Source organism: Paramormyrops kingsleyae, chromosome 14 (assembly GCF_048594095.1).
Source record: "Paramormyrops kingsleyae isolate MSU_618 chromosome 14, PKINGS_0.4, whole genome shotgun sequence".
In the NCBI taxonomy this organism is placed as follows: Eukaryota; Metazoa; Chordata; class Actinopteri; order Osteoglossiformes; family Mormyridae; genus Paramormyrops; species Paramormyrops kingsleyae.
In genome coordinates this window covers 13192767-13336046 of record NC_132810.1, presented here as the reverse complement: position 1 = coordinate 13336046, position 143280 = coordinate 13192767, and the positions used below count along the sequence as shown (strand labels likewise).

The window sequence follows — 143280 nt, the reverse complement described above, 5'->3', positions numbered from 1 at the left end:
CTGCTCCCTGTTAAGCATGATGGCGCTTCTACATTTGGTTTGTGAAATGTATTCATCAGATAACCCAGCAAGGTTTATTTAATCAAAAACTGCTGGAACAAGAATATGGGGGGATGTGGACCCCTGATATATTTCAATAAAATCATTTCTTATTTATTTCTTATTTTTCTCATGGAATTATTACAATATCCTCCTGAGATCGAAGGAAAAAAGGTGTCCTTCAATTTTAGGTTATTTGTCTTTAGAGGAAATAAGACATCTTACAATTTAGATTTAGATTTTTTTTTTTTTAATATATTTCACAGCATGTCCTCTTTAGTGTACAACAGGAATAAATATGTTTCCTTACATCAGTGAAAAGATAGATGCAAAAACAACATGTCCACTACAATGGACATAAATGAATGGGTGGGGAGGATATGGGCATGTCATACAATTCCTTTATTTTATGCCCAAAATACAATTGTAATATAAGAGAGGTTTTCTTCTAAGAAAAGGCCTGACGAAGCTTCATTCATTTTTATGGTAATACAGATGCTCCCTTACAGTGAGAGAAATAATTATCTGACCGCCTGCTGAATTCTAAAATTTACCCATTAATAAAGAAATGAGAAGTCTATAACTTCACTGATATGTTTATTTTAACAGCAAAAGATAGATAGATCAACAAAATAAGCCTGAAAAATCATTATGTAACAGTTACAATCCAATTTGTCATTTATCTAGGGAAATAAGTATTTGATTCCTTGGAACACTGCATTAGTACTTGGTGGAGTAACCATTGTTGGCAAGCACAGCTGTCAGATGTTTCTTGTAGTTGGTCACCAGGTTTGCACACAGCTCAGCAGGAATCCACTTTTCTTTGCAGATCTCCTCCAATTATTTAGGGTTTTTAGGCTGTCACTTAGATACACGAAACTTGAGTTCCCTCCATAGGTTTTCTATGGGATTAAGGTCCGGAGACTGGCTAGGGCACTCCATGACCTTCATCTGCTTCTTCTTGAAACAGCTTAGGGTTGTTGTCTTGCTGGAAGACCCACCCACAATGCATTGTCAGTGCCCTGGCTGAAGGAAGGAGGTTCTCTTCCAAGATTTTACGCTACGTGGCCCCATCCATCTTTCCTTCAATGCAGTGCAGCCGTCCTGGACCCTTGGCAGAAAAACGCCCCCAAAACATAATGCTTCCACCTCTGTGTTTGTTTTTCTTGTTTGTTTTGTTGAAAATCTATCTTCTGATGTTGAAATAAACATACCATTGAAATTATAGACTTCTCATTTCTTTATAAATGGGTGAACTTAGGAATTCAATGGGGGGGTCAAATAATTATTTCCCTCATTTTATTTACGAACTTTCAACTTTCAGACATAAGAACAAAGAGGACTGAAAGTCCAAATTGTGTTCGTTGGGCTCCCATTTCCTGTCTGCAACATCAATTTTTTTTTCCTGCGCACCAATTCCGGGTAGTACAACTTCTGCCCGCTACTCCCGCTGCGCAGCAGCATAGTGTGCATATCTCCAGATGTTGAATAACAACTTATGAACATTTCAAGTTATGAACGGTCGTTCGGAACGTAACTCGTTCGTAAGTAGGGGAGCGTCTGTAAATGTTACACATGTTTCTGCTTCATTGTGTACAATGAGCCACTGTGATGTGTATTTTGCTAATTTCATTCTGTATTAGGGTACAACATGGCTAATGTCAAGCCTGGCCCCATGCTGTTAGATGGAGAGTGGGACTCAGATACACGCAGGATGTTTAGGTGAGTTTGAATAGTCTACCTTCAAAGATTTTGGTTTGCTTCCTCCCTATTCACAACAACAAAGCATTTGCATGGACCAAATTCGTGATGGGTAAGCTAGACTAACCTGCCCCTAGATCCAAGCCTGGCTTGTGCATATAGTAAAATAAAAAGGCACTATATTTTGTAGGGCATTTATAGACTTCTAATGACTGAACAGACATGCTATGTCAGACGTATGATCATAGTTTTACAGCAGCGTAAATATGATTTGCAAAGAGCTATAAATAGTTCACACAGCTCAGCAGTAGTATTGCACATATTTTATAGGTCATTTTTGTGTCCCACTAACACATTGTTTGAATTCCAATGATTTTCCCCCAAATGTCATATAAGCAGTTCATCATCATTTGCAAATATAAATAAGATATTATAGGTAAATCATCAGACAGAGATGCAGGTAAGAGGTAGCTTGAGGTACCTACCTGCCTGCGTAACTGACTACCTGTCGGCCTGCCTGCATAGCTGACTACCTACCTGCCTGCCTGTGAAGGTGACTACCTACCTGCATTCTTGTGTAGCTGACTACCTACCTGTCTGCCTGCCTGTGAAGGTGACTACCTGCCTGCCTGCGTAGCTGACTACCTGCCTGCCTGCCTGCGTAGCTGACTACCTACCTGCCTGCCTGCCTGCGTAGCTGACTACCTACCTGCCTGCCTGCCTGCGTAGCTGACTACCTGCCTGCCTGCCTGCGTAGCTGACTACCTGCCTGCCTGCCTGCGTAGCTGACTACCTACCTGCCTGCCTGCCTGCGTAGCTGACTACCTGCCTGCCTGCCTGCGTAGCTGACTACCTGCCTGCCTGCCTGCGTAGCTGACTACCTGCCTGCCTGTGAAGGTGACTACCTGCCTGCATTCTTGTGTAGCTGACTACCTGCCTGCCCTCCCCAGGTAAGATAGGCTTCCCACTGTCACCCTGGCCTGGGACTCTATAAAGCGGCAATGCTCCTTGTCAAAAGCGCTATATAAATAAAATTTAATTCAATTGAAAAAGTGCAAAGAATATTTCATATAATAATCAATAATAATGAAACTTCTTAGGACACAAGACAAACCTATTATATGAAACCAAAAATAATGTCAATCTAGCTAATTATTTACTATTAGGGAAAAATAGGTCTAGGTTGTTTTTTCTGCATTTATATTTCTCCTCATTAACAAAATAATTATTCTGAAAATCATGGTGTTATTCATGATGTGGTTGAGACAGGTGAATTTTACATGGTCCAAAAACATCTTTGTACGCAAGGACATTTTATGATTTCCTCCTTAAGTAAAATATTACCAGTAGGTGGAGCCATAGTGCTTTTCTCACTTTATATGTAGGGGTTTTTATAGGGTAATGTGGTATTTATATTTACAGACTGATGCAATGTAAATCTCTAACACTAGTATTCCACTCAGGTAAACATAAGATTTTAGTACTTAAAATGTATTACTGACTAGAATGCCGAAATACAGTTATTAAAAAAAAATCAGTTCTGAGGACAAAAAAACAAAGGATGAACTGATAAAGATTAACTTTATTGATCCCAGCAGCAAAAATGACAGACGGACAACAGTGCCAAACAGGCAAGGTGCCAAAACAGCACAAAGCGTGATGTCAATGTAAACAGATTTAAAAAGTACTGTGATACTACAGAAATAAATGAAGATAAGGATAATAAATTAGCGATATGTGCAATTAATGAACATACAGCACCAGGTGTTTACTGTACAAGATGGATCATTTCCTGATGTGTTCTGGCTGAGTGGCACATGTCAGGAGGAGGTGTTGTGGTGACTGATGGCAGCAAGCGGGAATGATCTCCAGTAAGGTTTTCTACCAAAGCATGGTGGAATGAGCCGGTAGCTAAACGTGCTCCAGGATAGCGCCCCCTGGAGCAGATAAGCAGAACTGTTCATAATATTGTCCAGTTTTTCCAACATCCTCTTCCCTGGCCTTTCTTGTACAGCACTGTTGTGTTATCTGGTCAGTTCAGTGTGCTGTTCAGGTAGTCCCACAGGTAACTGTAGCCATGTATCACCCGCCCCCCCCCCCCCCCCCCCGGATGGTGACCGGTCTCAGGGGCTCCCTGTTACCCCTGGAAGTCCACGACCAGCTCCTTAGTTTAGTTGATCTTGAGCTGCAGGTTGTTCTCCCAGTATCACCCGACAAAGTCCTCTTCTGCTCCTCTGTACTCAGACTCATTTTCATTGCTGGTGTATCCTATAATGGAGGAGTGGTCTGAGAACTTCTGTAGATGGCAGAAGCTGGTGTTGTACTGGAAATCAGACATGTAGAACATAAACAGAAAAAGGGAACAGGACAGTTCCCTGCCTGACTAAAATTAACATTGGAATAGGACAAGCCCCTTCTACATGTGTTTGTTATTCAATACCAATGTCTAACTTGATAAATTTTCAATTAAGTTTGACTCTGATGAATGCTTTGTTGACCGATATCCCTGTGCTCTCCATCTTACATGCTGACTATTATATTCATGTTTATGGTCTACACAGCAGCAGAAGAGATCGACTAAACATTTTTCTTCACACCATTTTCAGCTGGCAAGATATTTTTTGGCAGGGACGCAAATTATCTGCTGTACGCCATCATTATTACTATTAACCATCATCAGGGTGCTGATGGAAAATGCATCCCACATCAGCCAAATAGCTGAGTAATGTCATATTGGGAGACATGGAAGACTCAGGCTGAATGACATGCTAATAGTATATCAGGATATGAAGGATATCTACAGCAGATTTTGCAGCAAGGCATAAAGTTCAGGTTCGGGGGTGGGGAACCTGTTCCATGGAGGGCCGTTGTGGGTGCGGTTTTTGAGGATGATCTCTAAATCAGCCAGTAATAAAACAGTGGTTTTCAACTCCAGTCCTTGGGACCCCCTGTTATTGGCTGATTGAGAGATCATCCCAAAAACCTGTACCCACACCAGCCCTCCATGGAACAGGGTCCCCACCCCTGTTCTAGAACATACCATGGGATATTTTTTGTTACCTGATAAGTGCTCTAAAATGGACTGAGAAATATGAGTAATATTTCTTACAGGGTCAGTCACCCCAAATGTAAAAAAAAAGAACTTATTTACCATATTAGTAATGAATGTTGTAGGACACATCAGAGCTATTTGCGGCGTTTCTCTTTAAATAGTCCTTATAGAAGAATCATGTGCTGCTTGACGTATTCCTACTTTCATAGCTTTGGTGTGGAATAATCCTGATTGTTTACAAGTACCTTCTAGTACGGAAAAGACATTGTGGATTTAGCCGATGCCTCATCGGCTTATGCCTAAACCAGACTAATGTGAGGCTTCATATCAGTCTTGAACCTGAACTAAGGTTATTGTCAGGTTCCCTTTGTTCTAGGTGACACTGCTGGGAAAACAGGTGGAAGGACCTTTGGTGCTGCAAGTTTACAGAATTTTCGTGGCAAGATCATCTTCGGGGTAAGAATGAAAGTCTAAGGAACATTGATGATGCCACAGTCAAGTGTTTCAGGTGATAAATACAGGTATAATATGGTTACATATGTAAATGACTCTGCAAAATGATGTAAGGTAAGTGGTTGGATTGATGGATCTTGGGCAGGTGTATTCTTTTTTTATGCAAATAATGCAGGTCCAAACAACACAACTTCACTGAAAGTCTTGCCTCACTGATTTGGGAGTTTGGTTATCTGTGTACAAGACCTGTTGAGTCACACTTGTGAATGTTCTCTTCCCTATAAACATTCTGGTAAGCCAAAAGACTGTTTGTGCCGGTGTCTGGTGTGCATCTTGTGACTGGTTAAAAGTGTGGCACCTGCATAAGCACATGCACACACACACACACACACACACACACACACACACACGAAATCCATTAATATTTTCTCCTTGAAGCCTGTTATGGAAAACTTATGTTTGCAAATATAGGCTCATTTAATATTGAAAACAATTCATTTGGTATTTGACACCAGGCTAGTTTCAGCAGTCATACTCCTGATATTTACGTATTATTTCACATGGGACTACTATAATCCATCATGTGTATCCTGTATCTATACCAAAATACTGCAGTTACAATATTCAAAAAATAAATAAGCTTTATAAAATTAGATAAGCTAGTCTGTGTCTAACAAACGGAGTATAAATTGAGCAAGCACAGGATTGCATCATGCGTTTCCTTGCTGTTTACAACATACACTGTATGAAGCAATCGGCACTCATATGAGGCAGGAATAAAAACACCAGGTAACATTTCTTCTATTTTTTTAATCCTCTGCTCTCTCCTACTGCCCAAGCACACAAGTCCACCTGAATTCTTCTGTCTATGCTATTCCTTAAGCTTAGCTTATTTTTGGCATATTTGTAACACAAGTGTTATATCTATTTGGTTAAAAAATGTAAGGGTATTTTGAATCCAATTCAAAGTAAATTAGATGTAGTGTCTCAGACGCATTTCCATCTGTCATGAAGACCCAACCAGCTTTTACTTAATTGCCACTATGGACAACTTAGTTCAGCATGATTGTTCCGCAAAATAATTGCACCATTTCAAACTCTGTATCACATTTATTTCTTTTTAAGCACAATTCTGGTAGAGGGTGGAAAGGCATTTCACTGCACAGATGTACAGTGTATGTTTGTGCATTTGACAAAAAAACCCCAAACTTATGAGATCCTTTATCTGTGAGATACAGCCACTGAAAAAAATGACACACAATATTTTTAAACAATTCTGCATTTTTAAAATTCTGGTTTAATTGTGGTTCTGCTGGCAGAAGGCTACACTGAGCAGCAGGATGCTTTCAGGTTCAAAATTTCTAAGACAGCAGTACACAAGAATGACCAGTAACCAGTCAGGTAGAGGGCGGAAGCGACATTCTAATGCCAGAGATGACCGTTAACTTATCTATCAGTTTCTCATGAATCGTAGGATGTTATCAAGTGACCTTCAAAAGGAATGGGAAACATTACGTGCAGGTGTGAAGTTCACTGCTAGGACAGTTAGTATCAGGCACTAAGAAGCAGGACTGAAGACCCACAAAGCATGGAAGAAGCCCTTCATTAATGAAAAACAGGGAAGAGCCAGGCTGGAGTTTGCTTGCTCTCTCTCTCTCTATGTGGTAGAAAAATTAACACACACACTTATATATATATATAAAATTCACAGAATAATACCCATACACTAAGAAATGAGTGAAACAAAAAATATATGCTGTGGTCTCAACTTTTTCCACGGCTGTATATAGTCAATTCTCACACACACACACACACACACACATAGAGTACTGTGCCTATAACAACTGATTATAGTGTGTTGCTAATAGGCAGTTTGTTTTAGGTAAATCAATCAACTTGCAATGAAAGAACAGTAGCCATAATGTAGATACTCAAAAATCAATTATCTCCTCACACCTCTAACTACATGAGAAATTAAGTAATAGCTGGTTGTGTCTTCATGACAGCTGGGAAATCTATTGCTGAAGTTACAGACTAGGGCGATAATTCAGTCTAGGCTTTCATACTAACAGCAGCCCTTTAACACAAAATCTTTGAAAACACACCATTCATCTAAAACATAAATCACACTCTGTAACAGCGTTTTAGGATTACTGTCACGAACCTTGATTTAATGTGCTTTCTCATGCACAAAGGCTTTGTTGAACATGACATTTGTGCATTTTGCTATCCCCTGCTCTGCTCTCTGCAAAACACTCTTTGTACTGGCTGCTCGACGGGGCTTCCCTTCAGCACAGCTCTGGAATCGCGTCCAGTTTTGCCATTTGTAGACAACGATGACAAGACACAAAAGCATGTGTTGGCCATAAATAGCTCTGACCAGCAAAGGGCTGCTCGGCAGCAGTAGATCAAATTCTCCACAAGGAGAAGCAGCCCCTGGCTCCTGTAAAAGTTGCTAGCTCCACTGTAAGACAATGCGTTCATAGAAGCTCTTGGCCACCTACACAATTGAATGTATTTTTCTATTCAATTGTTCATTTTTACAGCTTTAGGAAAGGTCTTATAAAAAAGTCATTATCACTTTGAGGGGGCAGTTCACAATCCAGCAAACGTCCATGACTACTATAACCACTAGACTGTTACTATTATATTGAAAAGTCTTAGTTTTATCAAATTTTATATATAAAATGTCACAGATCTTAAAAAAAATAATAATATAGTCCAATAAAACAAAGTATTGCTAATAATGAATAAAACATTTCTGGTCAGATTAGAATGGATATATATGGGTGAGGTATTGTGTATTGTATGCTTAATCCAACTGAAATGTGTTGCTAACCCATATGCAGAATTATACATACATTATACATATAAAGAATTATATACAAAGATAATGGTTAAGCACAATTTTTTAAGGAAAGGGAACAAAAGACATGTCAACAATATATCAGCCACAAGGTTTTATTGCAAAGTAGAAACTTTGCTGATTTAAAAAAACACATAATTTAAGGCTCCAATCACACTAACGCCAAGTTGACTGATTGTGTAGATTTCATTTTTAGTGTCACCGAGTCTCTTTATTCTGCGATTGTACTGTACATTCGGATAAACACAAGAAGGCCACAGAGCAACAACACACTTCTTTCCATTTACGTGTGCACAATAGGAATGAAAACTGAGGTAATGTCAATTCATAAATGACACAAATACAGAAGTTCAGTAGGCATTCCTTTCTCTATTCCTTCTTGAACTTGAAGCATTTAAAAAAATACAATTACAAAAAGTGCTTTTGAATGCATAGTGTAAAACATCATTTTCCTTGTCAAAAACCTCTGTCAACAAGACTAAACAGTTACACATAAGCCTCACGGAAAAATTCGGCCGAGTGCAAATTGTTTATATTGGATATTGGCTAGCACCAGAACAGTGCACACAATTGTCAAGGCATTTGAAAGAAACCTCTTAGCTGTAAGTTACACAACTTTATATTTATGGCAATAGTTGTGAGCGATGCGTTTTTATATGTTGGGATATCAGCATTCTTCTTCGATTGTGGCTTACTTTTGTTTGGCAAAACACTAGAAATGAAAATATTCCTTGACATGAGTCAAGATCTTTTAAGAAAGCTACCAGAAAACCAGAAAAAGTCAACTACCGGTAGACAAAAACAAGTGTTTTATATAAGTTAGTGAGACCTCCTTCATTTGGGGTGGAAATACTATAACTGTTCCAAGAAGACCATAGGGTACAGACAATGCTGCTAAGAGGGACGACGGGATGCAAATGGCACATGTCTTTCAGTTTACAAGGGCCTCCCTTCCAATGATACCACCATACTGCCACCCAACTTGTCTGCCAGTGTGGAGCGGTCTTGAATGTCATCTAAACCATTGACTTGCCATTCATGTTTGATACCTACAAAAGACAAATGAAATAACTGAAAACTGAAACAAGCATTTAGCACCTCCAGATGGAAAAATGATTGGCATCAGGAATCTGCACATGAGAGATTCTCTGTTTCATAGAGAAGACTATTTGAAACAGGGCAGGTATGTTGGGAAGTCAGGATAAAGGTTAGAACAAACAGGAGAGCTCAGTGCTGGTTTCACCTAAAAATCTTTGGAAATGGATCAGATGAACAGCTGTACACACTTATCTCATCAAAAACATCAACAAAGGCCCGTAATATGTCTATTTTACTCAGAACCGTTTTTCCTGTGCTAAGATGTGTAAACATTCCACAACTATGCTCACGTTACAGCTACTGATTTTGTAAAAAGTCTAAAACAAACGTCACAAATTTCTCTCTGATGATGTGGGACCATTAAACATTTAAAATGCAAGACACTCACCTGTGAACTTCTTTTTGATGGCATCTTTAGAGCTGGCATATATCATTTTACTTTTTAGAGGGGCTCCTTCAGGGGCCCTGTCAAAATCAAGAAAGATCAGTAAATGCTTTGCTGATTACGTGATTTCTTCAATATAAGAAGAATCATAAGCAAGGAGGTGCGCAGAAAGGCATCCTAACTCAGGATGGACACAAAGTTTATAAACAGACAAACAACATACCAAAATATAAATACCAAGTCTTCTTTCTTGGATTCCTTCGTTTCATATGTGGCATCATACAGGCCGTACCGGCAGTCATTCAGAGGTAGGAGCTTTACAAAACAAGCGTAAGGATCATCAACAGACTCGCCAATATCCCCGACCAGGATCTGCTTGCCCTCTTCCACGATGATCTTCTTTTTGTCATCGCTCAGGCAAAAGAGAACTGCCTTCTTACGCTTCTTTATTTCGTCAGAGGAAGACGACTTCCGCACTTTCATGTCATTGAAGACCTTGATGACTTCATCGTTGACTGTGACGCCAGAAGCCTGCCATCAAAAGTACTCATTTACTTTTTAGGGACTTACTCTTCAAAGCAGTACACAACAAACATGACAGAAATAACTTATAACAGGTGATATGATGACTCCAGTAAGAGTAATAATGCGCTAGACTGTGTGTCTGTGTGTGTATATAAAGAACTGACTATAATGAAGTGAAAGGTTAAAAATCTATGGGCCGTGTTCCTAGTGCGACTTTTCATATTCATAAAACTATAACCGATATCTTAATAAATATTTTAATTTAAAAATACCGAGAAACGTAGACAACTGACAAACCTAGTTCCACTTTAAGTATGTCTAAATCCTCGTTTTAGTCAACTAACTTCGAGTTCTCATTCAGGATTATTAGATTAACAAGTTATATTGACGCCTGATGCAGAAGGAAAGCAGTTAAAATAAAAACAAAGTTTTAACAGCGACTAACGTACAAATGACGATACGGGTACCAGTTCAATAAATCTCATAATTTTTTATAATCCATAATAAAGTCTGAACTCCTTTAGTTAGATCAGCAAAGCGGACAGTTAGCTAGTCACGTCTGGCTAGCATTACACCTGATATATAAGGCATGCGATCAAGCACCGGGGGTTTCCTTTACACTCATTTGAGTCAATTAATTTGAGTTAATTTAGTTTTGTTTTAACCATATAACATCTTTGATTGATTGATTTCACTCAAAATTAGAGAGAGAAAAAGTCCCTTAAAGTTAGCTGACCAACTCGGCAGCCGACGGTCACTGCGGCTAAAATTAGGTTAAAATGGCCGCCTATAACTGTACTACTGTACCATTATAAAAAGAGCCCATAAGTACTCCTCTCACCGGAAAAGTGCCCTTCGGCTTCGGCAACCTGCAGTCTATTACCCGCGTAGCCGTGTGGCGGCGAGTATAAGATGGTGGTGGTTAAAGAGTTAAAGCCGCAGCTGGCTCGCACGCCGGCCGCTTTCCGAAGCGCGCACGGCTTCACTCACCATGTTGTCCGATGGTCGCGCCGACGGCTTATGCGGCTCGCTGCGTGGCTCCCACAGGCTTGGCGGTGCGGGGAATGTGCGCGACCGAGAGGAGGGTGCTGTGGGGGCTGGCAGGGAGGGAGGGAGGGAGGGAGGGGGCAGGGAAAACGCAAGGGGGTCAAACACGCAGCGGCCGCTGAGGCGGGAGCAGCAGGCCGATTGGCAGCGGGGGCGGCCTGTGCAAAGGATCAGAGGCCGGCTCCCGAAGGACGTGCTGCGCGGAGGCTCCCCGGAAAGTCAGCACGCTGCTGGACGGTGGCTCTCCTCAATCAGTACTCAGTGAAAAAAGTTGCTGCATTGTAATGTAAGGCGTTGGACGTAGCGTGTGTGGATTAAGAAATTTTGTCTTCAAAAGGATCGATGAGGGGGTTTGGATAAAGTGTGGCATAAGAAAAGCACGTGGGGAGACGCGTCAGCATGCCAGGGACTCTTCGTTATGCTGCGGCGAGTCAGGCATGACAGCCTGCAATTAATATTTAGGTCACGGAGAACCAAATATCGACTGTAGGATGTGAAACAACACGGAGACCGAATATTAAACAAGGTCAATTTATTTTTACATGTAGAAAAAAAAAAAAACTTTACAGGACAACGTGTTTGAAACGGAAAAACACCATCAAAACCAATTCCTTGAACTGCTTCAGTAGAGTACTAATTGGGGAATACTTTACAAAACCAAGCAAGACAAACATCCTATAGTAACATTTTTATAAATACGATTGGGTCCTTAAACTCAAAGCAATTTCAAAACTAAAATAAATATCTACTCAGTTTAAGAAAATGTCACACAGGAATAAATGATTTTGGTTCCTCTGTAGTGTCGCACAGAAAGGTGGGAACCTGAATATTAAGTTGAACAAGTAACTGTCAGGTCAGCTCTATGAAACACCTAAAAGTTCCTTCGAGATGCAATAATTAATTTATTAAAACAGCAGAAGGGAAAAAAAAAATCAAAGCAGAAAAATATACAAAAGTAGTCATGTTTAGAAATTTAGCCAATATACAAAATAAATGCGTTAGCAATAATTAAAAAAAAATAAAAAATTGATACCACAATTCTTTTGTCCTGAGTTATTTTTTAAATTGAAAGAACCAGCTGAAGGTTTACAGTGCAGATCACAGTAATTAGGGTCCAGAGCAACTTAGAAGGCCATAATTCTCCCTACCACTTCAGGGACTTAAATGTCTGTCGGCCAAAGCCGTCTTGTGGAGCCATTTTTAAATTTTTGCCTTTTTTTTAAAAAAGAACCGTGTTGCAGGTTAGATTTTGGGGCGTTTCTGGGGTGGTCCAGCCTGGTTACTTCCCCGAGTGGAGAGGCCAAGTCTGTGTGCCTCCGAGTGGAAGAAAGCCTGAAGCCGAATTCCAGCCTTTGCTTCGTTTGTGCTGCGCGGGTTATACTCTAAGCAATTGGTGAACATGAGCTCCACATCCTCAATATATTCAGCTGAAAAAGAATGTTTAAGGGAAAACACAGGTGAACACTGGACAAGAAATACACAAACAAGCAACATACAGGACCGACTGTATATTGATTTATATTATGCAAACAGAATTACTTACAGGCAGTTTTGTATTCACAGTTGTTGACTTTTTCCCTGATTATACTCAAAGCAATGGGCTTCTTAATGATATCATAGTAGTCCGGCACCTATGTCACAAGAGATTTCAGACAATGAGCATCAGTGGGCTGTACAACAGCAGTGTTTAACCAGTGAAGAATCCTCACATCATAACAGCCTGACTTAAGGCAATCTCTGGTCCTGATGATTCCTGGTATTACCAGGCTGAAACTTTCATGGACTAACATTATTGTACATTTTGCAATATATCCTGTTCATCTGTGTGTGTGTTACCTGAGTTTTGGACACCAACTTCATGAAGGGCCAGCTATCCTCATGTCTGACCAGCTCCACAGTCAGCTGCTCGCAGGCAGACAGCTCGTGGACACCCTGGTTTCGTCCTGAACTGCGGCGGTTAGAGGTGGATGTGGCCAGGACAACCTTTGCCTTGGGAGATGCCTCTATGAGTGTAAAGCAAAAGGTCATTATTAAGGCTCACCCCTTTGCAGGAAATTAAATAACCAGGCTTGGCTTCCTGTATTACCCTACATCTCGGATGAACTGGTAGGGTAATAATAATAATAATAAAAAAAAACAAAAACAAACTACAATCAGTTTTCATACAGTACTTTCCTTCAGCCACATGTAAAACCTCTGACTGGTAACCTTAAAGTTGCAGCAAAATTAGGCCTTGTTAAAACAGGGAAAACTGAATCAACAGCAACCTATGTTCATCAGAATTTCAACTGTCCCCTTACTAGCTATTCAGTACCATATCAATTATTTTCTTTAGATACTCTTGATATCCTATTATGGAACGAAAAGGAGTGATGTATGGAACCTATATGTTACATTCCCAGCTATTTTTTTCAGAATCAGAATCAATTGTTATGCTACTCTCCATATGATTTCTCAGATGTCACTGTCATTGTCAGCATTCTGGTTACTGGACAGTTAGTGAAGGCACACACACACACCCGTGGCGGCTCGTTTTCGGCCGCTGCCCTGCCTCTCTGGGGTGGAGCTGCTTGAGGATGGGATGCCCTGCTGGCCCGCTGGCTTGGAGGCCGCAGCTGCACTGCAGGACAGCATCTCCTGGCTCAGGCGGGCACTGCTCCGGCTCCCCGCCCTAGGAGGTGGCCTGCTGTTCGAGCCACTAGCTCCCTTCTTCCCTGAGGACTTTGAGGTCCCCTTTGCAGCAGCAGGAGACTGTTTAGGTGCCGCCTGCTGGCTACGGGGGGTGGAGCGACCGGAATCAGTCTGCCGGGTGGTAGACTTGCTGCTTGCCCTCCCTCCCTTGGTTGTTAGGGGAAGCTTCACCATAGCTCGGCCTTTTTTAGGGTAGCTGGAGGAACAAGGCATTAGAGAGGGTTACCACGGTAACAAGGCCTCATCTCCTTATTCCTACTTACACTGACAACTTATGATTAATGGATTACCTCTGATAATTGCACATTTCTCCATATCACTAGTCATTTAAATCTAACACATGATCTTTTTGGTCATTTTAATCTACCTCTCTTTCTCTTCCTCAGACTCTTCTTCCCCTGACTCTTCCTGCTCCTCTTCAGACTCATCCTCCTCTTCCTCCTCACCCCCTCTGTCTGACTCCAGCTCTTCCGAGTCGATAGAGGAACGCTGGCGGGAAGGAAGGCGGTGGGAACGCTGTTTCGGACGGCACTCCGGACAGAACCAGTCCTCAGCAGGGATGGCCTGGGATGAAGTGATTAACTTTTCAGGTAACAAGTACTACTATATATTGACTCAATGTACATGTATCTACATCTACAGCAGACCTACTTAACCCTTTGGACTTCCTGCAGATATACTTTATGCTGTAGAAAGCTCTTTCTAAGCTTCTATTTGTGCAATTTAAAAACTGGATTTCAGATTTTTTTAATCTTTTATGACAATGGTTATGTATTTTGACCAAGGTGGGAATGAAATGAATTACATTAAACAAATTAGACAGCAGCTTATTATAAACTGGGAAAAAAAGATGAAGGAAAATCAAGGTCTCCCTACAAATTGTAAATTTGATTAGACGAGTCTACTGCACATATGCACCATGTGGTAGGACAGACAACATGTACATCCACATGCTGTAAGGTTCAATAAACAGAAATCAAGGCAGGACAATCTAGGAGTTCTATCGTGGCATTACTTTCAAATTTACTTGATCAACTTTAAAAAGTAAACAAACAACAACCCACCACCATCATAAGAGTAGGCAAAGTCATACAGGGAGGACATAGGATGTTACAGAAGTATGAAACAAGCAATGAGTGTAAGCAGTACTGCAGCAGTATTGGTGAAAGTGCCGTAGAGACGTGCAGAAAAATGCTCAGCATGGACGACCGCGCGTACCTTGAGCTTGGGTCGCACACAGTAGATGTGATGGCCTCGCTCGCAGGCGTCGCACAGCAGCATGTTCTCTGCATCGCCCTTCTTGCGACACACCTTGCAGCGGGCATTCAGGATGGACTTGGCCCAGGCGACGCTGCGCTCCAAGGTGGAGAGGTGCAGGAAGACCTGCGACAGGCTGGAGCAGCTGAGCAGGGACTCCCGCCAGCGGTCCTGCACCGTCTTGCAGACGCGTCCGCTGTCACTGCCGTCTGGGGGAGAGGATGCCGGTCAGTCCTGTAGGTAGGAGCTGGCCGCTCAGCAGCCAGAGCACGACGCCTCCATGCAGGAAGGCCTGACGTCTGCTGCCTAACACCAACAGTCACAACATGAAACTGAACAAGAGACTTCAATTCATTAACAAATTAATTAGAGCTGAGAAATACCATCTTTTTCACTCGACAGGTCATCTTCTTTCTTTTTTTCTTTTTTCTTGGTTTTCTGGTCTTTTTTCACATCATCATCGCCTGTTTTAAAATTAATGCAAGAGAAAAAAGTGCTAAATTTTAAAACATTAAATTTGAGAATCTGGACAAGAACAGAATCCACCAAGTATCATCTCCACCTACTGGAGAGATCAGCAAAAACCAGGAAAGCAAACCAACCATGTGTAATGCTTAGACCTGTCTCACACCTCAAGTTAAAAAAAAAGGACCTAAAGTGACAGGCAATACATTTCATAGTTCAAATGTACATATTTTATTACACAAAAAAGGAGATACTTGCCAGATGGGCAAATGAACTGAAACTGAATGAAAACTACTCAACTAACCCAGGTTGGTTCCTCAATACTAGGTATAAAAGTGATGCTATATACATATTCAAAAACACCCAGCAAATGCCCCACCATTTCCAAGTTTATGAAGAAACTTAGGATCCCTTTGAAGAATGACAACACAAGTTGTAGAAGGTAGCAGCCCTACCTAGTGGTGGTTTGAGGAACTTCCGCTCAATGCCCTGCTCGATCTGGGCCAGCGCCCGGGCCAGGTAGTGCACACAGTTATTCACTGGCTGGGGGGTACTGGAGCTGGTGGATGGCACACTCAGACACTCGCCCTTCAGTTCCTGTAACCTGGAGACAGCAAGGCAGCCAAGAAATACTGGGTTCTGAAAAATGTTATGGATCATATCTATTTTTCAGTGAGTGCAGTTAAAGTTTAATTTTCCACACTAATAATCCCAAATCAAAACAAGCAAACCAGAAGAATTATACAGCCTACAAACAGCTGCAACATTCAGCAGCAATGTCAATAAGTCAGCTGCAGAAATGTAATTGGTCTACTGTTCTAAAAACTATATGCTGTGAAAATGACAATATATTCCCTGGACCCCTCTGCACCCATCTAGTCCCTCTGCAATCTCTAGCCTCCTTTCACACTCTCCTCACCTCCTTAAAGGCCCAACTTGGGTGACTTCTCTCAGTGTAATTAGGTTCACATGATCTGCCTCTTTTTGTGTGCCACCACTAAGTAACACTGCCTCAATTTTGGTGTGATGCACCTCAAAATGAAATAGGCCCCCAGATAATCACCTAGATGATGCTCCTGGAAAGTTTGAAAGAGATCCATTGAATATTTTTGAGGTACTGTGTTCACGATATCAAGTGTCTTCTGCAGCCACCCTTTCCATTCTTTGATGCCGCCTAACACTGCTGCTTCAATTTTGGGGCAATTTGTCTTGAAATAAAATCAGATGTAGATAATCTACATAATGTTTTTGTGAAGTGGTGATAAAATTCAAATACTTTATGAATGTCAAGTGTCTTTTGCAGTCATCCTTCCCTTTGCTGCCACTATGTGGTGTTGCTTCAATTTTGGGGTGATTTGTCTCAATATTTGACCAGTTCGAGATCTTCACCCATACAATGTTTGCATAGTTGGAAATTTTTCTATCAAATACTTTGAGTTATGGCACTAATGGGATGAAGTGTCTGAGTTCTCTGAGTTCTTCCTGCAATGGAGTTCTCTTTTCCAACACTGCGCAGCATTAATTCAATTTTAAGATTGGAAACCGATCAAATTTTGATACCAATGTTTACATGGCGTAGCAGTGGAACAGACCAAAAACCACATGTGTTTCCCATCCAGGGAATACAATTACACACAGTAAATTTCACAGATTACCAAAAAAAACACTGTCACCTTTTATTGCCCAGCCTTGGGCACCTGATCTGGCTGACACAAAAGCACACGAGGGAACATTAAGTGTGGCCGGAGCCTTACCGGTCCCTCCCCGCCACCCTGACATGGCCGTCGTCCATTTCCATGGGGGCCACATCGCTGTGCTCTGGTTTTGCCGGCCCATTCTCTCTGAGGTCAGGACTCAGCAGCTCATAGTGACCGTTCTCCAGTGCAGCTCTCCAAGCATTTCGCTCCATCACCTATGCAGACAGAGTCAAATAACAAGAGTGGAGAAAAGGGCACCGTTTCAGTATGCAGTGGAGTATTAAGGACTCTCTGGCTACTCGGCTTTGTGGAAATACTTCCTTACTTTTATCGTTGATATCAAACCAGGAACACACTGCCTCAAGTTAGACTCAATTCGTAAGTACTTTTTGTAAGTACAGTGGTACCTCAGTTCTCAAACTCATTTTAACTCGAATTTCTTAAAAGTCGAACCAACCAGTTTGGGGAAAATTTTTTTTTACCTAGAACTCGATCTGAATCTCAGAAGTCAAACCGTGAACGCCAACCTAAGATAACTTGTACGCGCGGGGAAATGAGTCACGCAGCATGTCTCTCAGCGGAAACAAAAGGTAACGCTTCAGTCACAGTCTCTGTGTGATAGCATAATGCATGTTTACACTAGCTGAATACATATATTTAGACAGTAAAAATACATTTAGACAATGAGAGACAGTAACAGTATTATATAATAAAATACATTTAAAAATAAAGATTTTATAAATTATTTTAATAATAATAAACCATTAATACTTTTAATTATAATAATATTGTTGTGCCGAGCAAGGACAGAACAGAGACAAAGGCGTAGACGTCAGAGTATCGGGGAATACGGGGTTTAATTACAGGTAAGGCAGGCAAACCGCACACGGACAATACAATGACCGGACTGGGGTAACAAACTAAAACACGGACGAAATACAGAGGAATAATGACAACAACCAGAAACAGCTGATCACATGGGGATTCCACATGGGGTTAACGAGGGGGCGTGGCACACAGAAGGAACTTATTGACAGAAGTCATATACATAACTAAGGTACAATTCAATAAAATAATTTTATTTTAAAAGCAAACACGTACATGTAATTTTCGCAGATCTGTGAATCTGCGAATCTCGAAGTGCGAATGCACGAGGGGTGACTGTACATTTATTGACAAGGGAGGAACCTAGATTCCCACATAGAAGTTCAACATGGAAAACATTATGTTAATTGTGGCTGAGAGTTGGTTACGGCTGGTACTGGAGAGCTCAAAGATGCTCCCACGTCACTTAAATCAGTAGGTCTGGGAACATTGTGGCTTCCAAATAAATAAACTAACACTGGAGAGTGTAGATAAGACTGTCAACTGTTAAATGCCATTTCCAAGTTTAGTATAATGTGCTTCTGCCAGGAAATTCAGATCAGGCTAAAAAAATATAAAAATAAAAACTATGGATAAAGGGGTTTTATTGCAACAGGTACGCAACCACTCAGTAGTAGAGAACACAGGATTATTACATTAGAATCAACATTAGGATTATTATGGTGTGGTCTTAGGTTTTGAATTTTTAATTTTCTATATTTATTTTTACAATTTCTTAGGTTGTGTTATTCAGATACATTGACAGACACATTGCTTATAATGGTTTCTAGTTGTGGTTTTAATAACTTAAAGCAAATTTGGTTCCCTGTTGTACCAAAACTGCACCAAACCATGAACTCAAAGCTGTGGTTTGTGAATTTTGTGCACCGTTACACCTCTATTAGAAATATAGAAAAAGAGGCAGAGAACACCATTGCTGGTAATTCAGAGTTTCATAAACACAAGCAGTCACTCCCTGACTGGCTTTTTTACTGGCATTACAGCGGCCGCCTTGCCCACCCTACCTTGACAGCTCCCAGAGTTCCCTGGAAGATGCGGTCCTCAATGTCAAGCAGCAGGTCTTTCAGCCGGTTCTCCATGTGCCGCTCCGCAGTGGACAAGCCTTCCGCTGCATTCTTCGGCCTCACTGTGCCCACTTTGCCCTCTTCTATGGGTTTGTCTATGTACAGGTACATAATTTCAGGGTTTCATTTTTTGAACTGACCAAATTTTGGAGCCCAATGGTCCTTTTAGTGCTTGCATTTAAAGTCAGAAAAAGCCAATATAAGTAATCTACAGTAATCCTTTATATCCAGGGGTGGACATAACTGGTACGCATTCACCTTTAAAACGATACATGCGACAATCGATTGTGGTATCAGTGTAAATGCGTACTTATTTTATGTGCATTTGCGCTGATATGAAAACAAAATATAATGCATTTTAATCTTTACTACTTCAATTTGCGGTATACAGGTTAAAATGCAAGGTATTTTCTTGTCATACAATTTACTATTCATTTAATGCAAAATACCTTCATTGTTTTATGGTCATTTATTTGTCAAGTGCCGGGTAGCTAGCCATCCAAACATGGTCAAATGTATTTTTACAAGTGCTGCGTTTGCCAACGGCGCTCAACCGCTGTTTCACCATTAGTAAATAGTGTTTCCTGAAAGTTCCATGAACACAAAGGTTAGTTTAGACATAAAACAATTATAACAAAAGCTGTGACTGTTAGTTAAATAAAGTAATAATAATCAAAATAAAATAAAAATTCCAGTAAGAAAACAATAGGGATCCTGCAGCTAATGCTGCTTGGACCCATAATAATAGGGTACTTCACTTATCGCTCAGCAGTGGAACTGATTTTTCTCTCACCACGAGTGTAACATTTTCCTTGGGTTTCACGTGTTTGTTGTTTGTGGCCTTGGGCCACTTCTGTTTAGTCAGCATGACTGGCACGGTAGGAACGTGGCAGTTCCAGTTGGTGAGAATGACTTTCGCACAAGGAGGATGGGATGAATTTGTAAAACTATTCTTGGGACAGTTTTAAACCCTGGGTGAGATGTCCTGTATAATGCATATGTTACATTGCAGCCTTTGTGATTTGCTAATCACGTCGTACAAATTAAAATAGCAAAATTTAACTATTTATGACCTTAATTTCCCCATTTTTATTTTAAGACCTTTTAGGACTTAAGAAGCAGCTGCGGGTTCCCTGTGAAGGATTAAAAAATTGACCATGGAGGGCTGAAGTAAAGTCATAAACACAATCGCAGTCACACGCACGTGCACACGCACACAGAGCAGTTTCTCAACACAAGGTTAACACTAGATGTTGAGGCCTCATACCTGGGTGGTGGAACCTCTCAGCTGAGCAGCTGCCCAGGATCTGTGTGATGCGTTCCTTCTCTTGCAACAGTGCCTCCTTCAGGTTACTCTCCCGGTGGCCACGGCCATTCAGCGCCTCGATCAGCTGCTCCACTTGCCGAGGGGTGCTATAGAAGGCCCAGATGTTGGGACGGTTCACTGGAGGCCCGCAGCTCTGAAGCAGAGCAGAGTCCATGGTGATGTCAGCAGGTTCCCCGGCATTCTCTGGCACAGATAGTGGCTCATCTTTGAGCTCAGAAGGAGGTCTCGGTAGCAGCATGTCCTCTGTGAGACCTGAGAAGTCCTCCTCCACGAACAGACCAGGGGTGGAGGGAAAGAGCCAATAGCGCCGATATTGGCGGTCACGGCCCAGAGGCAGGATGTATGTGCAGGCAGCAGCCTTCTGGATGCGCTCCTGAAGGTCCTTCTCCTTCTGCTGCTGCTCCTCTGGAGTCAGCGCATCCTTGGGTTCCGCTGGCTTCTTTTCTGGGCTGCTCTTAACTTAGGTCGAAAGAAGATTAGCAGTTAAGCCACTTACACAGTCAGGCACAAAGTACTTTACTGGAATAGCAACCAAACAAATTTCTATATTATTTATACAGCAGTCCCCCCATATCCAGAGGTGATGCATTCCTGCAGATGGTCAAATCTGTGGATAATTAGGAATCATCCATGGACCCCATGTATAATGTGAATCTTGTGTACATACATATCGTAAAGTTTAATTGTTAAAATATAAACAGTAAGACATTACCAACACTAAATACAGTAAAGTACATTACTTAATTGTGCAGTACTGTACTCTTCAATGAAAGGGATTACAATGTTTTGACCTAACTATGTGTAGTACTATAGGGGAAACCAAGGGAAATGGAATTTCAGTGCACGCTGTACCTGTACATGGATGTATTGGCAATGAAGAACCCTTGAGTCAAAAACATCATGTGACATTCATTATCAGGGCTTGAATTCCAATGTAAAATCGCTGGTGGCATGCATAATTTTATCGATTCCCACAAATCTAGTGCTTATAAATGTGGGAAATTTCTGTATACAATTACAGTGATGTCAAATGGTGCTTTTCCACTGGCAGCAAAAACAGAGCCATGTTTTCACTGTAAAGTATGTGAGGCTGACACGACCCTGCTAGGTGCGACCAAACCAAGCTGGTCGCATCACCACCATCTGACTGGTCAAAATGCATGGAGATTCCGGTGTTCTGTGCATGGACTATGTGAAGGAAAAATGGTACATTTTATTCATTATAAGTAGTATCACACATCGCGATGTATTTATGCTAAGTACCATAGAACAGCTGAACAGGATGTATTCATAATGCAAATTTACACAAGTGAATGCTTATTCCATTAGTGTTCAATGCACGCCAATGAGAAATGGCATGTTATGCAAACTAGTGGAAATTAGCATACAGGTAAATAAAAAAAAAAAGGCGTATGTTAAGTCATGATGTATACCGTATAAACAGTAAATAAGGTTCTTAGATTTTACATCACCATTGCACTCCAAATCTGGCAACTCCTTTACCGAGCAGTGGAAAACCTAGGCGGGCTGGAACTGTGATAGGACTGGTCTCTTTTATAGCAGTGGAAAAGTGCATTAATAATGTTCAGCTATCTTTTGCACCAGTGGGGTAGGCACACACACTCTCTCTCTCTCTCCATCTACATGCCTACAAGTTGCTGGTAGTACCCCATCCACACCACCTGCTCCATTTGTACCTCACATCTGCGCATTATGGCATATCTTACAACCAATTTGTACCACAGCTTCACAACATTTCCACATCCAAGCCTGATGGAAGTTCAACGGTTTTGGGAAATCTTGCATCAGGTTAGTTTTACGGCCTGCTTGTGAGAATTTCCACTGGCCCAGAAATGGATATTCAGCCAGATGATCAGATTTTGGATTCTTTGCATCCTGCACAGCGCCTGCACCTGAGGCTGCATGTGTGTTTATGGGTCTCATTAGGTACCCCAATTGCCATTAACAGCACATGCATGTATTCAGCATTAACGCCATCCGCTAATTAGGCATGTAACGATGAATCGCGACTCAGTTAAAAATCGATATAAATGTATGACGATTTAAACCGAATGATGTGGAAAATGAAGGGCTACTTAAGTAAAGTACCGTGAAGTACTCCTAAACAGAAAAACTGGTGTAATATTACATTTGATTTCACATAGTCAGTTCGACGTCAGATGTCACTGCGTATTCACGTGGACGTTGTAAATTAGTTTTTGGTTTTGACTGAACGCGAGATGGCGAGCGAATTTGAAATTGAGGAAACACCCCCCCAATCTTAAATCGGTGGTGTGGCAGCATTTTAGCTTTCCGGCAATCAAACGAAAACGGTGAGAAAAGCACAGACAAGACAAAAGCTGCCTGCAAACATTGTAAAAGACTGATAACATACACAAATAGCACAACGAACATGCTTCAGCATGTCCACCGGCACCACAGTGAGCTCAATTCACCACTGCCAGAGCGAAAATTATTAAAAGGGCAAACCACGCTAAAAAGCTGCACATGCAAGTCTTAATATAAAGCATTACCAAATAAACTAAGTGCACCTTAATGAATGCATTCATTATGCATGTATAGAACATTCAGTGCACCTTCATAATGCATTCATAGAACATCCATAAGCAGCATGCAAGTACACTAACATCCTAACATCCCTTAACAGCTTTAATATACATTAATAACAAACATTACATGATTATATAACAACAAACATTATAATTGTATAATGTTTGTTAATGTATATTACAGCTGTTAAGGGATGTTATGATGCAAAGGTATACATGCATGTTTATGAATGATTTCTGAATACTTAATGAATACATTATGAAGGTGTACTGAACGAGTTGAGTATATCGTTACATCCCTACAGCTAAAGCATTCTTATATGCACACATGTACCATTTCACTTCTGACTAGGGATGCAAATTATCGAGTAATTCATTAATCAATAGTTGTTTCATCTTATCGATCGATGATCGATTAATTGCTGAGCAGCAATTTTTCTAAGAAGCTGAATTTCCATCTGAATAGGTTCCATCTACTGTATACGTAACATAGAATGCTATCTTCTATATGATATGAAGAAAAAATGCAAATCATATTCCTTAATCAAAGGTTTATTCTGAGCTCACTTGAGGGCAGGGAATAACATTTGGTAGCATTTCAAACATATTTTGAATAGAAAATATAAAAATATAAGAAAGACTACTTAAAACGAAAACAAGTGCGCCCCACGAGGACTGGCAAGGAATTATGGGTTCAAAATACAATTAATTAATTTTAATCGAGTAATTTCTTATCGACAATTAATTGATAATCGATTAATTGCTTACTTCCCATAATTGTACAATCCATCTTGAATTTGGAATATGGGATGTTTGTGTCTGGTGGTGAATTCAGGGACAACATGAAATACCCTCTTAATCAGTTACTCTTGGTTTTTAACTAGATTTCATAACAAAATGCATGATCTTGTCATCTTGTGTTTCAGCACACTCAAGTGAGTGGAGAGCTTATGCAATAAAGCAACAACCACTTCCCATCACAAGAAAGGGCTGTGTCATACCTGGCAGTGAGCTCAGAATGACAAAGCCAATAAAAGAGGGTCTGGGGCAGGGCTACACAATATCACACTGACACATGAAATATCTGCAAGTAAGATTACTGTATTTATTATAAAAAAAAAAAGAAGATGAAATTACTCAAAGCAAATTGTAGCCAAATGGAATTATCTACCAATAGAATCTATCACATAAGTTGGAGGTGCTGCAGCCAGTTTCATGAAATGCAATGATTATTGCACATGCATTCAATATATCACGCAGTCCTGGCATGATATAGTATGTAGCCCTAATTATCAAAACGAGTGTCATGCACTCCACATTTCTAAAACATGCCACTTAAGAGTGGTGCATTGTTAAATTGTACTTAAGTTGAGGTGGGGTTTTTTTGGTCAAATGCACACTGTCATTTCGCTGCCTTAAAACAGCAACGTGCCACGCCTCATTTAATAAACACCACTCCTACTAGCGGGAAATGTGTGTGATGTACAGCTGTCACAATTACTCGACTAAACTCGATTACTAGATTATTAAAAAGCATTGATTAAAAATGTGATTACTCTGCAATATGGTGGAAGGTAGATGGCACATACAGCATAAGGGTCCAAATAAAGAGCCAAAGCATCATTTGTGTGGAAGTACTTCAATTAAAAGTGAATGAGAAGTCAGCTGCCTGTCAGTATTGCAAAGCAGAACTTGAATATCACCACGGCACAACTAAAAAGCAAATCCATCTTAAAAGAAGACATTCAGGTCAGACGGACTCACCCAATAATGCAAGGTTAGCCATAAAAATGTCTCATTTAGCCTCTTGAAGTAGCCTAGCCTGTCTTTGTCGACTTAAATTATGTTGCTTATTATGATTCCTGTATGTCAAAATAAAATCGCAGCTAAAACAAAGCTTACCGTGTCACTTAGCCACATCATTTTACATAATACAGTACATAACCAATGAACATTATTTTTTGTTGACGTATTGCATATTTGGAGTAGGGCTGAATGAGACGAGTAAAAGATAGCATTGCGATATTAAGGAGCTGTTTAGCCGACTGTAGAACTTGAGTAGACAAATCAGTGCTGACAAAATCACTTGCTTTAACTTATTGTCACTATAAAATGCAAAATATTTCCATACAGAAGAATACAAATAGATTTTCATGACCAGTTCTTTGCCTTTCTCCTCTTCACTTATTTTTTGCTTAATTTCTCACTAATGCGCTACACAATTTATGAATTAGCCCAGTAGAAAGGACGAAAATTGATCCATTTTGGAGATCACATGCAGTGCTAATGCAAAGCAGCGCCGGTAAACTTCAGACTGATTTATTAAACCTATACAAGATAATGCTGAAAGGGGACCATCATTGCAACTGCAAAGCTTGCCAAGTTCGGTTTCCTGTGACTAAATGTTAACGCAATTTATTGATGGTTTGAACCCAGCAGACTGTCGCAGTCTTTGCAACGTGACGGTTGCATATGCATGAAATGCCATGTTGATATTAACATCGCACATCCTACAGGCCGAGCAGCACAGTGAGCAGTGTGTGGCGCTGTCTCCACACCACCGCTTTGTGTGTGTGGAGTTTGCATGTGCACCCTGTGAGTGGGTGCTTTATCGGCAAATACGCCGATTTCCTTACATTCCTTGATTTGGAATGCCTAAATTGACCATGTGTGATTGAGTGTGCACCCTGCAATGTGTGGTTGGTTCCTGTCTTTCGCCAATTCGTGTTTGTATTTTATTTTATGTAAAGGAATACTCTAATTCCTTCCTCCCTCCCTCCCTTTGTCAGTAAGGCAGATCAAAAGTGGCTCAGGTATAGGTGCAGTGGAGGTTGGATATCTGCTTACTCTTCTTGGCTTTGATGGGAGACATCGGGTCATCTTCATCCTCTGTAGGGTGGTCCTTAACTGCGGTGTGACTCTCCGTGCTGGTGTCCATATCTTCTGGAGCATTATCCCTACATGAAGAAAATTCAATGTTTACCAGCACTCAGAATGCACAGTCAACCTCTACCATCAGTTCAAGAAATAAAAGCAATGTTTTCCTCGAGAGGAAGCTGGTTGGGGTCACGCACTCTGGCAGGTGTGAGCCATTCTGCTCCTCATCCTTGAGCCTTTCGTGTTTCTCCTTGAGTTTGAGCTCCTGCTCTTTCAGTTTCTCCTCCTTTCTTCTCCGGACCCTGAAAAAAAATACAGGAAGAGGGAGGGAAAGCATTACTGACTGAAAGAGAAAAGGCTCCTTACTCACTGCACCTTCAGGCACAACCTACATCGCAACTGGTCTGAATCTTAGCACTGAAAAGGCGAACCCTACTCATGCTTCTAAGGACTACAGTGTACAGTGATCAGACCAGGGTACTTAGTACTTGTAATCTGCTTAAACTAAACCACAGCCTAAGGGGAAGATGTAAAGTCAACACTGGAAAATTGAAAGCCATCTTATTACAGTTAAAGGACCGAGGAGCACAGCATAAAGCATGGGAGTGCACGTGTGTGCGTGCACGTGTGTGTGTGTGTGTGCGTGTGTGCACGTGCGGCTCACCTGTCGGCAGCCTCCTCACGCTCTCGCCGGTGCTGCTCGGCCTTGAGCTCGCGGAGCTCCTGCTTGGCCTGCCTCTGCTCGTCAGCACAGTCCTCAATGAAGTCACGCGTGGACACCAGCGTCAGCAGCTTGCCGCACAGCGCGTGCAGGATCTTCAGCTTATCTCCTACAACCAGCATGGCACAGGTTAACCTCGCTGCCCCCCACCCTCCCACACACGCTCACTTCCTGCAAATTTTATTCTGCTTAACCTGACGGAAATCCCCTTCAGATTCGCTTCCAGTAAGCCGGATGGTGAGAGTGAACCCAGCTGAAAGTTTGCCTCAGGTGTAGGCAATTTCCAGGGCAGGCCAGATGGTGGGGCTCATTCAAGCTTAGCTAGTAACTAAGCGGCAAAGAGCAATTCTCAGGAAGTTTTACAAAAAAAAGCATATTAACGCCATGGGACAGCAAAGATGTCAAGCCAAAATAGTAAAATGGAAACACAGAATGAATCAAATGTTTTGAATGAGTTTTAGTTTCTTAAAATAATAAACTTCAACATGTTTGTTTAGTTAGTCAAATAATTCACATTTAACCAATTAGCGACAAAAGAGCGATCTAATGATAGTTTCTCTGTTCTTTTTACAAATGAGATTTTTTTTTAAATAGGAATTCCTGAAAACACTGACATCAGAGTAAGCAAAGGCAGCTTAACACAGTGATGTGTTAGCATGTATGTGTCATTCGTTTACCTGTAGCAGCAGTAGCACTGCCTCTGTGTCAATATGGCCTCTGACGCTGGGGATGCCCCAACCCAGATGGCGTGGGCCGCAGTGGCACTCACCAGGTAGCAGGTCATAGACGGCACTGCAGGACAGTCGCTTCAGCAGCCCTGGGTTGCTCAGCCGCAGCTCCACACAGGCGTCGTCCATGGCGCCAAAGCCACCCTGCTTCTGGTACCGGAACTTGGCGTTGGTGGAGTTGCAGTCAGCGCCGGAAGCCAGGATATGCAGCCGCAGGATCTCAGACAGGGTGCAGCTGTCCAGGTCCAGCTGCTTCAGGCTGCAGCCTGAAGGAGACCAGCAGGGGGCGCCATAGAGCACAGGTGAGCCACAGGACAGGCCAGCAAGCCCCTGCCAGTACATTTCAGCTCATACATACGGGTCTGCTAAGATTTCACGTTAAGAAAATCTCTAATCTTCATTACCTGACAGCTGAAATTATATTCACATTATAGCACATATAATGAATAGTACAACTAACCCTACAATAAAAGCACAAACCTGGTTACCTTATCCTGTTGAAAACTGAAACACCACATGTCACTGAAACAATAGAGACACACTCAACAAGTCCAAATTGTCTGTGAGTGAGTGTCCAGCATCAATGACAGAGGGCAAGTGGCCTGCAGACACTTGCTGACTCACCCTGGTAGAGCTGAGGCCAGGCTGCAGCCAGTGATGCCACCGCGCTGATGGCTGACTGTGTCGGGTCTGCATCTTCATCCAGGGCCTCAGTCAGATCTGCACAAGGCAAACCGGAGGTTGAGACACAGAGCAATATTTAGCTGGGGAGGGGGGGCATATACATGTAGTACAGAAACCAAAACCACACAATCCTGCCACGTCTCTACCTTTCGCATCCGCCTCAGTCAGCTGCTCACGGGCCACTTCCTCCTCCTCCTCAGCCAGGGCCTGGAATATGGCCGACAGGAAGAAGAAGAGGAGCTCGCACAGAGGGCCCTCCGGGTCACAGCCCACCAGCGCCTCCTCAAGCACCTCTGGAAAACAGTAGCTATTAGCTTGTGTGTCCATTTAGACACCCCTGCCTGCTCAGATCACCAGGACCATCGGTTTCAGCAGACACCTTAAGGGGAAATTTACAGAACTGCAAAACTGAACACCAAGGAAGAGAGCATGCACCTATATTTCAAAGAAGCTGGCCTTGTTTTAAAAATAAAAGGAACTACAAAATTTAAAAAGAAGTTATGTCTATATTAATTGAAGTATTGTGACCTAACACAGAACTTGAAACTTTTTGGGCAAAATCTAACACATTCCAAGTATGAACCCACCAAAGGTGATCCCGTCTGGGAATTCATCCTTCAGATCGAAAAGCTCCCCGAATGCCTGCAGGAACTCCAACACCATGAGGGCGTCTCCAAAGAGCTCAGGGGGTAGCCGAGTCTTCACGGTCATCGGGGGTGGTAGCTCCTGCGCAAAAAGGTTAATTCCGTCACCACAAGCCTGCAGACACTTGCCAGCCTCGTTTCGTTTGCTATATTTCTCAGAAAACCACAAGCATAATAATGGGTAATACTAATATAGTTCATTTTCAGTATAGTATCAATTTATAGGATAAATGTCCAACAATGACACGAGTAACGGCACCCAGCCTGACATCAGCACTGTCACACCCCCACCCCCTCGCTTCACCTTAAGATCATCACATTCCATGTCCTCCCTCCGCCGGCTCCACTGCTTCAGATGCTCCGCAAACTTCTTCTTCTCCTCCCGCAGCTTCTCTCGCTCCTGTAACGGGAATCGGGGGAGGGGCAGCTAGTATAACATAGGTATCAAGTCCTGCCCTGGTCAAAACTCAGAAGTGGCCCAGAGTCCAGATAACCTAGTGCCCCAGGAGAGGCCACGGCTGAAAACAGACCATCTGGCAAGACAGAAGACCACACAAGGAGAGCCCAACTCACCTTCTCTTTCTCAATTTTCATCCTCTCTTTCTCTTCCTTCCTTTTCTGCTTCTCTTCTTCCACCATCTTCTTCAACTCCTCTCTCCTCCGCTCCTTGTCCTCCTTCTCCCTCTTTCTGGCCTGCCAGGCATCTTCCCGCTCCTTCTTCAGCTTGGCTTTCTCCATTGCTGAATGATGCCATGGAAAACATACTGGAGGCTTTCAACACCCACAGCTTCAGTCAAAGGCCCCCCCACGTTTACAAACTGAAAGTGAGCAGTTTTGTTTGTAAAATTACAAACCAATTAAACACGTCAGGCGCTGAAAACCTAAAGGTTTTCTTTCCCAATTCAGCTCAGCTATGACCTCCTTGCTTCCAGATAAAGAATTATAAATAAGAAGGAATTATACCCAGAATAGCTTTATATATATATAAACATACACCAGTGACGAGTTTGTAAAGATGACCAATTTACTTTAGCATAAAGCACACAATGATGAGTACTTCTGGCTGTTACGCTATGAGCAAAGGTAAAGCCTGCATCACTCATAACACTGCTCTTTGCCTTTGACACAAACAAATGACATTTCTTGAACTTTTCATGCGAAAGAATCTCAGCTGGCTGAGGTCACTCCGGCCACAGGTGTCAGACCTCGTACCTGTCAACTAAAGAAGCTGCACCCGCCGTCATGGCACTGCTCACTGAGCGACTTGTTCATCAAAACTATTAAACACGAATCATATACATTCCAGATGTGCACCGCAAGTACTGCTTTTCATGTGCTGATCCATTCTGTGTTTTTCACCCTCGTGCTTTGCCTGAGATTTGTGTCTCTACCCCCATTGAAACTAAGTGTAACCGAGGCCTCAGCTTCACACACCAGGCAAAGTGGTTAAACTCACCCATGGCCATCATTTCCTCCTTCTGTTGCATCAGCCTCAGTTTCTCCTCGGCTGCCCGCATGATGCTGTCTCCCTTCACAGGGAAGCCCATCTGCATAACATTACACACCTCTTGTTTACTGTTCACAGGGAAATTCTCTATTAGCAACAGACATCTTTGGTTTCTTCCAGGTAATATTACATACAGGATTCCAGCAACCCGAGCGTATTTAGATGCATGCTAATCACTTAACCTAGAGACGAGAATAATGGGAGCTAATTATTAGTTACGTGACACTAAACATAGCATGCATCCTTCACAAACAAAATATTCCAACCCCATTGTGAAGAGGTTTGTTTCAGACAGGCAAATGATGTCATGGTTTGCAGCTTAAGGTGTTGGGATACATAAAAATAAAATATTTAAAAACCCCAAAAAATCTCCACAGTTTATATGAACATATATATTTATATTTGTTTCATTAATCAGAGGAAATAATTAAATGTGCGTGATTAAAATGAGTTATTCACATATTTTAACACATCTTTCGGCACACCGCTAAGGTGAACAGCACCCCCTGAAAATAGCAGCACCAACACTGGTGCAGCAAACAGCCTGTCTGATGACCACCCATTACATGCAGCACTACAAGCAGGAGGAATCTGACAGGAAGGAGATTGGCCCCTGTGGACATTTATGTGCTCACGGCCGGGGGCAACTCACCTCTCCGGGAAAGATGCCGTTGAGACGGCGACCTCGACCCTTCCCGGGGGGGCTGAAGGCAAACACCGGGGGTTCATCAGGGAAAAACTGAGAAAAATTCTGTTCCAATATCTTGTACTTGGCAATCGTAGCAGGCTGGGAAAAGGCCAGGAAACAGGCACATCACCACACATACATCAATCTGATGGTAAACTAGCTGATATGCATATTAAAGTGCTCACAGGAGACCTGGGTCTCTGATTGATCCCAGTACTGGAGCCCCATCAGCAGCAGATATCACATACCTTGAGCCTGATGGCCCCATTCTGGGGCTCACAGTGCTGTTTCAGCAGCAGCTTTAGCCGGTCACGGGAAAACATGTTCTTCTTGCGACTACAAAATGAAAAAAGAAATAAGGCAAAACTTGTAGGTCAAATGCTTGCTGACTAGAGGCTGAATCACTGGTACTGTTTTCTAAAGGGTTTAACCCAAAGAGCTACTGCATGGTCTTTCCACCTAGGATATTCTCCTCTATCCACCAATGTTCACATATTGTGATATTACCCACATTAATTCAATTCCTTTCCTTTAAATGGTCTGAAAACAATAGTGCGCTTGAGTGTTTGCGTTTGCTTGGCAGCCTTGAGCGCACTGTTTAGGGTCATGAGTGACCATGGAAAGGATAAATGCTGGTCATGTAAACACTGCGACAGCACATCACATGCTGTTAGTATGACACTCCTTCCCCCAATGGGAAAATGTCAAAAGAATTTATCCGGAAAATAAAAAGTGCCCCCACTTCAGAAATCACTTGTTACCTAGCTGCCCTGCTGCTGGTGAATCAGGTTGCTGGTGAATGGAGTTAATCTCCATTTAACCTCCACTCAAAGTGGTCAGCATTCAGATATGCAAGCGGATGCAACCAACTTCTCATGCCACATACAAAATAACGAGACACTTTTTTTTTTTTTACATGTTCACAAAAGGAAAAAAATGTAGCTCTTCTCTGTCAAGACCTGTGACATCTACTAACAAGCGTTACAACCAGAAAATAACCAAACACTTGCATCATTCACAGCTATCCAATGCCTTGCAAAAGCTGCAGGTGTATCACCTTAGTGTTTAACAGTGCCTCCCACTGTAATTGAGAACAACATTTAGCAGCAAAGTAGAGTCACAACCCTGCCCGCAATCTTGCAAAACCTTGTGCATGCCGTCAGCATAGGATGCAGATCTGTCACAGTGTTTACGCTTACCTGATGTGACTGGCCGTTACGAACAGGGGCTCGCAGCCTTCAGTGCTGATGGGCAGCACTTTGTACTTGAATAATGATGGATCAATGCACACTTTTGCCTTCCTGGATTCAAGAATGAAGAGAACAGAAACGTTATAAGTAGAATAACCTTTGAGGAAGGCAGTCAAGCAAGAATTAGGGAAAAATTTGAGGCAAATGGTTATGGGAATGACAGAACTTTGAACTGTGTGTGTGTGTGTGTGTGTGTGTGTGTGTGTGTGTGTGTGTGTGTGTGTGTGTGTGCGCATGCGCATCAGAAACTTGAACCTTGCTTTTTCTGTGCATCTGCATGGCCCTGGCTAGTTCCAATCAATACTATGTGATATAAAAAAAAAAGTAAAAAAAAAAAAAAGTGTGGCTACTGACCCATTGACTGACGACTTGGAGGACATCACGTTGGAGCAGCCCTCTTCGTCACTGTCGCTGATGACAATGGTGTCCCCCTCTGTTTGGTGGTTGACATGGCCATTGGCTGCCCCATTTGAGTACGGAGACTGCACCTCCAAGATGCGACACTGCTGTCTGTGGGGAGGAGATGGGAAGCATCTTAAAAACATCCTCGAGAACAATATTGTGTGTTCAGACATCATGACGTGCTCATTTCATGTACCATCAGTGTTTCTCAGAAAGAGTATTTTGTGAATATTTATCAAGTTAATTTCGCTGAAAGAAATTCAAGGTGCTGAACAGCTAAACACTGTAAACGAAATCTCTTTTCGTAAGAGACTTAAAATATCACCCACTTCTCAGGTCAGCCAAAGTACTACCATACCATGAAGAGAGCATCCAATAATTCAGATTAAGGTTTTGCTGATTAGGACTGAGGGTTTTGCACTGAGGCAGAGAATTCAAATCTGTCTGCCACACAAGTGTCTCCTAAAGGGCTGACAGGTTTCTGTGGGCTGCCTGCATCAAAAAGCTCTGCCCTGCCAAAGCACACGCTCTCCCCAGCATCTATTGTCTATAAAAGCAAGGGCTTGAGAGGTGCCCAAATGATATTAGACACAAAATCTTAGCATTTTAACAGCAGTTTATGAAGCTATTTGCATTCTTATAAATTTACTAAATTTATACCATTTATAATTTATAAAATTACTAAATTTCCCGGAGGAACCTTCCCGAGGGATTAATAAAATACTATCTAATCTAATCTAAAGAAAAAACTGCTACTGGAAAGAAAGTTGAAATTGAGCAGTCATATACAGTATACAGTGGTACCTTGGTTTACGAGCATAATTCGTTCCAGAAACATGCTTGTAATCCAAAGCACTCGTATATCAAAGCGAATTTTCCCATTAGAAATAATGGAAACTCATATGATCAGTTCCACAACTCAAAAATATTCATATAAAAATTATTAATACAAAATATAAAGTAAAAATACATAAAACAAATTAACCTGCGCTTTACCTTTGAAAAGAATCGTGGATGGTGTGAGGGAGACGAGAGAGGAGAAAAGGAGGTTTATTTTGTAGGACGACTTTCACTATAATTAACGGAATCACTGCTATCTGTTGGCTCACTGGAATCTTTTTCTGTTTGTGCGACTTTAACAAGGAACCCATCCAATGACATCCTCTTTTGCCTCCTTTTCGATTTCGCAAAAATGTGGACATTGCATTGTCGTTAAACAGATTCATCGCTCGCACTGCTACGCCCTTATTCAGGTGGTGCTTTTCTACTAAATTTTGACTGTACGAGAGGCATGCCGACTGAGACCGAGCATGGGAGACGATTACCCACAATTCCGCAACATGAGAAAGTGAAATACCATTGGTTCAGTTGTGATGACGTGCGCTTGGCGTCAAAACAAGAAGCGCACGCATGCGCTTCCTGTTTTGAAGCAGAGCGCACATAAAAACAAGAAAAACAAGGAGCGCATGTGTGCCATATGATTTTTGATTATACTTGGCGCTTAGTCCTGGTTCACAAGTCAAAATTTATTAAAAATCTTTGCTCATCTTGCAGAACACTCATAAACCTCATTACTCGTAATCCAAGGTTCCACTGTATTGCCAAAAGTCTTGGGACACCTGCCTTTACACGCACATGAACTTTAAGGACATCCCATTATTAGTACATAGGCTTTAATATGGAGTTGGCCCACCCTTTGCAGCTATAACAGCTTCAACTCTCCTGGGAAGGCTGTCCACAAGGTTTAGGGGTGTGTTTATGGGAATTTTTGACCAGAGCATATGCGAGGTCAGGCACTGATGATGGATGAGAAAGCCTGGCTCACAGTCTCCACTCCAATTCATCCCAAAGGTGTTCCATCGGGTTGAGGTCAGGGCTCTGTGCAAGTCAGTCAAGTTCTTATGGACCTTGCTTTATGCACTGGTGCACAGTCATGTTGGAACAGGAAGAGGCCATCCCCAAACTGTTTCCACAAAGTTGGGAGCATGAAATTGTCCAAAATGGCTTTGAATGCTGTAGCATTAAGAGTTCCTTTCACTGGAACTAAGGGGCCAAGCCAAACCCCTGAAAAACAACCCCACACCATAATCCCCCCTCCACCAAACTTTACACTTGGCACAATGCAGTCAGATAAGCACCATTCTCCTGGCAACCCAGACTCGTCCATCGGATTGCCAGACAGAGAAGCGCGATTCATAACTCCAGAGAACACTTCCCCACTGCTCTAGAGTCCAGTGACGGTGAGTTTACACCACAGCATCCGATGCTTTGCATTGCACTTGGTGATGTAAAGCTTGGATGCAGCTGCTCGGCCATGGAAACCCATTCCATGAAGTTCTCTATGTACTGCTCTTCAGCTAATCTGAAGGTCACACAAAGTTTGGAGGTCTATAGCTATTGAATCTGCAGATAGTTAGCAACTTCTGCACACTGTGCGCCTCAGCATCCGTTGTTCCGGCTCTGTAATTTTACATGACCTACCACTTTGTTATAATACCACCAACAGTTGACTGTGGAATGTTTAGTAACGAAATTTCATGAATGGACTTATTGCACAAGTGACATCCTATCACGGTAACATTCTTGAATTCACTGAGCTCTGAGAGCAACCCATTATTTCGCAAATGTTTGTAGAAGCAGTCTGCATGCCTAGATGCGTGATTGTATACACCTGTGGCTATGGAAGTGATTGGAACACCCGAATTCAATTATTTGGAGGGGTGTCCCGATACTTTTGTTAATATAGTGCAGGGGTCTCCAACTCCGGTCCTGGAGAGCTACTATCCAGTAGGTTTTCTATCCTACCCGGCTTCTGATGAGCCACACCTGTTCTCAAGTAAATACCAGGAGCAGCTGTGGCTCATCAGAAGCCAAGTGGGACAGAAAACCTACTGGATAGTAGCTCTCCAGGACCGGAGTTGGAGACCCCTGATAATGCATGTGAAGATTCTATTTTGCAATCACTTGTCACAAATCCTATTGTCTTTCGGCTGCTCTCGCACCTCCAGCACAACACAGATTCACCCGCTTCCATTTTAAAGAGCAGGACACCCCTACATTTTCAGAATTTTCCATTTAAGGATTGCACTTATCTATGGAAGAGAGAAAAAAGATAAAATCAGCATCTTGGAGCTTCACAAATTAGTGTGATCCAGTGGTGGGGGCTGTAATTTCACACCCAGGAACACAAAATGAGACACATTTGCTTCAACATCATCAATAAGAGGCTGGTGATTAGGAATTGCTCATTTTAATGCAGATCTGTGTGGGTAAATAGAAACAAACCAAGTGTTTAGTCTTGTAGTGTAGAGGTTGCACCAGTGGGTAATGTTAAAAGTACAGCTCTTCTTGTATAGAACAGTAGGGGCTGTCAGTTCTGAGAAAGTTAATTGATTCTAAAGGCGGCATGCAAAGTGCCTAATTGTAAAACAGTAATTGACCTTTTTTAAGACTGGCAATTTAAGAATAATGATGCTGAATTCAGGATAGAGAGCACCAATTAAGAGAACTGAGGTTTGCAAAAAGCTTCTTAGAGGGTGTTTCAGGGGGGAGGGGGTACAGACACACCCAACTTTTACACATCTAGGGAAAAAATTACCTCCAAACATAATATGCTGAACATGGATGACAAAGACCAAACCTGTAATGTAACAAAATAATTCTAAGGTGATTTTAAAATAAGTTGAGGTGTGCCCTGACTGCATGAGACCCAAGGTCTCGCTGCCCACAGATGCTCATATCCACAGCAAAAACTGTGCAGAAAAGGACTGGCAAAGCTGTGGTGAGACACTCATTCAGATTTAGCCCCCTCTTGATTTTTGCTGAGCATGAATGGTCTCACATTCCTCAAAGGTAGAAGAGCTGGGGACTAAATCTGAGCAGATACATAACTTGAGTGTGCCCTGCAATGAGCCAAAAGTCCCAGAGTCCTGCCATGGTTTCTGATTCGATAAGCAGGCACTTGAATTCAATCGATGCTAGAGTGTGCATGAATAGCCAATTCTATTAAAAATATTATTCAATTTTCTGTAGGCCACTGTCACTTAATGCCATAAGATACAAAGAAGGTGGCCACAAACCAGTTAGCATAGCATCAAGATTATTTTCATATATGTAAACAAGCTGGCCTGCCATGTCAGTTAATTAAGAGCCTTCTGTCTAAGGAACTGCTAAACAGGTACAGATACAACGAGCGTACATGCTGCTGAATAACAAAGGGAGCGAGCTTTGCATTACCAAACTGTGACTGGGTGAATTGATAGATGAACTAGACAGCAAAGCCAAAATAAAAATGGGATGAGAGATTAAACAAGGGCCAAGCCAGGCAGTTGAGCAGCGCCCTAAAATTGATGCATAATGAAAAAAAGATGAGAATAACAGGCTAAAGAAGGTTACCAGTTTGCATCACCAGTATGAACAAAGTTAAATCACTTGCTCAACCAGCAACTGTTATACCTAGACATCATAAGCAACTGATAATTACCAAGAAAATCATAAGAAAAACTGAGTTTTAATCAGAATATTGGTTTGTAAACTGAAATTTGCAGACATGACATAAAAGGTGACTGTTTTGGTAAATATAAACCATATATATATATATAAACCTGCCACAAAACCTTGCAGATTCACTACTCTGCAGCTTTCCCCTTACCGTTTGCTTGTAAATCATTTGAAGCAAAGGACTAGTGTTAAATATCCAACCCGAGAGCAAATCCCCAAACTAAAACACTACTTCAGTTCCTAAATAGTTTTAAAAAAAAAATTCAGAGGAATATTCACACCCGACTTCCTCATGAAACAAACACAGCAGAAACAGGAAGAGGCAGTCACATTGAAAAACATCTTGACCCATGTTAGGATTACAGAATTGTTTTAATTTGCACTGTTTTCTACCATCACTGACATTTCTACTAGGTATTGGAAGCAATCCAGACCAGATCAGGGCCTGTGAAAAAGCCTAATTCTTATATCATATTTAGCAAAAACAACTAAACCAGGGACTGCAAACCAAAAAGCCTCACAAAATCAACTGTCTCCCTGCATTAGCACCCCCGTCCCAGCCCACATGGCCCCGACTCCCCTTTTGGGGATCCATGTTACCTCATGTCTGGCTGCCTCAGCTGCTCAGGCAATGATGTCTAGGATAAGCCCTTGTCTGGGGTCAGCCAATCAGTAAAGGCCTTGCCTTGGCTCCACCCTCTCACACAGGACTGCTATTATCTCTGAACAGCAATGTCTGCCTATGATGGCTGACAACTCCTCACACACAGTGATTATTCACATCAAAGGTAAGCAACACACTGCCCCACCTTGAATGCCACTTGCTCTCACTATTTCTTACCAGACAGGGAGGACAAGTGAAGCTCAGGAACTTTTAACAACTTTGTAACTTGATCAACGCAGGGGAACTACTTGTGTACAATGAGCTCTTCCTAGACAGTGGTTTTGTTTGAAATGGGGGCACATGAGCATCTGGCACACCCAGTCATATCAGAGCACTCCTGGTTGCCTCTTCTCCAGCTGTCCACTGCCTACTTTCTACCTTGCATGCACCACAATATAATCAACAGTCAAATTTCTTCTTGTGTGTGTCACACAAACAGTGGGCTTATAAGGACACATCATGTTCCAAAGTCCCATTTTCAGGCATTTCAGACATAATACAAAAGAGGAAATTAGGTCACGTCCACAGAAATTAATTCTAATATACTAAAAACCAAAATTAATGTTCTGTACTTAAAAAGTAGGACTGGTGTAGAATTTTTGGTTAATCCTGTACTGTGCATCATACAGGAAACAGATGACAGTTCACCTATTAATCTAATCTCTATCCCCAACCTCCAGGCCCAAATTATTATGTACATACGAGAGAACAACTTTGGTCTGATTTTAATGCCTAAGGCTGAAAACCCACCCTATTAAGTTGCCGAAAACCGAAAGGCTGAACTGACACTTCACCTGAATCCACCACGGCTGATCACATCCACTGTCTCCCCGACAAAGAAGCGCTCCCGGACATAGCTGTAGACATCGTCGCAGAGCTCGTGTAGGCGCGTGCGGTGCGTGAGGGCGGCCAGGTGCAGCAGTGGGGTCACCAGCACCGGGGAGAAGCTTTGCAGACTGAGCCGGGCCCGCCGCTCACTCTCCACGGCCTCCTGGTAGGTCAGACCCGGCTTGCCGGTCAGAGCACAGCTCCACACCAGGCTGTTGCACAGGATAGTCCTCTCGAAAAACTCACTGCAAGAACACAGGCTGGGTCAGTGTGAAACCAAAAAAGCGAGGAAAAAAAGTCCTTACTGACACGATATGCCAGTGTTAAGGACTACATTTTATTTAATACAGACACTTACGTTGTTTATGTATCTGTGCTGCAGTCACATGATTAATCCAACAACATACTATATATACACACACACTGCATATATACATACACACATACATATTGTCACCCGCATTACTCTACAGTAGATGCCCCTAATAGGATATACCAGCAAAGTACTGATTTGAGTTCAAGCTCTACAGCAGACGAAATTAGTTTATTCGCTGTCATGTTTTAGTATCGTATGTATATGCAATAACAAATATACGTCATTAATTGGTTAATGAAGCCACTAAATTACTGAACCAACACAGATGCTATATTAAAAATCCAAAGAAAAACGAAGCAATTTATACACACTTTATAATCAGAATCAGATTAATAAAAACCTATAATTATCTTTAAAATCAGCTAACCCACAGCTTGTCAAGCCTGTTCTCTTTAACCACTACGGAGAAATCATGTTACTGCCAACCGAGGCGTGAGATTTCCGAGCCATGATCGACATCTTAGAGACTTAGACGGTGTTGCTGAACGAGACCAAGGAGCGAAACCTCTGAAAGCACTTTAAAGACAGGTGACTGGGCACCGATCCTCCAAAATGACAGTCCAGCCCAGTTGCCATAAGGGCAACCCCGGTATCCTGATCCGGGATCGCCCTCAGAGCGGTCCGCGGTGGACAACGAGCTTGTCGGCCGTACGTGAGCGCTGAAGGCTCCGACCACGTTTCTCGCGTTACATCCTGCCGAGGATCGTCACTCACTTATCAAGTTTGTCTAATAAAGTAACAGTCTCCCTCACGGGAAACCGCTCGGCTCACGTGATTTCATTTAAAAGTTTCAAAGTAATTAACCAAGAAGTCGAAGAGGCTGGATTTTTTTTTCGCTCCCCCCCTGTACTTTCTCCAGGCGAGCCATGTAGCCGGTTAACCAAAGGCCTGCTGCCGCTGGGGCAGCTAGTCTGCACCTGCCCCGGAGAGGCTCCCTACACTGCCGGCTAACGTACCCGCCCGCCTATGCTAGCTGGCTAGCCTGCTAACCGAGTCACGCCGACTTATTTAACACATAGTCATTCAGAAGGTAAAACACAGCCAGTTATTTCCCCCGGTTACTTAAAAACATGTATGAATTCAAATAATAAAACGTAATTAAATCTAAAACTTTCCATATTATATCTGTCCCGCTGTCACTTCCCAGAAATGTTATATGAACTTAGCCTGGTACTTCTCATGTAACGGCCTCACCTCGACTCGTCACTATTTATGTATAAAAACAGGGCAAACTGCTACCCGTGACTTTACAGTAAAGTGAATTTCGTGCTTACTCGCAGCACCTGAATATTTAATGTGTCACTTTACACAGAAAGATTACTTTAAAATAAGGTGGATTTCGAGCTTACTCGTAGCTCCTGAAGATTTCATGTGTCACTTTACACAGAAAGACTTCTTCGTCGGGCTTGAGGTCCAGGGGCGGTTTCTGCCTGACAAACGGCTTTCTGTGGAGAAGCGGCATCTTTCTTTCTTTCGCCCTCGTCCCTTCTGATCAGTCGTCTTTTAAGGCAGCAGTTTCAAAAAAAGGAGGGAAAACAAAATAAGAAAACCGGTATCATATGGCCAAAAACACCATCACCCAACGGACTCCTACAAATAGTCCCGGCTGTCCGGCCGACGAGCGTTAAGTACGAAGCCAAGACTGAAAGTGATAATTGTTGAAATGTTTTTTTCTCGAGAGGAAACTGAGCCTTTGTTAATGACACACGCTTCCCTGTCCCAGTCGGTCACACACAATAGTGACGTTCAATCCTGCCCACATGAAAATGTGCTCTGTGTCACACGCTCCTATATAATAGTTACTTTAAACATCGGAAAAGGCGGCCTTCGAGAACAAATGATTACCCGACGTGATATCCAGGAAAGGTTAATCCGCTTCAGAAGAACAAAAACAAAGTATTAGGCTGGCTGCACTTCCCCCTGTACGCCGTATGTACACAGCGGACAAGTTTTGATCCGCTCTAGTTCACTCACCGACTAGGAAGCGCGTAGGGGGGGTGGAGAGTGTAACACATCTCCTCGGCTCCTATTGGTCGGTGACGGTGCTCCTCCGAAGCATTTAACCAATGGTTCTCTCTCACAGCGCATTCGTTAAGAATGCTGGGCGGGAAGATTCATATTTTCGCGTCCGTGGATAGAGAGATTTCGATCCCGATTTCAACATGCCACTTCGGTTTTAAATCAGATATTCTATCTGTTGCTAAGTCTGTTATTCTTCGAAGTGTTTCGAATGCGTCTGCGAGTTATTTGAATAACATCTACAGATATGTATGGGTTATATTTAATGTGTTTTTGAAGGATATTCATTCAGAATTTGTATAGGGATTTGAACTTGTCTTAGGAACATCAAAACAACAGTTGCAATCAGTAATTGGTGTTAATTATATTGTAATATTGTCTTTTATTTTCCTATATGAAATTAAGTTGCTTGTTTACTATTGCCCCCTATAATCAGTTTACCACCAATACTACTTACAGCTGATTAACTAACTTTACCACTGTGATTATATATTACCGATTTCTTGTCATTTTGTAAATGTGTCATGGGAATTTACACTTATCTTTTTCTTTTTGGAATAATGATTCAATTTCTTGGAAAGCACAGCATTTTCATGTTCTTATTCCACCCACTTATACTGGATGACAGAAAAGAGGAAAAAAGATATTTTGAGTATTGACAGGGTAGGTCATGTTAGGCCATCATGGGTACCAAGTGAGCATATGCTGTTAACCACAGACTGGCATTGGCAATCTGCTGTTGTTTAATTTTTAAATCATGTTTTAGACCTAAAAGATGCTTTACCAAACCATCTCTGCCCTAATCTTCATTATAGTAGGCATAACAATGGTTAAAATAACTGGTCACACAAGGTTTTCCCAGAAAATAAATGACAAACACACTAAGTAACAAACATTAACAAAAATAAAATTAGTATGTATTGTACTGTTTTAGAAATAAAGTGCATTATTAATATAAGACATTGTGTCGCATCATACAATGCAGTGGTCACCAACCAGTCAATCACAATGGACAGGTCAATCTATTGGACATTCCCAGATGACTCCCCTGGTTTGCAAAATAAAATGCCACGACTCAGTAGCTCCCTGGGTTATTTTCTTTGTAAAAGTAGCTTTCACTGTAAAAAAAAAGTTAAAGATAACTGATATAAGAGCTCATGAGTCTCATTTACTCAAGATGCTATTGCTGAAGGTATATGCTTGAAGTACGTCCATCCATAATTCAACCACTTATCTTGATAAGGTCTATCCCATGCCGCACTAGACACAAGGCTGGGGTACAGCCTGGAAGGGGTGCCAGTCTATCACAGGGCACAGGGCTCAGGTACAGCCTGGAAGGGATGCCAGTCCATCATAGGGCACAGGGCTGGGGTACAGCCTGCAAGAGGACCCAGTCCATCACAGAGCACATACACATAATCATACACTGGGGGCGATTTAGAGACGCCAGTTAACCTCTCTGCCTGTATTTAGAGTGCAGGAGGAACACAGGGAGCACATGCAAAATCGGTACACAGAGCAGAGGTGGGACTCTGGTGTGACTTAACAGTTCTACTCACTGGGCCACCAGGCTGCCCCTACCTCACATACATTATGTGAAAAATGTTACCTAATCTTATAATGCTGCTACAACTGCTTAAACATAAGAGAAGAATTTGGAAGGTTACAGCACCATCCTTATTCCATGATTGAATAAATACATAGTCTGTTGTTTCCGTCACTTTTCATTTATTTCTTATTAAAGGTATTTTTCTTAGAACAGTATATTAGCATGTGTAAGTGTTAGGTTTAATCTTTATGTTAGGTTTGATTCATTTATTTGAGCAGATTGCTAATATGTTATATAAAATAAAGAAATACTGAGAAATAGATATTACAAATCTTTAAATATGAATGTTTCAATACCATGTACTATATGCTACAAAAGCTAAGCTACAAATAACATATAATGAAGGTATTTAGTCAGTTTGGTTAAGAAATAATCAAAAACTGTGAAAAAAATTCATTATCACGCAAATAGTTTAATTAACTGTATACACAAATAACCATATTATCCATAAATCCACACACACTCACACACACAGATGTTTTGCCTACTTGCCCTAATTGAGAAAAACTGATGATATGCGAATCATAGTGCAGGAGGCCTCCTTTTGTTGTCCCCAAGCAAAGCCCCTTCCTTCCAAATGACTCCCCCCACTTAATCCTGTTAACAAGAGGGACTGGTAGAATGGTAAGGAGGATGTTCGTGGGAGCGGGAGGGGGCTGAAAATCACATCCCATATAGTGATACCACTGGGCTCCATCCATCAATTTCAGTATTTTGGGTGCTAGAGATTGCCACTGACAGTTTTCACTGTCATATATTACATTTAACCCTCTCAATGTGATACTGTTTGTAAAATGTCCTCTGTAGTGGACAACATCCAGTATTTGATATATGTCTCATTTCTATTGCACTGTAAGAGACAGGGGATTGACTTTGGCAAAACAGAAATTGTCCAAATCTGTTGAGGAAGGTTCAGTCATAGAGCTATCAGAAGATGCAGATAATGAGGACCAGTATGCAATAGAGGAAGCTGAGAATTCAGAGTAGGGGAGATCAGCAGATGAAAGCACCATTGTAGAGTTTACTATGAAATTTGAGTACTATGCAGGATGACACCACTCTCAACCACAAAGATTACAGGCCATAGAAGCAGTTTAAACAGATGTTTAAAGTCTTTGCAATAATGTCTACTTATACAAACCAGCATATACTGCTCCAGGGGAGATTAACATCTTCTTTGATGTGTTCATGTTCATGTACATGTCCTGTCGTGGGGACCCCAGAATTAGGACATATTGGGAAGTGAAGACTAGAGTTCCCATCATTGTCAACTCCTGACAAGAGATTGATCCTTCAAAATAAAAAGTCACTGAAGGTCACAAATGACCTTGATGATCCTTCATTCTAGAGTCCAACAAGGCTGCCTTAGTCTGTTAAGACCAGGGAAAAGTTTGCAGTTACCCGGACTTGTATGTGTAAGGGAGGGAGGGCACTCTTCGTCTGTAAAATTTACCAAGCTGGATCAAGGAAAAGTCTCTGCTCAGCCCTGTATATAGAACGGATGATCTGTGTGTATGTCCTGTGTGTCAATTTGTTCCTGGGAAGTCTAATCCCGCAAGATTGAAAATTTGCGAGTTTTTGTCCTTGCTAGTCCAAATGATATGGTATTGGACTTTGAACTCTACAGAAGCAAAAATAAATTCAGAGTTCTGCAACTGGGAATTGGAAGAAATGCTGTTCATTTCAATTTCTGTTTCAAGAGGAACACTCATCAGCTCTGACAGAGACTTCACAATTAAATAACTTGAAACACTGCATGTGAATGGTTTGAGAGCAACGGGTACCAGTACAAAAACACAGAATCCCTGCAAAATGCAAGGCAAAGATGTTCAATGATCACAAGTACCGGGATAATGGAAGAGGAGTCTCTGAAACGGTCACCATTATACCAGCAGAAACTGAGGTCACAGCATGACCTCCACTGTCCATGGAGTAGAACCCCAAAAAGGTTGTTTGAGGTGGCTGACTAAAGAGCTGGGTGTCCTCAGATGTGCTGCTGTAGCAGAATATAATAAAAACATGGGAGGGGTCATCCGCATGATTAGTTACTGCAGAATGTTAAGCCAAAGAAGAACATGGACCATCCCCACAATGCTCCATTTTGTCCATCTGTCTGCCATTAGCAGCTGGATTCAGTACATATCAGACCACGAGGCCTCTGGGGCACCAGTTGAGGAGAGGTTCCGCTATTTTTATTTCAAGTTGCGACTGGCTGAGGAAATGATTGAATAAACATAATGTCGTGGAAGTCAGCCAAATGAAGAAGCGATGTGCAGTGACAAATTTGTACCTTTGCTTGTCACTGGGGCTGTACTCTTGTAATTGTACCTTTTAAGGTACAAAAATGGAACATCCAACAGGTACAAACAGCAATAATGTACCATTAATGGTACAGAAACGTTCCTCAGAGTCCATTTCTGTTACCTATAGCTAGTAGTGAAACTGGCAAACCCTTGAGGGTACAACCCCAGAGACAAGCAAAGGTACAATTTTTGACCATTTTTTCTGAGATTGTAGACATGAAGGGTTTGATCCTCCAGGCAAACAAAGGACTTATTAAGTCACAGCCCAATGATGGATCAGTCTGTTTGGCAAAGGAGGTAGAGCCAATCAATGCAGCAAGATGCAGAAGAGAGGGGTGCAATGAATGAATGAATGTTACATTTATATAGCACTTTTCGTGACACCCAAATAACCAAAGACACCCAAAGCATGAAACTTTTTTGAAGTGTGTCAAATGCAGCATCATTCTATGTGCCGATGATAGGGACGTACCTAGAAATTCTGGTCCCCCTGACAAAACATCACCTTAGACCCCAATTTTATGTATATATATTTTTGTATTTAAGGGCCCCTATAAAGTGCTGTGTCCCCTGAATCTGCCAGGGTATCCATGCCCCTCCCACTCTCTTGGCTGAAGATGAAAAATGCATGTTCAAGTGCCATTTCTAGTCATTAATTACTCTCCCCAACGTACCCACCTCATCCACAGTTGGGACTGAATTCCATGAATTTGGTTTTACAATGTAGGGCCATTTGTCCTGTGAGCGATCTACAACCTAGACATGCCCTTTGCCTTGGTACCCAAGGCCATTCATCATCAGTATTAACTTACCCTCTGCATCCACAGCTAGAACTGATCACAAAATTTGTTTTTTCAATCTGGAGTCATTTATCACCATGTTAATTCAGTGTTTTCTTTCTCCTAAACCTGTTGCCTGTAGTAGTTCATGGTCCTAAAAGGTTTCATATGTCTGTGTTTAATAAGAGTTCAAAACAAAATCAACAGAGAATCTCATTTGTCAACAGTTGCATTTTCACTGATGGCCTGATGGTCTTCAGAAGGAATAATGAATAAAAAAATATTTGTTTCATTTTTTTCTCTTGGACATGTTGGTCGAATCCAAACCAAAAAATATAATAAAACCTTATTTTTCTGCTAGGTCTCAGGAGGATGTTCATATTTATTTGTTTAGTGGGTACTTTTGTCCAAAGTGACATACAACTGAGGCTTTACATCACAAGTCTACAGCTGTACGAAGACAACCAGGCTGAGCTTTCAGCGAGCGGCCAGTAACAAATTCAAGATAGTACTGGGACAGAGCTATACAAAGCAAAAAAGGGAATTCGACATCAGAATAGGTCTTCAAATAAATAACAGAGAAAGAATCTAGTATGACGTCATTGTTTTGTATTATGCAGTCAAATGTGTACAATATACAACATTTAAATTAACTGTGACCTTCAATTGGATAAGTTGCCATTTGTCACTAATATCTATAGGGTGAGATATAGAATTACTCAACACTTGTTAATGCTCATGATCTATAGTTACCCATGACTTACCCATGCAGAGCCAAAAGAACATTCATCCATCCATCCATCCGTCCGTCCGTCCATCCGTCCGTCCATCCTTCCAGCTTCTAACTGCTTATTCTGGTCAAGGTCATGAGGTGAAACTATATCTTTTTTCTTGACCCGAATTCCTTGTTTTCAATCTAATCTGTCAGTATTCTTTATCTGTATCTCCCCTGGGACAATTGTGAATAACACTTGGATCAAAATGAAAGAATTTTTTTAAAAGCTTAAGACACTGTAAAGAGGTCACCTATGATGAGTCGTTAATTCTTCTAACTCTTCTGGCTTCTTAAATGGACCAACAGGGTTTATAAATAACCCACTCAAGACTCCAATGAGGAAACAAAACAGGCGGGTTATTATGAATATTTAAATGATTTAATACACAGAAGCATTTTTCAGATTCTCGTAATAACTAGCAGAGAATAAACAGTGCAGGGAAGGTCATTGACTGCAGTCATCTCTCCATAAAAATCCACACAAATGCAGAGTAACAAAGTGTGTCAGCGAGACAGTCCCACCCTGGGTGTTACCCATTCCCGAGGCGAGCTTCTGGGGAATGTCCTGAGATCATGAATTCAGAATAAACTTACATTCAAAGAGCTTCTATCCCAAGCTGTCCTCCAGGTTTACAAGCAGACCTAGAAAATAAAACCCCTCTGTACTGCCCGAGAACTGCAAAGCATCCTTAGGGATTTCTACATGAGCCAGTATGATGTTTATTTTGTTGCACTGCCTGTCAATGTGTGTTGTCTTCACTTGTCAACTGTATCACGTTTTTATATGGAGGAAGGTCTGGTGCCTGTGGTGTAAGGCAGGAAATAACCCAAGGTGGGATGCCAAGCTGTCACAGGGCCCACACACCATTCACACTATTTGGCAACTGCAATCCACTTCAGCATGTTTTTGGAAAAGCAGAGAGCCTGGAGGAAGCCTATTGGGGGGAGCATGCAAGCTACATGCAGAGACTCGAACCCTTATCCCTTGTGAGGCAACAGTACCACCTCGCCACACCCCTGCAACCATGTTTCAGCAGTTCACCTCAGGTATGGGGGATTTTTTTTTTTTAAATAACGAAAAGATCCTTCAGTTTGAATCTGGTTCACTTGTGCCTTAAATGGGTTATGGAGCAAATTGGGTTAGTGTGTCAGAGTTTACACAGTACGGATTGCACCAGAACAAATTGAGCTCTTCTAAAATCCTTCAGCAAAGACTGGATGCATCTTGTTTGCAAATTTTTTGCACGTTCTAGAAGTCAAAAGCAAAACCTTGGAATAGAATACAGAAACCTGGAGTGTTATTCACCTTTTCTTTGTTTTTTCTTACCCGTTTCCTTTCAATTCACACTGAAGTGTTTTTTACTCAGAGAAAAAAAAACGGTGTAATTCTAAATAATTCTTGCACAACAAAGGCTCATTAAATGAGACAAGCATCTCATCTCCTCCATGTTTTTTCCCCTTCATTTTTACTGATTTAACATCAGACATGATTGCATTTGAATCTGACCAGGGACGATCAAATATCGATCCAATGTCATGTTTCATCCAGGTAATCCACACAATTAAAAAACATTTCTCTAAGTGATTATCTGTTGCCCTTAGTGTGCGAGTGTGTGAGTGACTTTAAAATAGAGCTCCATCCAGGCTAAGCTGCTGTTTCTCAGGATAGATGCTGGGTTACCCTAATTGGATAAGATAAGCTAAACTGATCCGGCACATCCCAATGCTTAACAGCTGTAACATTATTTATAAATATTTCAACAGATCCACAGCTGTTTCCACATTACTTTCTTCCCTTTGGATGACCTTCTCTTGCTGCTATTGTGGATGAAAATGTTTTAAGCTTTGATAGAACATGGGGTATAAGGTTCTATAACTTGTGTGGCCCGTTTGCATATTTAAGTTGGAGGACAGGGACAAGCATGCAAGTAGATGTAGTTAATAAAACAACTGGATTTTTCAGCTGTATGAGGGTAGCTGGATTAGGCTCATTTTAGGCTTGTTGCAACGTTTAGCTTTATTTTATGCACATAAACTTAGGCAATGCGGTGTCTTAAGAAATGGGAAGTTGAAATCCAGAGCTTAACCTCTGATGTCCTCTGATGAGAGAAAGCTTCATCAGGGTGGTAGCACTCCATGCAGAGTGTCCCCGACTCGCAGACATGCTGATGTCAAAATAAGCATGAAATAAAGACAGTAAGACTGAAGAATTTTTTTGTTGTTGTTAATGTTGTTTAATCTTGTGTAATAGTAAAACACAACATTTTTGAAAGAATTTGCTGCATATACTTTTGTACATAAAGATAAGTATTTAGGCTACTGTTAAGAAACTTCTTTAACACTGAAGTGTTCGTTAACTTCTTCAACACTGTATTTCAGCAAGGTGAGCTGATCTGCATTGAACTGACAAAGTACAAGTGTCAGGGATCCGGGCGGCTCAGACACGAGAACGTGGCATAGTGCACACAGACAAAGGCGGACGACCCACTTGCGGCTCAGAGACAGATGGGGATTTATTTAAACGAAACAGAAAACACTAGAAACGCAACAAAACCAAAAGGACCATGAGGGATCAAAAACTAAAAAGGGATTAACAAAGACTAAACAAAAACTGGGCAGGTAAACATAAGACAGATGTAACTTCAAAACCGTAAGACAATCAACAACGACAATCAACGAACCACTGGGGAACTGAACAGAAGCAGGAACTAAAATACTAAGGGGTAACGAGACTAACACAGGACAGGTGAGGCTAATTAACAAAGACCAGGGAAACGGGGCACAGGTGAAACGAATAAACTTAAAGGAACTAAAAACAGGGAAACTAAGAACTAACCAAGGAATAAGGAACCAACACTGGGGAATTACAGACAGGTAAAGACAAGCAGGGCCACAAGGAACAAAACAAAAACCAACTACAAAATCAAACACAAGAAATAGAGAAACTCAAATGAAACACTAGGGATCAAAAATACAAAAACAGAGGCAGTGGGATTCAAACACAAGGGTACACAGACAACTGACTGCTCAATGTGTTGAGCCATGAGGCCAACAGAGAACAGAGGGGAAAACACAAAGACTAACATGAAGGACGGGATGACCAGCAACACCTGCTGGTCAAACGGGGAAGGGACACAGAGTGAGACAACAGGGGCTGACCCTGACAACAAGAATATATTTTGCAATACAACATTCATCATTGGCATTTAACAGCACAAATGCAGTAAGACTAAAAATGGATATTGACCAAATGTCTTATGCCTACAAAGACGCTGGGACAGAGCCAAGACTTATTACTAATGCAAACTTCAGTCTGAGGATAGCAGGAAAACCAGTTCTGAAACAAGCCTGTTGATTTGTTTGTGCACCTTGTGTACTTTTAACATTTCTTCCTAACAACAATAGGATCTTAGCATTTGTATCTAGTGGTGGTATCTTGCAGGCTATGGTTTTAAGGTGATAGTGGTTTTGTATGGCTGCTGGAGAGAGAATATCATCTCTATTACCTGGGATCAAGTGCATGAGTAGGAGAAGTCCGACTGCACCGTTTGCCGACACAAAGACATAGCCAGTGGCTCACTGGCCAGATGTTTTCCCTACACCACAGCAGCTTTTAAAGGGTATGGAATTGCAGGACCATTCTTGCTGAAGATATTGAAGAACTCAGTGACCTATTGCTCTGGTCGTCCAGCATGGCGTAGATTATTCTCCTTCACTGTGCTTGCCGACTGGATAAACATTCAAGAGGAATATTTTGGAATATGATTTGCCACTGAAGCCTCCTCCACACACTTTCATGCATTTAGATACAACAGCAGCCACTCTAGCTTTATCCGTGCCCCCGCCACGATCTGCCCGGGGAAGAGAGGATTTAGACGCCCATGGTGCTGGACTTGGGCGCAGAGCAGTTGGATGATGATCGCTATCGCATTCGCTGAATTTGACAGTCACCCCACAGCACCCAGCTACATGTCTGCTTGAAACACAGCATTTAGAACAGATATTGTGTGCCTTTAGTGTTCTTTTCAATTGATCCAGGGGCATTTCTCTGAAGCCGTTGCACTTTTGTAGTAAGTGCGGTTTACGGAGTACAGGGTAATGCTTGTCTGGGTCCTCAGCAGAGGAAGGGAAATTTGAGAAGGGGGAAATCTCAGCTTTATGTTCACTATGGCTTTTGGTAAACCTGTCCTTTCTATTTGTGGCATCCACCTGTACTGAAGCCTCTATGGAAGCTTTTCCACTATTGGGTTGACACCCCTTGCACTGCCCAAATATAATAGTCCTTGTAAATATTCTTCTTGTTTTGCAGATTCAATATCAGACAGTAAGTCACACAGCTCTCTGAGACTTTGGTCCTCTTTGGGTGCTATTTTGGGGAATTTATCAAGCTTTACATAAAGAGCACTTTCTTTTGCCACTGGTGACCCATACATCTCCTACAGCTTCTCCCAGATGGAATGTAAACCAGCAGACAGATTTCTCACACTTACTGAATTAATGCGGTGTGTGTGTGTGTGTGTGTGTGTGTTCAACAGACTTTGTTCCTATCCATTTCATTAATAGATCCATCTCTTCTGCTGCTCTAAGATCTAATTTCTCAAAGACATTAAGGAATGACGACTTTCAGGATAAATAATTCTCAGGCTTGTCATGAGCCTTGTCTCATGAGCCCTGATGACACCAGTCGATTTCATGTCAGATATTTTGTTAGATCGGATGTGGTTGTGTCACTGTGGTAGGGTGCAGCAGTGGGCAAGTGATTGCTAAGGTCGTGGGGCGGGGTCACATCATGATTTGATTGCCTGTTGAGGGGGCGGGGCTTACACTGCTGTTCTACTGATCTACTGGCACAAGCATTACTATCTGCAGGATGACTGGTAGATGGCCTTCTGGATCTGGGGGTTCATCCTCCTGCCCTTCTCCTATTGGTAAGTGAGGGGAATAGCTATGTAGCATGTGCTCATCCGTGAGGTATGTATGTTGAGTCTACTGCCACCGGAATGTGTGTCTATTCATGTATCTTCGGTGTGTTGCTGTGGACTTTGCATAGCTGATAGCTGTGATATGTGCTCATTTGTTGCCTGTTACCGGAAGTGATATCAGCTGGCTAGGTTTGCAACTGCAGCTTCTATTGCTGCTGCTTCTGCCAGAGAGGCCTCCACCCCTTTCTCTTTATAAAACACCACGTGTCGCATCCTGGCAGCCATTACTGTTTTTGCTTCAACCTGTGTCTTTGAAAAGGCAGGCCCAGCTCAGGTGGCTTCAGCCTCAGCATGCACTCTGCTGGCTGCCATAGTGACGCTTGGTATGGCGGAATGGCTGGTTCTAGATCAGGCTCCTAGGGCTGCATTATCCACCTGTAATGTGGATGTGTGGCACCTCAGCCCTTGCTTGTGATACCACAGCTGTTGTCTTGGCCTGAATGCTGTGTGAGACGGGGCAGCATGGGAATCAGGACCTGGGAAGGGGTCCATACTCAGTTATCCAGCAGGTGAAACACCTCCACACAATGGCTCCAGGACACACAGGGTAAGTCCGAGAGTGTTTATTGTGTAAATGGTGTGAAACTGAAAATGCAGATACACACACTGGTACAAGTACAAGGTAAAATGACTCTAACAAAATGCATTAGGTCATCCAAATACATGTAGACGGATAAAAATTAGGATATGTATCAACTTGTATGTATAAACTTCAGGTAAGTATGGTAGGTGTAAACTTAAGCACAAGATCTCACCAGCTCTGTGCATCGATAAAAATGTTTAGCTACTATTAAAAAACTTTAACCTGTCTTTTAACAAGATAAACTGATATGCAGTCAAGTGAAGTGAAACAGTACAAGAATATATTAATAACATTAATCATTGGGGTTTAACAGCACAAAATGCAGTCAAATAAAATATGCATATTAACTGAACATTTTTATTTATAGGGAATATATTCAAAAAGAGAGAATTACAAAAGATTAACGCATGAACATTCCATTGTTGTCTTTCTACCAACAGAGTTTCTTAATCACTCACTTCCTGATCCTTGTTCCCTTATTCACTAGCTTCCTGATACACTTAAAGGGCCAGTAGATGTCTCCATAGAACATGTAAAAATAAATGGCAGGGCCAAAACAATGCATCTTATAAAACGTGCTTTGAAGTTATGATGCATTATTTCTTTGAATTAGATTGGATTGCATGTTCCCCCATTTTGTGATGGGGTTTCCAACCACAGTACAAAAAACTGGTCAATTGGAAATTGCCAGATTGTCCAGAGGTGTGAATGGTGAGTGTGCCATGTGATGGGTTGGTGCCCCATTGTGGGTTATTCCCTGCATTGTGCCCTTAACTTCTGTGATAGGCACTGTACCCCCTACATTCATCAGTGGGTTCAGAAAAAAAATCAGCCAGTTAATTTTTTTTTTGTTGCTTTAGAGCCTGAAATGAAAACAAAGAACAGAACTGAAGTTGTCAAGCTTCAGTGCAACTAATAATAATAATAATAAAAAATAATAATAAATAACTAATAAATATTCAATGCAACTAATAATTTCCAAAGGGAAAAAATTGCATTAGTCCTGAAAAATAATCACGAATGGAAAAACAAGAATAACTGAGACTGACAAAGAATCAGCCCCCTTTACCAATACCTTGTGGAACCCTCTTAGGCTTTTTTTTTTACAGTCTTGAATGTCTGGATACTTTCCTACCAACTTAGCACACCAAGATTGAGCAGCATATCTTCCTTACAGAAACTGTTCCAAATCAGTCAGATTGGATGGTGTCCACTGGTGGGCTGACAAGTGCTCCAGTTCCTGCTGCAGAAAACCCCCCCACAGCAGGATGCTGCACTCACCCTGCTTTACCATAGGCATAGTGTTCTTTGGACACTGACCTGTATTGTCTTTCCGCTAGATGTTCCATTTGGCACAGAGGCCAAAGAGTTCGGTTTTGGTCTCATCTGACCGTAGCACCTTTTTCCACTTGGTCTCAGAATCTTCTAGTTGTGTTTTGGCAAAGCTTAAACCAGACGTAATGTGGCTTTTCTGGAAGAGTGGCTTTTTTGAAACATTCCCATACAAGTAAGATTTGTGATATTGTTGTCACATGCATATAATGGCCACTCTTTGCAATAATGTCCTGCAACTTCTTCAGGGTTGCCAGTGGCCATAAATCTAGGGTGACCAGATAATCCATGTCATGGAGAACACTTTGAGCTACGACAGGATTTGTAAACTACTATTTCAATATAAAGGACCCGGATTTCACTTAAGCACCAAGTTGCTGTGTGCTGATTGGTCAGTCTCCTATAATCATGCGTGTCACTAATGTTAAGGTGGATTTGTCAAATCAAGCAAACAAACCAGTCAAAGCACATGAAGAACTGAACTAATTAGACAAGCACAGGAGCCTTTCAGTTTTGAAGTAGATTGTAAATAGAATTGAGTTCATAGTAACTAGTTCTTTTAAGTGACCCAGTGTTAGGCAGGGAGGCACCATTCATCTTTTTGACAGGATGATTCTGTTTTATACCCACTGCACATTGAAGTGAAATATGGTTCGTGTTGGTCATAGTGCAAATGAGAATAAATAGAATGTATACACTGAAACATATAAACATTATATAAACATGACATTTTAGGAAATAGACAAAGACATGCAGTTAACCACTTGACTGGTGGGGAAAGATTATGAAAATCCGGTACAGATATTTGGCATGGAAGCAGAATGTGCAAAAAATAAATAGAATTGTGAGTTCATAGTTACTAGTTCTTTTAAGTGACCCAGTGTTAGGCAGGGAGGCACCATTCAAGCCTCATTGTGTCCCGGATTTGAGGCTGCAGATCCTCCCACCAGACGGCAGTGGAGCAAAGAGGTCATAGGAGGGCTGCCATGGCTCCCTGATGATGCCAGCAGGCCTCTGGATGCAGCAACAGCCATCGTGAACGTCCAGCAGGGAAGGCAGAACACTCCTGCCGACCTTCTCCCGGGCTATGAAGCCGTTTGTAAGTAGACCATAGCAAGCAAGTAATAACTTTGTACAGTTCCCTTCTGATACTTTCATGACTATCCAAGTCTTGATTTATTATTCAAGTTAAATATTCCCATTTTGTTATTTATTCCTGTGTCCTTGACCAGGATAAACAGTTAGAAGATAAATAAGTATTTCATTTATTTACATATTCAGGTTTTGCAAACATTTAAATAAAACACCTAAGCTATAGCTCTGAAATATGGTTATCTTTGTATTTCATAATTACTTCAATAAAATGGCTCAAGTAACATCATAGGGTTTTTAAAAGTTTTCTATTATTACAGAGAAAAGCTTCAGGGAAAAACTGTACTAAAGCACTGTGACTCCTATTATTCTGCTAAGAAAGACATTGTTCTTTAAAACTTGGAATGAGTATATTGTGTAACAACAATGTTTTTAATAATACCTAAAATCTGTACACATTCAAAGATATAAAGCAATTTCTCACTGTCTGTTATACAGAAGTATATCATTCAGTTCCTGTATATCTTCATAAATGCTATGGGTACGATCTCCCAGGTATCTGTCAATTTACATTGGCTGTAGGTCTTCCATAATGCATCCTTATAACGGTTTGGTCTGACATGGAGAGCAATTTAAAATATCATTTATGGTTATTCTTTTATGGTAATTCATTAAGTCAACACCACTTTACAGACACACTCAATTACAGGCATTGCAGGTTTAACGTTGTGCGTCTGTATCTTTCATTATCTTGCCAGCAGTAAAGGTTCATTGCGGAGTCCTTCTGAAGTTTAGCACAGTGAATGTTTCCTGAAGTTTTCTCTGTGTTCAGAGAACCCGGTAAAGATGGATCTGTTTGAGAGTGTCAGGGTCACTGTCCATCCCAAGGTAGACATCATAATTTAATGGCAACTCCTCCACCCAAGGGCTTATGTCTAAGCCATCCTACAGGACAACACAGGAAATGTGTTGCAATTAACCAAAAGCTTCATGAGTTATTTTCATTTTGCAACCAGTCACAAGTAAGAAGCTGAATACAGTAATAAATGGGGAACACTAGTTATTTGGGGAAGATACTGATTGCTGTCACCCTGAACAGAAAAAAATAGTCTTCGGTACATCTCTCATAATGCTCTTTCATAATGCAGCAAGTGGTAAGTATTGCATTAGCTAACCCACCAAGCTTTCACAATCTGCCAAACAAACTGACCACCAATATTAACATCCCAGTTCACTTAATATGGCATTTTTCTTAACATGATGGCTGTACAAGCTGGTAGAAGCAAGTGGCACACTTACGCCGCTCGGTTGGAGAGCAGAGAGCGCCTCTTGCATACTGGGAACAGTAACTAGTAGCGCCCCTTTCTTTCTGACATTCTGCTGGATGCACAGCCATGCTCTGAAACAAGACAAGACAGGAAAGAGCAGACGAGGTTTAACTTTATGTTTAGCATTTCATGGATTTGGAAATGAGCTGCTTTTTAAAAACCTGGAGTGTAATCTTTTTGTTTCTGTGACAGTCAAATTTCAGTGACGATCATATTGTGAGTGGGGCATCGGTGTGGAAATGGGGTAACCTCTGAGCCACTTGCGGAGCTTGAACGAGATGACAAAATACCTCGTCCTCCACTGGGAAAGGGCTGATCGTGCGATGCAATCATCTCCGTTGTTTCATTATGTTTTTAGCTCTGGTGCTGCTAACTTTGAACACTCATTAAGTTTAAATATTGGCCAAGATTGACACTTTGAACTGATGCCAATATCTTGATTTTTAACAAATCTCGGTAGATACTGATATGTAAATCAATATATCACACGTCTCTACATATTGTTTGTTCCATAAAGACAATATGTAATGCAGAATTGTAATGACAACAACAACAACAATAAACAGAGAAATATGTTACTCAAGAATTATGAGAAAAACCATCATCTTAGTTCTTGTTTTGCAGATTGGGGAAAAAAAAAATCACAGTTCATATATTATCCAGAATCATGCAGCCCTACTAAGGACTATAACTTAATTTGTCCATCCCCCTACTGTTCATAATACATGGGAGATAATGATATTCTTGTAATAGATGCTCCCTGGGTTACGATGGTCCATGTTATGATATTTTGACTTTACGATGGGTAGATGTTTTTCATTTTCAGTACATTATTCAATAAATTACATGAGATATTCAACAGTTTTTTATAAATTATGCTTTGTGTTAATGATTTTACCCAACTGCAGGCTAATGTACATGTTCTAAACTTGTTTAAGGTAGGCTAGGCTATGATGTTTGTTAGGTTAGGTGTACTGTATTAAAATGCATTCTCACCTTATGATATTTTCGCCTTATGATAGGTTTGTCGGAACATAACCCCATTGTAATCCAGGGAGAGGCTGTACAGGTAAAACAGTTTGTTTATTCTCTTTTTCTCTCAGTTTTACATACTACTGTGATATGCTTATTTTTACAAGTATTTATTACATTTCTGAAAAGCATACAGGCTAAATTATCAGGGTTACTACCACACATCTGGTGTGACACTCATACTTTCTGACTCACACTCACGCAAGAAATCTTACGGCAAGTTTATATTATTCCATTATAAACCTAAAATTAGCTGCATCAAAGGCGTTTGGGTAGTTTGCAAACCCTACAGACTATTTACAAGTTAATAAAACTTTTACATACATGTAAATGTGTCTGCATACAAATTGAAAATCTCACGCCAGCCAGTTGGCCAAAATTGGTAACACTATATTATACAAATTAAGCTATCAAGCCTATCATCCCCTGTGTCTGGGACAGACTCCCTCATCCATTGGATAAGTGTTAGGATAGCAGATAGATGGATGGATGGATGATAATGAGTATATAGCTGAAACTTGGGTATAATGGAGTATAACTGCTGTGTATTATTTTGAGTAGTGTTATTCAGTATAAACTACAGTACTAGTAGTATTTTACAAATCATAGATTAGGTGTCGAAATGGACAATTATGTTGACCATAAAACTTGTATCTATTTACAATCTACTTCAAGCAAGCAAAACAAAAAAAGGTTAACAATGCTATTGACAAGAACCAAATATTTGTGCTTTTTCCCATACCTTATTTGGCTGTCTTGATCAAGAAAGTACTCAAACACATTGTTCAAAACAACAACGTCAGCACTCTGAAGAAGGCCGGGTTGAGTACAGATATCTGCATGTACAATCTCAGGAGAAAGTCAGAAGACAGAGCAGAAAGTTACACGTCTTGCAAGTAAAAATCAAAAGGCTAAAGATTACAAACATTGGTCAATATGCAAAAGAAATCTTACCTCAATTCGGTCAGCGAAGTCATACTTCTGTACTACCATCTTCTGAAGACCAATAAACTCTGAACTGATCTCCACGCCAACCAGTCTAGCTAGTGAACTGTACAGGTACCCCTAGGGAAGCCACGCTTCATATATTAGTGCCAGTCAGGACAGGACAACAACTACAAGTTATACAAATTACATTTTGGCATTTGGTACCAGTAACTATCATGTTACTGAAAGAGCCTCACAAAAGAGTTTCCTAGACAGGGATCAGACTGTCAGAAAGAGCGCTTCAGGAACAGGAGTGAGAACTACTGGTCTATTATCACACTGTTCTGCCAATCTGCATACACAAGCTGCAGTTGGACCATTAATTGCTATAATGCAATCAGAATGTATTTCACACAGGATACCAAGGCATTCCCCAAAATCTTTACAAAGCTGGTACTAATAACAGTAACTTACAACCTGACCTCATAAATTCATAATCAGGATGACTTCTATATATTCAAATATATGAGGATTGTAAGGCTGGAAACATTTTTTGGAGGTTCATGGATTTCACTCACTTGACAAAATTTTAAAACTTGTGAATTTAAGATATTTACAAATGTACCTAAGCCTTACCTTTGTGTGGAAAGTAAACAATTTTGTTTTGAAGTGCCAGAAGATAATCTATAGTTAACCATCAAATCAGGCAGCAAAGTCTCAAATTTTGTATTTCAATAACACCAAAAAAAAGACATAAGTTTACAAACGAGAGGAGGCCATTCGGCCCATCAAGTTTGTTTGGAGAGAACTCAACTAATAGCTCAGAGTAGAGGTTTGCACGGGACTGATCCCTTTCATCCCGCTTCCGCAAGTTTCTGTCCCGCTCCCGCCTGCTGAATCCCACAAGCAAGGCTGGTGGAGTGTAGGGTGGGCCAAAAATTTTAAATGCTATAATATCTTGGCTTATAAAAATTAAATAAGGTACCAAATGTATTTGTTGCCTAACTGACATACAGGAATTTATGAAACATAGGCTACATTATGTGGACATGACTCCGGCTGCGAATTAAAGATGTGTTTTACATAAGGGTATATTCGGCTAACCAGTTTTCCATAAAAAAATACAACCAACAATGTTTCTAACTAGGCTACAGACCTGAATTAAAAATATCTAAACAGTCTCAATAGAAACACTTCAAAGTCAAAATGATAGAAATATAGGGAAACACTGAAATTTGTGGCGCGGCTCTGCGTTAATTCCAACCTCAGCAAGTGCGCTCATTGCTCTTCCATTCTTCCCGTGTCCCAGATAGAGGTCTGCGCGGGACTGATTTCTCATCCTGCTCCCGCCCGCTCCCACAAGTTTCTGTCCTGCTCTAGCCCGCTCCCGCAAGAAACACTGAAATGTAGACCCGCGCCGCATGCTTCTGTGCTGCGTCCCGCGAGTCCCGCGGGTGTCCCGCCCTGTTGCAGACCTCTAGCTCAGAGTTGTTAAAATCTTATCTAGCTTAGATTTAAAATAACTAAAGGTTTTAGCTTGCACTACACTAACAGGAAGACTATTCCATTCTCTAACTACACTGTGTAAAGAAGTGCTTTCTCAAATCCATTTTAAAATGTTCTCCTGCTAATTTCCACCTATGGCCACAAGTTCTAGTATTTAAACTAATATTGAAGTAGCCATTTGGCTGAACAGCATCCAGACCTGTTAGAATCTTATATACCTGGATCATGTCCCCCCTTAGTCTCCTTTGCTAGAGGCTGAACAGACTTAGCTCAGCTAACCACTCCTCATAAGCCCTACGTTAAAACCTTTCCAAGGGAACCTTAAAAATATGTTTAAAGACAGTCGTACCGCATAGAGCACTGCCCCAAGCCGGGAGCCAACATCGACCAACATCAGTCCAGTTAGGTCTGGGAGAACATGATGGAACAGAAAACGTAGCTCCATGATAGAAAAAGAGTGCGAGATGAACTCTGGGGACAGGACAAGGTAAAAGGCATAAAGTCAGTTACTGTTTCACTGAGACATACATGCATATGTGAGGTGATCTCCCTGTCCTGCATGGTTAAAAGCATACAGTTATCTGACAGAATATTCATTAGATTGTCAGTTTTTTGCTCCAGTTACTAGCTTATTATTGCGAAAAACATAATAATTTACTATTACTAAAATAATGAGGTGTAATTTGTTATCGCTATTGGAAAGGTAAAGTCTAGCAGCTGTATTTTTGTACTTTGGCTTAGCTACCTACCGAGAGGAGCTGTTCTTTGGGAGCCACAATGCAAGCAGTAGTTACGACTCAGCTTTCCCTCCTCGCAGAGGGCATCCACCGCTTCCTCGTCATACAGGAAGGCATCGACGTGAGTCCGCGAAGACTGTCGGATCTGAAATTTTTTTAACTTTGCTGACTCCTATTTTTAGACTCCTATTTTTAATTATGTAGGCAATAGATTTGCTGCTGTGTGCTATAGTGTCAAACTACACATCGTGTCTGAAAGTCATGTCCTCATGCAAAATAATTTCAAATTAGAAGAATGGGAACCTGCCTTCTGAAGAGCGAGGGACTCCGAGGAAAATGTGGCTTCTGGTGGCACGCTGGTCCTGAGATCTTCTGCGATGCTCTGGAGTACAACTTTCTCATTGTCGATGAAGTAATTGTCCAGTTCATCTGAAAGTAAATGTACAGTATTAGGTCAATAAAGACCGCGGTTCAATAAAGTCCTTTTTCTAATAACTACTTATCTAATGCAGGGTGCTGCCAAGTCTGGGGCATATGCCACCAAGCCCAGAGCCGTGTGCACACACAGACACTCAAATACTGTACCACCCCAACTAACTCTTTGGACTGCTGCAAGAGATCAGTGAAGCAAGACAGAGCAAACAAGCAAACTGTATAGTCAGCCCTCGTAAATTCGCGCTTCGTGATTCGCGAATTCATAGATCCGCGAAACTTTCATTCTACTGTTTTTTATAAGATACTTTTAACGTGTGTATGTATTTTTGTAGTTAGCGCACACATAGTATTTTTACAGCCTATTATTTCTGTACATCTTACGTTTCCTTTACGTATTTCATTGAATTGTACCTTGCTTAAGTATATGACTTCTGTCAATAAGTTTACAGTCTCGTTTGTTTACTCATTTTACCTTACTGTGAATGCAAAAGAAAACGGCAGCCAATGCCGTGTTCTATCAATTAGTAGGGGTAACATTAGTATACTGCACTGTAAATGTGCTAGGGTGACAAAGATCCGTTACTCCATTTTTACATCAACATTTGTTTTATAAAAGGTAATGCATTAAGCTAACTTTTAAATGAAATTAAAGTGTTTCGGGAGCATGACTCGGGTCATATTTAGGCTTTAAACTGTAGAAATAAGCACATATTACCATTTTTAGTGACTCTACCAAACATCCGCGAATCCTCATTCGCGACGGGTCCTGGATCCTCACCTCGCGAATCTCCGAGGTCTGACTGTACACAGACCCATAAACTAGAGGTGTGACACTCTCCTCCGAGTCTATATAGTCAATAAATTATTCAGAGATTAAGTAACTGATTGATTAAAATATGTAATTTGAAAACCCAGCTACAGACAGCCAAAGAAGTGTTGATATTAAATTTAATCCTTGTATCTGTATTTTCAGTTTAGCACAGCAAGTTATGTTACAATTAAGTAGCACCTTGATATTTGACTTTCGTGATTGTAAAAAAACTCATAACGGCCCAGATTTAATACCTAAAATGACTCTAGAACTTTATAAACGTTTCTTTTATACGTACCAGACTGGTTAGCTAATAGCATAAACAATTCATGGTGTAGATGTATGAATGAGATATAGATACACGCAGTTCATTCTGCAAGATGCTGCACATTGCATTCTAACAAGTTTACTTGATTACCTGAGTTTTTCATCCACTCAACCAGTTTAGGAAGCTCGCGAGGATCTACTCGAGACAACAGGTGCATAATTTCATTTTTTGCTGCCGATAAATCCATTTTAAATAACTGTTATGTTGGAAAACAAACGCAATGCATGGGCTAAAAACATCGAACACGTTTTTGCTAAGAATAAACGAAAATCCAGTTTGCTGTGGTCCCTGTTTTTAAGGAGGAACTTAAATCTTAAATCAAGTACATATTGAAAATTCTCCGACGGAAAACCGATTTACAGCGGAACAAATAAATATATAGTATTACTATTTAATGTTTTGATAAAAAAATTAATCTCGCTAAAACAGATTATGTGGCTAATTACAGTAATTTACACAATACATCCTTAAGAGAAGATGGGGGAGCTCTAATTTGAATAAGGGGCGGGGCCAGTCGACGAGAAGACGGTTTTGTTTTTGTTATACTTTAACCCGGAAGTAGAAATTTGCCCCGGAACGTTTCAGGCTCACTTTCGATGACGTCTGCTAATGGTCCATATCTGTGTGTCAGCTGGCTAGCGGAAAGTACAGGTTGTTTTTTTTTTGTGGTTTACATACAGCTTTCAGAAATATTCCTTATTTAGCCGTTAGTCGTATGAGGATGATTGACGAGCCATTTTCTGTGTTTTGAAAATAATCTACGTTCTTTGGATATTAGGGCCTTGGATAGGTAGCTGGCTTTCGGGGTCTTGGTCAACGCATCGATATTTGTCTTGTTGACTTTTATCATAGCTAAATCTCGCGTCGATGGCTTCAGTATAAGTCCTGCGTATAGATAAGTTAACAGTCCGCGAGGGGTACATGTATCTAATCATTTATTAAGCTTTAGTAACGTGTTACTGATTTTTTTTCCTCATTTTCCCATGTAGGTTTCAGGTTGGTGGACGTCACTGTTGTAGATAGTTAAGTTTTCTGCTTCTGAAATCTCCTCGCAACTGTACCCTGTATGGCCTGATACAGGAGATTTCATCTGAATTTGAAACGTAGCCGAAAAGGTCTTCTTTTACGTACACTAATTCTTTACAATTTATAGGTAGGTGAAATAGTATTGCGGTCGTAACCATACGCAGGAGTTTTATCTTTAACTTTTTTGTAGTTCTAGGTAATGGTAATCGATTAACTTGTGTTGTTTTAGTTACAGGTGCTACCAAGGTAGTCAAAATGGTTTTGGCCGATTTGGGAAGGAAAATAACTTTGGCGTTGCGCTCACTGAGCAACGCCACTATCATAAATGAAGAGGTAGGTAAATGTTTTTTTTTTTTGAGTGAGGAGTCCTTGGTGTTATAGAAAAATAATGTCAGAAATATATTTCGCACCCAGTTAAGATAGTGGAAAGAAAATGTTGGGGTTAAGTGCAATATCGTTATTTCTTCTGCTGGATTTATGACGTCGCACATAAACTTGATCATGCAAACTAAGAAAACACTGCATGCAAATAGTCATTCAGCTGCTCCGAATTAGCAATTGATATGTTTTTAAAACTGATACCAAAGGTGTATATGTGAATCTTTTATTAAATATTGGAATATTTGCTGTTTACCAAGATTGAATATTTAAACGAATTTGTGTTTTAATGGTAGTAAAATTTTACTGCGACCATGGGAAGTTCCCAGTGTAATCTGTAGCATCTGTCACAGGTTTTAAATGCTATGCTGAAAGAGGTGTGTGCTGCCCTTCTGGAAGCTGATGTTAACATCAAACTGGTAAAGCAGCTCAGGGAAAATGTCAAGTAAGTGCATTTTTATGTTACTGGTTTATAATTTTGATTTCTGTATTGCAGTTTGCATTGTAGCACTTTGGTTCCAAGCACTTTTGAGTCATGGTGTCTGTCTAGACCAAAGGTCGGCAACCTTTTTAAAGCAAAGAGCCATTTTCTCCTAAATGTCTGACCCAAGATTTACAAAGAGCCACAATGGGTAAAGAAGGGGGTTTGACATACGATTTTTTAATGTGATATGTGTATATATGCATTTAATACAAAAATCAAAGTTCAAATAGTTAAAAAAAAAAAACAATAAAAAAAAAAAACAATTTTCGGGGTGCATCTCAGGTTTAAATCCATTAGAATCATTTAAATGCGTAACAGCTCATAGGTGACTAACAATACAACACTGATTAGTTCTGTAGCGATAGTCTTCACCCTCATCCCTTCTTTCGTTTGGCTCTGTCGTCTGCTCTTCGCTCTCCACTTCAGTACTGTAACTATGCTGACCGAGCAGTGCAAAATGTACTCACCACTCTGAACTCTGGCTATAATATGTAAACCAGAGAAAATATAAGAATTTTTACGAAAACCTGGGATGGCGTGGTGACGATTTACTACAAAAAGTATATGAAAGAATTAGGAATTCCAATAAACGTTGAAGCATACATCCAATCTCAGGTGCTTAAGAGAACTCCGGAAAGCATGCCATTTAACCAGAGACGTAATCTCGTTTTAGCAAATGACTTTGAGGAAGATGTAAATTATGCAGTTAAGACGTAACAGAAGCACGCGACGGACTGCCTAATTCACATATACTTAAAGAAATATGTAAACGAAAAATATTAACCCATAAATAAATTATGTTTACGAAAGTATCATAATATGTTAAGACATGAAAATGTGAATTCGCCTATCATCATGAGAAGAGCCGCCACACGTGTCTCGCAAGCCGCCGGTTGCCGACCCCTGGCCTAGACAGTAACTCTGTTTGACCACGATGGACTTTTTCTGCAATTCGAGATGCTTTCCACATGAAAGGTTCTGAGTGTCTCTCTCATCCCTGCAATATAACGTTTTTTCCCAGGGCAGCCATTGACCTGGAGGAGATGGCCTCTGGTTTGAACAAGAGGCGGATGATTCAGCATGCAGTTTTCAAAGAGCTTGTCAAGGTTTGTGTCAAAAATGCCGAAACCTGTTTTCTTATAGCAAGTCTAGTTCATATATACATTTAGTTGACCATAATGAAGATACTCAAATTGGCTCTGTTTGGTCTTGTTTTGGTTTTGAAAATACATTTAACTTGTATGTCTGTTCTATTTGATTTGCATTGAAAGATTTTGCGGTATCAAAGGAAAGCGGTGCAGCATTTTGTATGTACAGTTAAAATGTGGCGCTGAATGAATGTGCATGTTTATCCTCTTTACTACTGTTAACTGTTTTTTTAAAAGTATAATGACAGGGGTGGTCAATATTTTCAGACTTGATCACGATCCACTATCTTATCATGGTTCTTTTTCATGTTAATTTTTAAGACTACAAGTTACTTAGCAGTGCAACCAAACTAATTACCCTATTAAAAAAATATAGCACTACAAAGTAATAAAACCTAAAAGAAACATACATACTCAGCATATTCTTTTTTGAATGCTTGAAAAGTTCTGTAGTGCTACCGTCCAGTGTGCAACCTTTACAAATGTTGCAAATAACTGTGTCAGATTAGGAAAATCCAAACTAGTTCCATATTATCAATGTCAAATTAATTTTATGGACCAGCTCCTTCACATTGTCCATGCAGCTACGTTGGCAAATAGGGATTGTGTTGCATGTTGCGCATTGCATGTTAGGATGAGGGCACAAAAGGATGAGAGGAAGTAGTCCCAGGCCCTACCTTCTGTTGCCGTTACCAGTTTACTGGTGTGTTGAGACAAATTGAACTGACATGCAGTAGAACTGTAACTGATAATGTGCCCTGTAGAATGATCTCTGTGTAATGGAACATTGTGGAGGCATTTTAATCCGTCAAGATAAGGGTTGTAAAGGGGCAGTAAATTTCCAGAAACTTTCCATTCCATTGGAAGTTAAGCTTGGGAATTTTAGAAATATTTCAAGTTGGAAATGTTCCATGGGAATTATCAGGAATACATGGGAATTATCAGGAATACATGGGAATTATCAGGAATACATGGGAATTATCAGGAATACATGGGAATTAACAGGAATACATGGGAATTAACAGTAAATTCCTAGAATTTTTATTCATGACCTAATATCGTCAAATTACACATCCCTAATGACAGTGATTAAAAGATCATTAAATAATGACTGTTTGTCCTCCTAGCTGGTGGACCCAGGAGTCAAGGCATGGACTCCAACAAAAGGGAAAAATAACGTCATCATGTTTGTGGGACTTCAAGGCAGCGGGAAAACCACCACATGCTCAAAGGTACACTTGTGTGTTTGAGCCGTGATAAGGACAGTGCAGGGCATGTGATTAGACTGAGCCCCCAAAGATAATGGCGTCCGTTTTGTACGAAAACCCGAAAGTGTGCTCGTAGTTTTGAATTAAGAAATAAAAAATCAAATGTATAAATTTCTTTAGAATTTAGTGTGAATCGTGGCTGGGGGGGATAGCACATTAGGTAGATGACAAAATTCCCATTCGACTAATATGTATTTATATATGTATATATTCATGTAATTTCTGTAGCTGGCCTACTACTACCAAAGAAAAGGTTGGAAGACCTGTTTGATATGTGCTGATACATTCAGAGCTGGTAATGTCATTTGGCGCCGTCATCTTTCGTACATTTACTTTATTTGGCGAAACAGACAAAGGCAGACCTAATTCTGTTCTTTTTTTCTCCCTTTTTAAGGTGCTTTTGATCAACTGAAGCAAAATGCTACCAAAGCCAGAATTCCTTTCTATGGAAGGTTTGTCATGAACAAAATTCATTGCACAGGTCTTCCCGGGGAGTGATGCTGCATTTTATGGCAAAATGTTTGTTTATGCAAGACATTGTCAAATTTGTAATCTGCTGACGTAACGGAAAGGTTTGGGGAAATGTGCAACCGAAATAAAACATTTAGCCTGAAGTAGAATTTTTAACAATTATTCTTTATCAGAATTCTTTGGATTTTTATTTTATACAAAAATCCATGTTTTATGCCTATCTGGGAGCCATTGACTTTTGAATAATGTAGTTAACACAACCATCAACTCTAAAATTACTTTAACTAAGTTACTCCATTTTTTTGTCTCTTTTCCCTAGTTATACTGAAATGGACCCTGTTGTCATTGCTGCTGAGGGTGTTGAAAAATTCAAGACAGAGAACTTTGAAATAATTATTGTGGACACGAGCGGTCGACACAAACAGGAGGATTCTCTCTTTGAGGAGATGCTTCAGGTTTCCAATGCAGTGGTGAGTAAAAAATCATGTCAGATGGTAAAGTTAGTCTAATGATTAAAATGGCTGAATTACAATGAGAATGCATGTTCTACTTCAAAACTATTGAAGAGCACATGGTCATGGTATATTCTGCGTTCTATATATGTATCTGCATAAAGTTGCACTCAGATTTATTCAACCTCCCTTAGACTGCAAGGATTTACATATTTAAACCACATGCTTTAAAAATTACATATGTATTAGCTAAGTGAAATTCAAATGAATAATGTATATTTCTGAGTAATATTGTACATTTGTAATACAACCATAGGATAATTCAGCCTGCGTTCAGTTCTGCTTTTTTGAATTACTTAATAGACTCTTAGTCTACAAACTATGTATTTGGGAATGTGATGCTGATATATGATTGACTACATCTGTGTTGCATACACAAATCCCACCTATGCATGTATACAAGCTGAGCTGCAAAATGGCTCTCTCAAAAAAGCACTCCCACAAGTGGAGAGAAGAAATAATTACATTACACAAGAAAAGGCTGAGGATCCTATAAGATTTCTAAGACATAAAGTTCCAAGAGACACAGCTGGCAACATCAGACGCAAGTTCACAACTTGCAGCAATGTTATCTGTGTGTGTAAGAACAGAATTGCTGTGATAAATCCCTGTAGGACCCATAGGACGACCTGATGAAAACAGGAACAACTTTTTTTTGGTGAAAATCTAAGAACATTAAACAAATAAGGGCATGATGGCCGCACAGCTCACTGCATTAGACTCTAGAACAGTGTTTACCACTGCACACTGGATTGATCCACATTACACCTGACCCAAGCAATCAGGAGCTCCAAATACCTTACAGGTGTGCTGGGAACTGGGATAAAGCAAAAATGTGGATCCGTCCAATGTACCCTGAGGACTAGTTTGGGAAACACTGCTCTAGACTGGGAAGCAAAGAAGTCAGCTTGAGTATGGTAGAAGGAATGTGGACAAGCCTATGAAGTGACTTGACTGGATCTATGGAGCAGCGGTATGTCTGGCATAAGGAAGGAAATGCTTATGACAAGACGACAAGCCCCCCACGAGTAAACCATGAAGGTGGCTCAGTCCTTTTCTGGAGTTCTCCTTCAGGGACTAGCAGGTTTTACTCTCCTACTGGCATCATGGATTCTTTGTAATATCAGGATGTTCTGCCAAAGAATGTGATGCCTTCAGTTAGGGCTGGGCGATAAAACGACAGCAAAAATGATCGCATTATGGTTTCTCCTCGATATCAATCTGGCAAATATTCAAAAGTTCAATATGATTTAAGACCTGGTGACACGTTTTGCCTATGAAATGACTTCACTTCCTCTATGACTGTTTATCTGGACCACCATGGAGCACATGAGCAGACACAGACTCACACAGCCAATAAAATCACAACAAGAGGATTATTGAACAAAAATTAAAATGTAATATGGCAGGAAGGAAGACGAAAGAACACAATCAAAACAGGCCGACTCACTGGGAGTGCAGGTAAGTCCAAGCAAACCACCCAATAAGTGGAATCCAAAATGAAAGTGCACAGTAAAATTCAGCCTGGTACAAATCCACACAGAGATACTCCACAGAGAATGCTAGCAGCGGTGATTTTCACTAAAATAACCTGACCTGTCTCCATTTACCTATGCACAACAGACGCACAGCAAGGTTTGACTTAACACTCCACATACAGCTATTCAAGCAATACTCAAGTAATGGGAGAGAGAAACTGGAGCACTTGCAGTCCATTCAATTTGTCATCCTATTCAAATTCTGTTTAAGAGGAATCTCTTTAAGAGGAATCCTAAGGGAATTTTAAGCATGAACTAAGCCTCAAAGTAAAGGAATTATTATTGAAAATAACTCAATTATGTCGTTATAATTATCGATATCAACTGATATGAAGTTTTTTTTTTTTAAACACGATAATGTTTTTGGCCATATCGCCCAGCCCTGCCTTCAGTACATAAATTGAATCCTGGTGATAACTGGACTTTCCAGCAAGATGATGATCCAGCACATAATTCCAAGTTGGCCACCGCTTGATCATGGTCCTTGAGTGGCCATCTATGTCCCCCAGTTTAATTCCCAGTGAAGATATTTGCAAGCTGAAAGCATTCGTGCAGTGGTCTCAGAAGCTTGTGAGCACATACAGCAGTCATATCATGGAGGTCGTTAAGGGTAATGGATGCTCGACAAAATACTGACACATCACCAGTCTGTCTTGCAGTTATGACGGTTGAATAATTTTTGTATGGGTGTTTGTGTATATCAAACTTACAGCACGACTGACAATCATATATATTATTCAACCGTTTAATAGATTACCTTTTTTAATTTGGCTCTGCCTGAATGATTCTGAGTTGGTCTTCATTTAGGTGTGTGAATCCAGTATTAAATATCTGTCAGGGTTCACTTCCAAAGATAACCAGAAAGTATGATATTTGTTGTCAGTTCACAGCTGCCTTAGTTATTTCAGTCACCTAATATTTGGCTTTTCTTCTTCAAAAGCAACCCGACAACATTGTATACGTCATGGATGCCTCTATTGGCCAGGCTTGCGAAGCCCAAGCAAAGGCCTTCAAAGACAAAGTCGATGTGGCGTCTGTGATTGTGACTAAGCTGGATGGGCATGCCAAAGGTGGCGGTGCTCTTAGTGCGTAAGTAACGTGTGCTCACACTCGTGCTTTGGGAGTTCGTGCTAGGTACCCAGTCACTGCACTCCTGCACCACACCACACTGAGCATGTATCGGTACATTATGTAATTAATGTCTATTTGTGTTTGATAAAGTGCAGCAAGAAAATAGGGCTGGGTGATATCATATCGATATTATATCACGCATGTGCAATAATCACCAGGGCTTCAGATGACAGGCGAAACATTTGTCCACACATCAGCTTTTTGGTACGATATGGACATTTATTTACGCCTATAATTTGGTAAGCAAATTAGTGGTATGGGTAAAATATTAATGAGATGCATTTTGAGACACTCAAAAGTTGGTAATCTGTATAAACTTGCCGTAACTTATTAAATTCAGTTAGTGGGGCACACCAAATAATACTGTTTTGGTATACTATGGTTTGGTATACTTCAGTGTGATATGCACTGTAGCAGGGCACTCCATATAATACTGTTTTGGTATACTATGGTTTGGTATACTTCAGTGTGATATGCACTGTAGCAGGGCACTCCATATAATACTGTTTTGGTATACTATGGTTTGGTATACTTCAGTGTGATATGCACTGTAGCAGGGCACTCCATATAATACTGTTTTGGTATACTATGGTTTGGTATACTTCAGTGTGATATGCACTGTAGCAGGGCACTCCATATAATACTGTTTTGGTATACTATGGTTTGGTATACTTCAGTGTGATATGCACTGTACTGGCGGTGAAGAAAGGAACAGCTCAGCAGCCACCACATCCTTTAAAAGAGAGGATCTTGTGGATAAACAGGATAAAAAGACATTGGTGGTGTGGCAGAACTTTTTGCAGTTTAAAGTTCAACATGTTTATTAAACATATGGATATGTTGAATTTATACAAATTAGTTACTTTTCAGCGTCATAAAATGCTTCAATATTTTAGCCGTACTATTTATCTGCTTGCCAAATTATGGGTGTAAATAAATGTGTCTATGTTACCGAAACGCTGGCGTCCAGCCAAATGTTTTGCCTGTAGTCTGAAGCCCTGGTTGTTATTGCGCATTAGTGATATAATATTGATATGATATATCGCCCAGTCCTACTAGAAAAGTGTATTTTGAGCTGAATATAGTCAAGATACAAAGTGGTCCTGATGGCTAACTTGTGTTATCTTTGGTGAAATCACCACTGGTCCTTATGGATTGCAGATCTATGATTACTTAAAATCCAGTGGTGTTTCAGCTCACTAGGAGGTGCAGTAATCATTGTTTATAGCTCAAATGTCTTCTGCCATTTTTACAGGGTGGCTGCAACTAAAAGTCCCATCATCTTCATCGGTACTGGCGAGCACATCGATGACTTTGAACCTTTCAAGACGCAGCCATTCATCAGCAAGTTGCTGGGTAAGAGCAGGACAGTATTATGTCAGGACTCCTTATTCCTCAGATTCCACATTCAGGAAACTGCAGCTACATGTCGGCAATGGGGTCACTGTCTGTGCTGGGCAATGCAGAGCACAGTGGCACTGTGAGCGCCAGCCATCAGAAGCTGCTTTCTGTTTAATGCTGTGTCTCATACAGGTATGGGAGACATAGAGGGTTTGATAGACAAGGTGAATGAGCTGAAGTTGGATGACAATGAGGAGCTGATTGACAAGCTGAAACATGGTGAGAACCACTCCTTTGGTAGCTCTTATCCAGTCAGAAATTGAAATTGAGAAAGTATTCTTCAGAATACAAGTCCTGAATAATGAAACACACTAACAATGTATAATTTGTTGGAGATTAAATGCAGGTGTAAATATTAATCTGTAATACCCATATTACAGCACTAATAATTGGCATGTATCTTATCACTTGATTAATTGAGATGTGTTGATTTCTAATGGAGTAAGTCTCTCTTCTGTCTCCAGGTCAGTTCACGTTGAGAGACATGTATGAACAATTTCAGAACATCATGAAAATGGGGCCTTTTAGCCAGATTATGGTAAGTGTTTTTAATTTTGAAATTTGGGGGTGCACCGTGCTGCCTTATTTGTGCTGGTGAATTTGCAGATATTAACCATTAATAATAATCTGTTACTGCTTGAAGTGGGCATTGGTGGAGCTTTGCTGAAAATGCTTAATACAGTACATTTTAATGCAAGTGTTTTTCAGAACAATGAAAGAATTTAAAGTGAACAGTCGGGTGGTTTAGATGCCAGTAACTGCTCTTGGTCTGTATTGTCTGATTGGTATTGATGCTGTCGTGGAACGTGGTGCAGTGGAATGTTGTGGGGCAGAGGTCAGATAGCAAGAGAGAGCATAAGCATAGGAGAGCAGAGTCCAAATGACGTTATTGTTCAAGGTGCACCGGAAACCCTCTCCACCATCTGTTTAGTGTAAAAGGTACAAACTATATTTGGTAATGTGCAGCTGTAGTGCATGTAAATGTAGTTTGAAAAGAATGTTCTGTAATGAACATGCAAGTTGAGCAGGTACACAAGTGGTTCAGTGTTCACAGGTAGTGATTTTATATAGTACAAAAAAAAATACTGATGGACACATGTAGAAATGAATTTATAGATTTGAATCCATTCTCTTTTGGCCCTAGATTGGTGTTGTGTTTCAAACATAAACTGGACTGTTACATTGATCAGTGTATAAGTCTGACAGGCTATAGGCTTTGTCATACGGAATGTGATGTACAGTAGGAATTGGAGTGGATTGGTCATTGTGGCCTGTGATGCATTACTATGTGGCCAGGGAATTTCATCTCGAGAGGGATACCTTTTTAATGATTCCTCGGCATTGTGTGTTAAGGGAATGATCCCCGGTTTTGGTACTGACTTCATGAGCAAAGGCAATGAGCAGGAATCCATGGCCAGGCTGAAGAAGCTCATGACAATCATGGACAGCATGAATGACCAAGGTAAGCGAGCACCCCCGACACTGCGGAGGGAAATGCTAGTCTCTCCTGGAAAAGGCAACCACCTAAAGTTACTGTCAAAATATCTCAACAGTTTACCCTTAGTCAACATCAACCTGAAGCAGTTCTAAAATTTAACTAGTGATCTTCATGACCAAAGAGCATGCACATACATTACCTGTTGATACTACACAATAGTAAACATTGTCTGTTTCTATTTAATTTAAGCACACTGATATTCAGGTGTAGTGACATTGCAGCATTCAACTCTGTATGAAACTTGTCTTTCTGTTTGTTTGGACTTTTGGTCTTGGCTTACTAATATTCTGGGTTTCTGCAGAACTGGACAACAAAGACGGTGCCAAACTGTTCAGCAAGCAGCCCAGCCGGGTGCAGCGAGTGGCCCGGGGGTCCGGTGTGGCCACGCGTGACGTGCAGGAGCTGCTGACACAGTACACCAAGTTCGCCCAAATGGTGAAGAAGATGGGTGGCATTAAGGGGCTCTTCAAAGGTACTCCCTCATGGGGGGCTGCGGGCAGCATGGCATCCCTACCCTGTAATATGCTAGTGAATAATCTATTTATAACGTGGACAACTGTTACTCCATCGCAACAATGTTCACATTTTAACATTTATCTGACACTTGAGTGACCTACGGTCGTTACGCATGTGAGATGACAATGCAGACTGTTTGCTTTTGATAAGCTTTGCTCATAGCCAAGCCTGGCAGCTGTATATTACATGGATAGATCTGTTGCATGCATTCCTAATACCCTGATGAGCTGTTCTTTAAGCATTTCAGGTATTCATATACAACATCTCATAAGAAATGGTGCTGGTAAAATTTACTCTAAGTCCAGTGGCTCGCAGCTGTAGGTGTGAATTAGGGCTGTTCCATATGACAGTATCGATAATCGAACTGGGAGCCATAACCTGGTGTCTGTCTGTGACTAACCTGTGATTTAGTGCCTTTGTGGGAGAAGTAGGCTTAGGTTACACACAAATCTTTTTTTATTTTCTTCTTTAAATTCCACATACGGTACACGAAGGTATCAGTGTCTGTAAATGTCGGTTGTAATGGTGGTTCATGGCAAGGTCTTACCGTAAGTTTTGTGAATCATTGCTTTAGATGTTTTTTGACACATGTATTTAAATCATAATGAAACTTGACCCAGTGATCAGTTTTTTAATCACAGAGACTTGAAAATGAAAATGAAAATTAGCTCCCACCTCCCCCTGTTTAGCAGATCATACTCTATATAATATATAATTTAGTTTTTCTTTCTTTTTATTTCATGGTTTCATGGTTTTCTTTTGGCTAATGAAAGTTTATGGTCCTGCTTGTGTGTGTGTTTGGGAGTGGGGTGCCAAATGACTATACATGATTACCATTTATCCACATATGTGATATGTAAAAAAAATTGTAAGTATTGGCCAGCCCTAATTTGCATATTGTAGATTATCTTTGCATCTTGTCTGTTTGGCGCCACATGTTCTTGCTGCCGTATGCACCAGAATTTCTGCCTGGGATCAATAAAGTTAATCTTTCTTTGCAGGAGGAGACATGTCCAAGAATGTCAACCCATCTCAGATGGCGAAGCTGAATCATCAGATGGCCAAGATGATGGACCCCAGGGTTCTACACCACATGGGTATGAATGTCATGCTAATCTAGAATCGACCTGCCAATAGCCGTTTTTGTGGAAAAGCATATTGATGGAATTCATTTTTTGTTAACCTGGTGCAATTTCGATGTAGGTTTTAATAAAGGAACTCTTATTACTTCTTATAGGTGGTATGGCTGGCCTGCAGTCCATGATGAGGCAGTTTCAACAGGGGGCAGCTGGCAATATGAAAGGAATGATGGGATTCAACAACATGTGAACATCAACCTTAAATTTCACTTTAAATAAAATGTAGTGAGCAGCAAATCAGTTGGTACCCATTTTTAAAAGATTGTTACCCCATCTTTGTGAATAAATGCGCAAAGTAACCCATTACCTTGCTAATTACCTGCGATTACTATAGTAATTGACAGAGGCATTCATGAATGGGGTTTGAAGATGGTTGACCATGTTTTAAAAATGATCTCCCTTTGGCACAATTACTGGACAGTATAGACAGTGTAAAGCTATCTAGTATCTAATGTGTGACAAGATTTTGTCATGACTTGTATAATAAAATTTGTATGGCAAATTTTAAAGTTTACTTTTTCTCTCACGCCCTTTGGTGTGTTATGAGCAGGGTCATTATTTAGGTGTTGACAGTTGTTGCACGGTGTGTTTGACAGGAACAGAATGCTTGGATGGTCGTTAATGTTGTAATAAATATGATTAATCATAAAGCATCTTGAGAATTAAATGCGGTTTTTAACCTCGATGCACTAATGGAAGCATACCGATCATTTTAATCCCCAAATGTGACTTCGAAGTAGTTTTATAGTTTCATATTTGATATTACAGGAATAACAAAAAAGCAGGGGAAGAGGGTCAAAATTGCAATTTAAGCTATATTGTCATATAGACACTTCTTTATGCCATGTACTTATATCGTTATGAAAGATTTTTTTAAAACGTCTACATTAAACACTTTGTGATCAAATATTCTTAAAGCCCCCAATTTTCTTGGACAGAGCTGACTAATGACATCTTTTGGAATTTCCAGAGGGATGTGAGAAATAATGCGTCAAATTATTACTTCAAGAATTAAACAAGTACACCCAAGTGATTTGCCTGATTACTATAACAGCAGACATTTAAGGCCATAGCTTTCCTGTACAAAGGCCAGGTAAGAGGTAAGCACAAACTATATAAATTTATGCAATTGAGAAGTAACACAAGATTTTGTCATTTCTTTCATACAGGTATATGACAGAAGCAAAATAACATTCGCCTGTAGCAAGTTGTCGAATGTCATTAAATTTAGACAAAATAACACACACATGCACACCCCCACCTATGCATTTAACAGTCGCTTAAAATGTGTTTATTTTATGTATTGAAATTAAAGTATTACTTTATTCTTGCTATTAGCTTTTATTTTATGATTATGATTTATTGTTGCGCGCGTGCCCCTCTTCGCGCAGCGCGCGTCCGTGTCACCCTCCGGACCTCCTGACGTGGCAACGCTCCTCAGCAGCCATGTTGGCGGCTACGTCAGCGGGCCGCTTCCCAGAGCTCAGAGCCGCCGCTGCCACGGACACGCCGCTATCTGCCCTCGGAAAGGTGGGTGAGCTCCGTCTTAAAATGGACGTGATTAATATTAAACTCTGGGCATTGTATTAAACAGCGGGCAGCGGGGGCCGGGTCCAATATTAAAAGCTGGGCGAGCTGGCTTTGCGTACTGCGTCTCAGGTTTGTTTTGACATTAGCGAAATGCCCACCCCGGTCAACAGGCAGTCCGTGATCTTTTATTATTAGTCAGCCCAGACCGTAGCAGGTTTGTGAGTCTGTTATTTGCGTTTCGTTTTTAATTAGGATACCCGTATTTCATGTCTAAACATAAATAGCCAGGCAGCTTCTATTTATTGCGACCTCATACTGGCTACGTAAATAAATTGCATACCCCTTATAGCGTGCGAGTAGCGGTGTTTAAAGAAATGAAATAGTTTATGAAAGCGGTTATTTGATACGATGATGATTTAAGGAAAATAATCTCAGCCCTGGAGTGGAGCTGTTTGCCAAAGCTCTTATTTGTTTTCACCTCTCTGTGTCTGCATAGATTCATTTGAATTTAATTAATTTAATCTTTTTTTTAATGACTGCTTCCGTAAAATTAATGCTGCAATTGGGTGTTCATTAGTTCCTTAATTTGTTGCATTTCTTTCAAATGTTTAAGGTAATATGATTAATACAATTAAGTCTGCAGTAACTGCAGCACTAGAAATGAAAATTCTCAGGTCTTTTGAACAGTCAAGTACTTTTGATTACCAGTGATTATTGAAGTACATACTTCTGCTGTGTATATGGATATATAGTATATGAGTGTGTGTATGTATGTATGTATGTATATTTTTCTTATATATATATATATATATATATATATATATATATACACATACATACATACACACTATTTAAGTAGTATGTATTTCAAAAATGAAAACATTTTCTTTATGTTGTACGTCACGCTACATAAGGGCATGCCAATCGATTTCAAAACGTTCTTATCAGTTTTAATTCCTCTGTGTGCTGCCTGGTTTAAAGTCTAAAAGGCTGCCCGGGTTGTATAGTTATGTCAGAAATCATGCGTTTGTTGAAATTGATAATAGTTACAGAAGTATGTCTTTGCTCACCGCTTTGGAAGCCGATTGGGTGATATAACAAGCTGTCGTGGTCTGTCAGTGCTCATTGTGTATCCCCTTTAAAATTAATGCTCGTATTGATCAGCTCAGGCCTGGTGAAAACTATCACACACCATTTTTTTACACTACCAAGTCTGAAGCTGTGGGGATGAGAATCTGCACCTCTGTATCTGAGGCCATGTCTCTCTCTCAGGAAAGAATGGATTGCCCGTTTCAAATGAGGGACAGTCTGTCCTTATTTAAGGAGTTACTCTGACATATGGTTCATGTGCAGTGGTAATAGTTTGGTGCCTGCAGCTCTGAGGGCACACTGGAGGTCTGTGCTAGTGAAATAGGCGATAAGCCATAAGACTCAGGGTTTCCCAGTGAGTCTGCAACCCTACCCTTACCTGTGAGGTGTGCTGAGGGTTGTTGGCCTCACTCTGCGAGAACGTGAGGAGTTTGGAGATCCAGAGGTACCTCAAAATAGAGCGGCGGCTCCTGCAAATCGAGATTAGTCAGCTGTGGTGGTTTGGGATGTGTCCCAAGAAAGGTGTTCCATGCATATCCCACTGGGCAGAAACCCAGGGCAGATCTAGGAGGTGCTGGAGGGATCATATCTCACAAATGGCTTAGGAATGACTATGGAAACTATAGTCTGTAGCGATGGAAAAAGAGGGTGCTCCGACATGTTCAGCATGTTGTCATCGCAACTTGGACCATGTGAAGTGGAGGGAAGTCATAGGATAATAGCTGAGGACATTGATGCAGCAGGCAAGGGTCTCTCACTTGGTTGGATCCACATCCCGACTGAGGGGTGGGAGAGGAACCCAAGCACAGACGCCACCCAGTGAAACAGGGCCATAACTCTACCTCCACATGTCATCTTTTTCAGACTTTGCCTGTTGCAGTGCAAGATGGCAACTTTCCAGGAGTTCATCCAGCAGAACGAGGACCGGGATGGTGTGCGCTTCAGCTGGAACGTGTGGCCCTCCAGCCGCCTGGAGGCCACCCGCATGGTGGTCCCCGTGGCTGCTCTCTTTACGCCGCTGAAGGAGCGGCCCGATCTGCCCCCCATTCAGTACGAGCCGGTGCTGTGCAGCCGCGCCACCTGCCGGGCCGTGCTCAATCCTTTGTGGTGAGCACCAGACTTTCTGCCCAGATACTACCAGGAGCTTAATGTTACTGGTGGGCTGAATATGGGATGATGTCTTATTTGGTTTGGTCTTACATTTGAGTCGTACTTTTAGTGCAAATAAATCCTGTTATTTTACAAATAATTAGATGCTTTAAACCAGGGGTCTCCAACTCCGGTCCTGGAGAGCTACTATCCAGTAGGTTTTCTGTCCCACTTGGCTTCTGATGAGCCACACTTGTTCCTGGTATTTACCTGAGAACAGGTGTGGCTCATCAGAAGCCGGGTAGGATAGAAAACCTACTGGACGGTAGCTCTCCAGGACCGGAGTTGGAGACCCATGCTTTAAACCCTATGGTCTTAATCTTCCCAACCTCTTACATAGTGCTTATGTAGTTTGGGGTCATGGTGAGCGTGGTATATATGCAAGGAAGCATCGGACATAATGGACAGGATGCCAGTTACGCCTCATCTTTTTAGATTGTCGGTCGAAACCTATAAAGCATGGCGAGAACGTGGCAGTCACAGACACATACACACACACACAGACACACACACAGACAGCAGGGGTTGATTTGTAACCCATCTCTGGATTTAAAGAGTATATTTTAATATACTCTTAAGTGTGTTGTATACATTTATTTCATTTGTGCTTATTTTTTTCACTTTTTTCTTAACTAGCCAAGTGGATTACAGGGCAAAACTCTGGGCCTGCAATTTCTGCTATCAGAGAAATCAGGTGAATCACACACAATGTGCTTATTTGATACCTGATGCAATAACTTGATAAACTCAACATTTTTATTGTCTCTTTGATTGTTGAGCTTCTCAGTGTAATATTAATTTGTGTTCCCCGTAGTTCCCTCCTACATATGCTGGGATATCTGAGATGAATCAGCCGGCTGAGCTCCTTCCTCAATTCTCTACTATTGAATATGTGGTGCAGGTATCTAATTAAAGCACATTTTGCTAAGTGTTTTAAAGAGTGTACGCAAATAATTTTCTGATATGTGTCTCCAGAAGACTTACTCACAATTTCCCATTACTTGTTAGATGACCATTCTTACTCCTGTTCATCATTACAGATAAAGACTCATTGTCTGTCTAAGCTGTCAACAGTCTATCCGAGACAGTAAATCATAGACATATGTACAGTGGTACCTCAGAATTGGAACTTAATCCATTCAGAACTCTGCTTCGAATCCTAAAATGTTCGAGTTCTGATCGAATTCTCCCCATAAGAAATAATGGAAAACCAATTAATTGGTTCCCAACCCCGTAAAAAATTACATCTAAATATGTTTTGTTTTTTTTTTAGAATTTAAACACAAAATGAACAGGATAAAACAGTATAGAGCATATACTGTACTAAACACATCTAAGCACATTTATCAAAACAGTAATTTGTAAAGTAAGAAAATGTATCCAAACAATGTGCAATGGCTACCAAAATGATATAGAGTACAGTGTATTACCTGATATTTTCATAAAAAAAGCATTCACCAACAAACGATGCTATCACAGTGAATGCGAGGCTGAGACCGAAGATTACCCTTTGTTTCTGCTGAGAGACGTGCCGCGTGACTCATTTCCCAGCACGTACAAGTTATCTTAGTTCGGCGTTCACGGTTCGATTTCTGAGATTCAGATAGAGTTCTAGGTCATTTTTTTTTTCGAACTGGTTTGTTCGACTTTTAAGAAATTTGAGTTCTAATGAGTTTAAGTACTGAGGTACCACTATATAAAAAAATCACTCAGCCCAGTATCCGTTGAATGTTTATTATTCTAATTGTTCAATTAGCTTAGATCAGCTATGATGTCTAAATGTTCCAATAAGCCGTAGATGTTAATTTTCTGGTAAATTCTGTACTGCACAGTTATAGAGGTAACTGTGCTGGCTGATCCATTCACTGGGAGTGACTGGTCACTCTTTCCTTCTGTCCATCCTTCCTTGCACAGAGGGGTCCCCAGATGCCCCTGATTTTCCTCTATGTGGTTGACACCTGCATGGAAGATGAGGACCTGCAGGCCCTGAAGGAGTCCCTGCAGATGTCCCTCAGCCTGCTGCCCCCCACTGCCCTGGTGGGCCTCATCACCTTTGGCCGTATGATCCAGGTCCACGAGCTGGGCTGTGAGGGCATCTCCAAGAGCTATGTCTTCAGGGGAACCAAAGACCTCAGTGCTAAGCAGCTACAGGTAAACTCGCTTTGTCATCATCTCAGATCATTTAGTAGCTGGCCTCGTCATTTTTTCCACTTAAATTAAAAATGTTGTGCCTTGTTGCTGTCATTGGAGAATACAGTGGTACCTCGGTTCTCGAACTCACTAAAACTCGAATTTCTCGAAAGTCGAACAAACCAGTTTGACCTAGAACTCGATCTGAATATCAGAAGTCGAACCGTGAATGCTGACCTAATATAAATTGTACGCGCCAGGAAATGAGTCATACTACAATGCAATTCTTACTTGAATGCCTTCATCACAGACTGGACGATTAACCAAATAAAGCAGCGCAACATTACAGTAACTAACAATAAATAAACCACTAACTTAAGTGTAGTATTAGAGCATTTATGTCATTTATTTAAACTTTATTTTACCAGGTAAATTAACTGAAAACCAGTTCTCACTGCTTTACGTGATATTCGGGAGAAATAGCAGATTACGCATCAGAACTGCCTGGGATACAAACGTCATGCGTGTAACTAAACTCTTCAGTCAATAAGGGCAAAGGTGTGTCGTCACGGAGGCGGTTCCAGTTTGTGCAGCCGGGTGAGAGGTCGCAATGCATCTAACCGTAATGCATTGCGTCAGGATCAGAATGCGTTGCTTTAAGCCAGCGCTGTAAGCAAGTCGAACGCACCCAATGACCGGACTGGGGAAACAAACTGAAACGCGGACTTAATAAAGAGGACTAATGACAACAACCAGAAACAGCTGATCACATGGGGATCCCACACGAGGTTAAATGGAGTAATTGATTGATTGTATGTCCTGTTTGACAGACTTGTTCCAGTTACCTTGATTAGGCCACCAACAGACCCTTGTGTGGTTTGAGTATTGAGCTGTTTTTACAGTTCACAGTTTTAACTATTGATATCTAGGCCCTTTGGAACACGACGTCCAACTCGCATCAATGCTGGGTTGTTCTGGTGCATATCCATGTAATGTATGACGCTCATGAAGGATAATAGAAATTATGTGGCAGACTGACTGACTTTCATTATAAGATGCACTGTGTTTGGTATGTGAAGCTATAAATGTAATGTTGGGCTTCTTAATAGCCGTTCCTCTCTTTCTCCAGGATATGCTTGGTCTTACCAAGCCAGCAGCAGCCCAAGCTGGGCGGGGTCCACAGATGCCCCAGTCTCCCCCATGTAACAGGTGATAGCCTTAACGTCTGTGCTAATGTCAGTGTGTGAACAACAGAGCTTTTGTAAGAGTAGATGTCAGTAGCCTTTTCTTCCCTTGTACCCCTTTGTCAAGCGTTTCCCCTAATACATATACATTGCATGAAAGTATAGAGCATTTAGACCTGGTTACACTGCCGCTGCAATATAACATAGATTGGGAAACATGATCACTATCATGGCTTCTGAATATGGGCGCTTTTCCACCGCACAAAGTACGGTACTTTCGGTACGGTACTTTCGGTACTTTCGCTTTTCCATTGACTTCCGGTCGAGTACCAGTACCGAAATCTCGGGTACCAAAAGTGCCAAACCAGATGGGGTACTTCTTTGGTACTTCGGTACTTTGGGGTGGGACTTGCAAACGTATTTGCTGTCGATTGGTTATGCAAATAGCCTGCCGCTGAAACACAAAATACAACCGCCATCTTTTGAAACACACAGCGAACAGATCGCGATCACAGCGAGAAACAAAATAAAAAGCAGTAGAAACAAAAATATAAAAAAGTAATCGCCATATGGTCGGATGAACAGATCCAGTGGGATTTGGATGGCACGACTCGAAATAAAATTTTTTTTAGCTGTTCCAGGCAATTCAGTTTCCCTATGTTTCCCCTGTCGCGCGCTGATTTGTACACGGTTTCGCTGTTTTCATGTCTTTTTACGAAGCTCTTGAGGTAAACAAGCCATATATTAATTTTAAAACATCACATGCCTTTTCTATGTTTTTTGTTTTTACAGATAATAAATGAAATTACTTATTTCGCTCGATAGAGATATTTCTTGATGAAAACGGTATAGTATTGCTTATAAGACTATATTATGCGTGACGATGTACTGTATTCACATGTAATAATGTACCTGAGTGATTTTCAGACATTTCACATACCTCTTTGCTTTAATATTAGGGGAAACATTATTTCCTGATAGACAGGAGAAACATAGGATAACTGAATTGCCCGGAACACCGTAATACCTAGCCGCTTGGAAGAAATGGGGCACACACGAAACACCGAACAATGCCGCTTGAAAATCAAAAAACATAATTAAATAATTTGTTTGCTTTCAAAAGACTGAATTAGCAGTAAGTGTACCTACGTAAATGTAATTGATGGCAGCATGATTAGGATTTTACTAAATCTTATACTGTGATAGAAGCTGTCATAACAATAAATCGCATTTTCCAGCCTCAACTGTTAGTTTTAATTTTGTGCTGTCAGTCAGGGGCGGTCACTGATGATGTCATTTGGCACCGGTACCATTTTTTACGCCAGTGGAAAACCGACATGAAAGAAGTACCAAACTTTCGGCACTTCATGGAAGTACCGAAAGTACCAAAAGTACGGTACCTGGTGCGGTGGAAAAACGCCCTATGTTGTGCAGATATATGGAAAAAAGTATAATCCTCTCTTAATTAAATATGCTTCATTAAACACCAAATAGTCTTTTTGGACAACAGCAGAAGGATATTTTCGGTAACTGGGCTGCCTGTACCGAAAAGCCATGTTCTGTTCTGAATGGATTAAGCCATTAGGTGACTTGTACCCACCTCGCTGGCTGGCAGTGAAGCGTGCCGGGGCCTCACATGTGCGTCTATTGATACTGCCAGAAATAGGTTACCATCGGCGCAATACATTGCAGGTCTTTCTAATGTGAAAACTTTCACTTGTGTCTTTAAATCCAGGTGTGTGTATTTATGGTAAAACTGCCTGACTGTGCTTGTTATTCATTACTTGTTCCTTCAGTAGTTCCTTCAGTAGTTCACAAGGGTTTACATAATTAAAAGATATAGTATGAAATATAATAACTGCTTGAGATAAAATATGCATCATGATTCATTAATGATGAATTAACATGAGATCAGTATGTAACTAAGACTTAATTTGTGGTTAATTAATACATATTCTGAGTAAGAGCTTAATACTACAGTAAAATCCCGTTATAGTGGACTCGCTTATAACGGAATATAGTTTATAACGGACAAGGTCCGCTGGTCCCGGCCGTGCGCCTTTAAGAACATGCATAAAAAGCGTTGGATATAGAGGACTCGCATATAACGGAATTTCGCTTGTAACGGACAAACAATTTGGTCCCCAGGGCCGCTTTTAGCTGTAGTTTTGTTTGGCTATAACAGACATGCAGGCTCCGCCTACAAGGTGCGTGGCGTGCCGGTGATATCCAGCGCAGATACGTAGTCGGGATTATTAATAGTCTCACATATGGTCAGATAAAGTTGGATTACTACGTGTACAATATTCACAGTATTTGTACAATACTGTTTTGCCAGGTCCCTTGAAGTCCGTTATAACGGGAGTTTACTGTATATTATTTGTGCCTCGTAAAGTAAAGTGTTACCATATTTATTTTTCTTCATTATAGAATATAATGTATAATATCAAATAGTGCCCAAGAGAGTTCCCCTTGTGTTTTAAGACCAGTTATGGTGAAATACAGGCAAATATGTTGTTAATAACCGCTGTGTGGACAAGAAACCAAACTCAGCCGTGATTCAGCCTCAGGTGCTGACATCATGGACTTGCCCCATCCACTGTAAAAGAGCACAGAGCTAGGATGATTCTCCAGAATCCAAAAAACTGATAAGTCCACTTCATTATTAATGTTCTAAAACCAAAGTATCACCAGATACTGCAGAAGTTGGCCTCTCAGTAGTGTACAGGTACCCAAAACAGGAGTGATAAATAATAACATAAAAAGTTGCTTATTCCGGGCTAGTGGGGTGGAGCAGCTGACTTGGCAGTCGGAGAGTGACAGCTGGTCACCCCAGGAGGTCATAAACAAATTGCTAAAGAACCTGTCAGACTGGGAACTTAATTGACAAGTGATGGAATCGCTTAGGGCTTGAACTTGTAGCACCTCAACTAGTCCCTGTGGTGGATTTGATTGCATGCATGGAATCAGCTATACTTAACAACATGTTATTGGAGGATGTGGCAGAATGATGACTAAGAGTCTCCACTTTTTTACTTAAAGTAAAAGACATAGGAGATCATGGTGTCATGCCATCACATCACTAGTCTCATTATATCACACAAGTGGAAAAAAACGTGGCTACCAGAACAGGGATAAACCTAGATTAAGCATGTTCCCTACTTGACCAGTGTCTTAACAGCACCTATTTTAAGTGCAAGGGCATATTCCATAGACAAAAATAGGACAGGGGCTCACTGGTGTCTTCCAACTCCTATATCTAGAGGTGGAAAAGAGCCTTAGATACCTTCCAGGGAATGGCATCAAACCACCCAGTCAGATATGTCGGTGATCCAAGGGTAAAGATTGAAGTCTGTGTAGTGCAAGCTTTCACTAAACAAATCAAATCAACTGTAGACACCAACATCAGGTTCACGATGGAAGACGTACAAGACTATAAATGGGCCTTTATGGACTGTGCAGTATATCTCTAAGGTGGAAACTTGGACATGCAGATAACTGCTGTTGATTCCCACCACCAGCTCAAACACTGTACCACTGGACTTAGATCTTGACCAGTACAGAACACAAGGATAAGGAATGCACACATCTCAGTAAAGTTTTGACTAACATCTTTACACTGGTGCTTCCCCACCCAAACTTCAGGACTAATAAACTTCACGGCTGTCATGTGATCTAAATAATTCTAGTGACATCATGGTGTTTATCACCCAGAAAGATTTAAATGCTGGGGAATTTCCAATAATTTGGATAAATTTATAACCCTCCTTGGATGAGTGGTGAAATTACTTCAACATTAACCGCAAATCTAGTCGTTTTTTATTTATTACTGCCCAGGATTACTGAAAACCTTCATAGACTGGGATTTAAATAATAGCTAGAAATTTGAAGTATGGTATTACTACATGTAAGGTAAACCACACCCTTGTTTTCTATGTTCTATGTTAAGTACCTTAACCAGCATGATGTGAAGGACTCATTACACAGGAGGCCTCTAATCTGTGATTGTGTCTGGCAGGTTTCTGCAGCCAGTGCAGAAGATTGACATGAACCTGACTGACCTCCTTGGGGAGCTCCAGCGGGACCCCTGGCCTGTTACCCAGGGCAAAAGGCCGCTGAGATCCCTAGGAGTGGCTCTGTCAATAGCTGTAGGCTTGCTGGAGGTATGGTTTCTATACCTTTCTTTATCCTGTGTGTGTTTACGCCTACATGTTAGTCTGTTTGAAGACTAAGGCCCAATCCCATTTCTCCTCCCTTAGCCCTACCACTAGATTTCGAGGGCTCTCCCTTCCGAAGTTGACTTCACAGATCGTAGCCACAAGGGGTAGGGCTTGGAATCTTTACCTAGGAATCGGGACACCACTCGCTTATGAGCTGCCTGGTTTGCTCGGGAGTCCCTGGAATAGTACAACATGCTTATAACACGGACAAGTCACTTTAACATTACAACATGATTATACCACTGATGTGTCCCTAGAATATTACAAAATGATTATGACACTGTCGATTTGTGGATTAGCATTCCTTTGGCAATGGTACGCAGATTTAAAATTAAGCATATTGCATGCAATATTTCTATAAAACATGCACACGTTTTGTATAAACAATGTGTTTATGTTGCATAAACAATATGTCAGGAACAATGTCTTTTACATTTTCCACGATGTAGAATAATGCACTTAGAAGACTATTGCACGAAACACAGAAAACAATCGGGGGTGAGTTTCCCAAAAGTGTCGTAGCCAAAAAACTACATAAAAAGGACTTTGAATGCTCTCTTTGAATAAATACGTTCTTAATTCTTCGAAGGTTTTGTGAAACTCACCCCTGCTTGGTTCTTTTTCTATAAATACTAGAGAATACTGCTCTGTCTCTACGCACGGAATTAGCGATTTTCAGAAAATTGTTTTTGAAAAATTCAACCTCCATACTCCGTTTCACTTTTTTTTTTTTTTTGCAAGCGTATTTATAAAGATATGAGCTTCTTTCCCCACACCGCTAGCCATCTTTTCTTTTCTTTTTGTGTATTGCAAAGCGTTGTGGGAATTTTCTTCTTTCACTCGGTTTTGAGTCAGCATCTGAAAAATCTCCGTTTTGAGGGCTATCTTGAGGGCTGAACACCACTACCCCTCGCCACTAAAAAGAAATGGGACAACACTACCCTACGCGGGTACGCACAAAACGGAGGGGTAGGGCTAAGGGGTCGGGCTAAGGGGGGGTATTGGGATTGGGCCTAATACTAGCCTAACCGTAGTGGTTGTAGAGTTGGTAAATTAATCTCCTTTTAATTTCAATTGCGCTTTTGGCTTCCAACAATGTAAAAAAACATTAAGATAAAACAATTATTTTGCTTCACTCTGGTGTTCCTGTTTTGTCTTTTGTTATAAGAGCACCCTTTTCATTTGTTTCTTAGTTGAATTTTATTTAGAGTTTAAAAGAAATCCACTGTTTAAAAGACTTTTTTTCCCCCAAAGTCAATGATCATGATCTCAATATTGACCATATTAATCGTGGTTATGATTTTTGCCCTAATCGAGCAGCCCTAGCTGGTTGTCATAATAACCATAATTATTTTTGTTCCCCTGTCACTCCCCCTCCTCGCTGTAGTGCACCTTCCCGAACACTGGGGCTCGTATTATGACTTTCATTGGTGGGCCGGCCACCCAGGGCCCTGGCATGGTGGTGGGGGATGAGCTGAAGAGCCCCATCCGCTCCTGGCATGACATCGAGAAGGACAATGCCAAGTTCGTGAAGAAGGCCACCAAAGTATGTCCCAGTTCGTATGGGTTCTAATGTGAGAGCTCTTTAAACACAGTTGTGGTGTGTTTAGTAGCATTGCTACATATCAGCGCTACTTACACGATATGTCTACCAGTTATTGCTTTAATTGTTGGTATTACTTAGGGCTGCACAATATCATATCTCGATTATATGCGCAATAACAACCAGGGCTTTAGATGACAGGTATAAACATTTGTCTGGACGCTGTCTTTTCGGTTCTATACGGACATTTACTTGCACCCACAATTTGGTAAATAGATATAGTACACCTAAAATATTAATTTGAGGTGTACTATGACTAGGGGTGTAACAACACATCGATTTGTATTGATATATTGTTTCAATGGCAAACGATCCAATTCATCAATATGACCACATAAATATCGATATATGCGTTTTTGTTTTCTCGCCTGTTCCAGTATTGTTTTCATGATCCACTCCGACGTATACATGGTCTATATCAGGGGTGCCCAATACGTCGATCGCGATCTACTGGTCGATTGCAAAGGTAGTGTGTGTAGATCGTATGGCATAAAAAATAGAGGATGGATGACGTGTTCAACCGCACCCAGCTGCTGCAAGCTACCGAGTCGCCTAGTTAGCCTCCAATTTATATTCAATTTAAAAATACTTTATTCATCCCAAAGGGAAATTAATAATAATAGTAATAATAATAAATAATATTAAAGAATACTCAATATTTTTATACCTAAATATATGTTTTTCATTTTTATAGTAGGTAGATCATTCTGACTGTCATTTATAAGTAGCTCGCAAGCTAGCATACCTTCAGAGCGTGTGTTTAGTACGGCAGGTGACATAGGACGCTATGCTCAGAGCACACAATCTCTTGAACACGTTGACCATTTAATTTTTCTTAAAAAAAAAAAAAAAAAAAAACCTCTCAAAGAAGAATACTGACATACTTGTTTCACCGCAGGAGTCAGTCTGTTGATCTTCCTCATTCTCCATGTCTGTCCATGCAATGTTTTTTATTTGACTTTATTGCATTTTTTAAGGGTCCAAAGCACGTAGTGCTATGGAACCTTATTGTTTTTGTTAGGATTATTATTATTTTTTTTATTTTTATTATTTTTCTTCCCTAAAACTGAATGCCCAGCCTAAACCGTAAGTCCTAGGCCGACCAAATTTGGTAGGATGATTGGTATTTCTACCCACTACTCAGGTTGTCCGACCCGTCCGACTCAGCCAGAGGGGGGCGCCGTAGCGCCCCCCAACACGTTTCAGTCAATATCTCCTGTCCTGTTTGTCCTACAACCAAAATTCTTTTTTCTGCTGATACAGACAGCCATGCCCTACCAAAAAGTCAATGGGACCATGAAGCTCCGCCTACTTAGATTTTTTGCTAATTTGCATATTTTGCAAATACTACTTATCTCTTAAAGTCCTAGCTTGTCCTACCAAATCAGACAAATGAGGTGTCAAACGAATCAGAACTGTGAGCTCATCAAGAATTTCTAAAAAAATTGAGACATTTTGTGTATTGTACGGCCATTAGCCACGCCCAAAGAATTCCCAAATTTGGCCCATTTTGGTCTAACAGCTATGACTTGCCCTTGCCTTGACCTACATCGACCAAATTTGAAATTCTACCTCCGGACATCATTCTGGGGACACGGTCCAAGGGGGGCCGCATTTCGTCCATAGGGGGCGCTATGACTAAAAACTGCCAATATCTCCTGACTGCCTTGGCCAATCCAACTGGAATTTGGCAGATATGTACTAGGTCCCAGCCTGAGGTCAGTCACCTACAATGACAGTCATGAGTCCTGAAACAGTGGCCGCCATTGGCCAATCAAAATCAAGCAGCAATTTGACTTGCTTAATGATGACCAATCCAAATCAAATTTAGCTGGTACATTTGTCCTCTGACCCTCAGCCTACCGTGTAAACAGTGGCTACGGCCACTGTTTATATATTACTAAGACCAACCTAGGCCAATTCAGCTCAAATGAGTTACCAGATCAGGTAGGAAGGTGTCTACCGATCTCACTTGCTTTAACCACAGCAACGGGTGGCTCAGTGGGCTAAACTTGTATGCTTGTAATCAGAGGGTCGCAGGTTCGAACCCAGCTTCGGCGGGTACTCGAGCTAGGCAGCCCGATGTGCACAGCATACCCTCCATGAAGTGAGCTGGGGAGACGTGAAGGCGTTTTCCCCACGATGATGAATGAAGCTTATATTATTGTTAATTTAGACGTGCTCAGGCACTACTTCAGACGGTTAAACAATAATTATTTTTCTTCCCTAAAACTGAATGCCCAGCCTAAACCGTAAGTCCTAGACTGACCAAATTTGGCAACAATATTGCTATTCCTACCCACTACTCAGTCCCACTGACCCATCCCAGTCAGTCAGATGGGGGCGCTACAGCACCCCGATTTGCATTTCTGCCTATATCTCCAGACCTGTCAAGCCTACAGTTGAAATTTATTGCCAGGCCAATTCACTATGTCCTGATGAATCAACCTGCATATAGATCTTGGTTTTACATCTTTGCCTTCTTGCATGATTTATAGATGTTTTGAAAACAGGTTTTTTGTTAACCTCCTAGGATATTCACCTAACATCCATAAATCGGGTGTCATTCAAATCAGGAGACAGTCCTTTTAAAGATTTACAGAAAAAACTTAAACTTTCGGTAAGATACAGCCTCCAGCCACACCCTGACTGTACTGATGTCTTGCCCATTTCAATCAGACAGCTATATCTCAGGGATGCTTCAGCCAATCATTACAACAATTGGCTCACTGATGTAGGACTGTACCCCAGAGATAACCTCCAAATTTCGTGTCGATCGGTCAATCGGGAGCGCTACGCCACTGTCTATATACATCTAAGACCCACCTAGGCTCATTGAGCTAAAACGAGTTACCAGAAGGTGTCTACTGATCTCAGTCGTCTTACCCACAGCAGCGGGTGGCTCAGTGTGCTAATCCTGTGTGCCTGTAATCAGAGGATCGCCGGTTCGAACCCAGCTTAGTATTTTTGTATTTCAGCTAGGTATCCTGATGTGCACAGTGTACTCTCTGATGTTGACTGGCCTGTTACACCTGCAATAAAAGCATCTCCATCCTAATGTCTGCCAACTACTGAGACCGTCCAGCTCTGTCCTACATCTCCTATCCTGTTATGGCAGTCTAATTCTGTCTGACTTTCTACTACCCTGGCCGCCGGTTCACTGCCGTTATTCCTCTACTGTCCGACCAGTCCGATCGTCCTGCGCTTTGGACCCTTTCGTAACTGCCTGCAGTTTCTAGTTTTACTTGTTATTGTTGTATCCCAGCGTAGGGCGAGTGAGCAGGGAACGAGGAATCAGGGTCAAGCAGACGGAAATCCAAGAAACGGGGGGGGGGGGATTGCAAGCACAGCACACAACACGGGGAAAACTACTTCAATGACAGATCTGGGTGACAGACTCTGACGTGGACTTAAATACACAGGACTAGACGAAACAATAAGAAACAGCTGGGAACAATCAGGATTGCACGCGAAGTTAATGAGGGGCATAGCACACGAAAGGGTCATACGAGTAGGTCATGACAGTTATGGACATACTTTTGGTTACACTATTGTATTTGTCTGGAGAGGACAAAAAAAAATTAGTCACCATGTTAATCTACATCCATCCAAATTTTTTATTTTTACCTTATTGCACTTTATTTTGCTTGATTTATGGGACATACTTGACTACACTAGATTTTGTTTACAGTTCCCAATAAAATATGATAAAATGCTAATTATATTTGCCTTTTTTAATTCATTGAAATGTAAAGGATTGTGTGAAATTTCATCATTTTGACTACTATCCACAGTGTGGAACTGAATCAAATCGAATCGTATCGTATCGTGGGAATTTCTGAGGCATCAAAAAAAACCGAACCGTTAGCTTAAGGAATCGATATTGTTTCGTATCGTGAGGAAAGCTGTGATTTATACCCCTAACTATGACACCCAGTAATCTGTATAAATTCGGCCTGTCTTTGTTTAATAAATGCGTTGGACTTTTAACTTCAAAAAGTACCACCAAACTACCGACATCTGTTTACCTTGTTTATCCACTATCTCCTTTTTTAAAAGATGATGTGGCTGCTGTTCTGTCCCTTTCTTCACCACGACTTCCGTGCTTATTGCTTCTATGATTTACCAAAACAGTAGCATGTAGTGTGCTCCGCTAACCGAATTTAATAAACATACAGATATGTCAAATTTATACAGATTACGAACTTTTGGCTCTCACAATAGGCCTCTCATTAATATTTCAATATTTTAGGGTCTGGACAAATGTTTATGTCCGTCATCTAAAACCCTGGTGATTATTGTGCCCCCACCATGTAATCGTCACTGTATTGCAGTGCGATACTGTGCCACCCCAGTCATATTTCTCAGACAGAATAAATTCTGGAATATCCATTTCAGTTTAGTTTGTGTGATTAAGCCTTTGGCTTGATGAACAAATGTGATAGTAGCACCAGAGAGAGAACCTCAGGTGCTGCATCCTTACTCTGCCAGTGTGCAGACGCTAAGCTAAGCCGGGACGTTTCTTTTAGCACTACGAGGCCCTGGCGACACGTGCCTCCACCAATGGCCACATCATTGACATCTACGCCTGTGCGCTGGACCAGACCGGCCTGCTGGAGATGAAGTGCTGCGCCAATCACACAGGGTGAGTTTCTGCCCACCACTGGCAGCTCTCCCTTCGTTTGGTTCGGTTAGTTTGGTTCGGTTGAGCTGAAAATTAGCATAGAGTAATGGATATTTTTGATGTCACATTTGAATCCCCCTCCCCAGAGGTTATATGGTCATGGCAGATTCCTTCAATACATCCTTGTTCAAGCAGACCTTCCAAAGGGTTTTTACCAAAGATGTTCAAGGGTCTTTCAAGATGGCCTTTGCTGGCACCCTTGAGATAAAGGTAAGCTTGGATTTCTGTATGCCTGACATTTGTTTTTAAAAAACATCCGACTTCATGCATGGATACAACAGAGTGGCTATTAATAATCCCCTTTAATTTCTGCAACATTGAAACTAGCATCTGAAAATTGTGGTCTCTTTTAGTTTCTGAATATATTTAATGTAAAGCCTGGTAAGTGAAGGCAGGTATTTTGGAAAGTGCTTGACGCTGTGGATCTTTTTATATGTGCGCTTCACTGTCTCTGCCATTGATAAATAGACATCCAGAGAAATCAAGGTATCGGGAGCCATCGGTCCCTGCGTCTCCCTGAATGCCAAGGGGCCCTGTGTCTCAGAGAACGTGAGTATGCTTCTGCAGGGTTTGCCTTCAGGGGAAATGTGCTGTTTGAATGTTTAGTAACCTGCAAGATGGATCGCTTCTCATTTCAGTGGGAATCGCTTCTTAGCTGCAGCCGCATGTCATATATGATGATAGATATCCCTGTACCTCGACTATGCAGGAAATCGGAACAGGAGGGACCTGTCAGTGGAAGATCTGTGGACTGGACCAGAGCTCCACTTTGGCACTCTACTTTGAGGTAGTCAATCAGGTAAGCGTGTGGACTTCTACTATGGCATAATATTCTGCTTTCTTATTGCCTGTTCGTGGTATCTGTATTTTTGCTGAATGTTTGAGTGGTTAGGTCTACTTGGGTTGACCTACACATATCATCCATCCATCCATCCAAGAATGCACTATTATGGTTTGCTATTCTCAGGTGATCCTGGGTGTGTTTTGTTTTTCTTTTTTTAAACAGTCCATTACTGACTAAGATTAGTCTGTGTGCTGTTAAGGCTCACATCAGGCTCCATTTTGGGATTGGGAAAAAGAAATTGACATGGCTGCAGTAACTTCTTAAAATTGCTGGTTTATGCAGTAGTACTTGTTTCCACTAGAGGGCAACATTGTGTTGTAGAAGAGGGTTATACAAGGTGGATGGATGAAAAATGTATCTACTTTCCATAAAACAAAATCATTAAAAAAAATAATAAACTAATACATTTAAGCTAATGTGTTTTCAGTAATTATTTGTTTGGGAATTGTTGCAGATCCAAATTAATTTTCACAGTCAACTGGCATGGTAATTAAATTATCCAGTAAAGCAGAAACAGAGCTCTTAATCGTATTTTTTATTAATAATTGTTCAGATTTTTTAAATGTGTATATAAACTGCATCATGTGTTTAATTAGGTACTGTTTGCAGTTGATGGTACTACAGTTCTATAGACACGTTTTAGATATTTATCTGGGTTAACCTGTTTTTTTTTTTGTTTTTTTTTTTTACATCATACAGCATCAACAAACACTAATCCAAAGAAAAAGTGAAATACTGGTGAACTCACTTTTAAACTCATTCACATTCCAATTCGTCATACACATCTAATACAAAATACATTCCAGATCAAAGTCTCACACTAACGTTTAGCAGCTATTGAACTGTGTGTATCCATATAATGCACATTTATCTGTATTAAGGAATGAAGTCAACTTTCAGTGCTTCAGTCAGACTGTCTGCCCACTATTGCCAAGGGAACGATTATTTGGAAGCCTTATAAACTCTGGAAATACTTTTGCCAAGATATTCTTGGTAAAGGATTTCTGATGTCATGTGGTGAGAATTGACTAAATCTGAATACCACCCTCCCCCCTACCCCCCGTTCGTTTTACCCTGATACATTCAGGTGCACCTGCTAGTTAGAATTTGGGGTGTTCCTTTTGGATGCCTGGCCTTGCCCAGTGTACTTGCCTGCTTTCTGTTCTCCATGGCCCCACACTGGCCCTAGCTGCTCAGGTGACTGCAGGCTGGTGGGCAGGGCACTGCGGTGAGCTGGTTAGGACCCCAGGCAGGACAGCACCCAGCCTGGGGAGCGTGGCTGCAGGCTGGTGGGCAGGGCTCCGCGGTGAGCTGGTTAGGACCCCAGGCAGGACAGCACCCAGCCTGGGGAGCGTGGCTGCAGGGTGGTGGGCAGGGCACTGCGGTGAGCTGGTTAGGACCCCAGGCAGGACAGCACCCAGCCTGGGGAGCGTGGCTGCAGGCTGGTGGGCAGGGCACTGCGGTGAGCTGGTTAGGACCCCAGGCAGGACAGCACCCAGCCTGGGGAGCGTGGCTGTTCAGGTGACTGCAGGCTGGTGGGCAGGGCTCCGCGGTGAGCTGGTTAGGACCCCAGGCAGGACAGCGCCCGGTTGGGAGAGCGTGGCTGGTCCTCTGCCTCAGCTTCCTGGCACTCCCCCACAGGGCCTCCCTGTATTTCCTGTTAACACAGTGGAGCAGTGTTTCCCAATCCAGGAGGCAACAAAAACGTGGACCGTCTGCCCCCCACCCCCCAGGACTGGATTGGAAAACACTGTGGAGCATTAGTTGTCTTATTGCTATGTTTATTAGCCCCAGCTAACAGAGTGGAGCAGTGTTTCCCAATCCAGGAGGCAACAAAAACGTGGACCGTCTGCCCCCCACCCCCCAGGACTGGATTGGAAAACACTGTGGAGCATTAGTTGTCTTACTGCTATGTTTATTAGCCCCAGCTCACAGTGGATGCCTGCAAGGATTTGGCATTGTCGTTCCATACTATCTTGTGCAGCCAGTTTAATAAATCATATAGAAAGAGAGGGACACCTCGGTTAGGCTTTGGATGCTTGATCCTGTTTTCCGTCTTGTGTTTCAAAGTTACAGGCAGCATAGGCAAAGTAAGAGAGATTTAAAGAATTTGGTGCATAGGTCTGTTTGGAGAAGGACTTGGAATGACTAGCAAAAGTACAGCTGTGGAAAAAATTAAGAGACCACAGCACAATTTTATGTTTCATTTCTCAATTAATGGGTTTGCATCTGTGAATAATACATATATTTTTTGCAAACTGCAGACTAGCTTTTCCCTGTTTCCCATTAATGAAGGGCTTCTTCCTTGCTCTATGGGACTTGAGTCACATAAGTGTCAATGTAATATACAGCTGAGGAAAAACTTAAGAGACCACTCCATATTTTTAAACAAATCTGCACACCTACACTTAATGTTTCCCATTCCTTTTGAAGGTCACTTGATGTTACCCTGCAGTTCATGAGAAACCGACGGATAAGTCAAGTCATCTCTGGCATTAGAATGTCGCTTCCGCCCTTTACCTGGCTGGTTTCTGGTCATTCCTGGTGTCTCCTGCTTCACCTTATTCTTCTGAACAGCTGTCTTAGAAATTTTAAACCTGGAAGCTAGAGGTGGGCGATTAATTCGAATTTACAGTTCAGGACGATGTGTTTTTATGAAAATCGATTTTATTACTTATTTTACACGCGAGCGCCAAAAGCGGAAGTAAAGCGACGCACCGTTCTTCACGGGTATATTAGCGCGGCGCACCCAAACACTAGCAGATTCACAAACAACATGGCAATGGTTCGGTTTTGCGCCGTCGGGCACAGACCAAACAAGTCCTCCTTGCAATGTCTGTTTAAAAACTGTTGCAACCAAAGGAAGCAGTACGACAAATTTATTCGAGCACCTAAAGCAGAGGCACCCAGCGGAGTGGGAGAAGTGCAGCTCCGAGTGAAATGAAAATAGCCACAGCACCAGCGCAAGTTCAGCAAGCAACCGTCCCTGACGCGTTTTCGAACTGTGTGCCATAAGAATGGGGCACGATGGAAGGTGATAGCAAACGCTGTCGCGATGTACATTGTAAAAGACATGGTGTCCATACATACTGTGGAAAAGCCGGGATTCATTAACATGCTAAAAGTTTTTACAAGTTTCTAAAAGTGTTTACAATGCAAGCATCTTTTTTGGCTTGTCAAATTGCACTATTTTTATTTTATTTTTTTTACTTTACAGTTAAACTTAAAACTAGATTTGAACCATTTATTTGTCGTCTGTAGTTTGATTTTGAGTAGGGGGGGGAATCAATTAAAATTGAAAATTTTAAATTTTTAGGCCATATCGCCCAGCTCTGCTTGAAGCATCCTGCTACTCAGCGTAGCCTTCTGCCAGCAGTACCACGATTAAACCTGGATTTAAAAATGCAGATTTGTTTAAAAATATAGTGTGTCTCAAGTTTTTCCTCAGCTGTACATTACCTTGACACTTTTATTGTGACTGTTTTCTGGGAATATGATATAGGAGAAATAGACTAGTTCAGCAGTCTTGTGACCATTTTTTTTTTTTTATGGACTGTAAACGCCTCAAAATAAGTTTATTGTATTGGTCAAAAAATTTCACTGACTTATATTTGATTCTGCACATAACTGTTTGCTTTCTAGCCGTTCATTTCTTTGTGTGTTTGTTTCTGTATATTGGACCTACTTCTGTGTCATGCAGTTGATCCAGGGGTTTAAAGCAGAGGTGAGCAGAACCAGCCAGGTTGCCAGGGCGTTGGCCCACACGGGGCTCTCTCGGCTGGTGAAGACCTCGTAGAAGCAGGTGATGATGTAGGGCAGCCAGCATACTAGGAGACAGGCTGTGTGGGGTCAGAGGGGGGGGGGGTGGGAAGTGTCTGTAAGTCATGCCAGCAGACACCCCCTTTATGTAGTGCTTTAGATCTGGAGGAGATTTGTCTGTCAGCAGCGCTGCCTGTGCTCAGATACACCCCCTCAGGCCAGCTGTCATCTCTGTGCTCAGCACATCGCTGCTGATGTTCAGCTGTGTGGCTCACACTTGGTCAGCATTGCTCTACATGTTTGACTCATTAAAACGCTGTGTTTGACTCATGGTTTTGTGTATTAAACATTACTTTTCATCTAGTAAAAGCATCTCTTACATAAACCCAAATGACTGATTTTCTTGTTTCAGCCATGTAACAGAAATATTTTCAATGAAGATGTAGATGAACAATAATCTGAAGTATAGTTAATAGACAAGACTTGCATAAATTGCAAAAGTTTGTTTTCATTGTCAAGTATAATCCCCACCTCCCCCTATTTTGTTTTGTAGTATGTGTGCCGCTGCTGTTATTGTATTAAATTGGCTCAAACCATACTTGGAATAGGAGATGATAGCTTTCTATTCAGTCTGTGTATTAGTCTGAACTTACCCAAGGTTGTGGTCATAACCATGGAGCTCCTGAAATAGTTCTTTGCCGGCACGTAGTGGCAGTGCTGTTCATTGCAGATGAACGTCCCCCGCAGGGCTTGGCTCCTGGCGATGTAAACCAGGTAGGTGTACAGGGAGCAGATGACCAGGATGGGAGCGATAACACCTACGCCCAGGAACAGCAGGCTGAGGCCTGTGCCGGAGGAAGGGAAACTGGGTGCGCAGATGAACCTGCCAGCGCTGTAGCGGTACGAGCCGCATCCCAGCAGCGGCAGGGTGGCGCTGAGCAGCGAGTAGAGCCAGAGTAGGGCGAGACTGCCGCGGCTCCTGCTCTTGGTGAAGAGGCGCGGGTACTGCAGCGCAAAGCAGATCTCTGTGAACTTGTCGACGGTGGCCCAGGTGAGGGAGTGCAGGGAGGCTAGCTGGAACAGCACGAAGGAGAAGCCGGCAGCCCAGCAGAGCGGGCCGTCCCCCGTGTACCTGCCCTCTTCACCGCTGCTACCCCCTGCTCCGCCCCACACCCCCAGCAGGCTGTTGTGCACCCCGAAGGGCACGGTGCAAAGCCCCAGAGCCAGGTCACTGAGGCAGACGCTGAGCGTGAGGGCCCATGTCTCTGTGCGAAGCCCCTGGTTAAGGGCCAGCACCAGGAGCAGGGTGATGTTTCCACACACAGAGGCCACAGTGGTGCAGATCATGGCAGCCGCGTACAAGAGGGCAGCTGAGGGCATCCTCAGTCAGCTAGAGTCCCTCAGTCCTGCCCGCGCTGCCTCCCCTTCCTCTTCCTCGGGTGAGGAGAGCCGCTCCTGCCCGCGCTGCCTCCCCTTCCTCTTCCTCGGGTGAGGAGAGCCGCTCCTGCCCGCGCTGCCTCCCCTTCCTCTTCCTCGGGTGAGGAGAGCCGCTCCTGCCCGCGCTGCCTCCCCTTCCTCTTCCTCGGGTGAGGAGAGCCGCTCCTGCCCGCGCTGCCTCCCCTTCCTCTTCCTCGGGTGAGGAGAGCCGCTCCTGCCCGCGCTGCCTCCCCTTCCTCTTCCTCGGGTGAGGAGAGCCGCTCCTGCCCGCGCTGCCTCCCCTTCCTCTTCCTCGGGTGAGGAGAGCCGCTCCTGCCCGCGCTGCCTCCCCTTCCTCTTCCTCGGGTGAGGAGAGCCGCTCCTGCCCGCGCTGCCTCCCCTTCCTCTTCCTCGGGTGAGGAGAGCCGCTCCTGCCCGCGCTGCCTCCCCTTCCTCTTCCTCGGGTGAGGAGAGCCGCTCCTGCCCGCGCTGCCTCCCCTTCCTCTTCCTCGGGTGAGGAGAGCCGCTCCTGCCCGTGCTGCCTTCCTCTTCTTCCTCGGGTGAGGAGAGCCGCTCCTGCCCGTGCTGCCTTCCTCTTCTTCCTCGGGTGAGGAGAGCCGCTCCTGCCTTTCTCTGTGCTGTTCCAGCTCCCATAGCACTCTACCAGGTCCAGCCAGGGGTTACATTAGCAGAGAAGGAGGCGTAACCCTTCCCTGCTTAGTTAGGAGACCTGAGGATGTTTGAGCGAATGCTGATTGCAGTAACGCAAAGCCCCCTGCAGATGGAGGCTGTTTATAGGCCGCCTGTCGGCTGATTAATGCCCGTGACCCATTCCTGGTTGGTTTGTTTTTGTCTACTAATGAGGGCCATTTTCCACTCTGCCACTGAGATTGTAATTGGCAGGAAGTGTGATTCTAATCCGCCCTATTAAACCTTAATCATTAATTATTACATCTCCTGTTTCCTGAGCTCACGCCACAATTAGCCATCATGCATTTTTTTTAATGGTTTGATTGTTTTTAAGAAGGATTTTAAGATGTTTCCATCAATAGCATCTGCTTTTCGCTTATCAAATAAACAGGGTTTTGAATTTGAGCTGTCCGTAGCAGGATATTTACAAATGTACATCAGAGCATATGTCCACAGAACACTGTGCTTGCAGTATCTAATTTTTGTTTTTCTAAGTTCAGCTCTATGGATCTGGGTAATATTCTGATATATCTTTGGAATTGTTGCAATATAATGGCAGATCTGATTTCTCAGTAAGGAAGTGCTGAATGTACACCTTGACCTCTCTGAATGGCTAAAATGTGTGCTGTTTTAATTGCAGGTTTTATGATTGCAGGTTTATTCTTTATCTGGATATCTTTCCAGACTATTGCAAATGATGTATGTCGATTAAGGACATAATAGCGGCATTCCTTCTGGAACTTAACCATCAAATGCTTTTTTTTTAAACCCATGCTTAACCACCAAGTCAGCTAATTGGGCAGGAGCAGAAGCATATGAAAGTTCTCTATGCATTAATGCATTTAAAGTAAGGTGACTTGCATAGTTGTTGTTGCATATGCTGTTCTCTGTTTAGGAAGTATGTTTTAGGTGTTTATCATATGCTGTGGTCTTTCCATGGACACATAGTGATTTTTTTTTCCCCATAAGGTTATGGAAAATCTGTCACCCATGTAAACATGTTATTGCACCGTGGATATTGTTTTACATTGGTAGCTTGACGCAGTCGTGTTGGTAAGGATAAGCGTGGATTCTTTGGGTACTAACACCCAAAGCAAACAGAGGCTATTATGTAAATGTTCTTGAACGTAACTGATTTACTGTACTGCCTCTGTGTGCCTTTTCAAAGATATCACGCAGCGATCTATGGTGCATTTGGCATCTGCATTGTAAATTCAGTTTAGTGTGAGAGGGGGTTTTCGGATGTCGGCAGTGCTTATGAACAATGCCTTGTATTGTGAAGGTAAGATAAGCAGGACTAACTTGCTGAGTGTCGTTAGAGAAGACCGCTCAGCTGTTACCTGGGCTGTGTTCCACTAAGCAGGATTTCTGAGTTAGCTGGATTGACTTAAGATAGAAGTTATGATTGTCCAATAGGAACGCTCCTTACCCTAAACTCTTATTGGTAGTGATACACCAATAGGGAAAATTCTGGCCAATACCGATAGCGAGTTATTTAAAAAACTGACACTGATACCGATTGTTTTGGAGGTTTTGCAGATTCAATAAATTGAGAGACACTCCACACAAGTAAATTATAATATAAATTAATTGCATTCGAAAAATATGAAAAAGTATTTTTTTGGTAAGGAAACACCAACTCTGGCATACAGCAACTGTCCCAGAGCACTATATGCATCTTTTATATATTTATGCCATTTATAACAGATAAGGGCTGATCAAGTGTGAATTTTCTGAGTAATACCTTTGGATATTGCGCTGTCTGCACTGAATTTTCTTTTGCTATCAAACGCTTGCATTACTGAGGGACTAGTGTTACTCAGCAGTACTGCAGCCTTCTTTATAGGAACAGATTTGTTTTTCAGAAACTCTTCAGTCTCACCTTAAAGTGCAATCAAATTTGTTGTGTTGAAATTTTTATTAGTAGATCCTCCTAGTGAAATTTTAGCAGTTTTCAAAACGCATTTCTAACATAATTTTCGCTAACATTAAAATAATTCCACATGGCAGACAGATATTTTTCTAACTTTAGTACGTGGGTGTGCAAAGCAATGAAGGTCACCATTTTAATGGAAATTATCAGCAGTAAGTATCGGCTGATTTTTAAGCATCGGCCAATGGCCATCTGTTGCTGTATTGGCCAATACCTATTTATACCTAGTTGGCAGATACAATCGGTGCATTTCTACTTGTTGGACAATCGTAATTTCTATCTTAAATTAATCCAGCTAACTGAGAAATCCTGATTTGTGGAACACCCCCCGGTGGTGATTTTTAGTTTCAGTTTGGGTTACATATGCGTCTGTCTCACCCTGCAGCACAACGCGCCCATTCCCCAGGGTGGTCGTGGGGCAGTCCAGTTCGTAACCCAGTACCAGCACTCAAGTGGCCAGAGGCGCATCCGTGTCACCACCATCGCCCGGAAGTAAGTCCCCCCCCCCCCGTCCCCCCCCCCCCCCCCCCGGCTCTGCCTTGATGTATACATCAAGCCTGTATGTGAAGCCTGTATGTGAAGCAGAGCTAAGAACTCCATGCTAAAGCCATCTGAAGGCTGATCACACGAATGAGTCCAAAGACCCCGATTATAACATGATTACGAAGACCTGGAGGTCTTTATTAACCTCTGTCATTATGTAGAACTAGTCTTTCTAACAGGGAACTGTCCCTGTACAACAGGTGGCAGGACAGCACCTCCTGTTGCTTTGGGAAGGGAAGCACACCTGCACCGTGCTGCTGCTGCTGCTTTTGCTGCTGTGTCCAGTCCCAGTTACAGTACAGATGCGCATGTACACAGGCTCTTGAAAAATGACTAAGTTAAGACTGTGGCATGGTCTTTGATGCTTTTATTTTGCTGATTAAATATGCAGTCCTATGCAGATTTATAGTTCAGTTTGTCACTCAATGGTATGTTGCTGCTATAGCTTACAGGCCCCAGAAACTGCATTAGGATATGGGTGTGCAATGCAGTAAGGGTCACCATTTTAAAGGGAATTATCGGCAGTAAATATCGTCTGATTTTTCGGATGATCACTGGCAGTTTTTATAGCTGCTCCTCCTGCACTCAGGTGGAAGTGCTCTCCTCTCTGCCCCATTTTTGTGGGTATTTTTTTTAATGAAAGCCAGTCTGCAAGCTGACCTTTGTAGTGTTCTTCACAATCGCCGACGGTGTGGCGCACTCTGGTCCCCAGAGCATAAGATGTGCATTTCAGGGCTAATTATCACTTGTGTGATCTGCAATGAGTTTACTTAGTCTCCATAGGAACAAGTATTTACTTATCAGGGGGAAAATCAATGTCTCTGCTGAGGGTAGACAAAGGATTAGTCATGTCTCCTAAAAGGGAGTCTGTCCTACATGTAATGTTCAAAAATGCACACTTTCTAACCCAAACACTTGCTGTTGGCTCTAGAAAATGGCACATAATTCTGTGTGTGGTATTTTTAATCCATCCTGATACTGCTTATTCACAAAATAGTGGTAGTAACCTTCATGAGCTGTAGCAAAGAAGCAAAAACACTAATTGGATTATATGAAATTTTATATTTTGAGACCATCTCCTGTGGGTGAGATGTAGTGGTTTTCCATTGATTTTCAATAAGGGTAGGAAGACTATATAATTACATGATGTGCATGATTTTTTTGTAGACTAAAAGGCTTCTGGATGATGTGTGTTATGTTCAGCCCAGGTCTCAGAAGTCTTGTGTTTTGCCCTGGAGACACAAGAAAATGTTGTGCTATAAAAAAGAGGAGAATCAAAAAGGCACATTTGTATAAATTTTTATTTTTAGCCTTGTGAGTTGTGACATATGGAGTCAGCATGAAACACTTGACATTTTGTTCTTTTAAATAATGATGTTCTGTAATTCCAAGAACAAATAGTTAGTCGTACTTTAAGTTCCTCATCAAGTGATTACTGATTGTTTTTACTGACACTGTTTTATGTGTTATCATTTAAATTGAATGGCTAAACAGCTGTCTAGCATGGTTGCTAGACTTTAATAGGCAGATGTTAACTGAATGGGGGCCCGCCTCCCCACAGCTGGGCTGACGCGCAGACGCAGATCCAGAGCATCGCCGCCTCCTTCGACCAGGAGGCCTCGGCCATCTTGATGGCTCGCTTGGCCGTGTACCGGGCTGAGACTGAGGAGGGGCCCGATGTCCTGCGTTGGCTGGACCGCCAGCTTATCCGCCTGGTGGGTAGAATCGGCTGGGGGGGTGGCTGCTCTTTGGGCCTGTGCCTGTGTCTGGCTGTCTGTGTGTGTGTCAGTGTCTGTCTGTCTCTGCATGTCTGTGTGTGGGACTGTGTATCTGTGTCAGTCTGTGTGTGTGTGTCAGTGTCTGTCTGTCTCTGCATGTCTGTGTGTGGGCCTGTGTATCTGTGTCGGTCTGTGTGTGTGTATGTGTGTGTCAGTGTCTGTCTGTCTCTGCATGTCTGTGTGTGGGCCTGTTTATCTGTGTCGGTCTGTGTTTGTGTGTGTCAGTGTCTGGCTGTCTCTGCATGTCTGTCTGTGTGTCCATGTCTCTGTGTGTCTGTCTGTAAATAAACATGCCTCCACAATGGTTTTACATTATCCATTTCCAGGAACTTAGTCTCTTCTTTAAGGAAAGTCCCCAGTAGATTCAGACTCTTAATGATCTGGTGATTACAACTTTTGAGGCAGACCTTATACACTTAACACTGCCAGTTGACCTGAAGTGTGTCCTGGTACTTTTTCTCATGACTTGGCTGAATAGTAACAGAGAGATCCTTCATGAGTGACACAGTTGGGCCCAGACGCCTGCTCTCTGGATGCCAGTGAGATGATCTCTGTGTAAATCCCACCCGCGGCCACCGTTTCCCTTCTGGGTGTGAATGTGTTTTCTGCACAGTAGCTACTGCTCAGTTATGTGTTGTTTGGCTCTTCTCTGAAGGTTGTTTAAACACTGTCACTTTTTGTATTAGTACTACCGATTCGTTTTGGTACAGTGCATGTAATCTGCTTTCGCTTTCTTTCGGGTTTAGTGCCAGAAGTTTGGAGATTACCATAAGGATGACCCCAATTCTTTCCGGTTCTCTGAGACTTTCTCCCTTTACCCACAGGTAGGTCACAGAAATTAAGGGTTCAGGTGCTGCCCCTGCTTTGTGTGGATATGGAATTTGTATGTTGTCCCCCCTCTGTGTGGGATTCTTCTGGATACACCACATAGGTCAAAACAAAGCACTTAAGCATTTCCAAATCACCCACATGGTACCATTTTGTATGTATATGCACCCTGCTATGAACTGTCATCCCAGCTCCGATGCCCCCCCCCGCCCCCATCCCCGGTGCACTGTGCCTCCTGGGTTGGGCTCCACACCCACAGGATAAGTGGCTGGAAAATGAATGTTTACAAAATTGCACAATATTCTGCTATATTTATAATCTGGTAGTAATTGATGTTGGAAAAGGAACGGGAAAGTCAGGGGAGTTAGAAACGAATGTGTTTTGCATCTCGAGTGAGTACTCTCATGTATAGCAAAGGAGCCCCCTCACAGTGCTGCCTGTCCCCCGCAGTTCATGTTCCACCTGAGAAGGTCGCCCTTCCTGCAAGTGTTCAACAACAGCCCGGACGAGAGCTCCTACTACCGGCACCACTTCATGCGGCAGGACCTGACCCAGTCCCTCATAATGATACAGCCCATACTCTACGCCTACTCCTTCAACGGCCCCCCTGAGGTTTGCTGCACACACCCTGCCTTCCTTATATACGAAGGGCTGCTTCCATACACATCACATACTGCAGTGCATTCACTGTGAGCCCGGCTCTGCACACCTCATCTGCCAGTTCTGATAAATAGCTTTTTCCCTCAGTGGCTTAGGGAAACCACACATCCTGTCAAATAAACATTAAAAGCGAGGTAGTTTTGAGTTTTGAGCAAAAAGAGATTTTTTTTTTTTAAAGCCAGGTTTTGATTATGAAATAACATGCACAGATTTCAAGCTTTATTATTTTTTTAAATAATGTGAAGCTTCCAAAAGAAAAAATGTGAAATAGGAAATTTCTCATTTTAGTTCAGGAGTGCTGGTACACTCTACTGAACTGTTTTAGTCCCTGTATCGTAGGGTTAATGCTAAAGGGGCTATTCTTAATTAACCTTATTACATATGAACATGAGGAATGACATTTAATTGATCATGCATGGAGTTTGGGTTTTCCTTGTGGTTTTTGCTGGTTTCAGTCTCCTGTGCTGTGTTGGGTGACACCTGACAGGCTGATTAATATCTGAGGGCTTCTGATTTTTCCGTAGCCCGTCCTCCTAGACAGCAGCAGTATCCTGCCTGATCGCATCCTCCTCATGGATACCTTCTTTCAGATTCTCATCTACCACGGAGAGGTAATGACAAGCCCATGTTAACACTGTCCTCTGTGGGACTGTGCACTGCCGGGCTGAAGGTAGCCATGTATGCCAGGTTATTACTCTTTATGGAACATTGGCTTTAAGAAGGTCTGGTCGAGAGGGCATTTTTCCACCGCACCAGGTACCGTACTTTTGGTACTTCGAGAAGGTACCAAAAGTATGGTACTTCAAGGTGCTGGTTTTCTACTGGTGTTAACTGGTACCAACGTCGAATGACATCACAACTTCAGGCAGGGTATTTTGTACTAAATTCAAAAAATGGCTGTAGTATATTATAGGACTGGACAATGTGCAATATTAATACCAACATGGCATGTTTTGCACATACAACTCTTACATCGCTAGTCAACTATTAAAATGTTATTTTTTTTCTTACTTCCAGTTCTGTACGGACTTCATAGTGCAGGGGTTAAAGTTTTGCTAAAATATTTTTACTCTGTTATTCTGTCATAGATAAGAAACTTAGCAAGCTTTGCAATTTAAATTTTAATTCAGTTTATAGATTCTTATATGTTTACCTCCACTTCTTTTGCATTAGCGCTGCATGCATTCTTCGAGACAATCGTAATCATTTTCATCCTGGCCATTTAAATCACTCAGACAGGTTTGAGAGAAATTTATTAACTTTTTTTGTTTTATAAATACCCCAGTATTTATTGCAATAAAATAACATCGCTATATTTATAACAAATTCACATCGCTAGTATATTGAATATTAATAGTATGTTCAACAAAATACTTTTTCTCATCCTTTTTGTCATGACATCTGGATCGTTGTTGTATTTGTTCTGTATATGTATCGGACCGATTTTATAATTTTTTTTAATTTTATTTTTTTACTTCATTTATCATTATTCTCTGATTTCTGATTTGTAATCCGTTTTCACGGCAGTGTTTGTATTGCGTTTTAGAGGCAGGCTATTTGCATAACCAATTGATAAAGTAAGTCCCACCCCAAAGTACCAAAGTAGTACCCCAGCTGTTTTGGCACTTTTGGTACTGGAATTTTTGGTACTGGTATTCGACTGGAAGTCATTGTAAAAGCGAAAGTACCGTACTAAAAGTACCATACTTGGTACGGTGGAAAAGAGGCGGCCCTCACCTCTGTCATTATATATTTTTTTCATGAAGAGCTGTGCACCACTTAGAAACTGCAGGCTTCTTGTCACTCTCAATGGGGCATTTAGAAAGGCCGCCTTATCACAAGCGCCCCCCACCACCACACCACCATTTTTAACAGTAGACTGCTGTCGTGTTTTTGCAAGCTTTCAAGAGAGAGCAGTGGTTTCCTTCAACCAGCTCATTATCTTCTGGTTCTCAGAGTGAAAGTATTATAACTTTGCTCAGTGGTGCTAATGAACCGGAGTGTTTATTAGGCTCTCTGTCCCCAGCATGAGATCTGTAGCTACAGGTGAATATCAGGCCCTTTGTGTTTGGGAAAAATAATAAGGATATACCATTGCTTCTGTATCACAGGTGAGTCATTCTCCTGAACAGCCAACATTACTCAGACTTGAGGGTACTCCATTGGTGGAGCCAGACCGTGTGATAGGCCCCCGCGGTCACTGAAATTGGCAAAATCTACCAAGGGCCCCCACTGGAAGATTTTATCGGGGGCAGTGGACTTCTGTTCTAATTAAATGAACTGCTTGCATGTGGTTATTTGAGTGGTGGACTTGTAGACTTTTCCTGAAAAGATTGTTTGATAACCTCATGGGATTCCAGTGAAGATCATTAAGTAGCCCTTTGTAATTCTCCTGTGAAGCGAATCGATGCTAAGGAGGATGTCAGGGCAGAGAGCACATCCACGTATGGTGGCTGGGGGAATTCAGAGCTGGAGACTCAGCAAATGAATGTCATCTGGCTTGGCTTTAGTGTGGACTAAAGGTTTGAAGAGGCAGAGGAACTGTCAGTTAGCTACCCGTTTGTGGAGCTAAAAGAATCGCAGCTAATGGACCTAGCGGGTTTAAAGTCTACATGGTGTGATGACTCTGTGCTGCCATGCCAGGCTTTGGATAGGATAGCTGTTGTGTGATGACGTGCCTTTGTCTATGCAGACAGTGGCTCAGTGGAGGAAGGCCGGGTACCAGGAGATGGCAGAGTACGAGAACTTCCGGCACCTGCTGCAGGCCCCGGTGGATGACGCACAGGAGATCCTGCACAGCCGCTTCCCCATGCCGCGCTACATCGATACAGAGCATGGCGGCAGCCAGGTATCTGCCAGGGCATGACCTTCAGCCCACACTCTGTCTCCCTATCAGCTGGGACACACTCTGTATTTGGTGCGTTATTTTGGTTTCTGTGCAAAACGGGGGCATCGTTGGACTGATCTGTTTGGTCTGCAGGTTGTACATATGTTTTGGCTCCAGATGAGACTCGCATATGCACAGTTACTCAGCTCAGAATACACTACTAATCAAAAGCTTTTGCACACCACAGGTTTTTACCACTTTTCCATTTATTTCATAAACTGCAGACTTTTTATTCTTGTTAAGCATTGGAAAGTTGAGTGAAGAACTGTACATGAAAATATGTCACAATAAGTTTCTTTTATAACATGAGAAGAGTATGTAACAGTGCATGTCTGATCCTATTAACTGGTTCTGTGGTGATGGCATAGTCAATTCTAGATTGTCCTTTAACTTCAAATACACTAGCTAACTGTTTCATCCCACAAAACAGAACAATATTTAATATCCCTAGTAGAAATGAATGCCTTGATTTTTCTCTGCTGTTATTACTTTGAATCAAAGACATTTTCTTGCTAATAAAGGTACTTAAATGGTGAACATACTGTAAAATTGTTAGCAAAGAATAGACTGTGTTTTTGGAAAATGTTAGGTGAGTAACATACAAATGTAGAAAATCTCTGTGCGCAAAAACCTTTGCTTGGTGTAGTGTATTTCGCGGTGATATACACAGGCTGCATGTGCTGTTTGGTGCCTGGGGCTTCTGGGCTTAATTGCTAGAAATGATGTAAAACACAAAGTTATATGTTATATGTGCTGTTGTCTCTCCCTGCTTTCATAGGCTCGTTTCCTGTTGTCGAAAGTAAACCCCTCCCAAACCCACAACAACATGTATGCATGGGGGCAGGTAGGAGAACATGTCTCCTGAACAGATATCAGCCCTTGGTTCCAGTTTGTCATTTAGTGCTGCTGTTTAATGATAAAAAAACGATTGACAGTATAGCTGGAGATAACGGACTACTAAAGCCTATTATATAAAAAAATTTGGGTTAAATACAATGATTCGTAATAATGAATGCACATACTACTTTGTGACAAACATCGTGTGGCTTCAATTCTTCGGCTTGAGGTACAGTACCGTATGTAGTTATCATTAATATTATTATTGTTCCGACTTACCTACAAATTCGACTTGGGGAAGGGATCTCATTCATTACCTGGGGCTGCCTATAGTACATAAAGATCTTCACACTGAAGCAGGGACTCTTTGGAGCCTACCTCAAAATATACTTTTTCATATCGATAAGTTTGACATTATCCAACATTTATTTTTTTTCTGTTTTTAACACCGATGTGAGACTCCTGTGACATTTTAACAATACCATCATTTTGATGTTCATTTTAAGAGAAATGGGAACCATGAATTGACGCAATACATCCTTATGACCTTGTGAGGTTATAAAAACCAGTGCAATGAACATGTCTCTCAGTTTTTGTTCTGTGTTTTTCCGCCCTTCAGGAGTCGGGCGCGCCAATCCTGACAGATGATGTGAGTCTGCAGGTGTTCATGGACCACCTGAAGAAGCTAGCCGTGTCCAGCGCTGCCTGAAGATGTGAGAGATGCTTATACTCGCAGTACTTCATAGCAGCACGCCCCTCTGCACGCCCACCAACACTGGCTAGTGTCTTCAGTGCCCCTGTGAGAAAAGGCTACATGGACTGCAGACAAACAAGACCAACTGCAAAGAGGAAAAAATACCTTCTTGTCTTTTGAGCATAGCAACAATGTACAGATTTAGGACCATTATACCTCAGATTATTTGATTCAAAAAGTAATTTAATACATGGCAGTGTGATGGGCTGGGATGAGTCTCAAACACTACATTTTTTCCTTCTTCAAAACCGACATCACACTGAAGTGGAGTTGTGTTTATTGTTCTGGATGTAGTATTCTTATGCCAATATTGATCTGCCTAGCTAAGAATTCAGCAGTCAGTCTCCATAGCCCAGGAGTTCAGGCAGGATGCAAGACTGAATCATACCTTTAATTAAAAAAAAAAGTGAGCTTCTGAATTGTTTGCTGTACCAGACCTGGAGACTGTCATACCCCTTAGGCTAAGATGTGTGATAATTGTTCCGCTACTCTGCTCCTAGTGAGTCTTACAGCAATGTTTGTCTCCAGTAGTTCCAGTGGGGATTCAAGCCAGTGCTTCTCATTGCAGACTTGCACGGAATGACAGCTGCCTTTGTCTATGCTATTTCTGCCTTGTTTGTAACAGTATTAGCTCTGGTCTTTCTAATAAAAACAAACCTGTCATACCACCAACTGCAGTGTGCCAAGAGCTTTCAAATGAGTGCTGATGCCTTGGATGCTGAACATGCCTGTATGGAATACTCCCTTTTATCCTTAGATTTATGGATGGTTGTTAATCGTATTTATTTCCAGTGTGAATTTTGGTAAAAGCAGTGTGCTCCTTTATTTGGCTTCAGATTATGAAGTGGTCCAATTCATGAACATTAACTGTGACGACAATGCTGCAGGAAACACTTCATAAATTGAAATGTCAGACACAAACAGCTGTGTAAAAGAAAAAAGTCATAGGGAACATAAATGGGCTTTTAAAAGCAGATTCTTTTGTGAATAGATGCTTTTTATTCATTCCACCCCAGAGTAAATACCCAATAACCTCTTCCAAATAATTATTGTGCACAATTGAACATTAATGCCCATTATGTAATTTCTGGGCATGTTAGTTGGAATGTCTGTGCTTGACAAAAAAGAGTTTGACCTTTATATTGCCCCTGAAACACTTAGAATAAATGCTTTTTGGTACATTTTGGGTTTATGAAAGTCGAATAGCAGCCTAACCTAATATGTACAAGCAATTATTTTTTTCCACTTGATCATCAGTGTTTAGATCTTACAGCTGGCTTTGCACTCAAGCAGTTCTGTACTTGTTTGAGTTCAAACTACACTGGCATAATTAAACCAAGGCTTGTCCATCTTGTTTTGCAGTAATTCAGATTTACAGATGGTGCACACTGTACTTTATATGGGTGAGCTTTAAACCCTGACTTTGGGTTAGTGTGCTTAGTATTTTACTTACTGATATTTTTATAAGTAAGGCCCTTGGTATATTCACTGTAGGACTAATGTCATGTTCTATCTTCCATACATACTTGTAACTAATTCCTTGCTTGAGCGTGAATAACAATAACTATCATATCGGTTTCTTTAAACTGGGGCTGTGACTGGATAGTCATACTAACATAATGTGTTCGCTATTAGTTTATTGTTGTGCTCAGCTTTATGTGTAGTTCAGCATATTTTAAAATATTTTTTTAATGTCCAGTTACAGATTTATCACAGTATTCAGTGTTATTAAAGTTTATGTGAATGTAGAAATAGCCTAGCAGGGTAGATCATCACACTGACCTTGCCTTTTGAGAATTTGAGGAACAGCTGAGAAGAACAAGGGCAGAGCTGCATAAATGGAGTGTCTGTGTTCCTCTGACAAGTACTTTGAACATTTTTCTGACTTTGTCTGCTAGGGTGTGGCACACTTCCAAGGTGAGGACTGTGTCACAGTGTAATAAATTTGCCCAGAATCTCGGAAGAGGTAGGAAGTCAATTGCAAAGCTTAAAGGAAAAACACTGGACAGGACGATGTTGAAATCTTTCCAGTCGCCAGGTACGTGACGTTAAATTGTATCGCTGGTACTTACAGTTCAGAATAATAGCAGTGTGTCTAAAAAAGTGAATAAAGCTGAAAATCCTTATAATGGTTTTATTTCCATACAAGCAAATGCATTGGGAGCACTACACATTCTATTCCAAATCAAAACAAGAAGAGAAATTCATCACATTTGTGTTATTCCAGAAAGTGAAGGAAAGGAAATATTAGGCTGTTCAAAAAAAATAGCAGTGTCCACATTCTTCTTTACAAAAGATTCACTGTATGAACTGAAAAATGTTTTGTATGGAGTCGACCAACTGCTGGCACCTGTGAACAGGTATTCCAGCCCAGGATGATTGGACTACATTCTACAGTTCTTCTGCACTTCTTGGTTTTGCCTCAGAAACAGCATTTTTGACGTCACCCCACAAGTTTTCTATTGGATTAAGGTCCAGGAATTGGGCTGGCCATTCCATAACGTCAATCTACTGGTGTGTTTGGGGCCGTTGTCTTGCTGAAACATTTCAAGGGCATTTCCTCTTCGGCATAAGGCACCATGACCTCTTCAAGTATTTTGAGGTATTCATACTGATCCATGATCCCTGATATGCGATAAATAGGCCCGACACCGTAGTATGAGAAACATCCCCTTATCATGATGCTTGCACCACCATGCTTCACTGTCTTCACAGTGTACTGTGGCTTGAATTCAGTGTTTGGGGGTCATTTGACAAACTGTCTGCGGCCACTAGACCCAAAAAAAATAATCTTGCTTTCATCAGTCCACAAAATGTTGCGCCGTTTCTTTTTAGGCCAGTCAATGTGTTCTTTGGCAAATTGTAACCTCTTCAGCACGTCTTTTTTTCAGCAATGGGACTTTGCGGGGGCTTTTTGCAGATAGCTTGGCTTCATATAGGCGTCATCTGATTGTAACAGAACTCACAGGTAACTTTAGACCTTCTTTGATCTTCCTGGAGCTGATCATTGGCTGAGTCTTTGCCATTTTGGCTATTCTTCAATCCATTCGAATGGTAGTTTTTCGTTTTCTTCCACGTCTTTCAGGTTTTGGTTGCCAATTTAAAGCATTTGCGATCATTTTCTGGACTTCTTTATATGTTTTCCCCTCAACCAGTCAACTTTTTAATCAAGGTACGCTGTTCTTCTGAACAATGTCTGGAATAACCCATTTTTACTCAGAATTTCAGAGAGAAATGCACTATAACCAGCATGTACAACATTTACTGCCTTCCTTACTTAAATAAGGCCCATAATTGGCACCTGATTTTTCACAGAATGAATGACCTCACTAATTGAACTTCACACTGCTATTATTTTGAACACGCCCCTTTCAATTAATGATTCGATTACACAGAATCAGCAGCATGCATGTCACAACTGTTGGGTCTGTTGGTTTTCCATTACTCTACTACACCTACTAGTAAATTATTTGCCACGTAGAAATATAATTTCTACCAAATACAGTGATTGATCAGGTTAGTGATGTCGGACTGCTAATTTTGAACACAACTGTATGTGTCAGCAGGGAGGGCTTTCAAACAGGAGCGGTCCTGCTGTGCATCCCTCTCCATTTTAATAGTGTTTACATAGTTCATGTACAGATTTATGGGTGTTGGAAATAAGATTTCTTACCACCTTCTTTCACGTTCTTCTGGTATGTTAGTTTATTCTTGTCCATGGTGGCGTAGTGACTAGCACAGGTGCCACAAGCCTCTTGATGTCTGATAATGATCCCTTTACATGGCACCATTGTGCTGTTTCTTTTTCACAGAAAGACAAACTTGTGGAAGATGAATTGAAGAAGCAATTTGGTTTAATGACCACATGAGGGCACTAGTCACTTGATGTATAACGGAAATCACTCGCACGGTGCCCAGCGCTCCATCCTTTTTAAAGGGCTGTTCATCAGGTGAGTGATGTGGATGCAGAGAGCACAAAGTAGATGCCTTAGACCATACATAAGTGTTACAGTTGAAATGCACACAAAAGCTAAGTGAGAGCTGGCAATTCAGCTGAACCTGGTGACTGAGGAGCAGTGGAGGTCCTAGAGGGGAGCACAGGCAGCTGATGAGCCTGTTCACCTCACCTGTTGCCTTCTTTTTTAAGCCATCAAATGAGACCATGTTCTGTTTTTTGTTATCTCAGCATCCAGATCTCTGCCTGCTGATGTCTGATGTCATTCATCTCCATCCAGCACTTTGCTAAACCCCATTCTCTGCCCCATATTAAGTCCCTGTTCCTCCACCTGTTCCTGTGTCACACAGTTCTGCTGGCCATCCCACTCAGGGCATATCTTACAGTTTTATAGAAATACTGTTCTGAGTCATATATAATGCAATTCTGGCTCCCAACCTTGGTTCTGTGAGTGTGTGTTGCAGGCGTGTGCAGCGGGGGAGGAATGGAGATGCGTGAGCACCTGCCCCCTTTGCCCAAACTATTTAGTCTGTCAGACTTTAAAGGTTTTGAGTGCCCCTTTAATATATGTGTCAAAGGCTTTGAGCGCCTGCCCCTCAAACTCTCTGCACGGTACTGGTGGAGATCAGATGTTCTGCCCACATTATGAGGTCTCCTCCCACAATCCTCCTCCCTAAACTGCCCTTGGTGTTTGATTGGTTGTCATCTTGAGCCTCTCCATCCTGTGACATTTCTAACTGAATAACTGAATAGGATGCTTGCATGTATATATGTTAGTTAATCATTACCTAATGCCATTTTCTGCATTTAGTGCTGTAAATAAAACATTGACCTCTGCTCTCAGCAATGCTGTGGAAGCCATTGAGCTATGACGGATTGCGAGGCGGCACATTTTACCTGCCTTACATTCACAAAATGTAATTTCATAACTTTTATGTTATCGTATTTGTTGGCTATTTGATCAAGAATTCAGGTTAAGTATCTCTCTGAAGGATATACAAATTGAGTTAATATAACTGTAGAGTAAAATATAACTTTATTAAAATTTACAGAATGGGCTGATGTCTACCTAGCTAGACTTGTTGGCAGAGATTTTTTTTTTTCACTTAAATTTGATATAGGCTAATCCAAACTTCTGTCAAATTTTAAATAGTTTGACAAAATCCTTTCTTGCATAATACAAAAAACCTTGACAGATTTATTACTTAAACCAATATTACCTCACCAATGCTAATCATTCTCTGACAAATACTGTACCTACTTTATAATTGAAAATGTAGCTGATTTTGTTTTTTATATCTTTGTTAATTCCTGTATGTGTTCTTGGACATTCCTTTAATTTCACAAAAACCCTGTTCCTCTACACTGCCTTTTTCAGAGCACAGTTTTAGGTTTTTACTAAAAGGTTTAGCTAAAACTATTCACAAATAAGTAGCTAAATGAAGCAAGGCCTCCAAGATCACATAGGAGACCAGTCAAATTATGTTGTCAATAGAAAATGTTACCATGGAGACTGCATTAACAGGTACTAAAAAAAAATAAAAAAAAATAAATTGAACTTTGATGTTTGAGCTTTTTTTTAATGTTATTTGGCATGTCAGAATCACTGGTATTTCTTCATAATTTTTTTAGTTTTCCAAAGGTATTGCCTACATAAGTAAAATAGCTAATTAAAGTTACACCATCGATAACCTTGTATTTATTGGTTTTTATAAATGTGTGCCTTCCATCACAAATATGCTTCAGAAGATCAGCTCACCCTTGTAAACGCCAGTATAGTGCAGTATACAGGGCACACACAGACTAGAGAACATAAAAAACACAGTCTTACACTATACGATGTGCATTTGGAAGGAATGAGATATGTGACCTAAGCTCTGAATTTAATATTGATTCTATTCAACTCACTTATCTTTGGAAGTTCATTTAAAGGGAACTCCTATGAGAGTAAATGGATACTGACTCTATGTATCCTGACCCTACTATTACCATTAATAGCCTTCGAGACAATGTGAAAGTCTGTGACAACTACACTAACTACACTGTCACTTTAGGGGAGATAAAATCTGACATAGTGCCAGAATATAGACAAACAGAGGTCCATCCAACTATTCATTTTGCTCATCCTATCCAGGGTTGTGGGAGTCTGGAGCCTATTCCAGATGCTCCAGGTTTAAGGCAGGGAATAACACACGATGGAGTGCCAACCCATCGCAGACTAACTCACATAAAAATAAAAATAACAGGTCAATTAGAAAAAAATAAAATAGAAGTCACTAGCTGAGTGGGCAAAATTTCAAACGAAACTGGGAATGCTGGAGAGATATACCTCTCCGTTATTTGTTCTCTTATGTATTTATTCTACAGTGATAATAATCAAATTTTTTAAAATCTAAATTAAAAAAAATTCTAATTATACATTTTAAGCCAGTGGTCACTCTTGGGCTGAAGGACTTTCAATATTTAATAATAATAATTTGTAGTGATTTCTGTCCTATTTCGCATGTGTTCAGCAGAAGATAATTTAGGGGAAAAAAATCTAATTATTTGATCCCCATGGGGGAATTCTCTTTTCACCTATCCTACCTTGCACTTCTTGACACACATGTAGGTAAGATCAGCTTTGGCAGTGAAGGGCAACCACTTGCAGTGGCTCTCATGGAACTGGAGGTTAAGGGCCTTGCTTTAGAGGCCACAGACATGACTATTCTGCCGAGGCGAGGCACAAACCAGTGACCTTCTGATCACAGGCACAGAAGCTTAGCCCACTGAGCCACAAATGTGCTGCATCCTTTGCTTACGTTTGAAAGATAAAAAAAGACCTCTGGTAAAACTGTAGTAAATGAGGGCATTTTCAACAATTTTCGACCTTCCGAGGTTATAAAGTCTGCGAATGATGATCACAAATAATTGCTTCTGAAGGATATTGTTTTGCAGTGTTCAAGACAATTGCATGTTCAGTATACGAAAGGAGTGATTTGCCATTTTTTTAAAATGGGTGATCTTTTCATGATGTTCATTGTCCTTCAGTAGGGACAATGGATTTATAAAACTTCAGGTGCAACTTTGTCAGTATTCAAATCTGATTAGAACATAGGAACATAAGAAATTTCTGAGAGGAGGCCATTCGGCCCATCAAGCTCTTTGGGGAGAATTCAACTAATAGCTCAGAGTTGTTAAAATCTTACCTAGGGCAAGCAGAAAGATTAATTTGGAAAATATGGAACATGGCATGATCAATATACTGTAGCATATGCTTCTGCATTGTTTACAAAAAAAGTAGAAGAAAACAATTGTTCTAATATGTTGTATAACTATTAAAGTAAAATTGCAGCACATTTGTTCCTTCTGACTGATTTAGTATCTTAATTTTCATTTATATCCTATATAATAATTAATCCTTCCGTTGTGAATGACTGGCAGCTCCCTGCCTTATCCACCATCGTCCTTCCACTTTGGGGTTAAGTGCCTTAGGCTAACACTAGTATTAATTGCTTTAATGCATTTCTTATTAGGATAGGAGGGTCTATGTTCAGCCACAGTGCAAGATGTAAATCAGTGATTAACGGGAAGGTTAACGTAACCCCATCCTGACAGGAAAAAAAACATCTCATAAAGATACACAGTAAAACATGAACACAGACATATGAAGGTGCAGCATGTAAGTGCAGCGCTCAAGTCATGTAGTATGTAATAACTTTCGTAATATTTTATATTTGACACATTTAATTACCAATCTGTAAGCTATTGCACATTATGTGTATATACTGGAAACTGTCAGGGAATCAGTGAGTTAACAAACTATATATTCCTAATTGCTTAGCTGTTATAGAAATATTACTAAAAGTGCAATTATAGTGAAGGAATATGATATGCATAAAACATGCATTAGCTGTTATTTTAAGGTTGCTCATCCTGATCATTCTTCACAATCAACAGAATTGTTGCATAGCTGCTTTGCTGACAACAGCTCACAATAACGAAATATGCATCTGGGTGTTTTGGTTGAGTTATTAAAGCTAATGACCTTCCTTAAAGATATCAGAGCCAGCGCTCTCCTTAACCAGGAGCTGGCCATGCGCTTAGAACTGCTACACTAAAGAATCACATCACATACCAACATTAACCTGAGCTTCTGAAGGTCCAGTTCATTCTCATACCTGTAGATAAATGTTTCAGTCTGCTTTCCAAGACTACAGACTGGGATAAATTCTAATTAGTAAATAATCAGGAAGCATATTCAATGATAAAAGGTCATTGGTGATTTGATCTGAAGAACATCTTCACTTAAGCGAAATACAGGCATGATGACACACACTGGCCTGTGAAAGCTAGAGAGAGATATACCTGTCATCATAGATAAATGATCTGATTTGGATCATTAGTCTTTATTTCCTCTGCAGTGTACAAGCACACAAGAAATACCAAGAGCATAACAATGCAAGTTAGCAAGAAATCCAGCAAGATTATGCAAAAGCGTTGTTTTCCAGTGAGATATTGGTGTTTTCACAATATTACCCGCCTTTTGCATTCAAAAATAGGCAAGATCAAAGTAATACTAGAAATGTAAATACAAGCAAGTTAGAGAAATGCTGTGCAATTTGTTGCCAGCTCCTACCAAGCACTTTGGACTACTAGTAATTGTTACAATCAAATCTACCTCAGTGTTCTGGTGAAATTGGAACTCTTCCTGTTGGGAAAGTCTCCCTCTCAAATAGATAACCATTAACCAATGTATGCATTTCAAATAAAGTGTGAAACATCAGCTTTAACCCATACAAGCAGCAATAAAATTTATTTGTTACATTAAATATGCGATTGTTGCATATTTAATGGACAAATGCATCGTGTTACATAAGATATGGCATGTTTTTTTACATTACAGTAAAATGTTTATTAGATTTATTGGGAAAACAGTGTCAACATCTTCAACATCACACCATTATAGTGCTGGCACAGGCTCAGACCAGGATGAGCACACAGAGGATTCTTTGTCAGAAGGCTTGACACTCTCGAAAATGCCAGCTTCCCTCATGCTATTGAAGTCTTTTTCTGAACTCTACTTTTTCCATATTTTTGTAGACTTTAGCTTCTTACCCTGGCCTGCCCCTAATGAACCTGTCTGCGGGACATTGAGAAACAATTTAGCAAAAAAAATTCTAGCCAAAACTTTCCAGCCATTAAAAAACATTATCCAGACATAAAGTCACTTAAATAAAAATGTAAACAAGTATGTTGATCTCGGCATTTCGTAAGGGTCCGAACATTGATATCCGTCACAGGTTTTAGTGTAAAAACAAGCTAAAATGCTCAAAATAGAAAAAACTATCGCTGTAAATATGGCATCAGTGACATCACCAGTGTCCACCCGTGGATTTCAGAACGTAAACTGCGGCTACACACAATTCACAGCATTTAATACATAGCTCTCTCCCCTTCTCAATACTGCCTCCTAATGGTAGGTGCTAGCAGGTCACTTCTTATTTTCAATTCTTATAATTGTAGAATCACTTGCCCTACAATAACTATCTATGAAACACAAACCAACTACTAAGAGTGTTGTTTATGCCGGTAAACATTTGAACTGGACAGTTCCTGTTCTGCAAAAAAATTCGTATTCTCCATGCCAATCATTCCATGCTATGGAATGGGCAGATCTCTGTATGTGAGTACACCTACTTTTGGTCTGGCCTATTCTAGCCTATTTAGAAGATAATTCTCCAATGCATCCTATGCAGTTTGGATTTAGGAAGAATCATTCAAAAGAAACAGCACTTTGTTATTTTATTGAGCAAATTAAATGCAGGCTTGACAAGGGAGGTGTTGTTAGTACTGTCTTCCTTGATTTTAAAAAGGCATTTGATACGGTTAACCACAATGTTCTGTTGTCTAAACTTTCAAAGTTAAATTTTTCTTCTAATGCTCTGACGTGGATGGAATCTTATTTAGATTTAAGAAAGCAGTGCACAAGAATTATTGACACATGTTTTTCTCTTTTTAATAGTATCATTGGAGTTCCTCAGGAATCAATTTTAGGACCAATTTTATTTAGTTTATATATTAATGACTTACCCTTGATTTGCCCAGAGGTTCACATCCAAATGTATGTGGATGATACAGTTATTTATACCGATGCCAAAACTAGAGAACAAGCTGCATCAAAACTTGCTGCAGCTTTAAATAAATCAGATTGGTTTATGTATAATTGTCTTACTCTTAATGTGAGTAAAACAGTAGCCCTGTATTTCTCCATTAAGAAGTGGGACACAAAACAACCCAATATCGTTGTCAAGGGGGATGTAATAAATACTGTTGATAATTTTAAGTTTCTGGGTGTAATTATTGATTCCAATTTAACTTTTAAAAAGCGCATAAAAATATCCAAATGTGTCAGAGCTTGTTTAGCTAATTGTAGGTATATTAGACACCAATTATCACTTCCTGCTGCTAAATTGTTTTTACATTCCATGATTCTTATTGCTCTACAAGTTGGGCACAGGCAGGTGTGACTGTCTTACAACCCATATGCACTCTCTTTAAACAGGCTATAAAAGCTCTGGATAAAAAGCCAAGAAATTACCATCATTGTGCCATCATAACAAAATACAACTTATTGACTTTTGAAAGTTTTATTTGTTTTGCTGATATGTGTTTGATGTATAAACTTGTTAATGATCTTGCACCACCACCTCTTAAACAATATATATTATTTTGCAGAGATAAATTAAGAGTCTCTAGATCCTCTATGAGAGGTGATTTTTATGTGAGTTTCAGGAAAATGTCTTTTGGCCAGTCAGCTTTCTCTATTAGTGTAGTAGAAAAATGTAATTCAACTCCAGTTCATATTAGAGACTGGACTTGGTACTCTAATACTGGTGGTGCATGACTGAGATCAATCACATCCTTGTTGGCAGACGCTGGAGGTTCCTGCAGAACTGCATGGTCTACAGATGAGCTCAGTTTGTGAATTCTGACCACATACTTCTTGTTGCTACTCTGAAGATTCATCTTAGATAAGAATGAGGCTGGACTTCAGACTCCAAGATCAAGCTGTTTCTGATGAGTTTGCATGATGAACTTGCAGACTTGGATGCAACTGCTGACTCTAATGTGATGTGGGAGACCATCCATGATAAGACCCTGAAGGTTACTGAGGGTTGTGTCGGTGTTGCCAGTGTTCCCAGAAGGAGGTGCTTCTTTTCGCAGGGTTCCCTGGATATTATCGAGAGGAGTCACAGCTCATGACATGGTGGCAACTCCAGTCTGTACATGGAACTGAGGAGGAGGGCTGTGAGGGCTCTGAGGGCAGTTAAGGAGGCATTTGTTAGACAAATCTGTGAGCAGGTGACACACCATCTGTGGTCTAGTGACTCATGTCCTGCTTAGAGAGGAATCGAAGCATTACGTTCATCTGAATCCATTCCTCGGAGACTTGCAGTAAGGGTGATTGATGGAATGGTCTTAATGGGTGACACTGCAGTTGTGACCCACTGGGCAGGCCACTTTGAGCAGTTGTTTAAATCCTATCCTCTGGCTAGGACATTAGACATCTCTGGGTCCACAGTTCTCGAGGCTGATCCTCTAATCAGGTATGAACCACCCAATCTCACTGAGATTGCACAGGTGGTGAATCAGCTGGGGGTAGGGAAGGCTGCAGGGATCTGTGGTATCCGGGGTGAACTTCTCCAGGCTGGTGGGAAGGCTGTCCTCTGGCATTGCAGGCAATCTTTGATTCCATTAGGGAGTCAGAAGTCATCCCAACTGGCTGGAAAATGGGACTTGTAGTCCCTACCTGGAAAAGGAAGGGTGATCGCCTGGATTGCAGCAAATACAGGGGGATAACACTGCTCTCAGTGTTGGGTAAGGTCCTTGCTAGGGTCATCCTTCACAGGATCCGTAATCACTTGTTTGCCTATCAGTGGCCAGAGCAGTCTCGTTTTACACCTAAGAAGTCTACCAATCCTGGCACTGAGAGTTATCATTTAGCACTAGCGGTAGAGGTTCTTTGTCGATTTTCGCAAAGTGTTTGACTCAGTTGATGGAGTTGTTCTTAGGCATAGCCATTAGTAGTGTGTCTGTCTGCAGGGAGAATGTTGACCTCATTGAAAGATTCACTTACCTCGGCAGTGACATTCATGCCTCTGGTAACTCTTCTTATGAATTAAGCAGACAGATTGGCAGAGTATGGGGGGTCATGAGGTCGTTGGAAAGGGGTTTGTGGTGATCCTGATCTTTGCCAGAGGAGAAAGATCAAAGTATTTAGAGTCCTGGTGCTCCCTGTCTTGCTGTATGACTGTGAGACATGGACGCTATCCAGTGAGCTGAGACGAAGACTGGACTCCTTCGGTACTGTGTCTCTTCCGAGAATCCTTCGGTACCACTGGTTTGATTTTGTGTTGAATGAGTGGTGGCTAGAGGAGTCTCAAATGAGGCACATTACCAGCATTGTGAGGGAGTATCAGTAATGGCACTATGGCTGTGTGGCGCATTTCCCTGAGGATGATGCGGCTCATAGGATCCTAGTTGCTGAGGACCCAAGCAGCTGGACCAGGTTGAAGGGATGCCCAGATGGATGGCCATTTCCGGGGTGTGGGACTGCACCATGTGTCTCCCTGGGGGTCGCAAGCCAGGATCCCGAGGAGTTTTGCCATGTGGTGGGTGTCGCAACGCACTGCATCAGCGCATGTTCCCCAACCTGACCTGACCTGTCGAGTTCCCATGAGGGGCTTTGCCAGTGTCAATCCAGACAATTAAAGGTAATCAGCTATTTTTTGCAAATACATGAAACTGACCTTAACTGCCTATAATTGGTAAGGGTGCAGATGGTGTGAAGTCCTTTAATACTTGAATAGTTTAATACTTTAATAATTTAAGATTGACTCAGATTGGCAGGGTGATGACGTGGCGGTATTTGTCCTCAAAGCTTTAAATGAAGTTTAACGTTTAGCCGAGAAATTTGATTTGGCCTTAAGCGTGGCTAATGCAGGTCCCAAAAAGGCCACATCTGTTAAATGTGATATTTTACAAATGTGTCAAGGAGCAGCTGTAACATTTACTGATAATTTCAGTTATCCCTACACAGTTAACTCATTTCAAACTCCAGTCTTATAGATATGAACACAGGAGCACACCAATTTCATTAAAAAAATATATACATATATTTATTTACATATTTAAAATACATATAACCTATGAACAAACCTGGTTATTAAATACTTGAAATACATAGAACCGTGGTCTACCCATGGCCTATTAATTTCCGACTGCACCAGAAACCACAAATTAAATAATTCACATATATGCATTTACTTATTTACATATATACACTATTTACACTGAGCACAGACTAATATCTGGCTCTTTTCCTTGGAGGCTCTTTTCCTTGGAGGCTCGTCCCAGACGTCCACCTTGATTAGTGGGGCATAGTTCTTCAGACTCGGAGTGGCAAAGGTCTCCACTATTCCAATCACGTTTTTGGGTCCCATCAATCCTGTTATTTTAGGGCAGGAGACCAGTGCCGCCCACAGGCGCTGCTTAATCCTACGCCCCAAACCAAGGGAGTGGGGCCGAGCCCGGCCAGAAGGATAGAGCAGCTTGGGTTCCACAAGACGCCGGTAAATCTCCCGAAACTCTTCCATGCTGTGCCTGTGGATCTTCAGTGACTCCATCATTCTGGCCTGCCAAAGACCTTCCAAGATCGGGTCTATGGGGGATTTAGGGGGCAGTGGTTGAAGTTCAGGGAGAACTGCTGCGTTGCGGATTATGCTGTCTTCCTGGGATTTCTGTTGCTCTCTCTCCACTCTTGCTGCCTGTTCAGCCGTAATCTGAGACATGTACATTTTATGTTATGTAAATTATTATGTAAATTAAGGCTGATGAGTGTTAATCTCATTTGCACTAATCCCTGTTACGTTACATATTTGATGGATATTTTAACCATAGAAGTTACAAAAGTTAACAGAAATATTACTTGTAAATTGTAAACGTACCTCCTCCATCATTTAAGTTTAAATCCAAAAAAAAAAGTTTTGAATAAATAGCATTAGTTCAGCAGGGGTTGAAGAAACGTGTTGATTGCAGTGCATTCATGTCTGTTTGTTGTTATGCTTCAAATTCTTTAAAATGCTGGTGATGATTCTATACACTGTTTGTGATGATTTGAGATGCTGGATACCATGGATACCCAAAGTTGAAATTGGCATAAACTCCATTGATGTGTTGTAAATGGTTTATAAATGGCTAAGGAGGGAGTCTCATTGATATTTCAACCTAGCAGGTATGACCTTGAGGTTTTCATATGTTAAACTTGTACAGCTAGGCAATTTAGTCAATAAATGAAATGTTTGTACTGCATATTACCTCAGAATGAATTACAGCTGATTTTCCAGAACAAACAGAAACTGTCAAGTCCTACTCATGTCCGCATGACCCTCCTATCTCCTGCCCCACTTGGGCCGAATGCCACGCCTGCTGCTTGTTGTACCCTCGTTAGTCTTGACATAAAAGTGTTTTTCTCGTCAGCTCCAGTCCGGTCATTGACATTATTCCCCCCGTTGCCTGTGCCCTACTCTGTGTTAGTCTTCCTGTTTTGACCTCTCATGGTCAGATCTTGTTTCCCTGCTCCAATTTGTTTTGTTCAATAAAACCTCTTTCAGCGCACCTTATGCCTGCGTTCGAGTCATTCCATTCTGCAGCTCAGTCCATCGGCTCTCTGCAGCTCGCCGCAGCTACCAAGACTGGCCAAAGGAAGGAGAAGCTGGTCCTCTTGTCTGACCCTGTGTACCCATTATCCTGCCCAGAATGGAATGCCATTCTGCCTGAGCCTCTAGAGTCCTGCCCAGGGAAGGCTGCCAGGTGTCTGCACACAGTCAGTGAAGGTGGGTAACAACATCTCCAGCTCCATCTCTCGGTTCCCCTCAGGGCTGTGTCCTCAGTCCTCTGTTGTTCATGTTGCTGACTCATGACTGCTGTGCTGCATCTGCCTCAATTCACATCATAAGATATGCGGATGACACAAGAGTAGTGGGTCTTATTAGGAACGACAGCGACCTGTCCTATAGAGAGGAGGTGAAGCGACTGATGGGATGGTGCAGTGGCAACAACCTGATCCTGAATGTTGAGAAGACCAAGGAGATGATCCACGACTTTGGGAGAAAACAGCCCAGTCATTCACCACCTGTCATTGACAACAGTGCTGTGAAGGTGGTCAGCAGCATCAAATTCCTGGGGGTGCAGATGCTTACAATCTGGACTGGACACCAAACACATCACTGTTCAAACGGGCTCAGCAGCGTTTGCACTTCCTGCACAGGATGACGAGAGCACACCTCTCCTCTCCCATCCTCACCACTTTCTACCGAAGCATCATAGAGAGTGTGCTCACCAGCTGTATCTCCATCTGGTTTGGCAGCCCGAAAGCCTCGGACAGGAAATTGCTGCAGAGAGTGGTGAGGACTGCAGAGAGGATCATCGGGACTTCTCTTCCATCCATCCAGGACATTGCACTCAAACACTGTCTCAGCAGAGCCCGTAACATCATATGAGACTCGGCCCTCCCCTACCATGACTGTTCTCCCTGCTGCAAAAGGCTTTGCAGCATCAGGACCAGGACGGCCAGATTCTGTAATAGTTTCATTCCTCAAACCATTACACTCCTGAACTCTTAATAACTCATTCTGATCCTGACGCAATGCATTACGACACACCTTTGCCCTTATTGGCTGAAGAGTTTAGTTACACGCATGACGTTTGTATCCCAGGCAGTTCCAATGCGTAATCTGCTATTTCCCCCGAATATCACGTAAAGCAGTGAGTACTGGTTTTCAGTTAATTTACCTGGTAAAATAAAGTTTAAATAAATGACATAAATGCTCTAATAGTACACGTAAGTTAGTGGTTTATTTATTGTTAGTTACTGTAATGTTGCGCTGCTTTATTTGGTTAATCGTCCAGTCTGTGAAGAAGGCATTCAAGTAAGAATTGCATTGTAGTATGACTCATTTCCTGGCGCGTACAATTTATATTAGGTCAGCGTTCACGGTTCGACTTCTGATATTCAGATCAAGTTCTAGGTCATACTGGTTTGTTCGACTTTCAAGAAATTTGAGTTCGAGAACCGAGGTACCACTGTATATGCATATTTACAATAACAAACATACTAAAATAAAAATCAGCTGCCAAAGTGAACAGAAAGTCTAATATCTTGTTTCACCTATCAAATCGTGACACATATTTGGCATCATGGATCGATGTTAATGATGATTCAACGATTGAAGGAAATTAAATTACCTAAACATGTTAAAACATCAAAAAAAAAAAATTCACAGTTCCATTCCACAGAAGGATCCCAATATTTCCTATTAATACATAACTAATGTATTAATCTAACCGGTGTATGTTCTGAATGACAATAAAAGTGGTTATTCTATTCTATTATTCTATTCTGCTGCACCTCCAGAGGCCGTTCTCGCCTTTGCTGTCCCTCCAGAGGCTGTGTTTCAGGCTCCCAGCCCAGAGAGGGCCACTCAGCCCATGTCCCAGGCTCCCAGCCCATAGAGGGCCACTCTGCCCATGTCCCAGGTGTACAGCCCAAGAGGAGCCACACTGCCCTTGCAGCAGCCGTGCCGCCTGGGCCTGACCTGAGAAATGCCATCCTGCCTATGTCCAATCCAGGTTCAGGTTGCTGTGTCTCACCTGGCGCCTCACAGGAAACCCCAGTGGTCATGCCTGTGGCCTCATTGAGGCCTCCAGCTGCCACGTCTGCACCCTGCTCACCTGGTGGTCCCTAGACACTTTTCGCATCTGCGACAGCAAAGTTTTCTGCCTCATCTCCTGCTGTACTGTCGGCTCTAGCTTCGCCTCCAGGATCCCCCACAGCACCTTTCAGGCCTGCTGCCTTCAGGCCTGCCGCCTTCAGGCCTGCTGCAAAGTTTGATTTAAATTGAAATGCCAAATGGTGTAACTGATTTATTATGTGGAACTATTTTCAAGTGTTCCAATGTTATATTTTTGGAAAAAGCGATTTATCCTCAACATTATAATCTAAGCTGCAATGGGCTGGCCCCTCCGTTGTTGGTTGTTCCCAGCCTCGTGCCCGTAGCTTCCGGGATAGGCTCCAGACCCCCATGACACAGAAGGATAAGCGGTTTGGAAAATGAATGGATGGATTATAATCTAAGCTTTCTATGGCTAGAATAAAATTACGATGTTGCATAACTGGTATATAAAAAATGTTTATCTTTAATGTATATTTGTACTCCACTTGCAATTTTAAGCAATTCATAATATATGTATGATATAGTATAATGAAGTGTCTGCCCCCCCCCCCCTTGCTCAAGGACCCACAGACATTCTGAGGTGGGGTTTGAACCAGCAACCTTCTGATTACAGGCACAGCCCACTGAGCCACATGCTGCCCTGTTACATGCTTTTCAAACAATTTTTTTAAAAAGATGTTTGATTTGCTCACCTTGCCAACCCTTATTTCTCATTGACCCATATAGTAAAGAAATAGTAGTCGCCCTTCTGTCAGAACCCGCCTATTCTGATCAGGGTCTCTGTGGGCCTGCAGCCTATTCTAAGCAGCACACAACGTTACCGGACGGGGAAACATACTCAAACTTAAATATACAGGACTAATTAAGAACAACTAGACACAGCTGGGAATACCGGGATTCCACACGAGATAACTAAGGGGGCGTGGCACACGGGAGGATCAGACGAGCAGGGCATGACAGCAACTAAATATTCTATGGTCAACTCTTAGTGGTATTACAGCAGTGGAATATTTATAAGTGGAATCAATTGGGAACAACAGCAACACGTAAAATCACAGAGTGGGGACAACACATGCTGAGGCATACAGTATGCAGAAGTCTGCAGGGTCAAAATCTACAGACCTCCAAACTTCGTGTGGCCTTCAGATTAGCTGAAGAACAGTGCGTAGAGAACTTCATGGAATGGGTTTCTATGGCCGAGCAGCTGCACCCAAGCCTTGCGTCACTAAGTGCGATGCAAAGCGTCAGATGCAGTGGTGTAAAGCACACTGTGACTGGACTCTATAGCAGTGGAGACGTGTTCTCTGGAGTGACGAATCGCGCTTCTCTGTCTGGCAGTCTGATGAGTGTGGGTTTGACAGATGCTGGGAGAACTTTACCTGCCTGACTGCATTGTGCCAACTGTAAAGTTTGGTGGAGGAGGGATAATAGATTGGGGCTGTTTTTCAGGGGCTGGGCTAAGCCACTTAGTTCCAGTGAAGAGAACTCTTAATGCTTCAGCATACCAAGACATTTGGACAATTGTATGATTCCAACTTTGTGGTAACAGCTTGGGGAAGGCCCTTCTCTGTTCCAGCATGACTGTGCCCCAGTGCACAAAGCAAGGTCCATATGGATTGTGAGCCAGGCCATATTGATGCCTATGGATTTAGAATGAGATGTGATAAACGTTCCTGTAGGTGTAATGGCCAGGTATCCCAATACTTTTGTCCATATAATGTATGTATTTGTGGTGGCCCTGTATTGGAAGAAGTCCAAGGCTGGTTTTAATCACTAGGAAAACAGTCTAGTCTTATCTCGTGAAAATTCTCCAGAGAGGAGCTCTTTTAATGTTCTTGGGAATACTGGAGCATTGTCTACGTGGATGATTTGTGATTGAAAAAGCTGTGATGCAAGTAATGGAAATATAATAGAAAAAAAAACAAAAACATTTGTAGCATTTAGCATGAATGACACTGATTTATAGAGATACTTAAGTTCTACTGCATATTCACTGGCTGTTATAGTAGGATTTCTGAATATATGTTATAAAAATAATAGGAATGAATGATCCGAGTGGAGGACGGCTTTGAACCACCTGGTGTTGTGATGCATTAGTGCTACCCTGTGCCGCCCGTTAATGAACTAGTGTATATGAAATGGCTTTTTTTTATTGCGCCAGGAGCTTTTTAAACTTCTCAGGTTCCCTATTCAAGGTTCCAAGTTTTACCATCTTGTGTACATAGTACAATGCAATTCCTATTTATGTGCCTCCTGCAGACCAGAGTGCCAAATAAAGACAAGGCAGTAAATACAATATCTCGGCATGTCATGTCCAAGTGTTACTTCTTTTCATCGCTTTATTGCATGCCTCGTACCTATTATTGATTTGTATGTATACTGTTAGTTGTTACTTATATTGGGTGTGGCTGAATGAATGGTCATTGCAATACATCTTGCACATGGTCAATAAAACATCTTCAGTCTTGAATAAAGACAATAAACTCAGAACCTGATGTTACATGTAAATAAATAACATGAAACAGCTACACAAAAAAACAACTTTTGTATCTTACAGTTAGTGCCAAGTGCCTGATCAATGGACAGTGCGTCTGGACTTCCATTTGGAATGCAGCTGATCTTAATGCAGACCCATGGCTGAAATGCACGCTGCCTTGGAAAGAATGTCTCTCTATTGCACCAGGCACCAACAGGAGATTCTCTTGGGAATGCAAGCGATGATTTAACTTGATGTGTTTGTTTGTGTATGTGAGTTTTGTACTTAATCCTCAGACTTGGAAAAAAAGTGTGAAGAATTACACTTCACATTAAGCAAGCAACTGCTACAATGAACATACTTCTGTCAAGTTTTAATTGGATTCGTTCTGTTGTGTTGCATGGTGTGGCAACCAGTTATTGAGTAATTGATCTTACTTATTCGGTGGTAGGAATACCTTTCAATCAATTTTCTGTTCAGTACATTGTTTTATTATGTGTGGGGGAGGGGCCACAATACCTTTTCAGTATATTCTGATTAAATCAATGTGTGTGTAAGCAATTCAGAAAACAAGGCAGATAATGTTATTATTATTATTAGAATTAAGAATTAATTCATTCCCTCTGTTGTTTTAAAAATTTCACCAATTATAAGAAGTGCTTGGTCAGCCTCAGAGTGTATGAGGAGATCAGAAAGTCAAATTTAATTAAATTGAATGCAATGAATTTATATTGAGTGTTGGGGGAAAAGCTAAATGAATCTTTATTGATCTAGTTAGACTGATTAATTAGCTGACAGTAAAGGCTGTAGGGAACAGCCTGGGGTCAGCAAGAGCCCTCTGGGATCAGCCCAGCTGGACTGATCTGACGTCTCCCTGCAGAGAGCAGCTGCAGTTACTGATTATTGTATGTGCTGCCTGAACACAAACAATTAAGAGAAACTGCAGCTGATGGTGGGGTACTGCTGTTGCAAAGAAGACTAAGGCCATTCAATAGATTTAGACTCATTAGTCTTTATTAATCTGTTTGGTGTCTTTAACATGGACAAGAGATACAGGAATGTGAGCCTCAAAATTCCATCCATATACTCTTCCAGCTGTTTATCTAGTAGAGCAGGGGTGTCCAATCTTATCCGCAAAGGGCCGGTGTGCATGCAGGTTTTTGGGATAACCTTTAGGCCAGCTGTTCAAACCCAGGTGTGAGGACTCTTCAGCCAATCAGTCCTCTAATTCGTGACCTAATTAGGGAGTTGCAGCGAAAACCTGCATACACAGCGGCCCTTTGCGGATAAGACTGGCCACCCCTGTAGTAGAGGTTTGGAGTGAGTTTTGGGCCTAGCCAGGACATAAGAGGCACAAATTAGGGTAGTCTTTCTGATAAAAAATTAGGGTAGTCTTTCTGATTAAACTGAAACATGCAATGCAATCAAAGTTTTCCGGTTTTCATAAATGTTGTCACTCTCAAAAACAAAAACAGGAAGTAGACATTAGCGTTTAGATACTCTGTAGCTACCTTACTGCAAACTGTCTATCAGTATAAGACTTATTCTGCCTAACAGGGCTGCTAGCAGACATTAAAGTACAGCAGGGTAGCAGTAGCGGTCTTCCTGTTTACCATCGCGCTCGCAATCGTCATTCCACTCGACGCATGGAAAGTTTCATTCCCCTACGGGTGTGAAGGGATCAATGACTCATGCTGTTCATCTCCTCAGGGAGAGAGCAATCTCAGGTGGAGGAGGCTGGGTCATAAGGGCCCAGCACGCTGAGGCTGACTCTCACCTCTCACTCTGCCTCCTGTGTACATGTGCAGGACAGCTACATGCCTATAGGGGGCACTCCTGCTAATAATCATCTGTCTCATAGCTCACTAACCTAGCACCTGCCATCATTGCATATACAATGGTACCTCGGTTCTCGAACTCACTAGAACTCGAATTTCTTGAAAGTCGAACAAACCAGTTTGACCTAGAACTCGATCTGAATATCAGAAATTGAACCGTGAACGTCAACCTAATAGAAATTGTACGCGCCAGGAAATGAGTCATACTACAATGCAATTCTTACTTGAATGCCTTCTTCACAGTCTGGACGATTAACCAAATAAACATTACAGTAACTAACAATAAATGAACCACTAACTTACATGTACTATTAGAGCATTTATGTAATTTATTTAAACTTTATTTTACCAGGTAAATTAACTGAAAACCAATTCTCACTGCTTTACGTGATATTCGGGAGAAATAGCAGATTACGTATCGGAACTGCCTGGGATACAAACGTCATGCGTGTAACTAAACTCTTCAGCCAATAAGGGCAAAGGTGTGTCGTCACGGAGGCGGTTCCAGTTCGTGCAGCCGGGTGAGAGGTCACAATGCATCTAACCGTAATGCATTGCGTCAGGATCAGAATGCGTTGCTTTAAGCCAGCGCTGTAATCAAGTCACCCAATGACCGGACTGGGGAAACCAACTGAAACGCGAAAAATTCAATCAGAACTCAAATTTTTTAGGATTCGATCCGGAGTCCGGAACAGATTAAGTTCGAGAACCAAGGTACCACTGTATATTTTCTTTGTCTAGGATATGCCATTTTCCCCAATATCTGCAAACATAATCTGCCTTTTATAATCAGGAGTGGATAGTAACGAAGTACATTTATTTCAATTCTCTAAAGAAGTACATTTTTCGAGTATCTGAACTTGAGCATCAATTATTTTTTGGAAACTTCTGACTTTTACTCCACTACATTTGAAAGACAAATACTATACTTTTGACTCCCCTACATTTCTATGAAGGTTTTTGTTACTCATTATTGTCCTCATCACAAAAGAAAAAGGAGTAAACTACTCCTACACTGTCAAATTGCTGTTTGGTAGTTATAAAGCTAGAGGTGTGTAACTGGGTTGGTTGTTTTATTTTTTATTTTCAGAGGCATCTGGGATGGACCAGCGGAAATGTGTATTATGGTCTGAAGAATCAGTATCCCAGATAATTTTTGGAAGAAATGGACCAAAGAGGGAAAGGACCATCCAGACTGTAATCAGTCCAAAAGCTAGGGTCTGTCATGGCCAGCGGTTGTGTCAGTACCCTTGGCAAAGGAAATTTATACTTCTGTGATGGCACCATTAATGGTGAAAAGTACATGACGATTTTAGAGTAACATATACGCTGCTGTCGAGATGACATCTTTTCCGGATACTTCCATGCATTTTTTCAGCAAGACAATGCAAAACCACATTCTGCACGCATTACAAAGGCATGGCTGCAGAAGAGGATGCAGGTGCAGGACTGGCCTTCCTGCAGTCCCGACCTGTTCCCAATAGAGAATGTGTGTAAAATGGGACAACAACGATGTCATAGTGTGGCACAACTTAAGAAATGTTTGCAAGAAGAATGGGACAAAATAACACTTGAAACTTCAAGTAAAAACTTCACTTGTATCAGAGTAATATTTGCCCAGGAATATCATGTGACTTGAGTAAAGGAACTGTGTACTTTGTCCACCTCTGTGTTTAATTGTTCTTGAAGGAAATACTTTTATAGCTCATGTAGATTTTAGGAATCATTAATACATGTTTGTGATAAATCAGGTGGCGGTTTGCGCCCAAAGTGTCACGTCCACCTCGCGGAAGCAGCACCAGCAGCTGAAGCCAACACTAATCAACAAGCTAATATTTAAGCCTCTTGCTGGCAGCAATACGGTGTGAGGTACATCGGTGCGATGCACTTACTGGGCACTTTAACGCTGTGTCTCTCCCACAGTTACAGTCTGTCCTTCTTGCCCTTGCCGAGCCTCCCACGCCTCCTGCCTGCCCTCCTGCCCTTCCGCCCCTCCCGTGAAGTCCCTTATGGATCTCCTGGCGTTCTTCATCTGTGTCTCTGGACTGATCTCCTGGCACTTTGACCCTCAGCACACTCCCTCTTGACCATGACTTCGGATCACGTCTCAGCTTTCGGTGTTTGGATAGGACAGCTACAGATAATGACCTGGATAAGACGTACAACTTCCCCTGTATTACCCTCAATAAACCTGGTTGCCTGGATTTGCCTGTTTGCGTCTTATTTGGCAGGACACAAAGCATTCCAAGGCTGTTACGGGGGAACAAGCAGGACAGGCTCGAGGACACAGGGTGGTTTTTAACGAAAAAAAATTGTTTTATTACAAGTATTTTCAAAAATAACACAACAAAATTGAACTTAAATGTAAACAAACCAAAATATCAAAAAATAAAGAACACAAAGAACTAATAAACTACTAGCTCCTCACAAAACAACAAAGAGGTACACTATATTGCCAAAAGTATTGGGACACCTGCCTTTACATACACATGAACTTGACATCCCATTTTTAATATGGAGTTGGTCCACCCTTTGCAGCTATAACAGCTTCAATTCTTCTGGGAAGGCTGTCTACAAGGTTTAGGAATGTGTATATGGGAGTTTTTGACCATTGTTCCAGGAGAGCATTTGTGAGGTCAGGCACTGATGTTGGATGAGAAGGCCTGGCTTACAGTCTCCGCTCTAATTCATCCCAAAGGTGTCCTATCGGGTTGAGGTCAGGGCTCTGTGCAGGCCAGTCATGTTCCGCCACACCAGTCTCACTGATCCATGTCCTTATGGACCTTGCTTTGTGCACTGGTGCCCAGTCATGTTGGAACAGGAAGGGGCCATCCCCAAACTGTTCCCACAAAGTTGGGAGCATGAAATTGTCCAGAATGGCTTTGAATGCTGCAGCATTAAGAGTTCCTTTCACTGGAACCAAGGGGTCAAGGCCAACCCCTGAAAAACAACCCCACACCATAATCCCCCCTCCACCAAACTTTACACTTGGCACAATGCAGTCAGGCAAGTACCATTGTCCTGGCAACTATCAAACCCAGACTCGTCCATCGGATTGCCAGACAGAGGCGTGATTAGTTACTCCAGTGAACACGTTTGTACTGCTCTAGAGTCTGTGCTTTACACCACTGCATCTGACACTTTACATTGCACTTGGTGATGTAAGGCTTGAATGCAGCTGCTCGGCCATGGAAACCCATTCCATGAAGTTCTCTATGTACTGTTCTTCAGCTAATATGAAGGCCACATGAAGTTTGGAGGTCTGTAGCTATTGACTCTGCAGATAGTTGGTGACTTCTGCACAATGTGCACCTCAGCATTCGTTGTCCCCGCTCTGTGATTTTACGTGGCCTACCACTTTGTTGCTGAGATGCTGTTGTTCCCAATTGCTTCCACTTTATAATACCACTAGCAGTTGACTGTGGAATATTTTGTAGCAAGGAAATTTCACAAATGGACTTATTGCACAGGTGTCATCCTATCATAGTACCACGCTTGAATTCACTGAGCTCCTGAGAGCTACCCATCCTTTCACAAATCTTTGTAGAAGCAGTCTGCATGCCTGGGTGCTGGATTTTACACACCTGTGGCTATGGAAGTGATTGGAACACCTGAATTGAATAATTTGGAGGGTTGCCCCAATACTTTTGTATATATGTACATATATGGCATATATATATACACACACACACACACACATATATATATATATAAATATATATAATACATGCATTTTACATACATATAAAAGTCTAACAAAACATCAATACTGAACTAAATAAATATTATAAATCATAAACAAAGTTAAACATTAAGGAAAAGAAGTTAAAGCTCCACTCCATCCACACATGTTACTAACGTGGAGCAGTCCAATTTCCAAGTTTCGGGGATGACTCAGCATTTACCCTACTGCAGAGGTATGACCTCTGAGAGGGATGACCTCTCACTCAGCCAATAATAAAGCAGTGGTTCTCAGTTCCAGTCCTGGAAACACAAAGGTAACTGAAAGAAGATAAACCTAATGGGTACAAAATAAATGACATTGCAAAATAATCTCAATGTGCAGCTTCATCCAGAAACTTATGCAATCGAAAGTGTCAATAAAGTAAATACTAATAACCAAATGGCATAATGCATTGATTAATGACTACTGCAAATAAACAATAACTAAACAATATCTAAAGGAGGTACAATGAACTGAAAAAACTGAGAGCGTAAGCTTTAATACTGTGTGGCTCCTAGAGCCAATTAATCACAAAAACCAAAACATAATATTTATAAAGTTATCAACAAGCAGTTAGTCAGAAAACCAGAACAGGACAGAACAATAGCAGAGTCAGAATCCAAATCCTAAGGTTAAAGACAGAAGGTCAGAACAGGAAAGGCAAAGAACAATCATAGAGTTAAATGCTTAGTACAGTGCAAACTAGCGTTACAAAACAACCAGTATTTAACTAATCGCACAGGAATTGCTCGACGGGTCCACTTAATAAACTGGCTGATTTTGCTGAATTTCAGATCTGGCCATGGACCCCTGACTGCACTACATTTAACAGTGAGTTAAAAATAGCTGCCAAGCCGCTCCCAAACCTATAGTGCCGTGGTTTCTATACGAAACTAAACGCATCAAGAGGAACAGTGGCTGTGGGTCTGACCCAGGTTTCTGTTAAAAAACGCAGGTCTGCACCAGTGTCAGGCACCATGTCATTGACAAGAAGTGATTTATTTGTTAAGCAGTGAATGTTCAGTAATGAGCATATTATGGTGGCTTCATGTTGTTGCTCATTTAATCTTATCAGAGGGATTGATATTAAGTACCTGCACAGGAGCCCACAGTGCAACGTTTAGGTCTAATAATAGTTACTAAGTTCTTTCTAGGCTCACTTAACTCTGTTTCCACATAGTTGCTAGGTTTAGGGAATGCCGTGTCACGGAGCAGCTGGGTATTAGCCAGATATGGGCATGGTGGGAAATAAACAGCCTTTGATTTAAGATCGCAGGGCTGAGGCCTGGGTGGTGCTCTTAGTCAAGCAGGTAAAATATTTGCCATGTTCTGAGATAGCATAGATGATCCCCTTCAATTAGGACGTTTAGAAAAGCCAGACTGTTCCTAAAAAAGGTCCCAATTATCAACAAAGACGATGTTTTGAGATGCACACCAATTAAGTCACTAACCTGCAGTTTAGGGAAAATAGCCTACTATAGGTTACATCCCCTCAGTAGAGAATTGGTAAGAGACAAGAGACAATTAGATTCCGGCATTTTGTTTTAGCTTTTGCACACTGTGACAGAGCGCAATACGTCTGTCCCTGTAAATTAGCGGTTTCCCCGCTAGTTATGAATAGACGACGTTAGGGCATGCTTTAATGTATAATAACTTACCGATGTTTGCGGCGGGTTGCCGGTGTTGGTCTTCCGGGTGTGCTCCAGGAAACCGGAATGCCAGTCGGGAGAAGTTTTTCTGTGCTCGGGTCACGCTTTATGGTGGGAGAGCTCAAAATGGTAAAGGCATGCGTTTGACAGTTGATTGATTGGGGAGTGATCAATGGTATTGCCTAACATTTTAAATATGTCCTGCGTGGCTCAGTCAAGAGGATTGCCTCTGCAGGGAGAGGATGTATGGGTTTATGCTGCGTTGTGTCCTGCTGGTAATGTAAAAGGAAATTAATAAAAGAAATGTCTTTTTTTTTTTTTTTTGAAGACCCCTGTGCAGCTGTCCATCATTCGGTTCTGACCCACTTCTCCGCTTGGGCACACCCCGTTACACAAACATAGAAATTAAGCTCCTTTTCAATACCACAGATTGTCTGGCCCGGGGTGGCATTTTACAGAAACTGCTGCTTTCAGATTATTAGAAAGTCTAATATTCTGAGCTATCTAGTCTCCAATCATGAGCACCTTTTCCGCTTCAACAGACGCACTGCCGAGAGCAGATTACCTGTTGCTGTGCGCAACAGCTGGATGGCATGCGGGAACTCTCAGCTTAGAGCTCCTAGGACCACGTCTGACCGTGACCCAGGGCTCGCATATGCTGGCTGCTGGTGCCAGAGCCGGACTGGAGACAGTCACGGCAGGAGAGACTACAGCCAGATCTAAGCTGGCTGCGTGCTCCGATTGAGCTGTATCTAAAAATCCCTCAATCTGCTTAATCTCCACTGAAGTGCTAATGCACTCCTCAAATGCACGAATCCTGTCCTCCAGCTCCACCATCACTGAACACTTCTGGCATATGAGACTATCTGGAGCGTTGGAAGGACAGTCTACGCTGTACATGCCACAGGAGCTACAAAACACTAACACAGAAGATCACAACTTATGTTTTGACTCCAAGTGGCTGTCGGAGGTCATCTGTGCCCTGAGAAGACAGATCATCCGTTGGAGTTTGGAGATAATGTGTTATGCCTCTTAATAAATATTTGGTAACGCTTTACATTAACTGTACCCTCATTATGCATTCACAGAACATTCAGTGCACCTTCATAATGCATTCATATAACATTCATAGGCAGTGTATAAGTATACCTTATCCTAACATACAGCAACAACTTCAATATACATTATACAATTATAAAGTTTGTGTAATCATATAATGTTTGTTATTAAGGTATATTAAAACTGTTAAGATATGTTAGGATGTTGTGGTTTATTTACATGTTGCTTATGAGTGTTCTATGAATGCATAATAAAGGTGCTATGAATGTTCTACGAATGCATTATAAAGGTATCATGAAAGTGCAGTTAATGTATAGCCTTATCGTTAATTAATGTATATTAAAGCTGTTAAAGTACGTTAGCATGTTAAGATATACTTACATGTTGCTTATAAATGTTTTACAAATGCATCATGAAGACATACTGAACTCAAACATATAGGCAGCCCACAACTTGCCAAAACCCAGGATCGAACCAGGGACCATTAGATCTTCAGTCTAACACTCTCCCAACTGAGGTATTTCAGTGCGGTTAAGGCAAATTAAGGCTAGTAAATCAGAGAAAGAAAACCAAATTCCTTTCAGCCAAGAATTGCTGACTGAATGGGGAGTGTGTGCTATGTTGTGACTGGTACAAACAAGGGCTCTCTTTTATTGTTTGACATCATGCTTCATGCATTAAGATATATCATTTTCAACTGAGGGATGAAATGGAAAATGTCTGCCATATTTCAGGCGTTATGCTTAATAGTCATAATTAGGAAACTATTAATATTATACGCAATAGTTTAGTGATATTTCTCATTTCCTTTGTCTTAAAAACAAAAATTCATTTATTTGAGTTGCATATGTCTTCCTGTCTTGGGTTCATCCGTTTAGAGTTATGTCTCATATTGCAACTTGAAATATTTAGTTAATATTATTCATCACACATCAGTATTTAAATTACTTCAATGTCTAATTAGCAGTGCAGCTGAGCTTATTAAGCTAACCATGTTATAGAACTTCATTCTGTTGGGCCTCTGAGGCTATAAGATTTAATCCTTAAATAATTGAGCTTTTCAGGGTGATTTACATTAGTTTTTTTAAGAACACATGTAAAGCATATCATCATTTATCATTTAATTTGTATAATAAAGCCTTCAAGGTCTGATGGGTTGGTGCCCCATCTTGGGTTATTTCCTGCCTTGTGCTGTAGCTTCTGGGATAGGCTCAGTGACCCTGCATAGAACAAACAGGTACAGAATATGGATGGATGGATACCTTCAAGGTTCCTTTTAGTCAAACATTTCACATTTAACAGAAATACAACTTTTTATATTATCTAGTCCTCATTGTCAAAAGTATTTTTCCATGTCCTTGCTTGGACATGACCCTAATCTATCCAACATGTCTGAACTTTCATGACCATTGAATAAACAGGAACATTTTCAGGTATACATGATCTTAATTTCAAACATGTTCAATATGTAAAACATACAATCCAATATTAAAGCCCCTTTTCTGTGCTCTGAGTATTTAATGACTAACCAAAAATTATGCACTTGCATATTCAATAAATTATAATATATATTTTTCTCCCTTATAAAATAGGATTAAAGATTAAGCAGAACATAAGAAGGCTAGAATGGCAAATATGGACGGTAAGAAGTAAATTCAACACTGACATCACCAACAACATTAATGCTTATAAACCTCAATAAGTCCTTCTGGAATGGGATATTTAATAATAGCTCATGGAAGCACAAAGGTAGGGACGCCAAAATCCTTCTCCATTTCCCTCAGCCCACCTGTAAAGGATTTTCAGGTGCTTTAGATGTAAGTTATCACAAATGAGGAGTGTTAAAGCATAGCTTGCCACTGTCCTCGACCCCTCGCTCTTTTTGTCTTTTGATGTTTCTCGGCAATGGAGTTGTTTATATTCAAACACTTGCTTGAAAGTCTGCTAAAAAACCTGGATAAATAAATGTACATTTTATAGCTTTTATTAGTCAGGCAAATGTGGTTAATATATTTTGTGTATCATTGATAATGTACTGCTGTGTTCTTTCCACTTATTTGTTGTATTTATTATTTGAACATAAAATTAAATATTATTACATGAAAAAAAATCTCCCTACCTTAAGAGCCAGTTTTTTTTCAAGACAATTTCTTGTTGATTTCCAAAATTGATTATTTTTGTTCTTATTACTTTTTTGCACATTAATGTCTATATTGACAGCATGAATTATTTAAGTGCAATCAATTCTATCCCCTACTGTTTTCTTCCATCTGTACTTCCCTAAAGACTTTAGGTAATTGAATGCCTGTGTCATTTTTGTGTTATTCATTATATGAAAACTGGTACCAGCAGAGCATTCTGAGGCCTGGCTAAAGTCATGTATCATGACCTGTATTAATAAATAACGAAAGCCCTTATTTACTGGTGAGTCTGAATTGTCGGTTATTTAATGCTATTTAACTCCACTTTCTTTTTGTCATGTTTTGTCCAGCAATTTTCTGTCATCTAAAATTGTTCATAGCACTTTAAAATAACAGTAAAATCAATCTAACTATTAAACAATTCTTCCTATACAATATCCAAATGGTGCATCCTTTCCTTTTAATTGTCTCTCCAAATTTCTGGTGAAGGATCTGGTCCAAATCATCTCCTGTCTGGAAAAATGCTACTGCCATCTGGTTAAACTGACTTGGTTTCATTTTCATGAGATTTTGCCATCTTCCTCTTCCCAATCCACAAATGGTTACCAACTGCAGCTCTTATCATCTCTAAATCCCAAATGCAAGCCTACCGTTAGGAGGTTTGGAGTGGCTGATATTTGCATGGAAATGGACCGATGAGAGTATTCCCAGTGGTCCAGATGTGTATGGAGAAGGGTGGCTTGCAGGGTGATGGAGATGGCTGGAGAATCACCATGGATGCAGAATGACCTGCATTTCCACAGAACGGCACACATGCTTTCGGTTACCACCCCTGCTGCTGTCAGGCACCAACCATACAATCTGTTTGCAGTCTGTTCTTTTCAATGCCTCTTATTGTCACTCAGTTTTACTATTTGCTGCAGTTATTATTTGATGTATCCATAATGAGGTTCGAAAAGGAAAGCAGACAACTGTTTGAGGAAAAATGTTGGTAACACTTTCTGTGAACACCATGTCTATAAGAATCTATGAAGACATTTATAACACATCATAATGCATTCATAATGCATTATAAACATGGCTGTAATTATTTATGAAAACACACTATAACACAATATAGTCAAATTTATTATATACTGTCAAAGCTTTATGAAGCTCTCATCTATAATGCGTAACTATAGATACCTTGCAGTACAAAGCATTCTTAATTCTTATACCGACCATTATAATGTTTTATGATGGTATCTATAATGCATTAGAGATGAGAGCTTCAAGTAAAGTGTTACCTCTATATGTTTACACATAATTGACAGCATCTGCGTATTTATTTTTTCATTGCTGGTTTTTAAGGTGCTGTACTTATTATCTTAAAATGGCATTTGATGGTCCATGTGTTTGCTTGTTAATAAATGACCATAATGATACTGTAGCGAAAATCATCATCACAGAAATTCATACGGCCACCATATAGTAGTTTAGGTTTTTAAAACGAGATTCTGTGAGATTTACTGTCATCTTCTTTAAAGAACAAAAATAGCATTAGCAGTTCTTCATTCTCCATGATGAGAACTTGTTACGGAATGAAACACCTCTCAGACAGGCTGGCCACTCCCTGCTTCAAGCTGACCGCTTTTATTACTCTCCTCACAAAACAGACTAAACCATCTGTTCCTGCTGGTCCTTTTTAATCTTAAAACAGGATCATAATCAAATACTGATGCAATGACAGGCAGGACTTGCTGCTTATTGCTCGAAAATTTAGAAGATGCTGAGAATTTCACAAAAGGCTCTAGAACCCCCTTTTCCTTGCAGGGCACAGTTATCATAATAATGGATAAATAATGTGTGCTGGCAGTAAATGCAGGGTGTCGCTTCTCAAGCTGCCTTCGTGTCTGATGTGTGCCCTCTGCAGTTTGTTGTCACTCACTGCTATATTATGGTAACATTAAATATGTATACACTATTTACACTGAGCACGGACTAATATCTGGCCCTCTCCTTGGAGGCTCTTTGGCTGGGGGCTCTTCCTAGACGTCCACCTCAATTAGTGGGGTGTAGCTCTTCAGCCCCGGGGTGGCAAAGGTCTCCACTATTCCAATCACTTTTTTGGGTCCCATCAATCCTGTTATTTTAGGGCAGGAGACCAGTGCCACCCACAGGCGCTGCTTAATCCTACGCCCCAAACCAAGGGAGTGGGGCCGAGCCCGGCCAGAAGGATAGAGCAGCTTGGGTTCCACAAGACGCCGGTAAATCTCCCGAAACTCTTTCACGCTGTGCCTGTCGATCCTCAACGACTCCATTATTCTGGCCTGCCAAAGACCTTCCAAGGCTTGGTCTATGGGGGATTTAGGGGGGCAGTAGTTGAAGTTCAGGAAGAACTGCTGCGCTGCGGATAGTGCTGTCGTCCTGGGATTTCTGTCGCTTCCTCTCCTTTCTCTCTGCCGGTTCAGATATAATCTGAGACACGTTTCAGAAACGTGTATGGAAATTAAGTCTGATGACTGTTAATCTCATTTGCACTAATCCATGTAGTATGATATTTTTAATGGAAATTTTAACCAGAGAAGTTGTTAATTGTAAATGGGAAACTTACCTCCTCCACTGTTTAAATTTAAATCCAAAAAAAAATGTGGATAAAGAGCAGGCATTCGGCAGGACGTGTTGATTGCAGAGTGTTTGCTGTTATGCCAAAAATTCTGTAAAATGCTAGAGATGGCTTCTTTCAGTGTTTGTGATGATTTGAGATGCTGGACACCATGGATGCTCAAAGTCAACAACAAATTTGTGTGTAAACGGCAAACGGCGTAAACGCCATTAATGTGTTGGTAAATGATGTACAGTAATAAATGAATCTCATTGATATTTCTGTGTTTGGGTTTTCACATGTAAAACAACTGTACAACTAGGCAGTGTGGTCAGTTATAGTCAATAAAACAAATCTTTGTACTGCATGTTACCACAGCATGAATTACAGCTGATTATCCAGAACAAACTGAAATACCAAGGAAGTTTTATGGGTCAATGACATGACCCCTAATTTAAAAGTGTTACAATTTGAAAATAAACCTATAAATTACTTGCATAAATTCTTTTTCTTTCAGGACCTTGTCCAAAATTTTTGGCTTTAATTTTGAGAGAGTATTTGAGGGTTCAGGCAAAAATGTCAATGTGGTGTAGTGGAAAGAACTTTGTACCAAATATTTAAATTTGCTTAAAAAAGGTGAACTTCTCAATAAAACACCTTATCAACTAGTTTAGCATAATTTTACACTAGAACCATTTAATACAAAATAAAAACACACTCACAGGGCCAGTTTCGACATGCCAATCAGCCTACCCCGCATGCTTTTGGATTGTGGGAAAAAACTGGAGCCCCTGGCCAAAACCCACACAATCACAGGGAGAGTGTGCAAACTCCACACAGAAAGGACCTGGGATTGAACTCAGGATCTTCTTGCTATGAGGCAGCAGTGCTAATCATTGCACCATCGTGCTGCCCTAACCATGATGATGCCTGTCAAATTTGATTTTAAACTGAAATGTCAAATGGTGTAACTGGTTACACCAGGGGTTAAGGGCCTTGCTCAAGGACCCACAGACATGGCAAATCCAGGCTCAAACTGGCAACCTTCTGATCAGGGGCACAGAGGCTAGACCCACTGAGCCACACACTGATGTGTGATCATCAAACCACAGTTTTGGTTGCTCATATTTTAAACTCAGGGTACAATTTAAAAAATATTCATTTAACATCCCTACTTATAATAAAATGCTGCCTCTTGTCATACTGCCATCTATGCATGTAGCCTTTTTGAAATTCAGCTTGTACTTGCTTGCAAATAGTTTTTTTTCTTTTTTTTGGAAATGAATGATCTCCACATCACAAGTTTAAGTTAAAATATTAAACATGTATTAAAATATGGGTCATTTTTAGGAACTTGAGATTTTTTTGGAAAAAATTTACAATGAAATACAGTATTTGTTTTTTATGTAGAGCAATTGATATTACTTTCAAGGTTAATTAAAATTACATGATTAATTGCTCTGATTTCAAACTACATAAAACATTTTTAATCTTTCAACTTTACTGCATGTAACTCACAATAAACAAAAATGATAAGATAAATATTTTTGCTCATTTTTTGCTTAGTTTAATCATCATGCTTAGTTTTTCTCATCTCCTTGCCCTGGACTTGATGAAATACTTTTGTTTATTGCAGAAATAAATGACAATATAATAAAACTGACAACAAATTTGACAAGCATTTAATGCTATAAATCAATGCTTATGATGTAACTTGGACTAATTTTTAAATCACATGACAGTGATTTAATCAGCCATAAGAGCTAATTGAGTGTTTGTCTAATTGTAACTGAGCAGGCTCCTAGACTCACTGTTCTTGCCCTTCAGCATGTTAGTTTCCTTGGAGGTATTGATTTTTTCAGTGTTATTTTGCTTTGTATTCCGGAACACACAGCAGACTATGATCAAAAGCAGCGACAAGACACTTAAAGCGGCCAATAGACAGCCTTCCCTTTATTTGAACTTGAGAAACTATTAGCATTTCGTATTATGAGCCTGGAATGAATGGAGGGTTTTTGATCTTTATAATCCAAGTGGGAAGAGATAAAGATTGAATCTGAGAGACCTTTCAGCCATTCATAAAGACACATCAAGTAACTAGTGAAACATGCTAAATCGATGTGTAATCTTTTTAACAGGAACTGTCACGCCCAATCGTCTGATCTTTCTGTGCGTCACGCCCCCCCTTCTTAACCTCATGTGAAATCCCGATGTTACCAGCTGTTTCTTGTTGTTTCATTAAGTCCTGTGTACTTAAGTTCAGTTGAAGACGTGGATTGTATCGCCAGTTCCGTCAGTGAAGTCCTTTGCTTTTTGTACCTCATTCTTCTTGTTCCCATTCCCTGCTCGCCCAACGGCGGTCTGACAGGAACAGTGTTATGTACTGGATAAGTCTAATTAGGGAAGATAATTGAGACACCACAGCATCATCACTTAATATAACGACATCATTACAAGCAAGATCAATTACCAAGTAGACTG

At 41.3% G+C, this 143280-nt stretch overlaps 6 protein-coding genes and 2 long non-coding RNA genes across 21 annotated transcripts; 4 read left to right on the top strand and 4 right to left on the bottom strand.

Moving 5' to 3' along the window:
* The first annotated feature begins 4800 nt into the window (after positions 1 to 4800).
* On the top strand, positions 4801 to 19274 carry LOC111855009 (uncharacterized). Its single transcript, XR_002840800.2, has 4 exons — positions 4801 to 5248; positions 14244 to 14447; positions 15176 to 15354; positions 19145 to 19274. It is a non-coding gene; the product is annotated as an uncharacterized lncRNA (long non-coding RNA).
* On the bottom strand, positions 8191 to 11255 carry cfl2 (cofilin 2 (muscle)). Of its 2 annotated transcripts, none has more exons than XM_023833577.2 (4): positions 11110 to 11255; positions 9818 to 10125; positions 9598 to 9674; positions 8191 to 9160 (listed from the first exon to the last, which is right to left on the bottom strand). In XM_023833577.2, the coding sequence occupies exons 1-4, from the start codon at positions 11110 to 11112 to the stop codon at positions 9048 to 9050; spliced, it is 501 nt and encodes a 166-aa protein (XP_023689345.1). In that variant the 5' UTR covers positions 11113 to 11255; the 3' UTR covers positions 8191 to 9047. The 2 variants fall into 2 exon arrangements, with proteins under 2 accessions (XP_023689345.1, XP_023689346.1); XM_023833578.2 differs by lacking the exon at positions 11110 to 11255 and adding an exon at positions 10961 to 11095.
* Positions 11682 to 40971, bottom strand: baz1a (bromodomain adjacent to zinc finger domain, 1A). 2 transcript variants are annotated; one of them, XM_023833575.2, is made up of 28 exons: positions 40837 to 40967; positions 40341 to 40491; positions 38582 to 38860; positions 32576 to 32731; positions 32171 to 32272; positions 31220 to 31307; positions 30936 to 31070; positions 30233 to 30323; positions 29350 to 29516; positions 29081 to 29176; positions 28720 to 28858; positions 28279 to 28425; positions 28073 to 28168; positions 27490 to 27714; positions 26664 to 26829; positions 26197 to 26301; positions 25970 to 26079; positions 20493 to 21011; positions 19166 to 19320; positions 17334 to 17491; positions 16035 to 16183; positions 15498 to 15578; positions 15076 to 15323; positions 14225 to 14421; positions 13686 to 14053; positions 13003 to 13169; positions 12710 to 12797; positions 11682 to 12593 (listed from the first exon to the last, which is right to left on the bottom strand). In XM_023833575.2, exons 2-28 carry the CDS (start codon positions 40451 to 40453, stop codon positions 12409 to 12411), a joined length of 4530 nt encoding a protein of 1509 aa, XP_023689343.2. In that variant the 5' UTR covers positions 40454 to 40491; positions 40837 to 40967; the 3' UTR covers positions 11682 to 12408. The 2 variants fall into 2 exon arrangements, with proteins under 2 accessions (XP_023689343.2, XP_023689344.2); XM_023833576.2 differs by having other exon boundaries at positions 40341 to 40971.
* Positions 40972 to 51295: 10324 nt separating this feature from the next.
* On the top strand, positions 51296 to 60419 carry LOC111855023 (uncharacterized). 3 transcript variants are annotated; one of them, XR_011982594.1, is made up of 5 exons: positions 51296 to 51404; positions 51882 to 52005; positions 54311 to 54472; positions 56816 to 56862; positions 60000 to 60116. It is a non-coding gene; the product is annotated as an uncharacterized lncRNA (long non-coding RNA). The 3 variants fall into 3 exon arrangements; XR_011982593.1 differs by adding an exon at positions 60290 to 60419 and having other exon boundaries at positions 51336 to 52005; XR_011982592.1 differs by adding an exon at positions 60287 to 60373 and having other exon boundaries at positions 51336 to 52005.
* LOC111855020 (uncharacterized) lies at positions 54523 to 62070 on the bottom strand. Of its 5 annotated transcripts, XR_002840803.2 has the most exons (9): positions 61660 to 62068; positions 60303 to 60424; positions 60008 to 60140; positions 59608 to 59729; positions 57780 to 57890; positions 57568 to 57674; positions 56790 to 56854; positions 55765 to 55864; positions 55373 to 55410 (listed from the first exon to the last, which is right to left on the bottom strand). XR_002840803.2 is itself a non-coding variant. In XM_023833597.2 (8 exons), the coding sequence occupies exons 1-8, from the start codon at positions 61754 to 61756 to the stop codon at positions 55294 to 55296; spliced, it is 816 nt and encodes a 271-aa protein (XP_023689365.1). In that variant the 5' UTR covers positions 61757 to 62070; the 3' UTR covers positions 54523 to 55293. The 5 variants fall into 5 exon arrangements, 4 of the variants coding, with proteins under 4 accessions (XP_023689365.1, XP_023689361.1, XP_023689364.1 ...); XM_023833597.2 differs by lacking the exons at positions 55373 to 55410; positions 56790 to 56854 and adding an exon at positions 54523 to 55317 and having other exon boundaries at positions 61660 to 62070; XM_023833593.2 differs by lacking the exon at positions 56790 to 56854 and having other exon boundaries at positions 54523 to 55410; positions 61660 to 62065.
* Positions 62071 to 62095: 25 nt separating this feature from the next.
* Positions 62096 to 74588, top strand: srp54 (signal recognition particle 54). 3 transcript variants are annotated; one of them, XM_023833591.2, is made up of 17 exons: positions 62096 to 62220; positions 62559 to 62722; positions 62831 to 62928; positions 63327 to 63418; positions 64479 to 64563; positions 65733 to 65837; positions 66102 to 66168; positions 66268 to 66325; positions 66664 to 66814; positions 69335 to 69483; positions 70781 to 70881; positions 71059 to 71145; positions 71391 to 71464; positions 72280 to 72388; positions 72726 to 72896; positions 73942 to 74037; positions 74178 to 74588. In XM_023833591.2, exons 3-17 carry the CDS (start codon positions 62851 to 62853, stop codon positions 74267 to 74269), a joined length of 1515 nt encoding a protein of 504 aa, XP_023689359.1. In that variant the 5' UTR covers positions 62096 to 62220; positions 62559 to 62722; positions 62831 to 62850; the 3' UTR covers positions 74270 to 74588. The 3 variants fall into 3 exon arrangements, with proteins under 3 accessions (XP_023689359.1, XP_023689358.1, XP_023689360.1); XM_023833590.2 differs by having other exon boundaries at positions 62825 to 62928; XM_023833592.2 differs by lacking the exon at positions 62096 to 62220 and adding an exon at positions 62231 to 62359 and having other exon boundaries at positions 62825 to 62928.
* Positions 74589 to 74874: 286 nt separating this feature from the next.
* sec23a (Sec23 homolog A, coat complex II component) lies at positions 74875 to 109269 on the top strand. Of its 4 annotated transcripts, XM_072699334.1 has the most exons (21): positions 74875 to 75179; positions 75471 to 75609; positions 77563 to 77805; positions 78484 to 78541; positions 78662 to 78748; positions 79762 to 79998; positions 81107 to 81186; positions 85180 to 85324; positions 86769 to 86927; positions 91514 to 91629; positions 91755 to 91878; positions 92137 to 92217; positions 92378 to 92467; positions 100696 to 100802; positions 102415 to 102568; positions 103378 to 103455; positions 103910 to 104071; positions 104644 to 104730; positions 106812 to 106967; positions 107785 to 107850; positions 108463 to 109269. In XM_072699334.1, the coding sequence occupies exons 3-21, from the start codon at positions 77585 to 77587 to the stop codon at positions 108550 to 108552; spliced, it is 2298 nt and encodes a 765-aa protein (XP_072555435.1). In that variant the 5' UTR covers positions 74875 to 75179; positions 75471 to 75609; positions 77563 to 77584; the 3' UTR covers positions 108553 to 109269. The 4 variants fall into 4 exon arrangements, with proteins under 4 accessions (XP_072555435.1, XP_072555436.1, XP_072555437.1 ...); XM_072699335.1 differs by lacking the exon at positions 74875 to 75179 and having other exon boundaries at positions 75453 to 75609; XM_072699336.1 differs by lacking the exons at positions 74875 to 75179; positions 75471 to 75609 and adding an exon at positions 75640 to 75738.
* LOC111855022 (adenosine receptor A3) lies at positions 96194 to 97743 on the bottom strand. The gene is made up of 2 exons (XM_023833600.2): positions 96925 to 97743; positions 96194 to 96351 (listed from the first exon to the last, which is right to left on the bottom strand). Exons 1-2 carry the CDS (start codon positions 97649 to 97651, stop codon positions 96194 to 96196), a joined length of 885 nt encoding a protein of 294 aa, XP_023689368.2. The 5' UTR covers positions 97652 to 97743.
* Positions 109270 to 143280: the final 34011 nt, after the last annotated feature.

Bases quoted from the DNA above. Each gene is read 5' to 3' on its own strand.
- baz1a (XM_023833576.2), bottom strand. From the start codon at position 40,453: ATGCCGCTTCTCCACAGAAAGCCGTTTGTCAGGCAGAAACCGCCCCTG. The intron at 28,169-28,278 runs GTAGAGACGTGG...TGCCTTGTGCAG, and splicing joins GACTGAGGCGGATGCGAAAG to ATCTGACTGAGGCCCTGGAT. The intron at 15,579-16,034 runs GTAGGGCTGCTA...ATTTTAAAACAG, and splicing joins GTTCCTCAAACCACCACTAG to GCGATGATGATGTGAAAAAA.
- sec23a (XM_072699334.1), top strand. From the start codon at position 77,585: ATGGCAACTTTCCAGGAGTTCATCCAGCAGAACGAGGACCGGGATGGT. The intron at 79,999-81,106 runs GTAAACTCGCTT...CTCTTTCTCCAG, and splicing joins TCAGTGCTAAGCAGCTACAG to GATATGCTTGGTCTTACCAA. The intron at 81,187-85,179 runs GTGATAGCCTTA...TGTGTCTGGCAG, and splicing joins CAGTCTCCCCCATGTAACAG to GTTTCTGCAGCCAGTGCAGA.
- srp54 (XM_023833591.2), top strand. From the start codon at position 62,851: ATGGTTTTGGCCGATTTGGGAAGGAAAATAACTTTGGCGTTGCGCTCA. The intron at 65,838-66,101 runs GTACACTTGTGT...TAATTTCTGTAG, and splicing joins AAACCACCACATGCTCAAAG to CTGGCCTACTACTACCAAAG. The intron at 70,882-71,058 runs GTAAGAGCAGGA...TGTCTCATACAG, and splicing joins ATTCATCAGCAAGTTGCTGG to GTATGGGAGACATAGAGGGT.
- LOC111855022 (XM_023833600.2), bottom strand. From the start codon at position 97,651: ATGCCCTCAGCTGCCCTCTTGTACGCGGCTGCCATGATCTGCACCACT. The intron at 96,352-96,924 runs GTAAGTTCAGAC...GACCCCACACAG, and splicing joins GGTTATGACCACAACCTTGG to CCTGTCTCCTAGTATGCTGG.
- cfl2 (XM_023833577.2), bottom strand. The intron at 9,675-9,817 runs GTATGTTGTTTG...TGATTTTGACAG, and splicing joins GACTTGGTATTTATATTTTG to GGCCCCTGAAGGAGCCCCTC. The intron at 9,161-9,597 runs GTGAGTGTCTTG...TGTCTTTTGTAG, and splicing joins CATCAAAAAGAAGTTCACAG to GTATCAAACATGAATGGCAA.
- LOC111855020 (XM_023833593.2), bottom strand. From the start codon at position 61,756: ATGGATTTATCGGCAGCAAAAAATGAAATTATGCACCTGTTGTCTCGA. The intron at 60,425-61,659 runs GTAATCAAGTAA...ATTTACTTTCAG, and splicing joins TGAGTGGATGAAAAACTCAG to ATGAACTGGACAATTACTTC. The intron at 59,730-60,007 runs GTAGGTAGCTAA...TCCTGTCCCCAG, and splicing joins CCAAAGAACAGCTCCTCTCG to AGTTCATCTCGCACTCTTTT.